Source organism: Amphiura filiformis, chromosome 20, assembly GCF_039555335.1.
Source record: "Amphiura filiformis chromosome 20, Afil_fr2py, whole genome shotgun sequence".
Lineage (NCBI taxonomy): Eukaryota > Metazoa > Echinodermata > Ophiuroidea > Amphilepidida > Amphiuridae > Amphiura > Amphiura filiformis.
Window position 1 is genome coordinate 4065599 of NC_092647.1, and position 125493 is coordinate 4191091.

Genomic DNA, 125493 nt, shown 5'->3' on the forward strand with positions numbered 1-125493 from the left:
TTCTCGGCCGAAAAACCTGGTTTTTCACCGAAAAACCAGGTTTCTCGATCGATCGAAAAACCAGGTTTATCTACGAAAAACCAGGTTTTTCTGTTCTATTGTGCAATATACTTGCCATACACGTCAGCATAAGCTAGCATAGTCGACAATACAAACTCAACAACACGGATCTTACATTATTTAACAAATTTATCCATAAAATAGACATTATCAAAGTATTTAATTGATCGTTTATGTGAATATTTCTACATGTAACAGTTGTTTGAAATGGTCTTTGATGTCACTACAGCATCATTTAAACAGAATTAACGGTCAACATCTGTTGCGTGTTATTGTCAAAAAGAACGCACGTAGATATTTGTTGAAGGGTTTTTTGTTTTTTTCATTTATGGTTTATTAACACAATGCATTGTAGCCCGCAGGCTAAATTACAGCAAAGTTTACATTAAAAGACATATATAATATACCCAATAAAGAATTGACAAAATGCAAGTGAACAACAAAATAAATAAACAAAATATTGCAGCAAACCCTATAGCACAAACCCTACGAAAGCAAAACAAGTTAATAATCCACCCCAAGAAATCCAACCCAGACTACTCACAAGCACACAACATTTGCACAGCACAATCCATTTACAGCACACTGGAAGGGCACATAACCACTCACAACAGTTGCTCACACACCCCACTCAGCATGACACTAGACACAACCTGAATTATACCACAATCAGAGTCCTCACACCAACAAAACTCACATATCATAGTCTATTCTCCCACCCCCCCTATACTTTCAATACAACAATACAATAAGATAATATCAAGAATTTGGAAAAATAAACACATATCAATATAAAAACAGTTAGCCAGCAACGTGATAAAAATTAGAGCACATTACATGAGTTCATTGAGCAAATCGACAAAATAAGGAATTGCACTATTGTGAAACCGATTGGTTCTGCACTTGATTTTGTTAAAATGGTTTGCATTTCTCAGAGAATATTGCACTTTATCTTTAACTTTTAAAGGCAACCAGGCACTGAACTCATCTGACTTGTAGATATCCATGGCAAATTTAACACACAGCATTTTACGCCTTTCCTGAAGGCTGGTGAGGTTGCACAGTTCAAGAGCATGGTCATACGACAGATAATCTGGACCAAGAATGATCCTGAGGGCTCTTTTTTTGCACCCTCTCTAGCATTAAGACCTGAGATTCGATTATTCCTGCATTCCACACAGGTACGGCATACTCTAATAAAGGCCGCACATAACATCTGTAAATAGTAATCAAATCATCAACAGAAAGGCTGAATTTCTTAAGCACTTTAAGGGCTGGGGTATGAACGTTTGGACAGTATTTATTTTGGGACATCAGAGCACATCAGACATATCGAATTGCATTCTGAATACGAAGAATGTCATTCTGATATCAAATAATTTTGATTTTTTGAAATTCGCAATTTAATACACATTTTATGGCTAATCATTAAAATTGATATTTTTGATATTTAACAGTACTTGAAGTAAACTTTATAAATCTGATGATTTATACTTAAAGTGTATGTAGGTGGGATGAAAAGCCGACGATCAATTGAAAATTTTGACCTTTCGTATTGAAGATATGGATTTTTTTCCCAAAACAGCAAAAAAAATTAGGTCTTTTTGGGAAAAAAATCCATATCTTCAATATAAAAAGTCAAAATTTTCAATTGACCGTCGGCTTTTCCTCCCTGCTACATACACTTTAAGAATATATCATTAGATTTATATAATTTACTTCGAGGACTGTTATATATCAAAATTTGAAAAATATCAAATTTATATAATTTGTCATAAAATTTGTATTATATTGTGATTTTCAACAAATGAAAATTATTTGATATCAGAAAGACATGCTTCGTATTCAGAATGCAATTCGATAGGTCTGAGGTGCTCTCATGTCCCACAAAAATACTATCGAAACGCAATAAACGCTCATTTTAGATCCCTTAAGCATGTACAACTTGTTGCTAGCCTTACGCTTGACTTGAGACAAATGAAGATCCCATTTCAAGCCGGAAGAAATTGTAACACCTAAAATTTTGACTTTGTCCACAATTGCCAAATTCTCGGAACACATTTGGACAGGTGCACTGTTTTCCCTATCAACGTGCATGGGTTCATGTAATAATGTTAAATTTACATATTACATGAGTCTTACATATTGAGTCAGGTCTTTTTAACAAACTGTAACGGTTATCACCTTATCATTACTGTATAGCATTAAAAATTAAATCAAAAAATAGAATTAAAAAGTTACAAAACTCACCAGAAATATGTCAGATTTATAATAAGTGGCTAGAAAACCATAGAATAAAATAATAATAAAAAAAACCCACCACAATTTTCTCATGTACTGTATACTTCTTACCAGTTTAATATAATTGAAAGACATAAAGAAAGCTTTATAAAACATTATATAATTATTTTAGCATAAGCATAATTATTAACTAATTTGTTGTATTAAAAAAACAATGATAACCGTCAGTCCAGATATTTGTTTACATTTATTAGTGTCTTCCTAAATTTATCAAAAAAGTTACAGCTGAGGAACAGCCTGGAAGTGCAGGGCCTACGTCAGTTCAAACAAGTCAATTAATGCAATAAAAAAACGTTCATTTCAGGCCCACACAATTATCACAAATCAAAAAAGAAAAACCAACCATATTATTCTCAAGTTTGCCATGCATAGAATATTTTATCATGATAATGCTCATCACAGACGGAATAACTATAATTTAATTTCAGTTAACAATAGTCGACATATCAACACCAACGAGAGTCGTAAGTTTTTAAGTACCAGTATTTCAGGTTGTGTAAGCCGGTGAGGAAAGCATAGCTTTCTAGCACACCACTCTTCGTCATACATAAATTCTCGCAGCCATATTTCCCTAACATAATATGAAATTAAAAAAAAAAGGAAATTAAAATACGTTCATGCCCAGTTGCCCACCCCATGTCCCCACTCCATATATCTCACCACACATCCCAAAATCCACCCACACAGTATTTACAAGTACTTCCTATGTTTTGGACGGTGTTGAAGTCACAAACGAAGCCACACAATCCGATACAGACACCAAATCATATCCAGACTTTTCCACTAGAAAATCCAACAAGAATACAATGTTCATACGTGTATCTGGTAAATCCGTGTCCAATGTCAGAACACCTCCATGGGTGAGTTCTAGTCTGTCATTTAGTATACGCAACGCTTTTGGAACACGCTCAACGTCTCTGAATTTGTAATAGTTCTCATACTGTAACGTAGTCCCTGAAAAGAAAGACGAAAATAACAGTGATTTTGTTATGGTCCAGAGAACTAGTTAAAGATATGGAAAGGTTTGTATACAAAACGATTCTCTTATAAACCATCTATGCACAGTTTCCACCTCGATACACACGAGCAGACATTTTCTTCAAAGAGCTTCCAAGCAAGCAGTGAATTGTCTCTAAACATTCTTTGATTACACTACACGGTTGAGTGCATAGCATCGTAAGAACTGTGTGAGCTTCTAGCTGGAAAATATGCCTCTGTGATTGTTTTTTGTAGAAACCTCAAGTGAAAACATATAATGTTGTGATTGCCGGAGACATCCTTTAATATTAATTCCATAGGAATAAGACCGAGCATCTGTCTCGTCATCTCGAGTTACGTTCATCAGTTAGATTGAATTTCACTGAACATAATATGCTGCATTTTCCGAGTTTGACCATCACCATCTTACTATTATATGATGCGCTGGTAATTAGGTATAGGGGCGGTGCAATAATTATTAGCCCATGAAGGGTAAAATGGGGTGAGAGGTTGCAATTTTTGGCATACATTTATGGGGCAACTTTTAAAGACGAATCTGCAAGCAAGTTTCAATTTTACTGACGAAATGCTAAGCTAAGTCCCCCTACGGTATTGTTATTGAGACACCCTAAATGCTAAGTGATAAACACATCAAATCATTTGGATAAGACTTGTGTATTGCTTGTAGAACTTAACACCCTGTTTATGAGCTTTTATGAACTAAACATCTTAGTGTATCTTTGACAAATCTTATACAATTAGCAGATATCTTTGTGCCCTTTTGCGCCACTAAAGTTGCGAAATTTATGGAAATCTTATCACATTTTGAGACTCTTACGTTGCTGTGCGACATTTTATGAAAGTTATTAGGCCGCATATAAATCATATTTGCAGAGTTTGTATGCGTTTGTGCATTCTGATTAACATTTTAAAACATAATACCGTTGCATATCAGTAAACTATCCTTTCATCGAGCTGTAGCTAAGTAAACACAATGCATTATAAATGAAAACATATATACCTTTCTAAATAACTCCAATTTATTTTCTGATTAACAATTTACAAAACATGATCCTTTCATCGAGCTGTAGCTAAGTAAAAATGATGCATTTTAAATCCAAATACCGTATACCCTTCTAAATAACTCCAATTTATTTTTTGATTAGACAATAATAACTGCGTAACATCTATTTTGAGGTCATTGTGTGAAAGCGGAGGGTTTTGATTTGGGCCGAGGTATTTTCCCAAGCATGCCAAGGGAGCGGTAGCTCCCGAGGAAAAATACCGAGACCCAAAACAAAACCCGAAAATTTCACACAATGATCTCAAAATAGATGGTGCAAAGTTATTATTGTCATTCATTCCGGTCTTATCTGATACTTTGAACAAATCAAATTGGTATTTTATGTTATTTTATGTCATAAAACGCTGTTAAATATAACCAGTTGATTATCTAAATCTAAGTCTTTAATTGAAAGCAAAATATTCTCACAGATTACATAATCTGTTCCCACAGATTACATAATCTGTTCCTACAGATTGTATAATCTGTTCCTACAGATGACATAATCTGTTCTCACAGATTACATAATCTGTTCTCACAGATTACATAATCTGTTCCCACAGATTACATAATCTGATCCCACTTGAGGTCACATTGGATTCAACATGTTCAATGTGGTGTCATAATGTGCAGAGTTAGACAGTGCATCTATTAATAAAAAACCAAATTTATTCCAACATAATATGGTTCAATTTTGGAAAAATTATTGTGATTATTTTTCCAAGTGTAAGGATACTTTTTGACGCAGTATATTAATCAATTCATATCATACCTTCTCTTGGTGGAAAATCAGCTGCTGGCTTTATAATCCGTAGGCCTCGACTTGACGCTGCTTTCACTATATTTGATGTCGAATTATGACATAAATAAAATGCTGGTTGAATGTCTAATTCTTGTAGGCGTAGTTCAGTACTAACTAGTGCCTCACGAACCCATGGATCGCGGTATAATTCAAAATGCCCAGGTGGATGCGGCCCATCTTCTCGCATTCCTATATCAAATCGATTCGCCCAAGCCTTGACTATATCTGGATAAAGTTCGGCAAAATCTCCATAAACAAAGAGCATAACAGGCATTTTCACTCTATACGCTTCCAGAATTGACACAATTTTGCTCGCACGTTTTAAATTCATGCCAATAGCTATAGATATGGCAAGCTTTTTTGCGGTAGTGCCGCACGTTGAATAATTTGCGCCGGCACTCCCAGGAGTGTTACTAGGTACCTGTTAGAAAGAAGAAAATAGTTTATTATGTTATTGTATTAAATATAGCCAAAATATGACGTGTCTCAAAGCTTGCAAAGGTTTTGAAGTCCAATGTGGAACGCGGGTGTTTTTGAGCAAAATAAGTTTGAGATGCTCAAAACTTTTAAAACTTACATTATTGACAGTGGCTCCGGAACTGGGGGAGAAGGGGCTCGGCCCAATAATTTTGGTGGCTATGGAAAAGTACCATTGGGCCCCCAATAATTTGGGCCAGACAGCATTTCCCCCAATATTTAACATTTTCCAGAGCCTCTGATCAATACACATAATGAAATAATAATAGTTTTTAGCGATATTTTTGTAAAATAAAATAATTATCCGCCAATTCTCCGAGACAAATTCGCACCGCAATAATGCGCGTAGCAGACTTCAGACATGTGTATCCTGTCGTCGTCAGCAGAATCTCCCTTATGTAGAGGTAACATTTGTACTTGCCGAGCGCACCTCTTAATACATCGCGTTTTTTTAACATGCAGTGCGTGTGACGCAAAGCATCGACCACCGATTGGTTTGTACTTCTATATAGGTTGAAGCAGTATAGATTTGAAATTGATTCACCACTCAGGTAACCCCATTTGAAATTCACACTCCCTCTGTGGACGATATGGATTTCAACTGAAATAACCTATGGTGCATAGATTTCAAATTCAAAAGTAGCTCTGCTGTTGAAATAGGTGTGTTCAGAATCCTTTTACTTTTCTTGGCAAAACGAGGCACAGCGTCATCGCCCCGATATCTTCATGGCAGAAATCGCCATGGTAGGTTTAATCCACAGCCACGCATGACTATTTTGTTCCGAACTTTGAGAGGGCATAATGAGCCGAGGGACATCCGACTAAGGCTACTGACAATAGCCTGGTAATTGACCTCACTGTGTGTGAGTGAGCATGTATACGCCATTATGAGGTCAATGGTCATATGCTTTTAGACTGCTTGCACGAGTGAGTGCAGCTAGCCTATGCTGCACTATAGTTCGGCACATATAAAATCAGAATATTTTTGTCAGTTTTTGTGTTCAAGACGCAATGGTTCTTTCTCAAGACGCAAGCTAACGACTATCATATCCGTTGAACACATATATTCAAGTGCAAGGAACAAAATCTGGCTTCTTTAGACTAAATCAATTACCGGGAGATATTCATCATTTTCTACCCCGGTATCCAAAGATTTATCGTCAGAATATCAAATCGTGCATAGCACATTCACGTGTATCGATCACGGGTATTCATTTCAGTGTCTCTGCTGTATAATGTAATTATTAACCGGGCGATGTCGGTGTGCGAGGACATGGAGGAGGAAGGGAGAAAAGAGGAGATACATTCACATCCCTTTTTTCTTCTCTGTTATTGTTGTTTTCATGGCTGTAATTACATTATCTAGTACCTTTATTGGATGCAACTGATCAAAGTCCTTGTATTCTCTGTTTTCAGCGGCCCATTCTACCATAGGTTTACCAGCTTTTTTGATATCCTTATCCACCATGGCTTTTTTTTGTTCCTGTGTCCACCCAGATACTGGCTGCCAAACATGGAACTCTCCGTAGTATCTATTGACAGGATAATTGATAATGATACTAATGCGAAAACATTTTCATTGAATTTTTACAAAACTGTAAAATTTACAGACAAATTTGAGCGGAAAATCGCGGTTGAGAAACCAAACTTGCAGCATAGTACCGAAACTCGCTGCAGAGAGCCTAAAATCACTAGGATCCACAACATGTTTATCTATCAGGGCACATTTCTTTAACCCAATATATTTGTACATTCATTGAACGACCTTAGAAAATTTGGGTACAAAAACATACTCCGCAATTTGAGGTCAAATTTTGCACTATGATTGTTTAATTGAGGTTATTGAAGTATGCCATTTGGATGAGGCCATTGTGGTCCATGGTGAATGCGACGCCAGAAAAATATATTAGGACTAATAACCAAGACAAATAGGTTTACATACTTATCAACCCAGTCGAATGTTCTCTCTGCCATCATCTTCTTCAGTATGTCGAATTCTGCACCCTCGACATCTAATTTGAATATGACGTAATCCTCTTTGTTTGTGTTTTCTCGTATCCATCTTGAAAGATCAATGGTAGGAATAGTGGGTCTAACGGCCAGTTTCCTATTGCCACCTGAGTTAAAGAATATATAGCTTAACGGCTTCAAAATTCAACCGCCGGTCAACCGGTGGTCGAGCTTTGTAATACGTTAACGTAATACGTTGCTTGTTTGTATCACATTATACAGACATCGATACAGATACGAGTCATACGACAACTCCCTAAACACACATTTAAAAAAGTTATGTGAAAAAAATTAGGTAATTGTCAAAAATAAAGAAATACATAAGAAATGTTAGAATTTGTATGAAACTCTAAAAATAGATGGAGTGAAGACTTATCTTAACCGCTAAATTTGGATATCCAACTAGTTTGTAAATTAAATTGATTTTTGTTGACATTTTTACCCCACTCACCCTAATTATTCCCTTTTAATAGGCAAAGATTAAATATATTATTTGTTTAAATGCATGCTTGAAACTTATCTTGTACTTTATTCTCAAAATTGCACAAAAATGACGTCAATTATCGCAGTACTTAGGCTGACGATAAAATTATTTATCAGAACGGTAAACTGCATATCCGTCTTTACACGCTTTTCAATGGGAAATGAACTTTGCTGCTTGGATGATGTCACGAGAGGTTAGCATTTGTTCCGTATTGAAAAGCGTGTAAAGACGGATCTACCAAAAACGTTGACAACGTAAAGAAATCAGCAAGTTTAAAAAACCCACCTCGGCTCACTTTTTTGAAACTTGGTCCCATTTGTAAAAGGTACTGATTTAAACTTTATCACATTTATATAAATCTAAAACATTTCCAGAAGTGTTATGTATCTTTTATCTGCAGATGCGATATTAATTTGTAAGCTTTCTGGAACGACCTGAAAGGTTATTATCTTGTTCTTGCATGGTAAGCCAATATCCTATTGTGTTTTGTTTTATAATAATCATGATTAATGATTGAATTAAACGAATAACAAGTAGGCTTGTAATCTTGTTGGAAACGCTGTATTCTGTTGAAATAAGATAAAAACACTGATTTGCTGTTGGTGTTCAAAATGGGACCAAGTTTCAAAAAGTGAGCCGAGGTGGGTTTTTTTACACTTGCTGATTTCTTTACGTTGTCAACGTTTTTTTGGTAGATTTCTTTTCTTTTTATGAATGTAGCCAAGCAGCTCCAAGCTTGGAAAGTCATCAGGTTACAAAGTGCTCCATAAAACGAATAAAACGAAAAATAGATGTTTGAAGTTGCTATTCTTGATTCATGACCATAAATAATTAAACAAAACTTTATCAGTCGTTTATTTTTAAAACTTGCTCGTCACGCGTGACTGTAATGTTAAGAGGCGTAAACAATGATCAATATACATTTTAATATACTTTAATTATTTAAGGCAACGTAAATATGTAAAGAAAATGTAAATATGAACAACACACACCCAATGTTGACAATGCCAGAGAGACACAGAGAGTAAGTCCGATTTAGGCCTACTTCAAGTCGGAACTGGTAAATGCGCATAAGCGTCTAAATGCCCTGACTAGGTAAGATAATCGTGTTTTAATGTTTGTGGTTCTTTTGTAGCCCTGCGGGGCAATCCCACTTGGCTATCCGAATTTCGCGGTTTGTGGTTCTTTGTAGCCCTTCCGGGCAATGGATATTGGTTTTCATCAAGCCTTGCCATCTATCGGGAGCTAATTTATAGTTTAAGCTTGTTGGATATCCATATTTCGTGGTTTTTGGTTCTTTGTAGCCCTGTGGGGCAATCTAGTTGCAGATCCAAATTTCGCGGTTTGTGGTTCTTTATAGCCCTGCGGGCAATCTAGTTGGATATCAATATTGAGCGGCAGTTGTTGTTGATCTTTCGCGGTTTGTGGTCTTAATTTGTTGGATATCCATATTTCGCGGTTTGTGGTTCTTTATAATCGATAGGCCTGCAGGCAATCTAGTTGGATATCCAAGTTTCGCGGTTTGTGGTTCTTTGTAGCACTGCGGGGCTATCTAGTTGGATATCCCTATTAAGCGGTGGTTATCGGCGATCTTTCGTGGTTTGTGGTTTCAATTTCCCTCATCAAGCCCTGCCCTATATCGGGAGCTAATTTATAGTTTAAGCATGTTGGATATCCATATTTCGTGGTTTATGGTTCTTTGAAGCCCTGTGGGGCAATTATTGCATATCCAAATTTCGCGGTTTGGGGTTCTTTATAATAGATAGGCCTGCGGGCAATCTTCTTGGATATCCAAATTTTGCGGTTTGTGGTTCTTTGAGTCCTGCGGGGCAATCTAGTTGGATATCCATATTAAGCGGCGGTTGTCGGCGATCTTTCGCGGTTTGTGATTTTAATTTCCCTTATCAAGCCCTGCCCTCTATCGGGAGCTAATTTATAGTTTAAGCTTGTTGGATATCCATATTTCGCGGTGTGTAATCTAGTTGGATATCAATATTGAGCGGCAGTTGTTGTTGATCTTTCGCGGTTTGTGGTCTTAATTTGTTGGGTATCCATATTTCGCGGTTTTGTGGTTATTTTTAATCGATAGGCCTGCGGGCAATCTAGTTGGATATCCATATTTCGCGGTTTGTGGTTCTTTGTAGCCCTGCGGGGCAATCTAGTTGGATATCCCTATTAAGCGGCGGTTATCGGCGATCTTTCGTGGTTTGTGGTTTTAATTTCCCTCATCAAACCATGCCCTCTATCGGGAGCTAATTTATAGTTTAAGCTTGTTGGATATCCATATTTCGTGGTTTGTGTTTCTTTGAAGCCCTGTGGGACAATAGTTGCATATCCAAATTTCGCGGTTTGTGGTTCTTTATAGCACTGCGGGGCAATCTAGTTGGATATTAATATTGAGCGGCAGTTGTTGGCGATCTTTCGCGGTTTGAAGTCTTAATTTGTTAGATATCCATATTTCGCGGTTTGTTGTTCATTATAATCGATAGGCCTGCGGGCAATCTGGTTGGATATCCAAATTTCGCGGTTTGTGGTTCTTTGTAGCCCTGCGGGGCAATCTAGTTGGATATCCCTATTAAGCGGCGGTTGACGGCGATCTTTCGCGGTTTGTGATTTTAATTTCCCTTCAAGCCCTGCCCTCTATCGGGAGCTTAATTTATAGTTTAAGCTTGTTGGATATCCATATGCCGTGGGGTGTGATTCTTTGTAGCTTTATGGGGCAATCTAGTTGGATATCCAAATTTCGCGGTTTGTGGTTCTCAATATCAATATTCAGCGGCAGTTGTTGGCGATCTTTCGCGGTTTGTGATTTTAATTTGTGACAATTTATAATATTTATTCCAAATATAATTTCAATCTCAGCTGTGAACAGAGACACTGATAAATGTGTTTTAAATGACGAAGATGTCCTGATAGTCAGGCATGTTGAAAGCATCTGGATGGTGAAAGTAGGCCCTAGGCCTAGGCCTAAATGTGAATAAAAATCAAACATGTTTGTTTGATGAAAAAATATAATATCACAATAGCAATGGATGTTCGAAATGGTGTTATTCTTGATTTATGACAATAAATTGGTTAATAAAACATTAAAAACAAAAGTGGTGGGAAGTTTCGAACTTGAGCAAAAAATCATAAATGGACTAGAAGTCCATGGCCTTAACCGCTTCGCCACAGGAACGTCCCGATATAACGAGGTGTGAAAGTGGAGTATTTATTAATATGAATGTATGCTGTGGTTCGGAAAGAATAAAAGAATTGTGAAAAACTTGTTTTGTTGGCGAATGGGATCCAGAATTTGTATGTAGGGTATCCAGGAAAATGCTAGGGTATATTTGAAAGTGAATCTGAAAAAGTAGTGTGACAGTGACAGCCAGGTATGGCTGTAGCAGTGACGAAAGATTGTGGATATCAGTATGATTAGCTATGATTTGCCACTAATTTTGGCTATGAAATACCGCGTGAAATAAAGCAAGAATGTTTGTTTATTATCAAACAATCGGATTGACTGTAAGATTGGTGTAACTTTTTGAAATAATGAGTTATTGAAATATGACACTTTGGACAGTAAATAAGATTTAGCATGGTTTTAGATATATTTTATACCCAGCGAAAAATATCATAGAACAATAGCGTTTTGTTCCGTGTAAATATAGTCTCGCGGTGCATCTGTTTATTCTTCTTTATCAGTCGTTTTTTTTAAAACTTGCTGGTCATGCTACCGCTTGACTCTAATATGCAGTCGACCGGCCTCTTATTGATTTGATATTTTCAATATACCTGTGTTCGTATCTTTCTCTTCCGCATCGAATGCAAACAAGGAGCCACCACCCCATTGCATGTCAATTCCATTGTTTAAACCACGGGTTGGTGACCATACTGATTCCACAAAAGCAGTCATGTTGCCTGCGGAGAGAGAAAAATTATAAATACAAAAATATTACTATTTGCACAGTATTTTTGTGGGACATGAGAGCGCACCAGACATATCGAATTGCATTCTGAATACGAGGAATGTCCTGATGATATCAAATAATTTTGATTTTTTTTTAAATGGCGACATAACTCAAATTATTAAAAATTGATATTTTTTTAATTTTTCATATTTAACAGTCCTCGAAGTATAATTTGTACTTAAAGTGTATGTAGCTGATAAGAAAAGCCCACGATCATTTGAAAATTTTGACATTTCGTGTTGAAGATACCCAATTTTCCCAAAATTTGTTAGGTCTTTTTGATATTTTTTTTTGATATTTACTTAAATTCAATATCATTAGATATATAAATTTTACTTCGAGGACTGGTAAATATTAAAAATATCAATTATTAATAATTTGCTATAAAATTTGTATTATATCGTGAATTTCAAGAAATAAAAATGATTTCATATCAGAAGGACATTCCTCGTATTCAGAATGCAATTCGATATGTCTGATCTGCTCTCATGTCTCACAAAAATTACTTTTCTCGTGTCGGTAATTTAGATATTGTTTTTTATTGTATATCTAAATGTAATGATCAGAAGTGTATTAAAATATACATTTTCAGAAAAGGAATGATGCAAAGAATCCAACTAGCATAATAGATTCCTGCAACAATTAATAATTTTTGAGAAAATCTCAAAATTTGATTTTACTTTACTGACTTTACTGACTCGAAGAAGGTATAGTGTCACAGATGTGCTAATAATTATGGCCTGCTAGTGATTAAGTCGAAAGCCGTGTACTAAAGACAGAATAAAACATTTTACACGGATCTGTAATTTCTAATTTTACACGAATCTATAATTTCAATTTTTAATTATTTGCCATAAAATTTGTATTATATCGCGAATTTCAAAAAATATAAATAATTTGATATCAGGAGGACATTCCTCGTATTCAGAATGCAATTCGATATGTCTGATCTGCTCTCATGTCTCACAAAAAATAATATTTCTCGTGTCAGTAATACATTTTCAGAAAGGAAATGATGCAAATAATCCAACTAGCATAACAGATGGGCTAATATAGCCGGCTAGTGATTAAGCAGAGAAATTAACTATGTATTTGAATGTGAATTCAACTCTGTCAATAATGCTGTTTTCCTAGTTTGCCAAATTTTTCATTAAAAAAAATCATAATTACCAATTTAATGACTTATTCTTTACTTTTTAAGTAATTTATACACAGAGCTACACAGCTTATATTTTTTACACTTCCGCACTGTATAATACCATTTTGTTATCATGTATATACATAGCACCTGCACCTGCACCTTTTCCGGGATGCACGTAACATTGTTATAATTATTGTGAAGTCAGGAAGCAAAATGGACAACGCAAAAAGGACAACGTCATTAGTAATAAGGACAAACACTTATGAATCAGATTAAAGGTAGACGAGTTATTGTTGATCGAAGCAACCTAAAAATCGATTTTCATTATCTAGTTCGATATATTATTGAAAATTAACACCTTGATGTTTTGCAAAAGTACATTGTACAAATCGCATACTTTGCAAACTTGCTTAATTTATTGTTATTAATGAGTTATGTACGTTTTACCAAAGTGTTGTTGTTTCAGCCCTCTTTACAACGTAACTCAAGAACCGCAGCACCTATAAAAGTATATCTGTGATATTTTAATTCTTCTACACGCTCGCTATGAATTGATAAATGCAGTTTTTACCAAAGCTCACTACCATTCGTAAGATGCTGTGAACTACCAAATCACAACAGTTTAAAATAATTAATAACCTTAAAGGCTTGTGATCCCAACGAAAGTGTAAACAAAATGAAATTGTGTATAAATTTCCTAAAAGTGAAGAGTATGTCATTAATATTTTCCTAAGTTACTTTTTGAAATGTCAAATTTGGTAAAAACCGAAGAAAACAGCAGCATCGACAGAGTTGAAGCCCCATTCTTACACCTCAAAGGATAAAACTAGAATTGGTTCCATTTTTTTCTATGCCCCCTTTGCTTCCCACGAGGGTCGAAGGTCATACTAGGGCCACTATTGTGTAATATACCTCAAATTGTAACTCTCATTGCTAGGAATAAAAAAAAAATCAATTGTCATATTGCACTCCGGTGCTTAATTCAGGAGTTATAGAGTAAATAAGGTCAAATGTCAAACATCTCATGCATAGAAGCCAAAGTTTCAAATGAACTCATTCAACAATCCACAGCAGGAAAATTATTTATTTGAGAAAGGCACAACCTAAAGAATCGGATTAAATCAGGGGTCAAATGTTATGCTTGCACATAATTGTTCATTTTGGACATTGTCTGCACAACTCTGTCTATACGCAGGACAACCAATTCTTTTGTTATGCAAGGCTCACTCAGTCATTTAAGGCAGCTGTGTAGTCTCAGACATGCATGTAGTAAAAGTACAATAACTTTGTAATTATTCGCGCAAGACATATAAAAGTATACATTTTTATAAAGGCAAGACATCAATGAATCTTAATATAAATATAGATTTGGTGTAAAAACAACAGTTTTGAAGAAAATCCCAAAAAAGTGAGTTTTTGGCAATATTTGTTAGGTACATCATAACAAAAAAACACTCTTTCCAAAATATTTTATTTTGTTTTTTATCTCCATCTTGAGGCTCCATTCCAAAAACGGTTTTTTTAGTTTTTTGATATTGGCCTTATTTTTGGAGATATTGACCATATAAAGCATCAAAATGAACTTTTTAAAATTCACAAACGCCTATTTGCACAAAATGATGTCTAAAATCGGAAATAGACCAAAATATAAAAAAATGGGAAAACCGTTTCTTGAGTCGATCATGCTTCATACGATGATCATTTGCTTACCTATAGATGCTGCATTTATTGAGTTATCGTGTACCTAAATCGTCATTTTACCGAGAAAATGAACATTGAAATAATGGCCGTTGAAGTTTAAAGTGGTCACATTTTGCACTTGGATCGGAGCTCACAGGAGAATGCGGCATTTCTCGTTTTTCTACCTTACATTACATGAACATCGGGTAAATACACGGCCCCTTGAGAAGTTTGAGCGAAATCCATTCATAACTTGATATTTAAATCGGGGAAAGAACTTGAAAAAACCCACATTTTATCAGCTAAAACGGAGCCATTTGACCACTAGGTTTTTGTGAAATCAGTGCTTCCGTGGTGTTTCCATATTGATGCGCCGCGCATGCAGATAAGCGTCGCGTATGCGTAGCGTATTTGTGCGTTAACAAATTGCGCGATACGCAACGCGTTGCGTTGTTGCGCGCGTGTACCCTAGCTGGTACAACAAAGATTTTCTTTCTTTTTCAATTTCAAACACGAGTGGAATAGTGAAATAAAATCCTTAAAATATAGCAGTTGGAGTTTACAAATCTAGATTTTCATTCCTTGTATTTATAAAAAACATAACAAAGTATAAACATATCAAAAAAACTCAATTTCGCGAAAGAAACAATGTCTATAGTACACAGCCGCGTTAATGAGGCAATACAAACGATCGAATTTGGTGTTGAAATGAGCAAAATTTTGAGTTACACCTTTTCAATGTAAAATTAATTTTCTCGGCCAAATGAAAAGCAATAATTTTAATTTTTTCAGTAAATGTCAGGAAAAACTGTAATGCTTGATACTGTATTTTTTTTTCAAATCCTAGTGTTAAACTTAGGGGTGAAATTTAGTCATTTAGTGTAAGATTTTCGATTTTGATAGGCTTCAACTCTGCCCGCGAGCCTTTTTTTGGATCAACCTTTTAGCTTTTCAAAGTAATATAGTTCGCTAAAGAAGGATTATTCCCAACTTTCTAACGCACATCACCGTGAGCGATATATCATAGTTTTGTCAGAATTTCCGTTTTGATTCCATAATTTTTTACTACCAGCTGAAAATTTTTCAAATCCATGCGTGAAATCTTAGGCTAATACTAGCATTGTGGATCGATATCTCTGGGTGCCCGGCCTGGCTACAGTGTTGCCAGAACTTCAATATAGCAAAGCAATTACCTAGTGTTTCAATTGTCATGAAGGTGACTGGGTATAGTGAATGATCAGAATGATATATTCTTAAAGTGTATGTAGCAGGGAGGAAAAGCCGACGGTCAATTGAAAATGTTGACCTTTCATGTTGAAGATATGGATTTTTTTCCCCAAAAGACCTATATTTTTTTGGTGTTTTGGGAAAAAAATCCATATCTTCAATACGAAAGGTCAAAATTTTCAATTGATCGTCGGCTTTTCATCCCACCTACATACACTTTAAGTATAAATCATCAGATTTATAAAGTTCACTTCAAGTACTGTTAAATATCAAAATATCAATTTTAATGATTTGCCATAAAATGTGTATTAAATTGCGAATTTCAAAAATCAAAATTATTTGATATCAGAATGACATTCTTCGTATTCAGAATGCAATTCGATATGTCTGATGTGCTCTAATGTCCCAAAATAAATACCGTCCAAACGTTCATACCCCAGCCCTTAAACCCACCGAAAGTCATAATGAAGGAGCCAAAACAATACAAGATTAAACATGGAAGTTTATAACAACCTATTATAATGACCTAAAGGAAAAATCATTTATGGCAACAATGAGCCTTGCATTGTAAGTCATGGTTAAAATGTGTTGAGTACCACCCCTACCATCCCTACATACACCCCACTACCCACCTCACACACCTCTGCACCCACCCCACCCACATAGGCCTACATAATATAACATACCGGTACCTAATAATATATATATAGCACGGCTATAGCTATACATTTAGAAAGTAGGTCCTATAGCGCTAAATTATGACAAATAGGCCTACACAAACCCGAACGCAAGTCTGAAGGGTGTAATAAAATGCCAACCCGCGATGGGGGTGGGGGGACATTCAAAATTCACCTGGAGATAGGAGGGACAGAAAATTAAAATCCCGAATTTTTCTAGGTTTGGACAGTGGATTTTCCCATGGACCTCATCCTAGGTAAATAAACAAACAAACAAATAGACAAAATGGTTTTCATAATCATGGAATCCATAGCCCCTATAAATTGAAATTGCAGGCTATCACGGGAGCAAATTTCCAAAATTCACCTCATTTACCAGAACATCCAATTGGGGATTTGGGCTACCAAATCGCTGGTCAGGCAATCCTGGTTTTCAATGGAAAAGGGACCTGGTTGACAACAATTGAAATATCGATTATTTCTGCTGGTTGCTCTCGAGATAAAGTCTCGGGGCGTCATTCAAAATTCACCTGGAGATAGGAGGGACAGAAAATTAAAATCCCCTATAATAACACGCGAATTTTTCTAGGTTTGGACAGTGGATTTTCCCATGGACCTCAACCTATGTAAATAAACAAACAAACAAACAAACAGACAAAATGGTTTTCATAATCATGGAATCCATAGCCCCTATAAATTGAAATTGCAGGCTATCACGGGAGCAAATTTCCAAAATTCACCTCATTTACCAGAACATCCAATTGGGGATTTGGGTACCAAATCGCTGGTCAGGCAATCCTGATTTTCAATGGAAAAGGGACTTGGTTGACAACAATTGAAATATCGATTATTTCTGCTGGTTGCTCTCGAGATAAAGTACTGAGTTTGACATTTTCGGAGCATGAAGGGAAAAAGGGTAAAATAAAAACGGAAATTCTGACAAAACTATAATATATAGACCCACACGATGTGCCTTACAGAGGTGGGAAATATCTTTCTTTAGCAAACTATATTAGTTTGAGACGCTAAAAATGAATTCCGTAAAAAGCTCGCGGGCGAACTAAAGGCCTTTAAAAATCAAAAATATCACACTAAAAGACAAAATATGATGCTTGAATTTTAACACCAGGATTTAAAAAAAAATGTATATCCAAGCACTATGTTTTTAACTAACATTACTGAAGAAAAAAAAATATTGCTTTATATTTGACCGAGAAAATAAATTTCATAGCAAAAAGGTGTATCTCTGAATTGTGCTGATTTTAACATGTATCGATCGACTTTTAGCGCGACTATGCATTTCTAAAGAATTGGTTGTCCTGCGTATAGACTGTAAGGGGACATAACAATATACGAAGATGTACTAAAATTGTGAATTAATTATATGTTTGAGATTTCTTGTGTTTCATGGGAGTAATTTGAGACCTGTTTCGATGAAATTGGAACATTTTTTAATTTTGACCTCTGTGTTGACGTGAAATTGTTGACATTTGACCTATTCGACCATTTAACTCCTGAACTAAGCACCGTAGTAAAATATGACTTTTTTCCCTGTGATGAGTGGAACAATTTGAGATATCGTAACAGTATGATGAGACTGTTTTTATGTTTTGGCCCCACTGTGACCTTCGACCCCTCGTGGGAACCACAGCAGGCATAGATAGAAATGGAAACAATCAAATTTGTATCATTTCAGGTTTAAGGATGCCAAAAACATTGGTTCCACTAATGTAGGAAAATAAACCCCAAACCCATAGCGCCATGCACTATTTGATGTTGAAGATTATATTTTGAACAATATGAATAAAAGTAGTTGACACTCTTATAGAGGTTGTGCATATGACGTATCATCCCGTAAATATGGCGGACTACTCAAATGCATTCAACAAAAGCATGATTGCAATCTACTGCGACAGTTCGTCTCACACACATAACAAATGCACTACGATCAAATAGGTTGATGACAACATGGACTACACTGCGCCATGATTACGGTGAAGGACACCGGTTCAAATCCTCTGTTTGGAGCCAATCGATAAAACCATGCAGGGCCTCTATAATAGCTGTTAAGGTTAAAATCCATCTGGAGTGACATTTACTCCTCGTCATGCTTGTGCATGGTCCCTCATTCATTCATTCATTCATTCATTCATTCATTCATTCATTCATTCATTCATTCATTCATTCATTCATTCATTCAAGTCTTTTCTTACCCTGTTTACATTTTAGAGTTAGAGAGTGTAAGATGACCTATCTGACCAATGACAATACCAAATTGTATAAAACAAAAAGTATTGAAAAGTTGCATATTCGCGCTAAAACATTTATAACACTTGCGGGCAAAAGAGGAAATAATGAACGATCAGTAGCTTTCAGTATACCTACCGTCTTTGCCAGCAACTCCTTCCGGACAATGTAACACGTGTTTTTCATATGGACTGAAATATGGCGCCAGACGCTCATCAATTTCAAAAGAGTGAATTATAAAATCTCGTCCCCAGGGTACGTATTCCTAAACAATTCCACGGTAGAAGCGACATTAGCACCGCAGTCGAGGAGAATTTTCCGCTGCTTCGGTTTCTCATCGATTGTTTCTTGCCTGAAATGGAAGAAAATATCATAAAAGGTCAAAGGTGAGATTGAGAATTGATTAAGGGCTCGAATACCGACATTTTCACATATTTTTATGGGACCTGAGACATATCGAATTGCATTTTGAATAAGAGGAATGTTGTGATGTGCCCTGAGTAATTTAATTTGATGATTTATCTTTGCTTACAAAGTTACATGAGTGATGACATTTTGGGGGAATTCCCCTCTCAAATTGAGCAAAACAAGTTGAATCATATCTAATTTGGAATATTTGGAAACCCCCTGACGTTGTAAAGTGAAGATGATATCGTATGGGATTCCCCTCGGGAAGTGATGTCAGGGGATTCCCCTCAGGAAGTGATGAAATGAGAAAGGTTAATGTTATAATTAAGGCTTGGGAATTCCCACAATCACATTGGGCTATTAATATTTGGGGATTTCCAACTGCTTGGTATATAAGAAAAGGTAAACATATTTCTTCACAGTTTATAGTGTTGATCTGGGCTAGCTAGCTAATATGCTTACAGTCCAATTCCTTCACAGAAAGGAAACTGCAAACCAGACATATTTTATGTAGTCAAAGTACTACTATTTGCCAGTGTTGTCGGAGAAGATCTAGAATACGTCAAAGAACGTACTTCTTCCAAGAAAGGAAAATATATTCTTCTGTCGACTTGCTGAAGTCTGGTGTTTTGATTCAACGCAACTGTCAAAATAAGTGGGGACAACTGCATCGCAGTCCTGCTTCCTGAAGATATTGTGTGAAAGGTGGAAATAGCACCAAGTTTGGAGAAAGCAGCGCAAGGAGTAAGGTGATTTGGAGAAATGCGCAAGGAGTTAAGTATTGGAGAACGGCGCAAGGAGTTTAATATTTGGAGAACTGCGCAAGGAGTTATAAATGTGTTTGGAGAACGACGCAAGGAGTTTAGCACTTGAGAGAAAGTAACACCGTTTTCGTATGAGGATTTTATACGCAAGGATTTGTAAATGCAAGTGTACAATGGACTTAGCTGATTTTCGCAGGACAAGGGAATAAGGATATATTACATCAGTCGTCCAGAACATTGCAAGAACTTTATGATCACCAAGAAGAAGAATGCTGGCTAAGTACTAAATAGATAAAGAGTGATTATATTTGATTATTGTGTATGTGCATTTGTTGTCATATATTGTACCAATAATAACGTGCTTTCAATTAAAGACTTAGATTTTGTTAGCATAATTAAACAGTGTATTTGTGTTGTGCATTCGTGTGAGTTCGGGTAAAAGGTGATTTTGGCCTTGAGTCAAGTACGACTCGTAACAATGTCCATCTGATATCAACTAATTTAGATTTTTTTAAATTCGCGTTATAATACAGTTTATGGTAAATGATTAGAAACTAATATTTTTGAAATTTAAAAGTCCGCGAAGTAAATTTTATATATCTAATGATATGTATTTAAAGTGTATGTAGCTGGGATCAAAAGCCGTCCATTATATGAACATTTTGACCTTCCGTAATGAAAATATAGATTTTTTCCCCAAAACACAAAAAGTAGGTCTTTTTGGGAAAAAATGTATAGCTTCAATATGAAAGGTCAAAATGTTCATATGACGGACGGCTTTTGATCCCAGCTACATACACTTTAAGTACATATCATTAGATATATTTCTTCAAAATACATGATCGCATTCCGAAATGTAAAACCTGTTCTAGGAATATTGGTTTCTTAAAAGGCATGGGGTATGGGTGAACTTGAAGTTCAGGTATCTGGAGATCATGGAGATGGGAACCAACGAGTTACCCCAAATCATAGCGGCAGGTAGTGACTAGGCCGCTGAGTGCGATTATGTGGAATATTTTGGAAGGTTGGTGTTTGTTTTAATTTTTGGGGCGTTTTTTTTCAAAAATAACATATTTTTGGTGATATTTCAAAGAAGCGAAATGCCAAAGACAACTCTTTGAGCACATACTTTGTTATTGCTATTGCACTTCTTTTCCACATATAATACATACGTTACCATTCGCTTTGGTGAAATTAAGAAAAATATCTGGTCACGCTCCTTTTAGAATTTTTACCTGATCGTCGGCTCTTGCAGGCAACAGAATGTAGATTGGCTCACGATAGATGTCGTATTCCTCTATGTGGGTCACTTGATGATAAAATTACTTTGAATTGCTTGTAACAACATTCCTCTACCAAAGAAAGGCGACCTCTCTCTCATGACAAACTACCGTGGTATTTCGCTTATGACCATTGCCGCAAAAGTGTACAACAAGATCCTTCTGAACAGGATCCGACCCCACATTGATCCTTTACTGAAAAGCAACCAGGCTGGCTTTAGATCGGGTCGCACCTGTGCTCAGCAAATACACATTTTGAGGAGGATCATGGAAGGCTTCAAGGAGTACCAACTTCCCTTAACAGTCACTTTTGTGGATTTCAAAAAAGCCTTCGACTCCATCAACAGGTCCGTCATGTTTTCAGTGCTGCGGCATTATGGAATACCAAAGGTTGTGGTCAATGCCATCCAGTTGCTCTACAAAGACTCCAATAGTGCCATTATGGTAGATGGCAGTATGTCAGAGCCTTTCCAAGTAACAACTGGAGTGCTTAAGGGTGATGTGCTGGCACCATTCCTGTTCATTATCCTGGTAGACTACCTTCTGATGAAATCAACTTCTGGAATTGACGCTGGAATTGTTACCTACCCACGTCGGTCAAGCAGGTATCCTGCCAAGATGCTGAATGACCTGGATTTTGCTGATGATATTGCCCTGCTGGAATCTTCCATAGCCCGGGCCCAGTCACAGCTTACTAGGACTGCAACTGCAGCAGCAGATCTAGGCCTTGTCATCAGCGCACCTAAGACAGAATATATGACTGCAAACTGTAACGCCCAACCAGCACTTGAAGTCTATGGTAGTACCATCAACCATGTCACAAACTTCAAGTATTTGGGTTCCAAGATGGGCTCTATAGTGTTGGAGACCTAAAAAGAAGAAAAGCACTAGCCTGGGCAGCTTTCTGGAAACTGGAACGCCTTTGGAGAAGGCCGTCCCTGTCAATCGAAACAAAAATCAAGCTGTTTCAGACAACGTGTGTTACTGTTTTTCTGTACGGATGCGAGTCATGGGTAATTACCAAGGACATAGAAAACAAGATCAATGCATTTGCAACATCTTGCTACAGAGTCATGTTAAACATCAAGCGTGTGGATCGGATTCCAAATGAAACCATCTACAACCTGACCAACACCACTCCACTGGTTGCCAGAGTCAAAATTCATCAACTCAAATTTCTCGGCCATATACTGCGTCTTGAAGATGGCGAGCCTGTGAAAGAATATGCGCTTTATATTCCACCACATGGGAAGAGGAAACCGGGACGGCCGCGCACATTGTACTTACAGTATGTCCAGCACCTCCTGGGAGATACTGAAGGGATGCTGCAGCCAAACAAAATTGCTTCGCTTGCCCAAGATCGCATTAGTTGGAGAAAGCTTGTAGTCGCCTGCTCCGCAGCCGACTGATGATGATGACATACAAATTTCCGTCTGGAAAGACGGTTTCGGACTAAATTATGGAACAGCTCTAGCCTTCGGCGCCGTATCAAATCTTATAAAAAGACCACGACTGGCGAGTATGTAGTTATGTTTCCCGCACGAAAGCTTTATTTACTGACTTATTTATTTATTTGGTAGATTACTAAGTAATTAATAATATTCCACGATTTATCGGTTTATTATTGATTGTTGATAACTTGAAAACTTGATTGATTGATCGATTGATAGCCATTTCACACATATTCCTAGTTTATAGGCCCCTATGGAACGTCTATTAATTTTGAATTGCATCGTACATTAGTAAAATAGGCCTATATGTATTGATTTATTCTATTCAGCAATATCAAGGGTTACTATTCTTGCAGCTAATAATTACTTGGTTTAGTGGTAATGTACTGAGTTTTACAACAGGGAGGTCACGGGTTTGATTCCCAGCTCTGCCTATTTTGTTTTTTCAAGGCTGAGAAAAATGCAATTTCTGAACTTATTTGGCGCGCGATCTGAGCTGGTCCTTTTCTGATGGCTGTGTCTCTTACAGGCACACTCCCTCTGGAATCCAAACCAGGTTTCCGCCCATTATACATCCCTTAAACAAACTAAAACTATTTTAACCTAAAACAATCCTGTGTCATTTGTATTGTACACCAATCCTACCATATTTAAATTTTGGTATAGTATTATGGGGTTCTGCTATTATAATTTAAACAGAATTGTGAAGCTCCAAAAAAGAGCAGTTAGAATTATCACAAATAGTTCGTGTCTTTGCCACACCAAACCACTGTTCGAAAAGTCCAATTTACTTAATATATATGCCAATTATTTAAAAAAGAACTGGATATATTAATGTACAAATATCATATGAGTTTATTACCAAGATCATTTGACAATTTGTTCATAAACATGAAGTCTATTCACAATTATAATACCAGAAAGAAAGAGAATTATCGTACTGATATCCATAAAATGACTGATGTTTTAACACTTGGTCCTAGGCTATGGAATAGTTTGCCAAGTGAAATTAAAGAAGCTAAACAGGTAACTGAATTCAAAAATAGCATGATATGGTATTTAAAATCTAATTAATACCTCTCATAATCTCACAATTTCTTGTTTTTGCCGACTCTCTATACTGTAATATCAAAGAAACACTGCTTAATTATTTATTTGCTTTAATTTGTATTATTATAACTTAAGATGGGTTCTTTGTAAATTTGTGTATATTTAATGTTTTGATTATTCAATCATGATGTCCTGTGGAAAACTCTCTTGGACTTCGGCACACCAAATCACCTAGTCTGGCTGCTAAAGAGGCTGTACTCAAAAGCGACTGGTGTTATTCGTGTAGCAGATGGCCACACAGACCCATTTCCATTTGAACAAGGAGTTCGGCAGGGCTGTATTATGTCCCCCATGCTGTTCAACGCCTGTGGTGAATCGATCATGCGACAGGTGAATGAGGTTGTAGATGAGAGGTCAGGCTGCATTGTCGGTGGAAGAGCAATATGGAATATTCGCTATGCAGATATGATACCACACTCATAGCATGCACGAAGGCAGAACTTGAGAAGCAAGCAGTCGAGTTGGAGAGGTGCAGTCACACCTTTGGTCTACATATTAACGCAGCCAAAACCCATGTTACGACCCATGGTAGCAAAGAGACAATCTCCCTGGGTGGAAATCCAATCAAGCAGGTTGAAAGGTTCAAATACCTTGGCTCAATGGTAGGGTGTGATGCAGACTCTACACCGGAGATCAATGCTCGACTAGCAATTGCCTGAGATGCCACCAGCCAATTATTAGGATTATGGAAGGCTAAAGCGATCAGCCTGAAGCTGAAGAAACAACTGGTGAGATCCCTTCCCTGGAGTATATCCCTGTATGGTGCAGAAAGTTGGACCCTAAAACAAAGCGATATCAAGAAGATAGAGTCGTTTGAGCTGTGGGTATGGCGCAGAATGCTTCAGGTCAGCTGGAAAGATAGGAAAACCAATGCATGGATCCGTCAGAAAGTGGGCATCACAGAGAAACAAGGTCTGCTCAGTCAGCTGAAGAAAAGAAAGATATCCCTGTATGGTCATTGGAAGCGGCGGCCAGATAGCATTGTTCAGATAACGATAGAAGGAGAAGTAGAAGGAAAAGCCAGGCCAGGTCGAAGGAAAACAGGATGGATTGATAACATCAGAATGTGGACTAATGGTGGAATGGCCGTGGCAAGAGAGAAAGCACGCAAGAGAATGCCGACGGTTCTATGAGGACTATGGCAACGCAGCAGCAACTATTATAATTATATGTTATAAGGTGGTACATCGTTTTCAGGCCTCTTGGCATTGTGATGTACCTGCCTTCATCAATACTTGTTAATGTGCAATAATTTGATTTACCTCTGCTGTTACATCGTATGCTTTATGAGATTGATGAAAAATAAAAGATTGATTGATTGATTAAGTTGGGACGTAATTGAGTCGCGTAGTAATGAAAAACCGAATAATTGTCGCCTATTACATACATATCAATATGTAAGTGCTCTTTTTTAAAAGTCATTGTTCATTGAATTTACAACCGTATGACAAAACAGACGAAAATAGTAACTTTTTGCACAAGATTTGCAATTTAAAGAGAATTGGCCATTGCTCATTCTAGTGACTCTAGTATATGGACAATACAAGTGTGCATTTTCATTTAATGACATAAAATTTGAAAAATATTGTAAGGAACACTTGAGGTTTTGACTTTTAAAACCTACGTTTTGGTCAAAAAATGTGCTTGGATAGGTAGTTTTCAACAGATTTGCCACATTCGCCTTGCTATAACATTGAATTGTGTTATCTGTTGACCGAGTGACTAAAAGTGTTTTTAGGGGGAAGTGTTAGCTTTCGTTTGATAAAAAATAAATTCTGATTGGATGAAGGGAACACTTGAGGTTTCGACAAAAAACAATCAAAGAGGCCCATTTTTAGCTAGAAGTTTCACAGCTCCTACATTGCTATGCACTCAACCGTGTAGTGTAATCAAAGACTGTGGTGAGACATTCGCTGCTTGTTGTTCTCTGCTTGGAAGCTCTTGGGACGAAAATGTGTGCTCAGGTGTATCGAGGTGGACACTGTGCACATGATGGTTTATAAGAGAATCGATTTTGTATAGAAACCTTACCATATGCGAGCTGATCACAGGACACGAATTAAGGCAAAACTTTTAGCTGGCCATCCAGGCTATACAATTTTTCACCCTATTAAATATGGCAGTGACGTATGGTATAGAAAATGGTATAGCTAGTATTTCCAACTGGCCCGAAAGAAAACTAGCGACTCACTTTTCTATATTTATCTTTCATAAACATGATTTTTAAGACCGCTGTTAAATAGATTATTACATTTTACAACCAGTTATACATGTATACCATGCATTAAGCAAGTAATTAACACAAAGGAAACAAGAAGCAAACACTGGCTGCACATTTTCAAAGTGCACTATTAAAAGCATTTTGCAGACGATTTTGAAGAACAAATAATTTAATTTTCTACCTATTATTTCTGGGAAAACTATTTTTTTGAGGGATAAATATTTTTTCTGGGAAAATTATTTTTTCTGGGATAAATATTTTTTCTAGGATAAGTATTTTTTCTAGGATAAATATTTTTCTGGGATAAATTTTTTTTCTGGGAAAAATATTTTTTTTCTGAGAAAATATTGGCGGGCTCTCACCGTATATTTTAATTTTGTAATCTATGTAAATTAATTTAAATGTTTGCATGTTTGCGTAGGTCTATAATCCTGGGCCCAAGTTTATGGTTATGAATTTTGAAACTTTAATGTCTGCAAAAATTGGAAGTCATTCCATATTTAACTAAATTTAATCTGTATTTTATATAATTCCTAGCTATACAGAGTTCACGGGTCATTAGATCATTAAAAGTACAATGGAATTTATTCAAGTTTCTTTTCATGAATCACGTACCAATGTATACACATTACGATTGGGTTTTGGAAATTACAAATCTCTAAAGTCGTGTTCACACAGTCGGACTTAAATCACTTATTACCGGTCTTAAATTACGTCGGTAATAGTATCGGATATAAGTGGCAGTGTGAATTAGCGTCGGATATAACTATATCCGACGTAATGTGCTTTAAATCCGACAATTTGTTCACACAGTCGGACTTAAATTACGTCGGTAATAGTATCGGATATAAGTGGCAGTGTGAATGAGCGTCGGATGTAAAACAAATTAATATATCCGACGTAATGTGCTTTAAATCCGACAATTAAAAGCCGAAGATGACCAGGGTTAAGAGCTGTTAAGACCGATCGAAACGTTACGTCCGGTAATAGTAATTACGTGTGGATATGCAGCACTATTGGGCTGTCGGATATAACTGAGTATATCACTCGCGCAAAATTTTAAGCAGAGTCATAGGCGTAGATCCGGGGGGATGGGGGGGGGGGGATAAACCCCCCCAATATTTTGCCAGGGGGATGGTCCATACAATGCATCCCCCAAATTTTGACGCCTGATAATGGGTTTCTGACCAAATTAACCTCATATTTGCCCATTTTTTGCCCCCAAAGTGCAAATTTTCGCGCGCTTCGCGCGCATTTATTCTACTTTTACACCATATTTCACCAGTTTAGTTTCAAAATAGCAAAATTTTTCGCGCGCTTCGCGCACAATTGAACCAAAAACTTATTCTGTCGCCAAAAGGTGCTGGATTGACTATACTATATAATTTTTTCCCAACTCCACCCCCCTCCCAAGGTCAAAAAGAAATCTACGCCACTGAGCAGAGTAATTTACTGCGTGATGTCATCATGGCTGCAGCTGCAAATATTAATATAAATAAACGCAAGAGAGGGGTCAATTGGAATGACAAGGAAACATTGGCTATCCTCAAAATTTGGAGAGACACGGAAAGTATTTCTGGGATAAAAAAAAGCTTTGGGAGGAGATAGCCACGCTATTACATGACAAGGGGGGATTCCCCATATGGTCGGGGAGCAGATACATGCTAAGATAAAGGCACTGAAAACTCTCCATCGCACCCTCCATGATCAAGTGAAAAGTTGAGGCGCAGGCAAGCGGCGGATGACATGATCGAGCCGGCAACCCGTGAAACCGCCCGGCCGTATGGCATTTTCCATATACTCGGTCAGTTTTGTTTTGTATTTATATTATTTATCAACATAGGCCTATTTGTTTGTGATTATTTCAAGCGTTTTAAAATTTCAAAATAATCCCATTCAATTACACGGTCGACGATGAAAATTTACTGAATTTAGGGACTGCCCGTCATACACTACCTGGGCGCAGGAGCAATTGACCATCCTTATTGGGATTACCTACACGAGTTTCTAGGGGTGGGGGGGGGGTAGCAAATGTAAACCCTCCAGAGGGCTCAGTGGGAGGGGGGGCAGTATGGCCCTGGATGTAGATGGAGGTGGAGTGGATTTAGCCATAAGCATGATAACAGAAAGGCATGCAACTGGATTTTATAAGATGATTAGGGGTCCCAAATATACGGAAAGAAAAATAGGGGTGTCATAAAATATGTTTGATGACCAAAATGTAGGGAGTCACAACACAACATGACTACAGATAGTGTGTTTATTTGGGGGGTGTGCAAACGGTGGGGGGGTCATAAAACATTTGCTGACGAAATAGGGAGGTCGCAATTTTTTGAAGCCGACTTTTTGTAAATTTGGGACCACCCCACCCCAAGAAAAAAATAGCATGATGATGGGAGTCATTGTTATTTTTTATGTCCACCATGTAGGGCCTACATGTATAAAATGCGATATAGAGCTAAGTCTACTGTAAAATGGGACTACTTTGTCAAACTAAAATAATAATAATAATAATAACAATAATAATAATAATAATAATAATAATAATAATAATAATAATAATAGAACCTACATACATAAATACAAAATTGGTCTGAAATTTGGAACTTTTGAATTTGCATTTTTCTTACATGACATACCTACCGCATTGTCTGTAATTTTTTCTAAAGAGGGGCGTTTATTGAAAGTGAATTTTCAGTCACCAAATTTAAAATCGGGTTAAATTTTCTGATGATGCTCATGTAGAAAGGAGGGATTTATGACCGGTAATAGGCTTATCGGACATACGCTGGCGAAGTTACGCAATTTATCGGATTAATTACCATAGCAATAGGTGAAAACAATTTTGAACATATAGATTGAATACAATACTGGTCTTTTCAAAACTGCTAATCTTACAGGTGCAAGTAATCAGCATGATTCACCTATTGCTATGGTAGTTAATCCGATTATTACGTAACTTCGACAGCGTATAGCGCTATTGCCGACAAATGTGGACGCGCTAAGGGATTAGCGGAAATATTTAATTCGATCGGACATAAGCCTAGATAAAATATTACCGGTAATAAGTGCATGTGTGAACACAGCTATAATTACAGGATTAGATTAGTAAACTATGATCTATTTGCAAGTATTATTTTGATTGAGCAAGAAAGATGTGATACTATTTTTTTTTTATAGTAGTCTAGTTGCCGGCGTCAGGTATAGACGAATCCAAATACACGCATTCCTACACCTGACTAGCAGCCTTTAGTTGGGTAGCCGCTGGCGACAATGAACCCAAAATGTGAAATGATTCGGCCTTGGCGGAAATTTTAAACTGCATTCCATCACCCGTTGTACACCTTCTGCGAAAACACAGCTGGACAAAAGAATGATACAGTTCCCTTTGTCAAAACACACAGCTTCTATATTCTCTGTTGAAGTGATATAATAATCGGATTAACTACACGCGGTATCTATGCATTGATGTACTTGCGAACAAAAGGACTATGTAGGCCTATGAATAGATGCGACGGGATTACCTGCGGAATTATCTATTGTATATATTATTCTATTACCCCCTCCCCCCTCGTCCTTGCATCTTCTCCAGGTGTTAGGCGGCTTTTATTTGCACAATTAAACGCTCAAAACACCAGGTTGGTGCCAGCGGCTACCCAAAGATGTCCGACCAAATCCTGACCATGACTTGGCTCGTTGGATTCGTCTATACATAGAATGGTTTTTTTTTATGATGATGACATGGACGTACTGATCATTATGTATGATGCAAACTCATAGGTGTTGTGCGTTTGGCAATTTGGGAGGGGGTGGGGGTTCAAAAAGACCCCATAGGATTATAAAATCAAAATTTCAAATTGCTCAAATACCTCTTTCAAATAATAATATCGAATTATTTACATAAATAAACAAAAATAAATAAATAAATAAATATATAAATAAACGAAAAAAATTGAACAAATTTTAGCGTAGCATTAAAATCATAAATAAAGGGTTCAAAAGAAATAACTCCCCTCCTAAAATTACAAAACATTTCTTTGCATAACTTGACATACATTTGGTTGATTTGAAAATTTTAAAAACCTGTGAATAGAGGAATCTTTTTGCTACCCTCCCAATTTTCTTCTTTTTTGAAAATCATTTTTGTTGCTCAAAATTATCACATTTTCAAAAATGATGCTTTCAGAAAAAGTTGCACTTTTCAACATCCTATACATGTAATGTACAAAAACGTTCTCGATATCAACTTGATCAATGTTTTGAATGATTTAATTGTTAGCTTATTTTCTTAAATTTTATGTATCCAATTACTCACCCAAGCAATCATCTTTCAGTATAAAACAATGATTCATTGACATGAATTTTGACATGAATGGGATTTTCAGTCGGTGTTTCAAAATTGGTAAAATCACTATAGGAGTAGAAATAAGGTTTGTAGTGTGATGCTTATTTCTTTCGTTGGCTAGAAGAGATGAAAAATTTATTTGCAAAGTAGACTGAAACAGTTGCAAAGATCTATAGCAACGGCTCTCTTGAATAAAGGCGTACATGAAAAGGAGAAATAGCAAACAGAGATTGGAGGTTGTAAGTCAGCATCCAGCCAATTACCTGCATGCAGCCAATCTCTTGTGGCCACATCATGAGTGTTACACATCTATCCAAGAAAGTCATCATTTTAAATCAAAATGCAAGATGCTTCAACCGACCCAATACAGGTAAATGTTCACCCTTTTGGTCAAATGTATGCGTGGAGAGCTCATTTCTCTTTCCTAGTGATTTTACCATTTTGAAACAACTGCTGTTTAAAAACTTGAAAGAAAATCTCATTTTACGTCAAAATTAAGTTCAACAAATCTTTGTTTTGCACAGAATTATGGTTCCATGGGTGCCTGAAGGATCAGAGACAGAAAGGTGAAGGAAAAAACCAAGAATTAAATCAACCTTACATTAATATCGAGAACGTTTTGCACATAATGTCGTAAAGTGCAACTTTTTTGAAAGCATCATTTTTGGAAAATGTGATTATTTTTGACCAAAAATATTGTTTTTGCAAATGAAACAACTTTGGGAGGGTTGCAAAACGATTCCTCTATTCACAGCTTTTTGAATTTTTCAAATCAGCAAAATGTATGTCAAGTTATGCAAAGAATTACCAGAGTCATTGTGAAATAATATTTGCTTGATTTTCCCGGCCAATTGAATACATAAATCCAAAACCCACCCAAGTCCATGGGAAGTGATTTTGAGAAAAAAACCTGTGTATCATTTTAATTCCTTCAGTTAGATTTACCTGGTCAATATGGTAAGTTGTACGTGCAAATGGGTGGGTTAAACTGTATTAGGTATGACGAATAGCATTTCAGGGACTTCATGGGGTTCATTTTAAATTCTGGACTTGGGTGGTTTTTTGAATCATATACAAAGACAATAATGTTGCAATGATACTACCACTAGTAAGATAATACAAAATAAAGCACACAGTTATGTATAATGTTGATAAGCATTCTGCCATGTAATATAAACCACACACTTTCCTTGATTAAACCCATTTTGTTTTCAAAAGTCACTCTCCAGCAATGAAGATGTTACAAGTGGACTTTTATACATACTGGATTTCAATCAATGTGTTACAAGACTCAAATCATGGACTTGGGTTGATTCTTTCATACATGCTATTTTTCACATGCTCAATAGACACAGAGGATGAATTTGAGTTGTTCTTTCAAACATATGACAGCCTATGTATAGCAACGCTTTCCCATGCTTAACTCAATTTGGCCAAAGTATGGACTTGGGTGGCTTTTGTATTCATATATTCAATTGAATGTTTGACTGATCACCACAAACTATACAGTATAGGATATAGGATTTCCCGACTAGATCAGTCTTACTTTGTGGAGGAACTTAATTTCTTTAATTTAAGCACGGATTTTTAATTCTCACTGCACGGATTTCTATTCTAACTGCACGAACGTGCCAGGAGGCACGTTAAAATAGCCCCTGTGCCAAGTTTAATGTATTTAAAACATTTTGTGTGTGTTTATTAGGTATTATGATTTATGAAGTTATATTTACGTTGTTTTTGTTTTGTTTGGATTCGACAATAATATTTGTAAAACTAACCTTACAATTTGGGGCTCTGGTACACGGCTTTTGGAAATCGAAGCCACGCTTTGACTCCTAGGACTTACGTCAATAAGCAATAGTAAAAATAAAGCTCCGATGGAAGCTCCAATAAGAAACATTAACATTTCCTTCTTTGAAAAACATGCGTCAGCCATGGTTTCACCGATTGTTAGCAGTGTATCAACCACTCTCACTTATCCTGTGCTTGTTATCATGTATTTTAATAGCTTCCAACGTGACATTGCATTTACCATGAAAACACTGCCGTTGTCTGCGCTAAACCAGGCATATCGACATGACAATATGTATGGCTACCACTTAACTCGAACAACGCATTCATTGTGATATACAGCCTGTCTCAAGCAAAATTGTGCAAGTGAATAGCGCCCTCTTTGGCAATTAGAAAATACCGTTGTGATATAATGCTTACATCATTATACCATTATCATGATAAAACATTAAAAACAATTTTGTATTGTTGTGTAATTGATGCATTCTTTTGATTTCACGAAGGAACTCTTGATAAACTTGATGTTATCATTGATTTACACCTAGTAAAAGTGGCACAATTGTGATTTTACCCTTTCGTTGTTAAGTAAGCATATCTCGAGATTAAAGGGGCACTTCGTGATCCACAGCCTCATCCCCCCACTTTTCTAAAAAAAAGTTGAGATTTTTATATCACTGAAAACCTCTGGCTACATAATGTTTATGTACAAAATATTTCTTGCAGATTAATTCGTTTAGCAAAGATATCGTGAAATTTGAATTTCGTTCTGGTGCACCAGAACGAAATTACAACGCATTGTCTATGGAGCAGTGTAATACACATAATCATGCATAACTCGCGAACGCAAAATCGGAAGCAACTGAAATTTTGGGAATAGGTTTTTTTCGTGGATATCTAATGAAATATGACATAAATAGAGGATGCTAGGATCACGAAATACTCCTTTAAAACAAGCAAATTGAACAGACTAAACGGCATTTGAGAGCTAAGACTATGCCCTTGACGTTGATGTAGGCATTATGTCACAACGGTATTTTCTAATTGTCACAGAGGGCGCTTTTCACTTGCACAATGTTTTTTGAGACAGGCTGTAGTGTCAATTTCAAGATGCCTCTAATGCACCTATCAATTGCAATCCGTGCCCGGGGGGGGGGACCCTGGCCATAGCAGGGCACTAGCTGGGACTCTCCACAGGACTTCCAAGGTATCAGTGCCCGCTACCCTGGACTGTACCCCGGGACTAACCAGAGTCTTCCAATTAGGATGTCCCCGCTAGCCGGGCAGGGCCAGGTTATTACCGGGAGATTACCGGATATTTCCAAAGTGGGTCGCCCAGCTATACTGGGGCATTACGAGGGTTTACTGGGGACTTCCAAAGTAAGGAACTATGATTTTAGTTGCCCTGCTCACTTTGGGAAAGTTTTAGGCAGGTTTTGTGACAGAGCTATTTTCTACTTTTTAATTTACATGTAGGGACCACATGGAAATATTAAAAATACATGATGCCTTAATTTCCTATCACACATGTGTGATAGGAAAAACAACAACAACAAAACCAGCAAAAAGCCATTCAGCCCAACTTTAAATTATGACTACCGGTACTCTATATATATAGCTGCAATAGCTAGGTAATGTGGGGTATGACACTATGCGGGGACTTCCACATGAGGACTGGCGGTACAGGGCCAGAACAGTGCGCGGACTTCCAACATTATGCCTGGTGGATGGGGCCGGAACTTACCCGGAGATTCCAAGAAGCAGTGTCCCCACCCCGCGGCACTATACCAGGGGACTGCCCGGAGACATCTAAATTGACATTTGGAAGTCCCCGGGCAAATCCACGCTAGTCCAGGGTCCCCCGGGCGCGGGTTGCAATTGATAAGTGCATAAATCGGATAAAAACCTACCACAAATGGCTATAATTTAAAGATCGGCAAATTGTGATTTATGAAGTTATAATTACGTTGTTTTTGTTTTTGCCACTCCTATCTTATCTGCGACTGTTAGTGTTAGAATGCATGATGACCATGACCGTCCTCCAGAGATAAACAATTTTCGCCAGCAGTTTTGTAGACATAGAAGATTAGGAGTAGTAGCAATGACTTTGTTAAACTAGAATAAATTAGGCAGATATTAAATGTGTTGGATATGTGTTTTGTTTGTGGATAAATTTGGCTATAATGAACAAAATCTGGTGCATGACTCAATTTCAGTTCAGATTGACACGAAGCACATTCAAATTGTTAACATTTTGATGAAAATATGATATTTTCTTTGAAGTAATGTTTGGCATTTTTTCCTCCTATCAACAATACTTTAGTTGTCGGTAGTATCCTTGCAGACCTGCAAGACCACTGAGCATAGCGTGACATGTTTGGTTGTGATCATGTTGATAACAGATCTAATATTGTATATAGAATTAAAATCGTAGTATGTACCATGTATGAGTCAGTAAATCTCCTATCCTTTATCGTTTTATGGAAAAAAAAGGATTCAAAATGTTATTGATAAAATAATTGATATCTTAACATCAGTTTTGTCTTTTCAATGGGAAAAATCCCATGCAAAATAAAGTTTTTTAGGGCATAGTTATGAAATGGGCATAATTTATACACGTAGGCTATAATATTGAACAAATGTACCCCATTTGACTTGTACATGTAAATAGGAAGGAAAATAAATAAATTATTGTATTATTTTATTACTTTAATAACTTATTTATTAATTATAAATGACCTTGTTCCAACAAGATTTAAGCAAAACATCTTATAATAGAACATTCATGTGATTCGGCTGGTTAAAAGTAGTCTCAAAATGTAATAAATTGAACTAAATAATACTTTTAACATTAATTTTGTCTTTTCAATTAAAAAAAAAACGGGTTTGAAAAAAACATGATAAAACTTTTCCTATTTTCTATCACTTAAATACAACTAGCATAATCATCACTGATCATATATGTAGGCATGAATCTGACAAGCTTGTACATAGACAATTGAATGGTCTATGGTTTATATGTCTAACGATCTTGTGTCATGTTTGTTTTAAAATAATGTTCCTACATTGCTCTTTTTCCTTTTGAAATAATACTCGAGGGGCACCTAACTAAATGGCCTTACGGATATATAAGAGAAACCCCAGCTTTTGGACAGCGCAGTTCCCACAGACCCCGGGGGGGGGGGGTCACTCACTACTTGACTTGCTACGCACCCGTGTCCAAGAAAAACGGAAAAGGATATGTTTTTCACCACACAGCGTCGTCGACGTCTTTTTGAAAAAGGGGTACTTTTTCAGAAGGCATCGCCATTTAGGGGTCCTTTTCAGCCAAATCCTTAGACGTTTAGGGTTAGTAATATTATTGTTTGAGTGAGTTTGTACTAATTTGATCAAAATCACCACTTTTTAATTGATTCTTGTTACTTTTGAGCATGTTTTCTTCAGTATCTATATGTCTGCAACATCAAAAAAGACACCTTGGGTATCAAATTAGCTCATTACCCTGTTTACGCCACTTAGGGTATCAATATAGATATTTCTCAGTTGACGCCATTTAGGGTATGGTTTTTACATGTGCTACGCCATTTAGGGTAGGACTTGCATGTGTTGCGCCATTAAGGGGTGCAATTTGGTTATGTGAAAATTCGCCAGTAAGGGTGCATTTCAGAGGTGTTCGGACGCGGATGGGAGGCACTTTTGTGTGAGAGTGACCCCCCCCCGGGCACAGACCCCTGAATTTGAACAAAACAGTGCGCTGAAAGACCCTTAATTTCAGCTCTAAAAGACCCCTAAACAGTCAGCCACCTGGACAACCGATTCTTTAGAAATGCTTAGTCGCAGCTAAAAGTCGATCGATACATGTTAAAATCAGCACAATTCAGAGATACACCTTTTTGCTATGAAATTAATTTTCTCGGTCAAATATAAAGCAATAATTTTTTTTTCTTTCTTCAGTAATGTCAGTTAAAAACTTGGTGCTTGGATATACATTTTTTAAAAATCCTGGTGTTAAAATTAAGCATCAAATTGTGTCTTTTAGTGTGATATTTTTGATTTTTATAGGCCTTGAGTTCGCCCGCGAGCTTTTTACGGAATTCATGTTTTAGCGTCTCAAACTAATATAGTTTGCTAAAGAAAGATATTTCCCACCTCTGTAAGGCACATCGTGTGGGTCTATATGTTATAGTTTTGTCAGAATTTCCGTTTTATTTTACCCTTTTTCCCTTCATGCTCCGAAAATGTCAAACTCAGTACTTTTATCTCGAGAGCAACCAGCAGAAATAGTCGATATTTCCTTTGTTGTTATCCAGGTCAATTTTCCATTGAAAGCAAATATTGCCCGACCAGCGATTTGGTAGCCCAAATCCCCAATTGGGTGTTCTGGTAAATGAGGTGAATTTTAAACATTTGCTCCCGTGGTAGCCTGAATTTAAATTTATATGGATTCCATGATTATAAACCATTTTGTCTGTCTGTTTGTTTGTTTACCTAGGTTAGTCCGTATTAAGAGACGCACGCTTGATGGGAAAATCCACGGTCCAAACCTAGAAAAATTAGCGTGTTATTATAGGGGATTTTAATCTTCTGTCCCTCCTATTTCCAGGTGAATTTTGTATGACCCCACCGCCCCCGCCCCCCCCATCGCGGGTTGGCATTTTCATCACACCCTTCAGACTTGTGTTCGGGTTTGTTTTTAATTTGACATGTAGGCCTATAACCATATTTGTCATAATTTAGCGCTATACCTATATAAATGTATAGCTATAGTCGTGCTATATAAATATTATTATGTACCAGTATATAATATCATGTACATGTAGGTCTATGGGGTGGGGTGGGTGCAGAGGTGTGTGAGGTGTATAGTGGGGGTGTATGTAGGGAAACTTTGGGGTGGTACTCAACACACTTTAACCATGACTTTCAATGCAAGGCTCATTGTTGCCACAAATGTTTTATTTTTCCTTTAGGTTATTTAATAATAGGTTTTATAAACTTCCATGTTTAACCTGGTATTGTTTTGGCTGCTTCATTAGGGCCTATGACTTTTGGTGGGTTTCCAAAAGCAGTTTCAAACAAACACAAACAAAAGGCACCATTCCCAGTCACCTTCATGACAATTGAAACACTACGTCAAGTATTAACATCCAAGTTATTCTGTTTTAGGCAAGCAATTTTAAATAATTGCTTGAACAGGTTTTTGTTAAAAAACAAAAACCTGTGTAAGTTAACAATAATAATGAATGGTTCTTATAAGCATGATAAGGCACAATCTCTTCTGAGGAACTCAAAGCGCGTAAAGCACGAAATTTACAAACAAACGTAAAAACAATAAATTTACAGAGATTGGTTTTAAGCTGGCGTTTAAATAACGAAAGTCTGGGGACGTTTACGAAGGTTATATGGAAGTGTGTTCCAAACAGTTTGCTTGATCATAAAACATACAGCGTAATATTTATGTTTTGTAAATGAAAGTTTTGCTTAAAATATTGCCCAATTGCATGTAAGATTTTTGGGCAAAGTTGTTTTGAGGAGAAGCACATTTCAACGCATTGGTCCGATGATCACGGTGATGATGAAATCAAATAATTAATCACTCACGTGATGAAAGATCCGCATCGTGCTTAAACATGATCAGTAGGAGCGCTATAGGCCTGGGAATTTCTTTGCTATATTGAAGTTCTGGCAACACTGTAGCCATGCCGGTATTCCTATTAAACCCAGGGATATCGATCCACAATGCAAGTATTAGCCTTAGATTTCATGCGTTGATTTTGAAAAATTTTCAGCCGACAGTAAAAAATGGTGAAATCAAAACTGAAATTCTGACAAAACTATGATATATCGCTCACGGTGATGTGCGTTAGAAAGTTGGGAAAAATCCTTCATTAGCGAACTATCTTACTTTGAAAAGCTAAAGGTTGATCCAAAAAAAAGGCTCGCGGGCAGAGTTTAAGCCTATCAAAATCGAAAATCTTACACTAAATGACTAAATTTCACGCCTAAGTTTAACACTAGGATTTGAAAAAAAAGAACAGTATCAAGCACTACAATTTTTCCTGACATTTACTGAAAAAATGAAAATGATTGCTTTTCATTTGGCCGAGAAGATTAATTTTACATTGAAAAGGTGTAACTCAAAATTTAGCTCATTTCAACACCAAATTCGATCGTTTGTATTGCCTCATTAAATGACTGAGTGAGCCTTGCATAACAAAAGAATCGGTTGTCCAGGTTGCTGAGTGTAAATTGATCTAATGCGATCAATTATAGCTATTTATAACCTTAAAATAAGTCACAGTGTACTTCTTAAACATGTTTAATACTATTAAACATTGATAAAAGAGAGAAAATACAATTTAACATTAATAATATATTAAACATTGGTAAAAGACAGAAAAGTTTGGAGTTTTAAATCAGAGAGTTGACAGAAATTTTTTAGGATAGGAGTTTATGTTTGGTTTGTTGTTGAAGGGTGCATGTATCATTATTGATGGTCTTTTGGACTGTCATGAAACATGGTAGATGTAATCGCGAAAAATGTCATAGATTGTCGTGAAACTTTACTTGATGTTATTACAATTGAGCGCCCACAATTTAAAGTCATGTCAAGGTCATATGCATGTGGTCAATTGAGCATTTCATGAAACGTGGTGGGTGTGATCACTGTTAAGCGCCAAACATATTCAAGGTCATGTCAAGGTCATCTGAGGTCTGCTGTTGGATTGGCGTTATCATTTTTCAGTGGGGAACATTTTCCAGGTTATCTGAGGTCAACAGAATATTGATTGTCGGATTGTCAGGAAACTTGCTTGGATAGATATGCATGGAGATTTGTGTAATACAATTCTGAATTAGACATACTTAGCACACATTTTGAGAGTAAATTTGTATTTACTATATCCTTGGTGGTATTTACCAATAAATACCCATATGTCCCATCCGGAAATTAGTTTACACATAAAAACAAATTACCAACATATCATGGACTATCAACATGATCAATGCAAATTATGAAACATGGTCTTCATTTGTGGCATTGTCTTTTTAAAGACATTTCTTGTTGTTGTTGTTTTGTTTAGATCTGATAAGAATATATTTTGTGAAACTAACCTTACAATTTGGGGCTCTTGTTTCACAGCAGCAGCATCCATCGACGATTCTTGTTGATAATAGCGTAGGGCTACCGGTACACGGCTTATGGAAATCGAAGGCACGCTTTGGATCATAGGACTTTCGCCAATAAGCAATTGTAAAAATAAAGCTCCGATGGAAGCTCCAATAAGAAACATTAACATTTCCTTCTTTGAAAGACATGCGTCAGCCATGGTTTCATCGATTGCTAGCAGTGTATCAACCACTCTCACTTATTACAATATATTATTTTCCTGCGCTTCGCCATATATAAACATGTTGTCATGTATTTAGCTTTCACCGTGACATTGTGATTATACGATCATGACAATACTGTCGTTGGCTGCGCTAAAGGTTAGCAACTATTTTAAACTGTTGCGATTTGGTAGTCCACAGCATCTTGCGAATGGTAGTGAGCTGTGACATTTTGCGCAAAATTCCTGATCCTCAATCATTTGATCCACACATTTTATATAGAATTTTTCCCAAAACACCAAAAAAGGTCTTTTTGGGAAAAAATATACATCTTCAATAAATTATGAAAGGTCAAAATTTCCTTTTCAATTGATGGTCGGCTTTTCATCCCAATTACATACACTTTAAGTACATATTATTAGATTTATTAAGGGATGGGGTATGAACGTTTGGACAGTATTTATTGTGGGGCATTAGAGCACATCAGAAATATCGAATTGCATTCTGAATACGAAGAATGCCCTTCTGATATCAAATAATTTTGATTTTTTGAAATTCGCAATGTAATACACATTTTATGGCAAATCATTAAAAATTGATAGTATAAAATGGTTATGAAAAAGTTTATATGATTATATTTGTGACAGTAAAAGTAAAGTATACGTAGGCTGATATTATTGAATGCAACATACAAGGTGTCCCAGAAAAAATTACCGAGTGAATAAAATTGGACGTAAGTCGAGAACTAGACATCAGAATCAAAAAAATTAAAATGTAGCGAATAACCTATTTTACTGTGCATCACATAGGAAAATTGTATTTGATTCGCTTGAGTGGTTGCGAAGAAATTAACAATTGCATAATGCACGCATCAATGCAGTTCATTCCAAGTTTGATCAAAAGGCGTTTTTCTCATAATCGCTCACCGCTTCCTAAAGTTTCTTTAATTCTTCAATTTAGTCCACATAATCTATTTTATAATCCGACGGTGTTATGTTATTCAAAAGGACACTGTAAATAAGTTAATTGAACATGCTAAAATAGAGTACTATTCAGGTCAAATCAATGAGAAAGCAGGTGATCAAAAACAGTTGTATAAGGTTGTAAATGATTTGTTGCAAAAAAGCACAAAACCTGTGCTTCCACAGTGTGAGTCTGATGATGCTCTTGCCGAGCAATTCTCTGAGTTCTTCAGTAAAAAGATAGTGGATATACGTAATACTTTTCCTAGCAAATGTACTGATCCATTTTCATGTGAGAATGAATCAAACACCACTGTTTATCTTACTAGCTTTAAACCTGCCAGTGAAGTTGAAGTCCGGGATATTATTTGTAAGTCACCATGTAAAACCTGTGAGTTGGACCCTGTCCCAACATCACTGGTCAAAGAGTGTATTGATGACTTTGTTCCTCACATTACCTACATCGTAAATAAATCTTTTGCTGAAGGTATTTTTCCAACCACTCTCAAGACTGCATACATTAGACCCCTGTTAAAGAAAACTGGTTTGGACAAGGAAGTCCTAAAAAATTATAGGCCTGTAGCCAATCTGGAGTTCTTAGGAAAGACAATCGAGCGTGTTGTATCGGCTAGACTGAGTTTGGTTATAAATGAAAATAATCTTTCCGATGGGTTTCAGAGTGCTTACAGGCCAAAACACAGCATTGAGACCGCTCTATTGCGCGTTGAAAATGATATCTTGGCTGCTATGGATGAGGGAAACGTAACCGCTCTCATCCTTTTAGATTTAAGCGCGGCATTCGATACCGTGGACCACAACATTTTGCTAAGCAGACTTCGTGATTTTATTGGCTTGAGAGGTAATGCGCTTGCATGGTGTCAATCATATCTGAGTAACAGGCCAGAGTATGTTCGCGTTGGGAACTCCTCCTCCACTCCAGTTGTTCATGATTATGCAGTCCCGCAAGGGTCAGTCCTTGGACCCCAATGGTTCACCATTTATACCTATCCAGTTCAAATGATAATCCTCAAATACAAATTACAGTATCATGTATATGCTGACGATACGCAGTTGTACATGTCTTTCAAACCAACCCAAGAATGTGCTGATCAAACCATTGAGTGTATTGAATCATGCATTTGTGAGATCCGTAAGTGGATGCAGGAGAATTTTCTAAAATTGAACGATGAAAAGACTGAATTTGTTTTAATTGGTTCTCGACAACAGCTGTCAAAGTTAATGTCCCACATATTACAATAGGAGATTCTGACATCACTCCTTCATTGAGTGCACGTAATCTAGGTGTTATTTTGGACTCGTCAATGTCTCTTAATACTCATGTATCAAGTATTGTACGTTCAGCATCATTCCATATCAGAAACATTGGTAGAATAAGAAAGTACTTAAGTCCTCATGCTACTGAACAAATTGTTCACAGTTTTGTAACCTCCCGGCTTGATATGGGCAACTCCCTCTTGTTTGGCCTTCCTCAAGATCAGATTGCACGTCTACAGCGTATTCAGAAAACTGCTGCGCGCTTGGTCACTTTAACTAGAAAGAGATCTCACATCACTCCAGTTTTAAGAGAGTTACATTGGCTGCCGGTTGGTTACAGAATTGTTTACAAACTGTTGCTCATTGTTTTAAATCACTAAATGATCTTGCACCAGAATATATCAAATGTCTCCTCCAACCATATAACCCTCCTCGTATGCTCCGTTCTAGTGACAAATCGCTTCTCTGCGAACCCCGTTCAAAACATTCATGGGGGGATAGGGCTTTTCAATTGCTTCACCACGTCTCTGGAATACTCTGCCAACCCACATTAAACTAAGTACATCTTTAACACAGTTTAAAAGTTCTTTAAAAACTCACTTAATGAAAGAAGCATTTTACTGATGTGCATCACCATATTTTGTTCACCTAGTGATTGTTGTTCATGTGTAGATTAAGTTGTAATGAAAATTAATTTGTATTTTGTAGTTTAAGTTAATCTTTGTATCGCGCCTTGAGCGCCATTGATTTGGTGGAGATGTGCGCATTAGAAATTCACATTATTATTATTATTATTATTATTATTTCATACTTTCACTGAAGAAGAATAACATTTTGTCCGAGAAAACTTTGATTTCTGCAATTGGAAGCTTTCCCACTTTAATTCTTTAGGTTGTGCAAAAATTTTATATTTTAACTTTTCAAAGAACATTTGAGTCAAGAATGACAATGAACAAGTGCTAACAGCTGAGATTTTTGATACCATTGCAACATCAATATTGAAGTTTTAAAAGATTTTAACTTTGCATTACAATTTCTTGGAAATATTACAAACCATTAATGTGTGTGAGATTTTTTAAAGCCAGGTAGAATTCTTTATGCTATAATTCTTTATGCAATATTCATATCAACATTAACGAAAAACGTACCGAGCATCATCTTACATGCAAGCTTTCATTTTCAATATCGTGCAAGTTTTCAAATGTGAACAAACCCTAATTAAATGTTTTGCAAGAAACAAATTATTTAAAAATAACGGAAAGAATTTCACGGTACAAAATATGAAGCCCATTGACAGTTAACCACTAGTGCGCATTGTGTTGAATGATCTTTCTTTCAAACTTGGAATGAAGTGAATTGAAGCATGCGTTATGTAATCGTTCATTTCTTCGCAATCAGCCAACCGGTTCCAGTAAAATTAGCGTATAAGATGCAGAATAAAATGGACTACACACTGATTTTCAGATTTTTAGATTCTGATGTCTATTTCTCGACTTAGGTCCAAATTCATTTGCCCGGTAATTTTTTCTGGGACACCCTGTATCATAATGGCATAACTATAATGGTACTTCAATACTGAACGATTCTAATTTTAGAATCTGCCAGTTTATTAATCGCGAAAGCCCGAGTTAAAAATCGGGAAGCCAACAAACAGAGGGAACGCGGTGACTGAAAAGATCAGATGTGAAAATCTATAAATTGTGCACAAATTAATTGAATCATAGTTTTAAGCTTAAATGCAATAGCCATAGTATGCACAATTGGCAAGTGGACTACGGAGAAGTCTAGTAGGTGGGATGAAAAGCCGACGATCAATTGAAAAATTTTGACCTTTCGTACTGAAGATATGGATTTTTTTCCCAAAACACCAAAAAAAATTAGGTCTTTTTGGGAAAATAATCCATAGGCCTATCTTCAATATGAAATGTCAAAATTTTCAATTGATCGTCGGCTGATATCTCAACAATTTTTTTCATTATTAAATATTTTAACATTCATAGTATTATATAACAACAACAGCCCAAGTTGTCAACAACCGCAAAAATTTTGAGGTATAGTTTAATTCGTTTCACAATTTTTCAAACCTTTTTCATAAGTTTTCGCCCTTTTTCATTAATGATTCTTCTTGCCGCCCATTCTGCCCAGCCCTGTTTTCTTTAATAATTCTTCTTGCCGCCCTTTCTTCTTCCACCAACTCTGCAACAACAACTTTTTGCTCGCGCTCCCAAAGCCCCCCTCCCCCCAATACTCGCATGCTTTCGGTCACTTCATCATGGACTCACGCCAATGGGGTATAATCTTACGCCTAGGTATTCAAATGAGTAAAATCTCACGCATCGTAAAAAATAGTAATTTGTCGTCCCTGTTGTTACGCCAACAAATCCAAAAGGTTGACAGCTCTGAATGTGGGATCTCTTAAGGGCTGGGGTATGAACGTTTGGACAGTATTTATTTTGGGACTTTAGAGCACATCAGACCTATCGAATTGCATTCTGAATACGAAGAATGTCATTCTGATATCAAATAATTTTGATTTTTGAAATTCGCAATTTAATACACATTTTATGGCAAATCATTAAAATTGATATTTTTGATATTTAACAGTACTCGAAGTAAACTTTACAAATCTGATGATTTATACTTAAAGTGTATGTAGGTGGGATGAAAAGCCGACGATCAATTGAAAAGTGTGACCTTTCGTATTGAAGATATGGATTTTTTCCCCCAAAACACCCAAAAAAAAATTTTGGGAAAAAAATCCATATCTTCAATATGAAAGGTCAAAATTTTCAATTGACCGTCGGCTTTTCCTCCCAGCTACATACACTTTAAGAATATATCATTAGATTTATATAATTTACTTCGAGGACTGTTATATATCAAAAATTTGAAAAATATTAAATGTTTATAATTTGTCATAAAATTTGTATTATATTGTGATTTTCAAAAAATACTAATTATTTGATATCAGAAAGATATGCTTCGTATTCAGAATGCAATTCGATAGGTCTGATGTGCTCTCATGTCCCTCAAAAAATACTGTCGAAACGCAATAAACGCTCATTCTAGATCCCTTAATTACTGTATACTATTAAAATATAATATGCCTACATTTCGAGTCAGAATTTATGTTCAACACGGGCTATTTTAGAAGAAAAAAATCACTGCACGTAAAATCTAAACGATCAACTTGCGGAGACAAGCTTGAGTGGAAGAGGTTGCTGGCAGATGGGGTTGTCTCCCTCGAGTTCTGTAAATTTTTACCAATCACGCGTTAAAATCACGCATTTTACCGACTCATTTTTGACGTTTAAGGGCTGAGAGCTGAGAGCACATCACTCAGATATACCAAATAGTATTCTGAATACGAGGAATGGCTTTAACTGATGTCAAACAATTTTTGAATTTTTAAAATTTGCGATATAATAACAATTTTATGACAAATTATTAAAAAATTATATTTTTGACATTTAACAGTCCTCGAAGAAAAGTTGATCAATATAATGATATGCACTTAAAGTTGAAAATTGATATATGGATTGCCTGGTTAACTTATGTATTTCACTAATTGACTTGTCGTTATTTTTAATTATCTACAGCTCCATGAAAGTACACACTAGGATCATTAATGTCATTAAGTTTATGGTATTGATATTCTTACCTGGGAACCAAGGGAGAACAGTGCCAGTGCATTGATTGGTCACCCCAGGTTAAATAAGAAATAAATATATAATAAATAAAAACTAATACAAACTCTGCAAAAATGCATAAAATGCACACAGTTGCACTTAAAGTTGAAAAATTAATATATGGATTGTCTGGTTAACTAATATATTTCACTAATTGACGTGTCGTTATTTTTAATTACCCACAGGTCCATGAAAGTACACACTATGATCATTAATGTCATTAAGTTTAGGGTATTGATGGTATTAATATGCAAAAACGAATACAAACTCTGCAAAAATGCATAAAATGCACACATGTGCCTACAATTGCACGAAATTAATATCTGTAAAATGTAATAATAATAAAAAAATCCTTTTGATTTACTTAGAAGGGTAGGTTTCATTATTTAAATTGTCATTCCATTTACTTGAATGGAATGGGATGTTGCTTAAAAATACAAAAACTTCATTTTCAATAATTTTTTATTCATTTTGACCACAATTTGAGATGTTTAGACATCTTTTACAAAATAAGCATTGTAGTGTATTTAAGTGTACTCCGGCGTCGCAAATATATAAAGAGACATGTAGATTTTTTTTTTAATTGTGCAGAAATAGGAGGAGTCTGCCATGTTTGCTGTGAATTTTAGCCTAGATATATTTATCACAGATACAAAATTGACAGTGCATATTAATGATCAAACTCTATAGTTTTATAATTGAGCATGATCACCTGTGTAAGGTCATAGGAAATTATGTTAATAGACTTGTATAATGCGATGTTGCATTTCAGCTCACGCACTTGTTTTGCAGACGCGATTTCATAAATTTCCTTTGAGCCGATTTCCTAATATTTTTGCATTGGTGCGTTGAAAACTCCAAAGAAGGAATTATGGTACTTATTTCCAACTTCTGAGCACAACATATGCCTTAATGAATCTTAATGCAGACACTTCAACGTGATTTCACTTTAACGAATATTCAGCTGAGCATGTACACTAAATTCATGTGTATATGTTACATGCTTCCTGTCATAATTATTTCGCCAAGGACATGGGTTGCTGCATTTAGCACATGATGCAGTCATGTCTACAGTAGAATTCAACTCGACCTTTGCAGGACTTAAACCCCATTAAAAGCTATTAAACCAAGATAACACTCATTGAAAACAGCTCAACTGATTAAATCATATCTTCTCTGGTTAAATACACACATCATATGTTTCTGCTTTACACGTACAATGGAGCAATGCGCTGGGATTATACTTTCAGTTGGGTGAACGATTATAAAGCGAGCGCTAGAGAAAAATCTCTGTGGTCTTTGTTTACGAAATGAGACAATACGTGCTTATTGTTAACCAGCGTTCTTGAAAATGAGAAACATGGTGGTTTGCAGACTTAACACGGTTTGGAAATAATTTCTTCATATTTTTTGGTGTTATCTGTCGTTTACATATCCTTCCTAAAACACCAAAGTACGCATATTTCCAAACATCTAAATTAGCTAAAAATTTAGGACATGTTACAAAACTATATTTTCTAGAACTTTAGAAGAGTACTTTTAATATTGGCCGGTTATTTTTCACACAGCGACGTTAACTAGGCATATCCCCATACTTTTAACGTAGGCTATTTGTAGAGGTCACGCGTCAATGGGAAAGAGCACTGTGTATTGTGTATAGGAAAACGGACAGTAACTGCAGTATGATCCATCAACTGGATTGGATTTACAGAGCTTTTTAGTATAAGCACAAATACTATTGTCTGTCCAAATAACTTAGACACCCGGTTTTTGGGATATATTTCGAAAAGTTTTCACTTTGGCAAAAAGTCATGAAAGAAAAGTTGCTAAACACGGTCAGACCTAACAGAAATTATTAGTAAAGCGATGAAAAAATATTCTTCCTTGTCTACTTTTATTCAATTTTGACCGATTTACAGCAAGATATCTGGGTCCAGCCGAATATTCCTAATGACTTGAAACTTTTGATGGGATAATCTATTTACAGTAAGGGGTGTTTGAACATTGTAGTCATGCATATTTATCAGTGATGACACCCTTTTTCTTTGATCCTTTTACTAATTCACAATAATGGCGGTCTACTCAAATGCATTCAACAAAAGCATATTTGCAATCACCGCGAGAGGTCGTCTCACACGCATAACAAATACACTACGATCAAATAGGTTGATCACAATATTTGATTGAATGGACTGTGGATTTCGGTGAAGGACACCGGTTCAAATCCTTTGTTTGGAGCCAATCAATAATTTCATGCACAACCTCTATAACTCAAAAGATGTCACAGTTGGTGCATTATAACAAATGATAGGGCAAGTTACTGTGCGTCTGGAGTGTATTGTGAATTATACTACTCATCAGAACATTCATAGGGCATACAATTTGTATTTTCTTGGAATTGGGCCAAGCCAAAAGCATGCACAGAACAAGATTCAAATACCGCGCCGAATTGTTGTAATTGGTTGAGGGACAACTGGGATCTCTGCGTTAATACACTAAGAATAAATATACCAATAAGAAACACTGTCTGCATTTTATGAACTGAATTATATTTTTCATTTTTTTCATAAAATGTTTTTGGTGAGGAGTATAATTAATTTACTATTCATCCATCCAAAATCTTAGACCTACAAATCTGTATAATGAGACCTTCCAAAATAATGGTACCCATCTTCTACCGGATTATTTTTAAAGTGTTGAAAAAAACCTTTAAATTTCAATAACGGGATTCTGGTAAACTCTCACTCAATGCTTTGGAAACACAAAAATCCCGTTAGGTCTCAGCGTTAATGTTAACACTTTAAAAATAATCCGGTAGAAGTTGGGTACCATTATTTTGGAAGGTCTCATTATACAGATTTGTAGGTATTGTGATTTTGGATAGTGAATAGATGAATAGTAAATTAATTATACTCTCTGTCAAAAAAACATTTTATAAAAATGAAAAATATAATTCAGTTCATAAAATGCAGACAGTGTTTCTTATTGGTATATTTATTCTTAGTGTATTAACGCAGTGATCCCAGTTATCCCTCAACTAATGTTAATTCAATGCATTGAAATCGAATTGAATTGAAATGAATTTTGGGCGATTGTGATTTCAATGCATTGGAATTGAATTGGAATCGAAATGAGTGGGCTTGGGCATGAATTGAATTGGATTGGAATTGAAATCATCCTGAGCAATGAAGAATTGAATTGGATTGGAATTGAAATCATGATGAGTGATGAAGAATGAAGTGGAATTGAAATGAAATTCTGCTTTGATTTCAATTCAGCATTTCAATTCACAAGCAGATGTCTGTGATTCCAGATCATTCCACCTGTAAAAGTGCCCTTCCCTCATTCTGAATTCTGACACTTCCAAGTCTATTCACACAAGAGACACACATTAAAAATTTAGCATCAATAGTGTTACAAAACATATTGCAGCTAAGTATTCTGGAAAGATTTCATTTAAAAATGATAGCATAAAATACACATAATTTATATTGAAGAAAATTAAGTATGATATCATTTCTCATACACAGGTATAGCACTTTCTGAGACTTTTTTAGAGTTCTTCTTAATCTTTCTTTAAAAGAATATCTACTGTCTCTCTTGTCACATGGAAAAAATATAGGTTCTATGTTAATAAAGACACTAATATCTTCTAATATGATACAAATTGATTCTTAGCATTTCCAATGTTTTAAATTGCTTGATATGATCGATAATGTGAGTATGAGATCCCCACAACATGCCAAAGATCTCAAACTTTTGGCACTGATCATAAAGCGCCTATTTTTCTCAAGTTCCTAATTTTTATGCTCAAGTCATTGTACAATTTGAACAAATTGTGAGAAAACCATTAAGGGGGTACTACACCCCTGTGGTAAATTTGTGACTATTTATGTATTTTTCTAAAAAACTAAAAACACACTGGTAACAAAAGCTATGTATATTATTGGGGCAAGGAATCCAATTACTATACTGAAATTTCAGTGACTCAAGACAAGCGGTTCATTATATGATAGGAAATGAGGTACATCCTAGCGGTACCTCATTTCTTATCATAAATAACAAACCGCTTGTCTTGGGTCACTGAAATTCCAGTGTAGTAATTGGATTCCTTGCCCCTTATATAATATACATAACTTTTGTTACCAGTGTGTTATTAGTTTTGAGAAAAGTGCAAAAATAGTCACAAATTTATCGAAGGGTGTAGTACCTCCTTAAAGAAAATGCTTATATCTTTGACAGGTTTTTTCACACTTTTTCAAAAGTACAAGGATTTTGGGTGCCAAATCTTAGGAGGAGCAGGAGACAAGTAGGGCTATCTAATGGTATCAAAACCTTGATTTTTTACATCTTTGAGGTCAGTGTGGGTGTGGGGACAGGGTTCCATTATCGATGGTACCACACACCTTAAGTTTAGAAAATAAACATGTCTAAATGCTTAACATTTTGATTCCTTGTGTTTAAAAACACTTGATGTTTTGAAGTTTGACATTTGTGTTTAGATTTTACATGTGTTTACAAATCGAGGACAAAAAAGTCTCTAGACACAGTTTGTGCAGTGTGCCTTTGGTCAATTAACACAAACTGCAACTGTATTGGAATTGGAATTGAATTGGAATTGAAATGAATGCTCAGAATTGAATTGAAATTGATTAGCTGTTACTTTCACTGCATTGGATTGGAATTGAAATGAAATGATTTTGAAATTGAAAAATTGAATTGGAATTGAATTGAATTAATTGTAAAGCAAGGTGGATTGAATTGGAATTCAATAGCAAGACTCCAGGTGTAGAAAGAATTGAATTTGAATAGAATTGAAATCAATTTTCTGGAGTGAAATAACAATACCCTCAACCAATTACAACAATTCGGCGCGGTATTTGAATCTTGTTCTGTGCATGCTTTTGACTTGGCCCAATTCCAAGAAAATACAAATTGTATGCCCTATGAATGTTCTGATGTTATTGGTGAGGAGTATAATTCACAATACACTCCAGACGCACAGTAACTTGCCCAATCATTTGTTATAATGCACCAACTGTGACATCTTTGAGTTATAGAGGTTGTGCATGAAATTATTGATTGGCTCCAAACAAAGGATTTCAACCGGTGTCTTTCACCGAAATCCACAGTCCATTCAATCAAATATTGTCATCAACCTATTTGATCGTTGTGTATTTGTTATGCGTGTGAGACGACCTCTCGCGGTGATTGCAAACATGCTTTTGTTGAATGCATTTGAGTAGACCGCCATTATTGTGAATTAGTAAAAGGATCAAAGAAAAAGGGTGTCATCACTGATCAATATGCATGACTACAATGTTCAAACACCCCTTACTGTAAATAGATTATCCCGTCAAAAGTTTCAAGTCATTAGGAATATTCGGCTGGACCCAGATATCTTGCTGTAAATCGGTCAAAATTGAATAAAAGTAGACAAGGAAGAATATTTTTTCATCGCTTTACTAATAATTTCTGTTAGGTCTGACCGTGTTTAGCAACTTTTCTTTCATGACTTTTTGCCAAAGTGAAAACTTTTCGAAATATATCCTAAAAACCGGGTGTCTAAGTTATTTGGACAGACAATAGTGTATCAGTCTGTTAGAGCCTGTTCAATAGAATCTTGCAATCAATCCGTATAGACACTACTATGATGTGATGTGTATTTGGTTTAGTTCTGTTGAACGAACAAAATAAGCATTTCACTATTGCGGGCAAATTACGTCATACACAGATCTTTCTTCTTTCTACTTCAGTAGATCTTTAAAATGCTACTAGTGCCATCGCTTACACCGATTTTGACCAAACTTGGCAACAAGAAGCAGATAGGGTTAAAGGATAGGGGTTATTAGAGATACTTTTATGAAAATCTTTAAAAAAATCCCTTAAATTACATGCTATAACCACCAAACTTGGTTTGCATTGTTTTTCAATCTTTTGATGTCCCGAATTAAGGGATGTGGCTATAGGAACAAAGACCAAACAAACATATTCTTGTTTACGCCGTAATATTGTAGTATTTCAACCATTTTACAACTTCAGCTGTGTAACTTGCAAAAATTCCCGCTAAAAAGTGGTTCTTTGAATTTTTTAAAATACATTAAAAATCGCATTGGACTTTTCGTACTGATTATACTATAATGATTACCTGCCTATAATGTTCTGATCACACTATAGACTGGGATTATATGTGACCCCATTGCCAGGCAATTTGTTCCTATTGTTCCTTGTCTGGAAAAATTCAGGGACTGTGCTTTTAAATAACCCGCCAGAACACAATAAGGCCATTGACCTGTGTAGTGGTCATACGTTGTTCATTGACCATAAAGATTTCTGGTCCCTCAGCAACTCATTAAAAATGCGTTGCATCAGGTCAGGGATTCTATTATAATAATTCTAATCCTTTCTTTGAGGTGAATAGATAAAAGAGAGTTCTTGAAAAACAGGTGTGATGTTGTAGATAATATATTATCATCAAAGTTGCTGGCATATAGGACATTTCGTGGAAGTGGCGCTTATTATATATTTCTTGTAAACACAATCTAATGTGGTACTCGCTACATGGAGAAGGTCGGTCTGCAAATGTCCAGTGCATGAAGCTATATAGTAGAGATATTATAGCTTCATGTTCAGTGTAAATCAATTAAAATACTATAGCTGGATATCAAATCGTGATGCATTCCTTCTTGTTATGGACGATATTAATTTTGATATTATTGTGACAAAATCCATTCCCTTCTCAATTGATTAGGCTCCAGTCTTAGGCTTTCTTTTCTAAAAATAAATCCTAGGGCCTAAAGGCAAATAAATATGGGCTAAACCCATATTCGGTATGCGGAAAGTTTTCATAGTCATCTATTACCTATACCAGGGGTCCGCAAATAGCGTGGCTTCCCGAGTGGCGCGAGGCGCCGTTTAGATTTAAAATAAATAAATAAATAAATAAATAAATAAATAAATTCCCATGTTCTCCGTGTAAAGACAGGCTAAAATAGTGCAAAATATTGCACCAAATGGCGTCATTTGCACCTCAACTTAAAAACCCACGATAACTTCACAGGGGGGCACCCCTCTGACTCCCCCGGCCGTGCTAAAGCACCGCGAAAGCTGCTTCGCAGCCATTGAGTGGCGCTTTTCAGTCTTTTATTTCATGTGGCGCTTCAACAAACCTGTTTGAGGAAGCCTGACCTATACCAGTTTTCACCCCGATGTGGCAGTGACGTCAACACGTCGAAGCAGCTGTTTCGCTCGCGCATCTATGCGGCGTCTTTAAGCGTGTGCGAGTGTACATCAGCGCAGGTGGTGTATGACGTGCAGTCCCTAAATTCAGTAAATTTTCATCGTCAACCGTGTAATTGAATGGGATTATTTTGAAATTTTAAAACGCTTGAAATATCACAAACAAATAGGCCTATGTTGATAAATAATATAAATACAAGCTAAAACCGTTGGGGTTCGATAATGAACCCCACAAAACTAACCGAGTATATGGAAAATGCCATACGGCCGGGCGGTTTCACGAGTTGCCGGCTCGATCATGTCATCCGCCGCCTGCATCAGCGCTTTGATCGAACGCTAGGGAGTGTAATGAAATTCATACAGTGCTGATGTCACTGCCATATCAGTAGCCTGAATCCTTCTGGCCTCTAATGACGGCGTCTTTTATTTACCCACAATCCGTCACGTTGCCTTATTCACCAACAGCACAACCCGATGACCGTGCGTAGTTGTTGAAAAACTGAAGGATCCAGTCTACCACATCAGGGTGAAAATGGTATAGCTTATCGCAAACCAGCCAAATTTGTATATGTTTGAATAGCTATAGAATACCCGTGAATATAGTGTCAGAAACTCTCACACATCTTGGGATAACCTTGTCATTAATGTGAGACTGAAAGCAACGCCATTTTGGGGATATATTTGAACATTGCGAGGGAAAACATTGCGGTAAAAGTAAGTTAATCATGAAAATCGTTTAATTCTAATAATATCAACCAGTAACGGACACTTAGCCAAGACTATGTGAGAAGTTTGGGGTATGTAAAGCATTTTCTTGTTATAAAAACAAGGAAAAAGCAGTCCAAAATTAAACAACTCGATATTTAAAGAAAGTACATTTTGAGAAGGCCTACGCTGGTTCTTTTAATTCTAGTTCAAAATCTGTTCATCACCTGCAGTCCGATTTGGTATCTATGGTTTCATAAAAGTATTGGGAACTCTTTTTATGATATTTTGGTTTAAAAAAACGATACTGTTAAAAATATCGGTATTTATGCCAGCGACATTTCTATTATGTAAAATGCATTGAAAATTGTCGGCTAAAAAGTGCATAAATTAAAATCGCGAACAGTAATAGAAACAACAACTATCTACATTCCAAGCGGAAACGCTTTTCAAAAACATACCACCTTTTTCGGGCAATCGCTGAAACCGAAATATGAAATTCTAGGCCATCTGTAAAAAAGTGCGTGAGCAGAAATGACCATGAACTTGGGTCACCGAAATAAGTGTTTATATTGGTGTCAGGCCTTTCATAGTGATACAACAATTAGCCCCCAATAATGGCTTTCATTTGAACCGTTATTTGTTAAACTGCGATTTTTACTTTTTGAGAAATCAATGAATGTATCAAAAAACTTTTCGAAAGTCGATTAAAAATGGCCTAACCCGTTAAGGACAAAAAAGTTTGAAATCTCATTCCACACTCCTGCCATTAGGAGTAACACATGATTGGATAGTGAAATCAGTGTGCAAAAAGTGTCAAACCAAAAAACATTTCAATTTATTTTTCAATTTATTTAGATTGATTCCAATCTTTAATCGTTAAAAGATTGAACTTCGGGCAATTTAAGAGAGTGTGTTTGTATAAAATAGTACATTAGAATGAGTGCTATTTCATACAATTTATATATAACATTTCAAACAATCAATCTTTATTTTTCATCAATCCTATATGTAAGCATTCAATGTAACAGCAGAGGTAAAACAATTATTGTAATAACATTTTCATACAAAATAGATTAGTATTTCTTTGCCATAATGTTAGCTTTTACTGTCAGATATATCTCCTTTTAATTTTGAGCCGAACAAAGGCAAAGCAAAGAAAATTGGAATTTACTAACGGCGCCAATGTCGCCAATACGTATCACTCCTTCGGTCGTGTTACTTTACGATCCATTGTTGTGTAGATCGCCGTCCCGCACGTCATGTACGTACTGTGTTATGAACATCGCGTAAGCGTTCGTCTAATATTTCCATCGTAATAATAAAACGATGGTTCCTGGGTTTTATTCAAAATCTCGGATTTTGCAACACGGAAATTATCCCCCTGGATAAAAGGGGGCGGGCTTTGATTCTTTTGCGAGCCAATTATGCCCATGTAGTATCTACATGTGTTGGGCTGTGGAATGGATTTCAAATATTGAGTTTTAGTTTTGGTTTTTGGTAACATGGTTTCCTATTATCCTGCCTAACCTCTCGATTATTGATATCATTATTTCTACCTGTTGTTAGAAACTTAAAATTTGTATCAAGGAGATTTCATTTCAGTTTCTTATATAATGGTGTGAAGAAGAAAATCACTTGGTTTGAAGTTACCTGATCTAAGTATACAAAGTATACCCAGTTTGGGTAACCGCAGGTGCTAAGTGATTTTTGGATGTGATTGAGTCCCTTAGCTTTGGACTCCTCGTCGCTAATGAGGGTCTCTGTGAGGTACTGTATGGTTCTTATAACCCCAAGTTTGTGAATAAGGGGGTGGTTAGAGCCAAATTGAAGGTAATGGTCCGTGTGAGTAGGCTTTCTGTATACTGTTGAGGTTAGGCCATTATCGGTGTTGGGGTGAACCAAACAGTACATAGGCAACTGGTTATTCTCACACTCTTCCTGTGTGAATTTAATGTTAGGATCAACTGTTAAAAAAACCGTTCAGACTCACTTTTGCTTATCACCACAAAGGTATCGTCCACGTATCAGCTTCACGTATCTCAACCACAGCATCGCCACAACTCTCACGTGACCAATCGACCTAATCAGTCACCTGATGATGTCTCATGGTTTCGGACGAAACGTCATGTGAACGAAACATAAGTTCCTGTATTTGATTTGATTTTTATATTTTTGATTAATCAACTGGATGAATAATCTACACCAAGATACTATCCCAGTAGCTTTCTTCTCTCCTATGCCAGTCAGGATGTGATCTGTAACATTAATAAGGGTGCTTTGTGTCGAATGATTTGATCTAAAGCCTGACTGATTACTTGAGAGAATGTTATTTTCCTGTATATAAATGTACAATTGTTCATGAACTGATCTTTCCAGGATCTTTGAAATGATGGGAATTACCGAAATTGACCGGAAATTATTTAAGTTATCCTTTTCGCCACCCTTATGTACGGGAGTAAATCTGGCCTCCTTCCACTCGTTTGGTACTTTGCCTGTCTTTAGAGAAAGATTACATATGTGCGTTAACGAAATGGAAATAACAGCAGCAACTTTGAGAAGATTTGCTGGGATATTATCCATACCAATTGATTCAGATATGGAAATTGATTTCAACTCCTTAAGGGTAGACTGGGTATTGTTGGTCGAAGCAACATTATCTAAATCAATATATTACTGAAACATAACACTTTAATGTTTTGCAAAAGTTCATTCTACAAATCATGTACTTTGAAAACTTGCTTGGTTGAGTTATGTACGTTTTACAAAAGTGTTGTTGTTTCAGCCCTCTTTACAACATAACTCAAGAACCACAGGACCTTCGAACTAGAACACCTTTTTTAAAATTCGGACTAGCGAGCCGTTTGAACAATTCGGACTAGCGAACCTTTAATTAAAAGACTAGGGAACCTTCGGACTAGCGAACCTTCGGATTAGAGAACCTTCGGATTAGCGAAGCTGTTTTTCGGACCAGCGAACCTTTTTAGCGAACCTTAGGACTAGCAAACCTTCGGTCTAGCGGTCCTTTGGACTAGCGGGTATTCCCCGACCATATCTGTCTCCCCACATACTCCCACCCCTCCCCACCCACAAACGAAGCCACACAATCCGATACAGACAACAAATCATATCCAGACTTTTCCACTAGAAAATCCAACAAGAATACAATGTTCATACGTGTATCTGGTAAATCCGTGTCTAATGTCAGAACACCTCCATTTGTGTGTTCTAACCTGTCATTTAGTATACGCAACGCTTTTGGAACACGCTCAACGTCTCTGAATTTGTAATAGTTGTCAAACTGTAACGTAGTCCCTGAAACGAAAGAAGGAAATAACAGTGATTTTGTTATGGTCCAGATAACTACTTTAAAACATCCTCCCGCGTGAGAGTGCTAATTTTTAAAAGCTTTTAAAAGGGTCGGTCACCCACCTTTCCACAGTATTTTTTGTGGGTCCTGAGAGCACATCATCGAATTGCATTCTGAATACGAAGAATGTCCTTCTGATATCAATAATTTTGATATTTTTGAAATTCGCGATATAATACAAATTTTATGACAAATTATTAAAAATGGATATTTTTGACATTTAACAGTCCTCGAAATAAAATTTATAAATCTAATGATAAAAATTTAGGTATTTTTGGGAAAAAATGTGTATCTTCAATACGAAAGGTCATAATTTTCAAATGATCGTCGGCTTTTCCTCCCAGCTACATACAGGGTGTCCCAGAATGATTTATACCGGGAAAGTTGAATTTTTCTAGGTATGAAGAGCAAATTGGACATTTCTAATAGAAGTTACAGGATAATGCGTACAAATGGTGAATTTTGACAAAACAACCTATTTTGAAAACTTGTAAACTTACTAACCGTTCAGCACAAAGGTATATTTATACTAAAATGTCGATATCTAACGATTATAAAGGATTTGTTACGCTTGAGTGACCTTATACCATTCTATCTATGGCGGCGGTTTTGAAGACAATTATTGCGGTGTTTTAGTTTCATCCCAAACCCACAGGTACGTAACGGAAAAGATTAAAATTTACTGCGGAGGATCCTTGAGGAAGTTATATCCTCTGTAATAATGACATTTTTGGGTAAAATTGTGGTCAAAATTACATAAAAAGTATGTTTTTCAACCTAAATATCTGAAGTCATATTGAAATGTTTCACTTAATCTCATATCAAGAATTATTCAACGTTGTAAGCTCTACATCTGTGCCATATTTGGTGCATTTCCTATAAAACAATGTAGGATTTCTCCAATATATTGCACAGTACGGCTGGACGATGGTGATAAAGCATTCATGTGTTATTATGCCTCTGCGCTGTAAATTACACATATGTAGTTTTCGTCCATTTCCAGTAATATCAATGTCACGCCAAAACGAGTCAAGCTATTTATATGAAAGTCACAGAATAAGTAGGAGACATGTGCATTATTGTATTGCACTTATTAAAATTAGATACACTGTTGACTATATATTTTTAATATTTTTTTCAAACACGGTATCATTCTGGGACACCCTGTACATTTTAAGTACATATTATTAGATTTAGAAATTTTACTTCGAGGACTTAAATATGAAAAAAAAAAAAAATCAATTTTTAATAATTTGTATTCGATGCAATCATCTCTAATATCTCATCTCATTTTAACTCATGTAACAGCCTCAGTGGCAGTTGAGATTGGATTAAAGAGGAAGCCCCGCCAGAGCATTTCTTTGGGGTGAACCAAACCTGCATGGTTATCAAATTAATCAGTGACAATTGGCAAGTGACTTAGCTAATGCCTATGTTTATACCACGCCTGGGTCATTTGCTTGGCAACATTTACTTAATATGATCAAGGACATTTCACTCCCTGAAGGTTTGGTTCACTCCAGAAGAACTGCTCTGACGGGGCTGCCTCTTTAAGCTTCCTTTCTCTTGACCGAAAGGCTGACAGTAAATTGTTCACTAAATCGTTAGGAGTGGTCTTTTCTTCCTTATGTTAGGAGTGGTCTTTTCTTCCCTGTGTTTATCTTCAGATTTGTATCTCCTTTTCTTTCTCCTATAGCCCAGCATAATTATATAGGGTTTTTTTTTAGCCTGGCTTGAGCATTTTGTTTGAACCTGGTCCTGTTAAACAAACAAACTGAAACGTGCTAGCAATAATCATGATAATATATACATGTAATTTCACGAAAATACGAAACAGCATCTGCTGCATTATCTCGGATTACCATGGTTACGTTCATCATTTAGATGTAATTTTATTTTTGTCACAGTATTCAGATTCTGACCATACCATCATTATCATGTTTGATGTACTGACAATTACGTTTAGGGGCTGTGCAATAAGTAAGCACGGTTGTTTGATGTATATAGAACTGGCTTCATTATTAACTAAATGCAAACAACTGTGTAAGAGCACTAAAAGCGGAAGCAATTTTTAGCATACATTTATGGGGTAACTTTAATTAAACGCCCTAATACGGCTTATAGAAAACAGTATAGAAATTTTCAAATATGCAAAATTGTCTGCTCGTTATGATCGCATTATATGTCTAGACCATTATAAGGTTTGCAAATTGGCTTCCCAAAAATGTCGCAAATACAATACGTTAATGAGTAGACTGTATGAATAAAAGAGTAAAGGGTGGTTGCGGGAAGAGTGTTCTATTAAATTGACCGACTGAAATATCCAATCTAAATAAATAGATTGAAATGGAGTTTTTGCCTGTTTTAGTGATTGCTCCCGTTTACACAGCTAGTGGGGCCGGGTAATGGGCCCGGGGGGGGGGCGCACTCAACTTTGGAAGTGACGGGTATGTGCCTACCGGAGTCGCGAAGTAGGGGCCTATCGGGTACAAAGCGTTATTTAAAAAAAGGGGGTCATTGGGTACAAACAAAATTAAAAAGGGGTCATTGGGTACAATATTTTGAATAAAGGGGGTCATTGAGTATAAGATTTAAAAAAAAGGGTCATCGGGTAGAAAATTTTGAAAAATGGAGCAAAATTTTGAAAATTTCGGCATAATTTTGAAAAATTGAGCAAAATTTGACAGTTTCGGCATTTTTTGTTGCATTTTGATGATGCTATTCTAGAAAAAAGGGGGTCATTGGGTAGCCGCAACCAAAAAAAGGGGGTCATTGGGTAGCCGCAACTAAAAAAAAGGGGGGTCATCGGGTATGGCTTTAAAAAAAAGGGGGTCATCGGGTATAGTCGACTTCAAAAGAGGGGGCCTATTGACAGGCACATACCGTCACTTCCAAAGTTGAGTGCCCCCCCCCCGGGGTAATGGGTCTTCGCGCGGGTATCCCGCTTGTGAACATTAAAGGAAATTATACCTTCTCTTGGTGGAAAATCAGCTGCTGGCTTTATAATCCGTAGGCCTCGACTTGACGCTGCTTTCACTATATTTGATGTAGAATTATGACATAAATAAAATGCTGGTTGAATGTCTAATTCTTGTAGGCGTAGTTCAGTACTAACTAGTGCCTCACGAACCCATGGATCGCGGTATAATTCAAAATGCCCAGGTGGATGCGGCCCATCTTCTCGCATTCCTATATCAAATCGATTGGCCCAAGCCTTAATTTTTTCAGGAAAAAGTTCGGCAAAATCTCCATAAACAAAGAGCATGACGGGCATTTTCACTCTATACGCTTCCAGAATTGACACAATTTTGCTCGCACGTTTTAAATTCATGCCGATAGCTATAGATATGGCAACCTTCTTTGTGGTAGTGCCGCACGTTGAATAAATTGCTCCGATTTGCCCAGGAGTGTTACCAGGTACCTGATAGAAAAAAATGAAAAATGTTTATTATGATAGGTGTGCTTAGACGGTAGCCTACTTTTGAATGTAACTTACAAGCGAGCCAGCAATTAAATTATGCTACAAGCGAGCGTGTGTCAACACGGGACTTACTTGTAAGCCAACTCAAAAGTAAGAGTGACATTCACTGGTAAATTATGCCATGATTATTCACAATCAGAATAGGATTGGGTCATCAAGGTCATGCTTACATGCGAGTTACCGAGTTGCCAAAATCCGGGGCCAAAATATGATGTCTCAAAACTTGTGAAGATTTTGAAATCCAATGTAGAATGTGGATTTTTTACCCAACTTTAACTCGAACAAAATAAGTTTGAAATGCTCGAAACTTTCAAAACTTACATTATTAACACACACATATAGTTTTACTAAGAATTAATTACACATTAATCTTTCAACAACAACAAAATAACATAGCTTTTTAGCGATTTTTTGTAAAATAGAATAATTGTCCGCCAACTTCTCCGAGACAATCAAATGTGCACCGCAAGAACGCGCGCAGCAGTACCAGTACTAGTACCGGTTGTCGTCAGCAAAATCTCCCTTATGTATTGTCCAAGACAGAGATAAAAAGAATTTATCGCGTCTGACGTCACTGTCAATCAAATTTCCTACGATCCTTGATTGGTTAATAGCGCGTAAAAGGAAGGCCGATTTATCTGGTGCCGATCGGAGAAAAGGAATAGCACAAAATGGCGAAAAATTACGTACTTTTAACAAGGCAAAAAGCAACTTTTCTAGGCATTGTTGACATGGTGCCTTCGCGAAAGAAAATTTCCTACTATAAATACCTAACTTTTGATATGGTTTGAAGGTGCAAAATTAACAATATGGCGCCCGGTTATACCGCCGCCGCGTTCATCAAGTCATCATCACGGAGACAAAAATATAATAAACATCGGAAATAAAAAATAAAAATAAACAGAACAGAACAGAACAAAACAAAACAACAAAAACAAACTATTCTAGGTCGTGTCATCCAGCCCAGTGGAATTATTACGCTGTTGCATGTTGAAATTCATACTTCCCCTGTTGAAGACATGACCTTAATCTTCCACAACGGATATGGAGTCACCACTTCAGGTAACCCCATTTAAAATTTACACTCCCTCTGTGGAAGATATTCAGTATTCCATAGTCGGTGTATGGATTTCAACTGGAATAGCCCATTATGGGTCATGGATTTCAAATGGAAAGCAGCTCTGGAAGCTCTGTTCAGCATGCGCGTATTTTTTTGGGGGGGGGGGGGCTTTGGGGCGCCAGCCCCCCCGGGGTCAAAGTAGGGGCGTCAAAAACGAAGGGGCGGCGGAAGAAGAAGGGGCGGCAAAAACAGGGGCGGCAAAAACGAAGGGGCGGCAAAACGAATTAGCAAAGAAAAAAGGGCGCAAAAAAATGGAAAATGCAAAAAAAAAATTGAAAAAGGTTGCTTTTTTTTGGGTCAACTTTTCGGGCTGTTAAGGAAGGGGCAGCAAAATTGTTTCTTCTTCAGCCCCCGGGGTTGGGGCGGCCACGGTACGCCACTGTTCAGGATCCTTTTACTTCTTTAGTTGGCAAAATAAATGACAAGACAAGAAGGAAGGGAGAAAAGAGGGGACACCTCCCCCTCCCTCTCTGCTGCTGCTGTTGCTTTTATGGTTGAAATTACATTCTTTTAGGAAAGACATCGAGTACCTTGATCAGGTGCATCTCATCAAAGTCCTTGTATCCTCTGTATTCAGCGGCCCATTCTACTATAGGTTTACCAGATTTTTTGATATCCTTGTTCACCATGGCTTTTTTTTGTTCCTGTGTCCACCCAGATACTGGCTGCCAAACATGGAACTCACCGTAGTACCTATTGGCAGGATAATAACAATAATGAAACTACTACTAAAATTACTCCTAATAATAATAAATACCTGATTTTCATTGCATTTTTACAAAATTGTAACATTTACAGACATATTTAAGCGGAAAATGGCGGTTGAAAAACCGAACTCGCAGCGTATATCCGACTCGACGCAAAGAGCCTAAAATGTGACATCTGCCACAGTATATGGAAAGGTTTCTATACATAAACGATTCTCTTTAAACCTCTATGCACAGTTTCCACCTCGATACACCTTAGCATACTTTGTCCATGTTTCGTCCAAGAGCTTCCAAGCAAGCAGTGAATTGTCTCTACATAGTCTTTGCTTACACTACACGGTTGAGTGTATAGCTGTGTGAGCTTCTAGCTGGAAAATGGGCATATGTGATTGGTTTTTGTCAACACCTCAAGTTCCCTTCATCCAATCAGAATTTTTTCTAATATCGAACGAAAGCTAACACTTCCCATAACACTATTTCTCATTAGGTCAGATAACGGAATTCAATGTTTATAGCAAGGCGAATATGGTAAATCTGCTGAAAACGACCTATCCCAGCACAAATTTAGATCAAAATGTAGGTTTTAAAAGTCAAAACCTCAAGTCTTCCTTGCAATATTTTTCAAATTAAAACGTCATTAAATGAAAGAGCACACTTATATTGTCCAAATGCTAGGCTCATTAGAATGAGCAATAACCAATCTTGAGCAAAAAGTTACTATTTTCGCCTGTTTTGCCATACGGTTGTAAATTCAATGAACTATGACTTTGCTAAAGAGCGCTTACAAATTGATAAGTAGAAAAAAACATCAAGAAAATATATTATATTACCCCGAATCAAGACAAAATAGGTTTACATACTTATCAACCCAGTCGAATGTTCTCTCTGCCATCATCTTCTTCAGTATGTCGAATTCTGCACCCTCGACATCTAATTTGAATATGACGTAATCCTCTTTGTTTGTGTTTTCTCGTATCCATCTCGAAAGATCAATGGTAGGAATAGTGGGTCTAACGGCCAGTTTCCTCATGCCACCTGAGATGAAGAATATATAGCATAAGAGACGGCTTCAAAACTCAACCGCCGGTTGCTCGCCGGTTCCGTCGGTTGGAGCCGGTTTCTATTGTTCTAACCAATTGAACGCGGTTCAACTGCATTCAATTCACCGCTGGTCAACCGGTGGTCGAGCTTTGAAGCCGCCCTCTTAAATACGTTGCTTGTTTGTATAGAAACATCGATACATATACGACAACCCCCGCATAAACACAAATCTATATAGCCTTATAATCTTCAATAACGAAAGGTCAACATTTTCAAATGATCGTCGGCTTTTCTTCCCAGCTACATACACTAAAAGTACATATCATTAGATTTGTAAATTTTACGTCGAGGACTGTTAAATATGAAAAATAAAAAAGATATATCAACTTTTAATAATTTGCTATAAAATGTGTATTATATCGCCAATTTAAAAAACTCAAAATGATTTGATATCAGAAAGACATTCCTCTTATTCAGAATACAATTCGATATGTCTGATGTTCCACAAAAAATACTGTGCAAACGTTGCTATCCGATTCCTTACTGTACCAGTAAAAAGTAATGAAAAGGTTTCTTATTGGACCCTGTAAAAAGCAAAGAACAGACCGGATGTTCGCACATAAAAAAGAAAAGAAATGATGTCATAATTAGTTTAGCTGCAAAGCTCCTGAATTTGGTACAATTGTACACTCTGTGATAAAAGCATGGGAGTTTCCACACAAGAAGTGCATGATCCAAAGTTGATTTTAAGATGTGGAGGCATTTGGATTTGACCGTTAGAAGTCACGGAAGGTCACACAGGGGTAAAAATTTGAAAATGCTCCAACGACAGATACACCAAATTATTCGCCTGGTCACAAGGATCTCAAAAATGTAGCATATAGTTTTGTGCTATCTACGACATATCGTTATAGAGTTATTCTGTAATTTTTTGGGTAAAAACAACACAATTTTTGTTGTACAGGGGTAAAAAATTCAACTTGCTCCAATTTTGCCAAAATTAGTGGCAAATTGTTTGTCTTGACATAGGAATCAAGAAACAGTGTAGTACTTACCCAGCAAACACAAAACGTTTTCGACATCATTCGCAAAAGGTTATAAAAGGTTGTCAGAAAACGTTTAAATGTCGGGTTATATAAAGGGTACATTAATGGTATAAAACGTTTTCATAACATTAAAAAACATTTGTTGGTAATTTACTGCACAGCAAACACAAATGTTTTACAGAAAACATTTAAATGTCGGGTTATATAAAGGGTATAAAATGTTTTAATAACATTCCAAATTTTTTTTTGAAAACTTGGTACAAATCATTCTAAACAGCATGTTATTTTGCGGTTGAAAAAATATTTTGCAAACAATGTATGCCCAGAATATTTACAATAACATTTTAAAAATGTGTTCACGACCTTTATATAACCCGACATTTAAATGTTATTAAAACGCTTTGTAAAAAACATTTTATGAACATTTCTGTGTTTGCTGGGCGCAAATATTTTAACATAATGTTATTTAAGTGGTGACAAAATATTTGGCCAAAAATGTTTGCAAAAATAGTTGTAGTGTGTTTTCATACAAAACGTTTTAAAACGATTTCATGACCTTTATATAACCCGACATTTTAATGTTATTAAAACGTTTTACCTAAACCAAAACCCAAAATATAACTTATTTAAAACGTTTTAAAAACGTTTTTGTGTTTGCTGGGTATCATCTAAAATGTACTCTTTACTTGATATTTGCAATGGAAGTCGACTATCAACACGGGCCTATATCATGATATGGCCAGCCAATAAAACCCCTTTTTATGATTCGTGTCAGCTAAGCGGACAATTTGCCACCATTTTGTTCAAAATCTGAGTAAGTTGAATTTTTTTTTATCCCAATTCACCCTATTATTCACATTTAATTTGTATCGTTATCATTAGTTCTTGTGCAAAGATTAAATATTAAATATGTTTAAATGCATGCTTGAAACCTATTTTGTACTTTGTTCTTAACATTGCCAAAAAATGACTTAGGCAATTATCGTAGCAGGCTGACGATATAACTATTTATTGACTTGATATTTTCAATGTATATACCTGTGTTTTTATCTTTCTTTTCCGCATTGGATACAAACAAGGAGCCACCACCCCATTGCATGTCCCTTCCATTGTCTAAACCACGGGTTGGTGACCATACTGATTCCACAAAAGCAGTCATGTTTCCTGCGAAGAGAGAAAGATGCATTCAAAAATATTATTAAAGTAGTATTCAGAGATTGGCTCATCCGGAGGATCGTAAAAATCATCAAAATTCAGATTTTGGCACTTTTGATATTATTCTGTATACGTCTCTCGAGCATGTCGAGTCAATAATTTAGATATTTTTTTTTATTGTATATTTAAATGTAATGATGAGAAGTGTCTAAAAGTATACATTTTCAGAAAGGAAACGATGCAAGGATTCAGGAATCCAACTACTATTCATTCATCTTTATTTCATTCAAATATAAAATATAACTGCACAACAATTAAACACATACATTGAATGAGGAGGTTCTCGGAAGGCCAGATGGAACCCCCTGTCCTAACCTAAAAAAGTTTCAAAATAGCAACAACAACAACAACAACAACAACAACAACAACAACAACAACAACAACAACAACAACAACCAAATATACCGTAAAATGTCAATACACAACCCACCTCCCCTCTTATACCCTGATATAAACCAAAAAAGCTTTTTTTGTGATCAAGAATATGCAAGAAATTACCCTGATAAATTCAATGCTACATTAACTATATTACAGATAATACGATACACAATTAAATTACTTTAAGCTGTACAAGGAAATTAGATAAAACACTAAATGTAATTAAGAATAAATTTATCTTTCACTTTAGTTTTGAAATCCTTATAGTCTTTATAATGTTTCTCAAGTGAATTCCACTTAATTGGGCCCGCTGTATTAAGGTTTTATGAGCGTTTTAGATTTAGGAACCTGGTATTCTTCATTATTTTTCGTTTGGTACTTGTGCAGAGTACTCTGCCTTACAAAATATTTTTGAAATGCTTCTGGAAGTTGATTGGTAAACTGTTTATACATAAAAGTACTTAGTTCAAGATCATAGGTATCGTCGATAGTTCTGAAAGAGAGGAGCTGAATGACTTAGGTAATGACTATTTGATGCCCCATGCTATAATACCGTAGTTAACATAAGGAAGTATCAGTGTACAATATAATGAATATAGAATATGCTCAGGTGTGAAATGTTTAATTTTGTTAATGATTCATATACCCTTAGACATGTTTTTAGGGCGCCAGCTACGGCTGGGCCACTTATTTGGCATGACGTTGTTAGGGCGCTAGGGCGCCAGCTACGGCTGGGCCACTTATTTGGCATGACGTTGTAAAAAGCTTCTAATTTCACTCTTGCTAGATTTACTTCGAAATTATTTTGCTTAAAGTATGCCCAGCTTAGAAATAAAACCACAATTTGCTTGGATTTGTTTTTATTATTGTTTACAACTTATGCACGGGATGAAATCTTGTGCTTATATTCTTCGTTTAAAATACAAAATTAATGGACTCATAAAAACACCAAATAAACCGAGACCTTTGTTGTGCTTAAACCAGTTTACCGCCTCTTAGAACCTGATAGAGAGATGGCGCTATTACGATCGCAGAGTAGACCTATGATCCAGGTGAAGAGCGACATGTTATTTAAAACAGTTACCTTTACCAAAATCATTAAAATCCCGTATAGGCTTGTCATCTTTGTTTGAAATACAAAATTATTGGGTTAATAAAAACACCCAATACACCGTGACTTTTGTGTCGCTTAAGCATGTTAAACAAGTTCAAATGCTCTTAAAACCTGATATCCGCGGCGACTTTCCGTTAAATCAATAACCAGGAATGCAATATTGTCAGTTATAATTATCATAATATGTCCACTTGGAAAACAATCCTTAACAAACCTATATTTTAAATAAAATAATTCTGCTCCAACAACCCCCACAACATGATTTCCTAACAATAGTAACTGAAATGGTAAGATCTTTATTCCTTTTTATTTGAAACCAACCCTCTTTCGTCCCATGCAGTACGAGTTTACACCTCTCTCACTGCAATAAAAATGCTTTACTTTTCCTAATCTTTCTTTGCGTACTATGCTAATGTTACATGATTGTTTTAAAGAAAAAAACTGTATACGGTTACATTTCAGCCCGGGGGGTGGCACTTCAATATGAAATGGATATAGGTGTAGGACCGGTGATAGCAAAATATAAAAAATATAAGGTCATTGCGAGCCTGAGAGCATGATTTTTGGCAATCTGTGAGAGCAAAAATCAGTGTACAAAATATGGGGTCATTGGGTGAGAGAGGAACCGTTTTGATCTAAATTAGGGGGCATTAAGTGAGAATATGACCTTTTTTAATGGGGTCTTTGGGTGAGAGCCACTGAAGAAGCCTCTAAAATCAGTGATAGACGACTCGTTGCTGTTCAGATGGAAATATTAGGGTCTAGGTCTTTGGGTGACAGATCTAAAGGTAAAATATGGGGTCTTTGGGTGACAGAGCATGTGCTGGTAATGGGGTCTTTTGATGACAGCGATGGTGAAAAAGGGGGTCTTAATAGCCTGGTCTTTGGGCGACAGAGCACGTGCTGGTAATGGGGTCTTAGTTGACAGCGATGGTGAAAAGGGGGTTCTTAATAGCCCTACATACGCGTCACCTCCAAAGTGGAAGTGCCCCCACCCGGATATCAGCACATCACGTCAAAGCTCCCATTGGGCGCCCCATTCCTTTTTTAAAGGAATGTTTATTTGCAATGTTATCGACATGATTTTTCCATGTCAGGTTCACGTCAATTGTTACTCCAAGAAATGTTGTATTTTTAACTCTTTCTAAATTCGTGTTATCCAATACAATGTTAACACTATCATTAAAAATACATATTTTACGACTTGTGCCGAGCAGCATGTAATTTGTCTGGCTGGCATTTACAGACAGCTTATTTGCTTTAAACCAATTATTGACCTCTTCTAGTTCCTTGTTAATGAGATCAAATTTTATAATATCTGGATGTGAATAGGATAGCAACGTTTGCACAATATTTTTCTGCGACATGAGAGCATATCAGACATGTCGAATTGCACTCTGAATACGAAAAATGTCTTTCTGATATCAAATAATATTGATGTTTTGAAATTCGCGATATAATATAAATTTTATGGAAAAATGATCAAATATTGATATTTTTGATATTTAACAGTCCTCGAAGTAAAATTTATAAATCTAATGATATATACTTAAAATGTATGTAGCTGGGAGGAAAAGCTGACGATCCTTTGAAAATTTGGCTTTTCTTATTAAAGATATACATTTTTTCCCAAATCGAGTCGGATACGGTATACGCTGCGAGTTCGGTTTCTCAACCGCGATTTTCTGTTCAAATATGTCTGTAAATTGTACAGATTTGTTATCTGGGAAAAATGTGTATCTTCAAATTTTAGAAGAAAAAACACTTTCAAATCTTGAGTTACTTTATCAATATTGGAACCATTGCAACAAATGAGGTGTCATAATGCGCAGAAATAAATTTTCTGCTTCGACTACATATTCCAAATTTGGCATACAATCAACCGTTAAGGAATAATGGCCATTATTTAAAGGGTTAATTACTTTTTGGTAGATGTTTATAATTATTGTGAAGTCAGGAAGCAAAATAGACAACGCAAAAAGGACAACGTCATTAGTAATAAGGACAAACACTTATGAAGCAGATTAAAGGCTTGTGATCCCAACGAAAGTGTAAACAAAATTAAAACTGTGTATAAATTTAAGTAAAAATAAGTGAAGAATAAGTCATTAATATTGTCATTAGGTATTTATTGAAATGTCAAATTTGGCAGAAACCGAGGAAAACAGCAGTTTTTACAGAGTTGAAGCCCCAATCAAATACATGTACACTCTAAAAATTCCTCACAAATGAATAGAATCTATTCAAATTTGACAAGTATGACTATTTGAAGATTTCTCTTCAAAATTAACAGAATTCTCTTCAAAATGAATCGGATTTTTTCATCAAAATGAAAATAAACTCATCAAATTAGATAAGATCGCCAAAAAATGAATAGGTTATTGTCAGGATCCAACGATTTTCGCGGTGCGAAATTGCGCGACGCGCCTGGAAATTTTCCTTTCCCGCGCAATATCATTAATTTGCTCCGCAAAATTCTTTCCGCGCAATTCTCTATGAAATCTAAAACGGTCATTTTGTTGAAATGTCAGCTTTTTTTGAAGCGTCACAGTCATCATTTGCTAATCTGTCTCGTACAAGTGATTTATCATCATGATAAATGTTTGTTACTTTGATAGTCTAGGAGCTAAATCTCATACGGGCCCCAGTTAAGGATTGAGTTCAACACCCATGTCAACCAATGTTTAATACCATGAGGTGTTAGGATAGACCCTCTAGATCACTGCAAGGGAGTAGTGGACTCAAATTGTAGGGTACGTTTTTCGCTAGAGGTTACGAAAGGTCACCACACAGGGGTAAAAAAATCTCAAAATGCTTTGATCTTATTGAAAGATATATCAAATTACAAAAAGGATTGAAAAATGTATAGTTTGTACTATCTACGACCTATTGAATTATTCGACAAAAACCTCATTTTTAGGCAAAATTACATGTTTTAGGTTATACATGAGTCAAAATGTCAACTTACTCCGATTTGGGCAAGCATGGTGGCAAATATAAGAATCAAGAAATGGTATAGAACTTACCTTATAAACTGTTTACTTTACTTGTTAAATGTTATGTGCAAAAGAAGTCAGGGATCAACAATGGCCTATGGCCACCTTTTGACCTTGGTTTGCACCCCATCTCAGTAAGTGAACACAGTAGATAGGCAAAACTATACTTTTTCTGAATCTATTCAGCTACACAAACAATTTGCTGTCATTGTTGCCCAAATCGGATTAAGTTAAAAATTTTGATCCATGTACAACCAAAAGCGTTTCATTTAGCCTAAAAATGAGGTTTTTTGTAAAATAACCCAATAACAATAGGTCGTAGGTAGTACAAACTATACATTTAAAATCCTTGTCATCAGACGAGTAATTGGATATATCTTTCAACAAGATCGAAGCATTTTGAGTGTTTTACCCCTGTGTGGTGACCTTTCGTGACCTCTAGCGCATAACGTAGCGTACCCTACAATATATATAATATATATATATATATATATATTAATGGTATTGAAGATTGGTTGACTTGGGTATTGAACTCAACCATTTTTGAAAACCCTTGCTCCTAGACTATTTTAATGTCCTCTACATCGTAATCAGCTAACACTGCCAGGCATTTCAACTACAACTCGTAAGCTGTAGCACCATCAGCTCCTGCATGACTGACATTCTCCTTGTTAAAAGCATTCTATGCATAGACAAACAAGTAAACAAGGAGTCTACTTAGCTTTCCATATTAAAGGTAGGCATATGATTATTTATATTGTTGGTGTCTGATTTTATATGGTTTCAAACTAAGGAAATGAGCCAAATTGTAGCAAAATAAGGTAAGAATTACTTGAAAAAAGAAGAAAATGACCAAAATACACACCTAACTCATTCTAGGTAGGTTTAATCATGTTAAAAAGGTCATATTTGGGTTTCTTGACCTCTAAAACATAGACATTGAAAATGGTATCTACCTAAAAAGTGCGTGATGAGTAGGCAAAATACGTCATTTTGGCGGCCATTTTGAATTTTTGAAATTTAGCGACGTCAGAACAGCCAGAGTATGCAGCGCACATTGGGCATGTGGACTAGGTTTTGTTTGTTTGTTTTTTCCAGTTTTAGCTAAAAACGGCAGTGTATTTCTTATATTAATAATAAACATGCGTAAAAGGTAAAAAAGACAACTAAGAACAGAACAATTTGGAAAAATGAATAAAGAGTTGACAGGAAGTTATAGAAGTATAAATGGTTTGCTATATTTAACTTCAAGGTCATCCAAGATCAACTGAGTATTGATTGTCACAATGTTGTGAAACTTAGGTGGTCACCTTCGAGAAGTAAACATTTTCAAGGTCATTTTAAGGTCAACTGAATATAGATTATTGAATTGTAATGAAACTGGTTTGATGTGATATCCATTGACCTTTTGCTACAATAATTATGAATTATAATTTGCAAAAGTTCTTGTATAAATCCAAAAGTATTTCGGTATAAAATTGTTAAATAGAGGCCTACCTCAATGAGGTATGTTTGACATCTTTATACCGAAATACTTTTGTTTTTGTATACAATAACCTTTGCAAATTAAGAATTATGGACAATCCAGATGAATTTATTTACGAATTATGAATTAAATATACATTGTGACACACATTTTTAAAGTAAATAAGTTTGCAACATGGAAATCCTTGGTGGTATTTGCCAAGAAATACAGGTATTTCCCACCCGCTTAATTATTCCTCACACAAAACATAATGTCATTGTTGGCAATACACACTGGTTGAACATTCTACTTCTCAGATACATTTTTATCACATATAATGTCCTTGAATCTCCCAAAGCAACTCCAACCTGTCTTTATTCTGATCAAAGCTTCTTCCCTGGTGTTGTCCTCCATCTTCACTGTTTGGCCGAGATATTTATAACCATTTATAACATTTATAACCAGTATTCCAGGAAGTTATAAATGCAAAACATGATCTTCATCTATGGCGTTGTCTTTTTTAATGACAGTTCTTGTTTGAATTGTATGCAAAATAGCATCAGTCAACAATGCGGTTCGCTGCATAATTGAATGTATTGAAAAGACAATGACCACCATTGTATCATGGATCCTTTTGCAAATGAATGCAGACTGACGTTCAAGGTAACTTACATAATAATGCAGACATACATGTATTGGCGTATTGATTGGCCTTGTGTGGAATACCACATAGAATTGTCAGTATCATTCAGTCTCGCTGCTTAAATGTTGCATATTATTTATATTCCATATTATAACAATTTCATCATTGGCTTAGGAGGGTTTGGGGTGGGGGGTTGAAAGGCATTCCAGCCCCGCACCAAAATTATTGAGGGGCTGAGCCCCCAAAGTACACCGGTTCCTATTAAGCCTATGTTCATATAAAATAGATTAGTTTTTTTTTTGGCAATAAAATGTTTGGTTTTACTCTCAGATATATCCCCTTTGATTAAATTTTAAACAACAACTGGGGCAAAGCAAAGAAGATTTGAATTTACTACCAGCGCCGATGTCGCCAATACGTATCACTCCTTTGGTCGTGCTACGGTACGATCCTTTGATATGTAGATCACCGGCCCGCACGCCATGTACGTGCTGTGTTATGAACATCGCGTATGCGTTCGACTAATATTTCCATCGTAATAATAAAACGACGGTTCCTGCGTTTTATTCAAAATCTCGGATTTTGACAAAACTACAGCACCTAGGGTCTTGATTGTTCAATTTGCAGGGTATGTTTGTTTAATAAAGTACAATATAATCGTGAAAAAAACCCAGAATTTTGAAAAATATCGAGGACGTCCAAATGTTTATAATATGGCTTTAATGTTTGCATTAAGGAATCGGATAGCAACGTTTCCACAGTATTTTTTGTTGGACCTGAGAGCACACCAGACACACCAAATTGCATTCTGCATACGAGGAATGTCCTTCTGATATCAAATAAATTGTTTGAAATTCGCGATATAATACAAATTTTAAGGCATTATTAAAAATTGATATTTTATAAATATTTGATATGAACAGCGTTTGTTGCTGGGAGGATAAGCTGTCCATCATTTGAAAAATGTTGACCTTTCATTTTGAAGATATACATTTTCCCCTCAAAAGACATGCATGAAATAGTTTGTTATGTCAGTTCTAATAAGAATTTAATATAAAGAAAAAAAAGAAAAAAACGGGGTCATTCGGTGAATGATTATCAGAAATGTTCCCAAAATGTTTTTAAAAAAGTGGATCTTTTGGGGAAAGGAAAACAAAAGAGGGGGTCATTGCTCAGTAAAACAAAAAAGGAGGTTATTGAGTGAGAGGGAGTTGAAAAATGGTTGTCAATGTGGCCGCACATCCCCGTCACCCATTTTTAATGAGTGCCCCCGGGTCTCATTATCCCCCAAATTTGGAAGGATGCTACAATTGCCTCAATTCCAAAGAAAATCCCTGCTACTATAAGGTCAATCTCATTGACTTCCCTTTTGGCAAAAGTATATGAGAGGTTTGTAGCAAAGTGGGAGCTTCAGTTGATGATATATCGAGTGCAATTGACCGCAACCAGTAGTATCAAAGGGTCATCTGCTTCTCATTGTCGTTTATTTCCAAAGGTACTGACAAAGAAGGAACTATAGAAACCCTAGTTGTGACGGACTTCTCCAAGGCATTTGATTGCATTGACCATACTTTAGCTATCCAGAGACTCTACGAGTTTGGTGTTAGAAGCGAGTTACTGCCGTGGATTATAAACTTCCTCACAGCTCGTCGTTAACGAGTGCAGTACCAGTCTGCCCTGTCAGAATGGGAAACTCTCTCATGTGGTGTCCCACAGGCCTCTAAGCTTGCCCATCACATTTCTTGATGTAATCAACAATGCTTCGGAAGAGTCTCAGACTAAAAGCTTTAAGTACTAGTATATGTTGATGATCTCAGCCTTGGAGAGGTTCGTCCTGCTAACCAAGTCAGATTGGATCCCAGGATTGGATCTGATTCTGATGTTCAGGATTTGGATGCTTGGTCAAAAGACAATCAATCCGAATAAGTGCAAGGTAATACAGGTTTGCTTCATGAGGGAACCTCCTGACCCTCCTAGTCTTCAAATTGCTGGAATTGGGCTTGAGGTGGTGTCTGAAAGTAAGCTCCTGGGGCTGACTGTCCAGTCCAATCTTGGCTGGCAGGATTAGGTTAACAATATAGTGTGTTGTACATGCTCTCATGCCCCAAATGCTTTGGTGTTCCAACTGGTGTCTCTGTTTATATTCGCCCAGCATGCGAATATGCAGCTCCTGTCTGGCATGATAGTAGCAACAACGACTAGGCACATCAACTTTGTATCACACAAGATAGGTGCTCTTCCCAAGAATGCATATTTTATACACACATAAACGCTGGACCACACAAGAATCCTGGTATAAGTAGGGGTGGAGTGGTGGTGAGGAGTTGTAGTGGCGAAGCCAGGGGGAAAACTGCCCCAACAGAAACCTTCAGGGATGAAATGCAGCAAAGAGTAAAGTGCCATCAAAATGACTAAAACTGGGACAACAAATTTACAATATTTGACTTTGCCCTCACACTAAACAACTGGCTACTCTGCTGGGCAGTTATGTGCTAGTGTATTGGTAAAATACCGTTTGATGAATCTACTGCTAACAATGTACTCAAAGAAATTATGGTCTACTCTTGAATAAGAAATTTCTTCTAACAAATCTTGTACAATAACATTTAGTGTTAAAACTGAGAATGGCTTTACATCATCATCACATTTCACTGCATACGTATCTCTTATTATATTTGTAATTTGTCTCTTTGTACATCCACATTCCCAGGAGATTGGAAAAAAGACTTAAGTTACCCCTATCTTCAAAGCTGGTGATAAATCTGATGTAGGAAACTACAGGCCATTTCTGTTCTACCAAAATTCTTGAAAGAGCTGTAGATAATCAACTTTATTCTTATTTAACAATGGTCTCCCCTCTGTAAATCAGTCTGGCTTTGGTACCAATCATCATACTACAACTTGGTGTTGCCGATTATATTTGTACAATATAAAAGTTGACACTCTTATTATAATAGCTGTTAAAATCCATCTGGAGTGACATTTGCCCCCCCCTGCCATTCTTGTGGGCCCTATCTGGCCAATGACACCACCGAATTGTATAAACAAAAAGTATTGAAAAGCTGGAGATTCGCGCTAAAAACGAGCAATTCATAACACTTGCGAGCAAAAGAGGAAAATGAACTAGAGCGTGAACGGTTGAGATTCAGTATACCTACCGTCTTTGCTAGCAACTCCTTCCGGACAATGTAACACGTGTTTTTCATATGGACTGAAATATGGCGCCAGACGCTCATCAATTTCAAAAGAGTGAATTATAAAATCTCTTCCCCCAGGGTACGTATTCCTAAACAATTCCACGGTAGAAGCGACATTACCACCACAGTCGAGGAGAATTTTGCGCTGCTTAGGTTTCTCTTCGGTTGTTTCTTGCCTGAAATGAAATAAAATATCATAAAAGGTCAAAGGTGAGATTGAGAAATGATTCACCTGAACTTTGCTCAAAATTCCTGATCCATAATCATTTGATCCAGATATTTTATGTAGATTTTCCCCCAAAGCACCAAAACATGTAGTGTTTTTTTGGGAAAAAAGGTGTAAAGTACAGTGATAAGAAAATATTGATATTTGTTAAAAAATAAATTTTGACGATGGTGATATTATGTCCACAGAATTAAAATCTTAATTCTGTGTATATGTTTTGTCTGTTCAGCTTTGAAAAAAAAAAAGACGTTAGTAGGCCAACCCAGCAAACACAAAACGTTGTACAGAAACGTTTTTAAAAATGTCGGATTAGATAAAAGGTATAAAATGTCTTAATAACATTCAAAAACACAATAATATGAATCAAATTCTGGACTTACCAACGATTTTAGTAACGTTGGGACCTAGTCTTCATCAGTCTAATATTAGGCCTATCTATTTTATACTACTGGATGGCTCAAAACATTCATAACCTTGTAACATTCAAAAACGTTTTTGCAAACTTGCTGCAAACATTTGTACATTAATATGTACAAATATGAAGAGTAGTCAAATATTGTGCAAAAATATGAAGTGTAGTCATATATTGTGCAAACATTTTTGCCAACAAAATTTTACAATAACTGACTCAAGGCCAAAATCACCTTTTACCCGAACTCACACGAATGCACAACACAAATACACTGTTTGATTAGGCTAACAAAATCTAAGTCTTTAATTGAAAGCACGTTATGATTGGTATAATATTATGACAACAAATGTACATACACAATAATCAAATATAATCACTCTTTATCTATTTAGTACTTAGCCAGCATTCTTCTCTTGGTGATCATAAAGTTCTTGCAATGTTCTGGACGACTGATGTAATATATCCTTATTCACTTGTCCTGCGAAAATAAGTCCAGTGTACACTTGAGTTTATAAATATCCATGCGTATGAAATCCTCACACAAAAATGGCGTTGCTTTCTCCAAACCATTATCTCCTTGCGCTGCTTTCTCTAAACTTAACTCCTTGCGCTGCTTTCTCCAAACTTGGTGCTATTTCCACCTTTCACACAATATCTTCAGGAAGCAGGACTGCGATGCAGTTGTCCCCACTTATTTTGACAGTTGTGTTGCTCCTTTAACCAGACTTCAGCAAATCGGCAGAAGAATATATTTTCCTTTCTTGGAAAAAGTACGTTCTTTGACGTATTCTAGATCATCTCCGACAACACCGGCAGGTAGTAGTGCATTGACTACTTAAATTAATTCTGGTTAGCAATTTCCTTTCTTTGAAGGAATTGGACTGTAAGCATATTAGCTAGCTAGCCCAGATCAACACTATAAACTGTGACAATAATTGTGTTTACATTTTCTTATATATCAAGCAATGGGAAATCCCAAGTATTAATAGCCAAATGTGATCTTGGGAATTCCCAAGCCTTAATTATAACATTAACCTTTCTCATTACATCACTTCCTTAGGGGAATTCCATTACATCAATTTCACTTTACAACCTCAGGGTTTTTTCCAAATATTCCAAATTAGATATGATTCAACTTGTTTTGCTCAATTTGAGAGGGGAATTTCCCCAAAATGTCATCACTCATGTAACTTTGTAAACAAAGATAAATCATCAAATTAAATTACTGAGGGCACATCACACAACATTTACAAAAAACAAACAAATAAACAAACAAACAAACAAATAATCAAACAAACAAAACCTGTTATAGTGTTTTTTCATACAAAACGTTTTACAGCCCGACATTTAAATGTTATAAAAGTATTGTATTGACCTAAGTCAAACCACGTTTCTATTATAACACGTTTAAGGGGTTGTTTGGAATGGCTGGTGAGTCAGGGGTCAAAAATAAAATTGTTACCTTTTTGACCACAACACATGTGTATGTATCATGTGCCATACAGAAACTAACAAAACAATACCTTAAAGTATCATTTTTTAATGTTTTTGGTCATAAACTCGATATTCCACTTTTACAAATGTTTGTACCAGGTAGTACCGTGGGCGTGTCTGTTGTCAGGTCGATGACAATAGACACAGCCTTGAATATATTGTGGCTAATAACATTCCTTATTGCTTAAAGCAATAGTAGCCTTGGCCCAAGGCTCGGGGTCTATAAGTCACAGAAAAGCACACAATATAGGCCTGTTCAACAATTGCTTTATCCCCCCAGTTGTGTTGTCTCATATCCCTTGTCAAACCCAGCTTGCAATAAATATAAATGTGCTGATATTAACTCATGGTGATCTCTTTAATGTTTAATATCATACTGGCACTTGGTGCCATTTACGAAGTATTGCGAGGAATATTTGCCAGCAAAATATGGAATATATCAAACAGAAGATATCAATCGGAAATATGAATATAACCACAGTGCAAGGCTTGTGTTGGGCTTCTTACGTGTCCAGAAGTTGAAAAGGTAAGATTGTATTAAACGAATTCATGCTCAAAATGTCCGTAACATGAATTCTGTAGATATGACATATGAGCAGAACTCGCCACTAAACTGAAAGATTTGAACATGAAGTAGGTTATGAATGCACGCAAATTTGATTTTCCTCGCTGCCACCATTACCATAGAAGTCTTTTTCATGTTAAAAGTGGGAAAATTCGTGAATTTAGCATGTAGACATTATCGTTTCCGACCCTGCAAAATCACATCACATTGTCTGCATGGACGAAATATATAAAGGAATATGATGAGGTCCGAAGACCCAAATAAGTATCATAATTCTTTCTTGGGAGTGTTCAACATAATATTATAGCCAAATAACATGGAGATCGGCCCAAGGGTAGGTTATGAAATCTCGACTGACTGACAAAAGTGCGTGAGCCGAAATGCAACATTATATATACAGGCCTATTTACATAATTTCCTATGACCTTACACAAGTAACCATGCTCAAATATAAAACTAGAGAGTTTGGTCATTGATGTGCATCATCAATTTTGAACCTGTGATCAATATTGCTAGGCAAAAATTCACAGCAAACATGGCAAATTTCTCTCATTTCTGGTCCAATTGAAAAAAGATTGCTCGTCCCCTTAACGTATTAAAACATTTTTGTGTTTGCCGCTGGGTATTATGATTTTACGTTGTTTTTGTTGTTGTTTTGTTTAGATCCGGGGTTTAGATTTGATAATAATATTTGTGAAACTAACCTTACAAATCGGGGCTCTTGCTTCTCAGCGGCAGCATCCATCGACGATTCTTGTTGATAATAGCGTAGGGCTACCGGTACACGGCTTGTGGAAATAGAAGGCACGCTTTGGCTCATAGGACTTACGCCAATAAGCAATTGTAAAAATATAGCTCCGATGGAAGCTCCAATAAGAAACATTAATATTTCCTTCTTTGAAAGACATGCGTCAGCCATGGTTTCACCGATTGCTAGCAGTGTATCAACCACTATCACTTATTACAATATTTTCCTGCGCATCACCATAATTGTTATCATGTATTTGGCTTCCACCGTGACATTGTAATTACCATGACAACAATGCCGTTGGCTGCGCTAAACAAGGCATATGGACATGACAATATGTATAGCTACCACTTACTCGCTACCACTTTAAATAAAAAACCCTTTAAAAAGGGATGTACCGGGACAGGAATGATTTCATGTGATGATTAAATAATCCTTCTGAAAGATGCTTGTATTGTGTAATATTTGACAGGCGAGACATGGTTTTAAAATGACAATTGTGATTCAAGGATGTACATCTAATTGATTGGCCTTGGTTGGATGCTTGCAATTAAACATATGGGGTAATCTCTGATAATTATGTGATATTGTTGGCTGGCAAAATAGGGAGATTTTGGATGGTGGGAAGTACTGGTTGATTGGTGGTAGGGCCTATTGGTGAAAAGGATTAGTTGACGCTAATTCACATGTCCTCCTACTCAAATATTATTATCACCAGGTTTGGATGGCGTGAGTAGGAAGCAGATACTGTTAGGGTACAAACACCCCTACACATATACCCCACATACATGGATTGCTAAATGGTCTTGTGGCCTAAAAAAACAACCGACGTTCGCACCTTAGGGCCTATATTATAGATTAATTCATTCATAGCTCTTTTTGTTTTGAGAATTTAAGCATACAAAGTAACAAGCAAAATTTCGAGAAATATCATTTTTCGAAAACTGAACCCAAAAATAGCACCTTTAAAGCCACACTGTGAATGTAAAAAGTGGTAGGGTATTCTAAAAGATAGCCAATATTCTAAGTAACAAAATTCAATCATTACTTAGGACCTATGCCCTAAGCTTCATTCTAGTTGTGACATATTTGTCATCATAAAAATAGACCCAAATATTTGAAGGTGATGTGTGCATCAATAGCTTTTGGTCATCATCGTGTTACCAGGAAATGTACATAATATTTCCAATATTCAGTGATCTTGCTTATTTATTAATAGGCCTACAGGTCTTCGATGTGAGGGATTCAACTTTTACCATGTTTACTGCATGTTGCATGGTCAAACATGTTACATGTAGTTGAAAATTATCCAACACATATAGGCCTATTAAGATAACAGACCACCACAGACAGACCACTAGGAACATGAATAGAGTAAGATGTGTAAATTAAATATGTCATCATAACTCAGCAGGTAGCTCTCACCAGAGATATTGGATCACATACCATACAACACACTGAGATACTGAACTCACACAATGCATGTATGGTACCCGGTGTGTCTGCCCACATGATCCCATAGCCTGCCAAGATAAGTGTTCTAGTGAAGAGAACCAGCAAAACTTCCTAGTCTAGATTCAGAAAAATTATTTTCCTAAAACATATACCTATTTTACCTTACCATGCAAAATCAACACAATATTTCTGATCCGTTCAACCACAAGTTATATGTTTACACATTACAAGCATAAAACATCATAAAAACAACTTGATTCAGGTACGTGCTTTCTTCATGAATTTCTGTTTCATACATAGCCTAGAAACAGCAATTTTTTATATCCAACTAATAAGTACCGCGGCCAGCTTTGCTGGCCCCGGTACAAAAAACAACTAAAAAAAAAAGAAAAAAGAAAAAGCGCAGCAGAAAGACGTTATTTAATGTTTCAAAAACGAAAGCAAACTATGTTAAAATCGAACAACGCATTCACTGTGATATAGTGTCAATTCCAAGATGCTTGTAATGCACCTATCAATTGCAACTCGCGCTCGGGGACCCTGGCCATAGCGATAGGGCACTAGCTGGGACTTTCCACAGGACTTCCAAGGTATCAGTGCCCGCTAGCCTGGACTTTCTTTGAAATCTCCCGGTAATAACCTGGCCCTGCCAGAGTCTTCCAATTAGGATGACCCCGCTAGCCGGGCAGAGCCAGGTTATTACCGGGAGATTACCCGGAGATTTCCAAAAGTGGGTCACCCAGCTATACTGGGTCATTGCTGGAGTTTACTGGGGACTTCCAAAGTAAGGAACAATGATTTTAGTTGCCCTGCTCACTTTGGGAAAGTTTTAGGCAGGTGGGGACCACATGGAAATAATAAAAATTGGAATTTGAAGTTTCATCTCGAAATGTATCATGTCACACCATAATTATCATTGTTTGAGAAAATATAGGGCTACTGTAGGCCCAACGTCAACATTTAGGAAAAATAAAACATTCAATTGTTGCTTCTTTTTCTTTGAAAAATACATGCCTTAATTTCCATAACACTTAATATTATTTTCATACCAAAAAGTATGGATGTGTGGGGGTGTATAACAATAACAACAACAACAACAACAACAACAACAACAACAACAACAACAAACAGCAAAAAGCCATTTAGCCCAACTTTAAATTATGACTACCGGTACCCTATATATATAGCTGCAATAGCTAGGTAATGTGGGGTATGACACTATGCGGGGACTTCCGGCCACATGAGGACTGGCGGTACAGGGCCAGAACAGTGCGGGAACTTCCAACATTATGCCTGGTGGATGGGGGGGGTAACTTACCCGGAGATTCCAAGAGGCAGTGTCCCCGCCCCGCGGCACTGTACCAGGGGACTGCCCGGAGACTTCCAAATTGACATTTGGAAGTCCCCGGGCAAAGCCACGCTAGTCCAGGGTCCCCCTGGCGCGGGTTGCAATTGATAAGTGCATAAATCGGATAAAAACCTACCACAAATGGCTATAATTTAAAGATCGGCAAATTATGATTGATGAAGTTATTTTTACGTTGTTTTTGTTTTTGTTGTTGTTTTGTTTAGATCTGATAAGAATATTTGTGAAACTAACCTTACAATTTGGGGCTCTTGTTTCTCAGCAGCAGCATCCATTATTGTTGATAATAGCGTAGGGTTACCGGTACACGGCTTGTGGAAATCGGAGGCACGCTTTGGATCATAGGAATTTCGCCATTTAGTAATTGTAAAAATAAAGCTCTGATGGAAGCTCCAATAAGAAACATTAACATTTCATTCTTTGAAAAACATGCGTCAGCCATGGTTTCATCGATTGCTAGTAGTCTATCAACCACTCTCACTTTATACAATATATTATTTTCACGTACTTCACCATAATTGTTATCATGTATTTAGCTTCCACCGTGACACTGTATTTACCATGCTTACTATGTCGTTGGTTGCGCTAAACCAGGCATATCGAAATAGCAATATGTGACGTCCCATGTCAAAACCAGACTTTGGACAGGTTATTAATTTTGAAGTTTTACATATCTCAAATATAGAGATATTTTGCTCCACAACGCTGTTTTCTCCAATGAAATCGGACATTCCTAAGCGAAGATATTGAGTTTGTAAGTTATGGTATTATAAAATTTGAAATTGAGATATCGGCCTTTAAAATATTATTGACAATGAGAGTAGGAATTACCTTGAAAAATGCCACAAGACTTATATTCCTATCTGAAACTATCAGACAATTATTGTAAACATTAATAACACTAGACGAGGGCAACCACTTCCTACCCCACATTTATGACCAATTACTCCATTCCAAAACGCCACCAACGTCGAGTTCCAGCAGGAAACAGACGAGGAGTGTGAGATTTGATCAGTCAATTTGAGAAAGTACTACGGTGTAGTACGAAACATCATTGAGGTATGTTTAAATCTTTATACCGAAATACATTTGGATTTGTACAAAAGAACATTGGCAAAATATGAATTATGAACAATCCTGATGAATTTATTTACGGATCTTAAAAAGAATTACAGGCAATCGCCGGTTTTGGAAGTCAGGAAATATGAAAACAACGTTACCGGAATCACCGTGTTTTTACTTGTGAACAAAGCGCAAAAGGAACTACTCCGTGAACGTTTGCGAGTTATTAACAACAAAATAAATGATTTAGAATCTATTTCTACGACCTCCGATCTAGAAATACAGTCGCGTTCCCCCGACAACGAAAGACGCAATATCCAAGATCATATCGCAAATTCTCGCTGGAGTGAGTTTTCCAAAACAAAATGTCGCCAAACCCGGAAGCGAGAATGGTTGCAAGAAAAAGGAAGAAAATCAGACAAACGAGCTCCTACGGATGCACGTGTGAGTAAAAGTAGTGATAATGAAATAAACACAGCCAAAGTCTCCAGTAGTTCCGCCCATATTTAATCAGAGTCTGATGAGTTTATGGCAAGATAATTTGTATAATAATTTTCTATACACTTTCCTTCGAAGGTTGATACCAAATTTGATATCAAAAGTTTAATCATTGTGAGCATAGGAACCGTTGTTTGGAAATTAGTGCAATTTCAAAAATGACAAATTACAAATTGACCACGCAAAAGTCAATGCATTGTATCAGCTTATTATGTGGCCTGAAGCAACCCGTACAGGAATCACTGTACACTTGCCTGCGCACAATTGAAAGAGCAGGGTATTTGATTTGCATTTTGACATGCATGGGTAAACCTTTAACCTGCCGGCCTATCCAGGCGACGTAATTCTTGGCACTCACGCTAGTTCCGCTACGTGATACAATTCCCTATGTCATTTTTAAAATTGCACGAATTTCCAAACAAAGGTTCCTCTACTCACGATGATTAAACTTTTGATATCAAATTTGGTATCAACCTTCGAAGGAAAGTGTATAGAAAATTGTTATAAAAATGATTTTGCCATAAACTCATCAGACTCTGAGTAAATGGGGATGGAGCTACTGGAGACTTTTTAATTTGGCTGTGTTTAGATCTGAGTGGGATCCAACTCAAGAATTGGGTGATTAATAAGTCGAAATATAATTTGACGACCCCAAACCAAGCTGTTAGCGAAGGGGCTGAATTTTGCAGTCACGTCAGAAAACACCAATGCGGTGCTCAATGATTATATTGTGGCCAACGAGGAATCTTGTGTTGGCCTTAGCGCTAGTGACGCGGTCCAGTTACGCGCGGAAATGGTAGGAGTATTAAAGTCCACCAATAATACCAAGTCAAATTTGAATAAAGAGGAGAAAAATGCGCTAAAAGATCTGAAAAAGGAAGACACAATTTTGATTCTGCCGGCAGATAAAGGGAAAGCGGCGGTAGTGTTAGACAAAGACTATTGTGGGTCAATTATGTATGAGACTTCGAAAGCACTTTCTGAAATACTAGGTCCTCTTGTAGGACAATCTGAACATCATGTCATGAACTCAAAAGATCTCGCGGAAGATTTAGTAGGGATTTTGATCGACGATGTTGAGGAGTTCATCTCCAACGATATTGTGTCCCTGTTCACAAACAATCCCATTAGTGAAGCCTTAGAGATTATTAAACGGCGGCTAACGGAAGATCACACCCTAGGTGATAGAACCAATCTTACCGTTGAAGACATCATGGAGCTTTCCGAATTTACGCTCACTACCACATATTTTTCGTTCCGTGGTCAGGTTTACCAACAAAAATTCGGCACCACAATGGGCTTCCGGTAAGCCCGATAGTTGCCAACCTCTATATGGAGTGGCTTGAAAAAGAAGCCATTGCCATGGCGCCGGTCAATTGCCAGCCCAGAATGTAGAAAAAATATGTGGACTGTGTATTAGAAATAATTAGTAAAGGCTCGACAGAACAACTCACATCGCACATAAACCAAGTCGACAAAACAGGCAATATCAAGTTCACATATGAAAAAGAAGAAAACAGTCAAATTGCCTTCCTTGAGACTCTCATAGTTAAAAAGCTCGAAGGTTCAGTCAAACTCTTAGTCTACCGGAAAAAAAACCCACATACAGATCAATACCTTCACTTCCAGTCCCATCACCCACTCCAACACAAACTCAATGTCATTCGTACGTTAATGGACAGAAAGAACAAAGTTATTACGGAAGAGGCAGACAAGCTTGTTGAAGAGCAAAAAATCAAAGAAGCCCTGAAATTATGCGGTTACCCTGAATGGGCATTCAAAGATATTAATAAAAAGACTGCAAAGAAAAACGACCAGTCGCAGACAACCACCAGAAGCATGGTTGTCCTCCCTTAAAAAGAGGGGCTTTCCCAGCGAGCAAGACGCGAGTTCAAGAAACATGGTATACAGACATTTAAGCCGCACCAAACCCTTAGGAACATACTGATACACCCCAAAGACAAGCACGACATACTACAAACAGTGGAGTGTGTCTACGAGATTCCGTGTCTTAATTGTGAACAATCTTACGTAGGGGAGACCGTCAGGGTATTCGGAACACGCCTTAAAGAACATAAGACTGAAGCTGACAAAGCCTCTTATAAGGCGCGCGTTCACAAGATCTCAGAGAAGATCCTGGTTCGTTTAAAGTACAAAAAACCTGATTTTTTTTAATGATACTACAGAATATACATGTATGAAAGTGACACACCCGTGCCTACCGGTACGACCTTAGGGTCCGTATGCACAAAAGAGTTAGACCGAGTCTAAAATTAGACCTGGTCTAAGTGGAATTTAGTACCAGGAGAAAGGACATTTTCCTTCATGTTTTCTAAAGTTATTTTGAATCATTTTTGAACTGTGCATTTAAATCTTTAAAATTTGCTTGCTACGCTAGGAAGGAAATCAGAGTAAAGGACCATTCCTGATGGAACTAAATTCCACTTAGACCAGGTCTAACTTTAGACCTGGTCTAACTCTTTTGTGCATACGGACCTAGGAGTCTATCGATGTAGGATTTTTTTTCCTAAAAATTCCAAGAAAATGAGGGTCATTCAGTGTGGGATCGCTAAAATTGGCGGTCAATACCCGGGGGTCAATGACAGTGCAAAATAACTTTCTGCTAAAAAAAATGAGCTCAATTTTGCAAAAAAATTTTAAAGCTAAAATTGCCCACAAAATGTTCAATTTATTCATGTGCGGAAGCGCCCAAAATATGCAGATTTGGTGTGCACTCCTTCAAAAAGGGGGGTCATTGCGTGTAAGCGGGTCATTAGGTGTATGGTTTGCATCAAAACAGGGGTCTACATTATATTCAAGTTTAACGAGATCATTCCCTTTAAGAGATTTTTAGGTTTATCTTCCACTGTACTTTTATCACAGGCTGAATAGTTTGACCCTAACAATGCCTGTAGCTTAACGTTTAACTGTATAGGCATGACTCATGAGAGGGGCACCGGCCATGATGGGGGATGGGGGGGGGGGTTGACCGGGCCTGATGGGGGAGGGGGAGGCACAAGTTGTTTTTCAGCAATTCTTCAATGGGATGTTCAAAAGTTTCAAATCAAGGGGAGGGGGTTACGCCATTGTTCAACACAATGGTTCATCATATAGTAGGGTCAATAACTGCAAATTTACACAATGATCGCCCACAGCCACTCACCCGCTTCCGCCTATACACTAACCTACCACCACCATATATCTCTCCCTACATATCCCCCCACCCACAAAGTTACAGGTACTTCAAGCCACAAACGAAGCCACACAATCCGATACAGACACCAAATCATATCCAGACTTTTCCACTAGAAAATCCAACAAGAATACAATGTTCATACGTGTATCGGGTAAATCCGTGTCCAATGTCAGAACACCTCCATGGGTGTGTTCTAGTCTGTCATTTAGTATACGAAGGCTTTTGGAACACGCTCAACGTCTCTAAATTTGTAATAGTTGTCATACTGTAACGTAGTCCCTGAAAAGAAAGAAGGAAATAACAGTGACTTTATTATAGTCCAGTGAACTAGTTAAACATATGGAAAGGTTTGCATACAAAAACGATTCTCTTATAAACCATCTATGCACAGTTTACATCGATACACATGAGCAGACATTTTCTTCAAAGAGCTTCCAAGCAAGCAGTGAATTGTCTCTACACAGTCTTTGATTACACTACACGGTTGAGTGCATAGCATCGTAAGAGCTGTTTGAGCTTCTAGCTGGAAAATATGCCTCTGTGATTGGTTTTTGTCGAAACCTCAAAAACATATATGGTATAATGATGTGCTTGCCGGAGACCTCCTTTAATATTAATTCCACGGGAATAAGACCGAGCATCTGTCTCGTCATCTTGAGTTACCTTCATCATTAGGAGATTGAATTTCATTGAACATAATATGTGGCCTTTTCCGAGTCCAACCATCACCATCTTACTTCCGTGGTCCGGGTACACGCTGGTGAATTGCGATCGCGTAGAAGTGACAAGGTCGCCTACTACGCGCTGCGCCCATGACCAATGGGTCAACCGGTCGTGTCGAGTCTGTTGATCAGCCAATCAGCGTGATTGTTTATTTCTTCTGTGTGTACGCTCGTCTACGCTTAGCGCACAGCTCGGACCACGGAAGTAATAAAGAATTAACTTTATAGGGTAAAATGGGGAGAGGGTTGCAATTTTTGGCATACATTTATGGGGCAACTTTTAAAGACGAATCTGCAAGCAAGTTTCAATTTTACTGACGAAATGCTAAGCTAAGTCCCCCTACGGTATTGTTATTGAGACACCCTAAATGCTAAGTGATAAACACATCAAATCATTTGGATAAGACTTGTGTATTGAAACACCCTGTTTATGAACTATTAGTGTATCTTTGACAAATTTTATACAATTTGCTGATATCTTTGTGCACTTTTCCGCCACTAAAGTTGCGAAATGTATGGAAATCTTATCACATTTTGAGAGTCTTACGTTGCTGTGCGACATTTTAAGAAAGTTATTAGAAACACCCTGAAAATATACCCTTTAAATAACTCCAATTTATTTTCTGATCAGACAATAATAACTGCGCAAAATCTATTTTGAGGCCATTGTGTGAAAGCGGAGGGTTTTGATTTGGGCCGAGGTATTTTTCCAAGGGAGCGGTAGCTCTCGAGGAAAAATACCGAGGCCCAAAACAAAACCCGAAAATTTCGCACAATGAACTCAAAATATATGGTGCAAAGTTTTTATTGTCATTCATTGCCGTCTTATCTGATATTTTGAACAAATCAAATTGGCATTTTATGTTACTTTATGTCATAAAACGCTGTTAAATATAACCAGTTGATTATCTAAATTTAAGTCTTTAATTGAAAGCAAAATATGATTGGTACAATATATGACAAGAAATGCACATATAAAATAATCACACAATCACAATAATATTTTAACGACACTGTAAATTGGCCAGAACACATGGAACGCGTTCATTAATGTAACGGTATTTTAACACATGACACGTGTTGAACTTATTTAGAGAACACTAGTGTGAACACCTGAGATGTGTTCATAAGATACAGTTGAACACATGACACATGTGAAATAAGTGTTCTAAAAATATTTCAGAACATCAGTGTTCAAACTACAAGAACACCAGTTTTCAAATGAAACAAAGAAAGACATAAGGAAATAAAGAACACGTGTCAAGTGTTCAAAAGGTGTTACATATGTGTTCTAAGTTTTGCAAATGTCTTATTTTTCAAAATCAAATATTAATGTAACAATGTTTCCTTCTTGTGATAGTGCTAGGTAAGGAAACACTATTTAAGGCAAATTTTAATATGGATATGCAGACATCTTTTCATAACTAATCTTGGAAACAAAGACAGAACACTACTGTCAAGTGTTCTATGACTTTTACAGTGTACTCAGTACTTAACCAGCAGTCTTGTAGGTGATCATAGAGTTCTTGCAATGTTCTAGACGGCTGATGTAATTGTCCTTATTCACTTGTCAAGCGAAAATCAGCGAAGTCCATTGTACACTTGCATTTATATAATACCCTTGCGTATAAAATCTTCGCACAGAAATGGTGCTGCTTTCTCCAAACTGAAATCCTTGCGCCGTTCTCCAAACACTTAACTCCTTGCGCCGTTCTCTATCTTCAAAATGGTGCTACTTTCACCTTTCACACAAAACAGGCCGTTTCCATTTACTTTGACAGATGTATGTGTTGTTTCATAAACCAGACTTCAGGGACAGAAGAATATAATTTCCTTTCTTGAAAGAGGTATGCCCTTTGATGTAATCTAGATCTTCTCCGACAACAGTGGCAGGCAGCAGTACATTGACTACATAAAACATTTCTGGTTCGCAATTTCCTTTCTTTGAAGGAATTGGAATGTAAGCACATTAGCTAGCCCAGTACAAAATTCAACTGTGAAGAATTATGTTTACATTTTCTTATATATCAAGCACTGGGAAATCCCATTATTTAAATAGCCAATTGCTATTTTACAACACATGATGTGATCTTGGAAAATCCCTAGCCTTTACATAAACCTTTCTCATTACATAAATAATCAAATTAAATTACACAGGGCACACCACACTACGATGTTGATTTGTATCCCTGTCATTCGTTTATTTAATTTATTGAGTTAATTTAAGGGCTGGGGTATGAACGTTTGGACAGTATTTATTTTGGGACATTAGAGCACATCAGACATATCGAATTGCATTCTGAATACGAAGAATGTCATTCTGATATCAAATAATTTAGGTTTTTGAAATTCGCAATTTAATACACATTTTATGGCAAATCATTAAAATTGATATTTTTGATATTTAACAGTACTTGAAGTAAACTTTATAAATCTGATGATTTATACAGTGTATGTAGTGGGATGAAAGCCGACGATCAATTGAAAATTTTGACCTTTCGTATTGAAGATATGGATTTTTTTCCCCAAAACACCCAAAAAAATTAGGTCTTTTGGGAAAAAATATCTATATCTTCAATATGAAAGGTCAACATTTTCAATTGACCGTCGGCTTTTCCTCCCTGCTACATACACTTTAAGAATATATCATTAGATTTATATAATTTACTTCGAGGACTGTTATATATCAAAAATTTGAAAAATATCAATTTTTATAATTTGTCATAAAATTTATTATATTGTGATTTTCAAAAATGAAAATTATTTGATATCAGAAAGACATGCTTCGTATTCAGAATGCAATTCGATAGGTCTGAGGTGCTCTCATGTCCCCCAAAAAATACTGTCGAAACGCAATAAACGCTCATTTTAGATCCCTTAAACATTCACTATACTGTATTAATATAATACTAATCGCACTGTCGGGCAATGGTGTAATGTGGCAGCCCAAACAAAACACATAAATCACTTCAAATGGCAAAATATGCATTGACTTTGGAAACTGCATCAATCATTTTCTATTAACTAATAATATCTTAGCGGGATTAAACAATTTAGAGCGCAATTTCATTTCACTTCATTTGTATGTTTAATATTAATTTTGTCTTTAAATGATTGTTCAATATTTGCACCTTTTAAATGATCCGATATAAGTTTATTATCTATATTATAACTTTCATAGACAATCCTTTGTTTGGAATTGGAATTGGGATTTGATTTATTTATTTGTTTTTAATCAGCCTCTTTTTAAAGATGTTTTTAAATGTATTTTGTCAATGTGTACAACTATTATTATTGTTATCTTTCGATGTTGTTAATTCGAATAAATTCAACCAGTCAACCAAATCTTAATTTGGATTAATCTTTATTAGTGTTAATATTAATTACCATGCTAAAAAAAATCTCATTTTGTTCAAAAGACTATATTATAAATAATTATACTGAACTTGAAATACCGATGCATGATAACTTATAATTGGCCGGGATAATTGGCAATAATAATATGCACGTATAGATATAGTCCGCGCATGACAGTCGACAGCATGAACACTCTTTTATAAAAAGATTAGGCCCACGGTATTTACATACTGAAATTAATTTATATATAATACTTTATAAAACTGCTTTGATTATTTTGGCTTTAATGATTCAGATTTCGTTATGTCTAGAACAACCATCAGTCAGTCATGTAAATGCCAGACGTTCAATGTTCAATGTTCAATGTTCAATTTATTTCACCGAAAATACATAACATGATAAATATACAAAAAACCGTTCAATGGTAGGAAAACCAACAGAGAGCAGAGCTCGTTAAAATTGGCCACCTTGAGATTTCATAATATGAAACGTGAAACCTAGGCGTGAACCAATCTGTAAAGATTGACACTATGGTCAATTCCAGCGAAAACATGACATATTAAAATTCTCTAGGTTGCCATTTAAAAATGTTTTCCGCTTCAACACTACTTAGTAGACTATATCATGCGTTTAAAGGAGAATTTCGTGATCCTAGCATTTTTCAGTAGATATCCACAAAAAAAGCTTATTCGGATAGTTATCCCCAAAATTTCAGTTGCTTCCGATTTTGCGTTTGTGAGTTATGCATGATTATGTGTATTACACTGCTCCACAGGCCACTGTTGTAATTTTGTTCTGGTATACCAGAACGAAATTCAAATTTGACGATATTTTTGCAAAACGAATTGATTTGCAAGAAAATTGAGGGGGATGAGGCTGTGGATCACGAAATGCCCTTTTAAATTCCATCATTAGGGAGTGTCCATAAATACTTTGATGGGGGTTTTGGTTTCTTTTTTTGGATATGAAGGGGGAGGGATCAAAATAAGTATTTATGAACACTCCCGTAAGGGGGGAGATAACCATATATTCCAGAAAATGGTGTCTTTTGGCACTTACATAACATTAAGGTGAACAAGCAAATTTTTCTCTATCATATGCTTTTTGTTCCACTCAAATCGGGCATTGGGTTCCAAAGGTATCGTCAATTTTAGTTCGCCAATTCCCGCAGATGTATTTTTAAAAACAATAAAAAACAAAGAAAATAAGATCTTTTAATTTCTTTTGTTTTTTTATTGTTTTTCAACCTTTTCTCCTTTAAAATTCAATAACTCTTCAAAGGAACACATTACAGGCCTAGAAACAGTGCCAACATTTAAATAAATTCAAGTACCTTAGGAATCAGTATGCAAAATTGTTTCTAGGATCCAAGATGGCCGCCCATTATTATGCAAATGAGATGACCTTTGACTTTGAAATGATATATTTTGTGTCGTCTTCACATAAGTACCCATTAACCATAAGGGGACCAAAATAGGATGTAAAAAAAAAAAAAAAATGGTTTACCCCTCCCCTTTTAGCCACGTACTTAGTCCATGTACTGAAAATCTGTTAAAATAACCAGGAGGAAATGAGATGTCAAAATGTGTATTATTCAAATGATCGATAAGGTACGAAGCCCCAGAAGGGACAACACCACTCTTCGCCGTACATTCATTCTCCCAACCACATTTCCCTAACATAATATGAAATATAAAAAAAAAATTAAAAATTAAATTTATTTTGCCAGCGGCGCCGGCGGGGTTCGAGACCACGATGCACTAAGCAGTACTATAAAGTATTGACATAATACCAGCGCCTTAGACCACTCGGCCGTAAGGGCTTGATTGCATCATTATGAAAATTTAAAGATATAATCGCAACTTCATTACTTCAACATACCACGTGACAAGCAAAGACAGAAAACGTACATCATGCAGTTATTGTTAACTACATGTATGCACACAACACAGGGGCACTCACAATAGGCAATTGAACCCTACTGGTAGCGCTGTATCGTAGCTATTGGGTATGAACTAGTTAGTATCATATATCAAAAAGTATAAAAGCTATGATTTTAGTACTTTCTCTCTGTTTCAATTACTTATTCTTTTTCAAATATCTGAATCTTCAACCCGGTACAAGCTTTAATAACGGGGGAACATACATTTTTATTAAAAAGAAATCATACCATCTATCCAAACTCGCCGTGTTATTCCAATGCACATTTTACTCCACCGGGCAGCCATTTTTTGATCGTTTTTTGAAGATTGGCGTCATAAAACCGTCATAGGTACAAATTTAGTACTTTCTGTCAATCAATTATGGCTTATTCTCTACATGTCAATCTTTAAATAATTGACATAGTCCTTATAATAACGGTACTCCGCCTTGATGAGTAAATGACAGCAAACAGCTGCAAATCAGTGAAAAATATCCCAAAACTCGGTCAGTGGGGCTCCATTACTCGTTGACTGCCGATAAAACGCCCAATAAAGACTTAGTCACCGGACCGCGCCGGCCAGTTAAAGTACATGCCCTATCACACCACTCCACACCATACATAAATTCTCCCAGTCACATTTCCCAAATATGAAATTAAAAAAAGTCAAATTTTAATTTACTTCTTTTAAAGTTTGGCATAGGCGGGGTTCGAACTCACGGCGCAACGCTTAGTACTCTATGAGCCTAGCGCCTTAGACCACTCGGCCACTTGTCTTATTGTTATTCATCTGAAACTTATTTAAAAATATAATCGCAACTTCAACATAGGCCTACCACGTGACAAGCAAAGGCAGAAAACATATTATATTTTGGAATTTTATCTGCTTAAAACATTAATGTGTATTATAATAGAGCTACCATTATTTATATTGTTGAATTCTCAAGCGCATAGAGACAATTAATACGAGCGACCTATGATACATACACAATACATAAAATCGATTTTGATCTTCGACATTACTCGGTGACCTCCGATAAAACGCCCAGTAACGAGCGCCGGTCAGTTAAAAAAAAATGCTTAAGTACATGCCCTATTGAGATAAGCAATCCTTTTGTGATATGTCCATTCATCCATATAATAATAGCAATCAGATTTTTGGATGGATGTTTACACAGTGATTGGAGAAGAAGCTATGTAAATAATCAAAAGTACATGTCTACAAATTGACAAGGACAACTCCTTTTGTCAAAATTGTTTTCACCTATTGCTCAGTATGTTAATTAATCCGATTAATTACGTAATTTCGCCAGCGTATGATATATCAGTACTGATAATAATCTGTAGGCCCAAGGAGGTTAGATATAGAAAGAAGAGGATTACGTATCGCATATTGGTTCTTTGTGCCTATTACTTAGAGTTTCCGGGAGGAAGAAAAAAAGGAAGGATGGGGGGGGGGAGGGGAGAGAGGGAGAGGGAGAACGATGGAGGCACAGGGCTCTAAATTACATAGGCGGAGATCGGGGGGGGGGGGATAAATGCCACAATATTTTGCCAGGGGATGGTCAATATAATCACCCCCAATATTGACGCCTGTGTATTGGTTTGTGTCGAAATTAACCTCATATTTGGCCATTTTATAGCCACAAAATGCCATTTTAGCGCTTTGCGCGAATTTATTCCACTTTTGTCCCATATTTCACCAGTTTAGTTTCAATAGGCCTATGCTAAAATTTTCGCGCGCATTTGTACCATAAGGTTCACTGTACTGGGTACTTTAAAAAAATCCTAACCTAACCTAAAACATAACTTTAACCATTAGATTGGAGCTCTACTAGAAGTAAAAATATAGATAGTGAACGAATTTAGTATTTCTATATCTATGTGAGAATGATACAATAGAGGCCCTGCATGAAATTATTGATTGGCTCCAAACAAAGGTTTTCAACCGGTGTCCTTCACCGTAGTTATGGCGGAGTGCAGTCCATTCAATCAAATGTTGTCATCAACCTATTTGATCGTAGTGCAGGATTATGTGTGTGAGACGAACTGTCACGGTAGATTGCAATCATGCTTTTGTTGAATGCATTTGAGTAGTCCGCCATATTTACGGGATGATACGTCGCATGCAAGGCCTCTATATGACATGATGAACATAGTCATTGATGCATCAGTTTTAAAATAGACTAGGCGGTTACCCATATTTGGCGGTTCTTGGCTGGGCGCGATTACCAGGCTGATGGTGACATGCCCATATGACAATTATTTACTAATTTGACCTCAGATGACCCCTGGCGACCCCCAAAATGACCTTCCAAAATTTGTCTCTAAATGTTGACTGTACCCACCAAGTTTCATGCCCATATGACAGTTTTAGTAATTTGACCTCAGATGACCCCAGGGTGACATTGGATGACCCCAAAATGACCTAAACTTATAACTCTAAATGTTGACTGTACCTACCAAGTTTCATGCCCATATATGAGTTTTTACTAATTTGACCTTAGATGACCCATGGGAGGGGACCCCGTGGTCAGATGACTTAACGAACATAAACATCTTCTTGCCAGCACAGAACTATACCCACCCACCGAGTTTGAGCCCCGTACGACCTAGTTTCATGCCCATATGACAGTTTTTAGTCATTTGACCTCAAATGACCCCTGGGAGGGGGCCCTGGGGTCGGATGACTTAACGAACATAAACTTCTTCTTGCAAGGACAGAACTACACCCACCCACCGAGTTTGAGCCTCGTACGACCTAGTTTCACGCCCATATGACAGTTTTAGTCATTTGACCTCAAATGACCCCTGGGAGGGGGCCCTGGGGTCGGATGACTTAACGAACATAAACTTCTTCTTGCCAGGACAGAACTACACCCACCCACCGAGTTTGAGCCTCGTACGACCTAGTTTCATGCCCATATGACAGTTTTTAGTCATTTGAACTCAAATGACCCCTGGGAGGGGGGGCCCCGGGGTCGGATGACTTAACGAACATAAACTTCTTCTTGCCAGGACAGAGCTACACCCACCCACCGAGTTTGAGCCCCGTACGACCTACGACGGCCTCACATAGCAGTCACAGACAAAACCTAAATCTACAGAATTACTCGTCGATACTCGAAAGAGCTCAAAATAAATAACTTAGAAAATTTTCTTGATGTCCTTTAACATGTTTTCATAGTTAACCATCGTTAGCCATGGAAATCTATCATGAGAACTGACCGGTGACTAAGTCCGATTTATTGGGACGTTTATCGGCAGTCAACGAGTAATGCCGTGCGTACATGTCAATAGAGTCATTATCGATTGGATTAGTCGTCCGTAGCGGACAATTCGGTCGCTCATTGGATCAATATTATCAGGTGGTAATAAATTTGCATTGGACAATAGATTACTATATAATGGTTTAGTACTGCATATATCGGTTTAATCTTCAATAAGCGGGTTTATGGCTGGAAAGGTCACGGTGAATTCGCCGTGGACGTAAGTGCACTATGACCATATTTTGGAATTTTATTTGTTTAAAAACATTAATGCGTATTAATAGCGCTCAATTGTAGATAACTGCGTGTTCTATATACAATAAATGAGCCTACGCACAATAGTTTTTTCATACATTATATCGATTTTGACTCGCACGTGCTCGCCGTATACCAAAAGTATGTCGGTGTGCCGTGGCCTACCATTTTCTTGTAGCTTCTTGTATACACGTCGATGTTTTCATCATTTATACAATAAATCCACATTAGACCCCTAATTTTATTTCAGGAAATAAAAGATTAGATTACCATAAAAACGAAACAGTAATCATTGGTAGGGTCTAATGTCATTTTAACATGGAATTTTCAAGGTTTTTTCTATCGCCATTCTCGCTCAATTAAAAAATATTTTGGCGTATATAAAATTGAAATAAAATTCACTGCCTCATAAACGACATCAAATGTGTCACAATTGGGTATACGAATCGTTATATATGATGTGCAGTTAATATTCATGTTTTCTTTTATACAGAGGATGCTTAAGTTTTGACAGGAAAAATGTTTTCTTGAAAACCCTCTCACTCGGTTATTTCAAAACGGTAACCATGCTTCCCTAGAATGTGCAATAAATTAGCATTAAAATTTGTCTTATTCTAACAGCAAGCGTTTCTAAAATGCAGTATGGCGAAATGTGGTGTAAGAAGGGACATAGTGAAAATATTTTTGAGTGGTCAGTAAAAACTGTTTTTTCACCTTTTGAACATACTTAATAGTGAAAATATTTTTTGCTGGGCAGTAAAATTTTTTTTTACCTTTTTCACTTGCTTAAAAAGTAAAAATATTTCTTGGTGTACACCTTTTTTTTTACTTCTTTTCCCACAGATTATAATCTGTTCTCACAGATTATAATCTGTTCCCAGTTCCCACAGATTACATAATCTGTGATAGAATTCTCCCAAAACGCAAAAGGTCGGGCCCGTATAATAGTAATAATATACTGCGCCAAAAGTATCCTTACATTTGGAAGAAATTGAAAAACGAACCCATATTTGGGTACATTTATTTGTTTAATAGATACACTCTCATCCGGCATATTATGACATCCCATTGAATCCAATGTGACCTCAAGAAGTAAAGTTACAAGTATTTGATTAGATGAAGATCCAGTTTTTAAAAGTGACAAACTGGCCTATTCAAAACTCCACAGACTAGACATCTGGTTTGAGAGTGGTGAATGGCTAATTTATGTGTTTGGCTTTAATATAAAACAAAAGGAACAAAAGAAACGTGAAACAAAAGAACTGACAAATAAAATGTAAGTTATGAAAAGTACAGAGAAGTAAAAACTGAAATAAAAACTGCTTTAAATAAAGCTTCATTGAAGAAACTGTGCTGTTTCTTAGGTGCGCTTGTTGGAATCTTTTTGCGCCTTGTATATAGGCCAGTTTGTCACTTTAAAACTGGACCTTCGTCTATTCAATAACTTGTAACTTTAATTCTTGAGGTCACATTGGATTCAACATGTTCAATATGGTGTCATAATGTGCAGAATTAGATAGTGCATCTATCAAAAAACCAATTTATTCCAACATGGTTCAGTTTTGGAATTGTGATTATTTTTCCAAGTGTAAGGATACTTTTTGACACAGTATAAATCAGTTCATACCTTCTCTTGGTGGAAAATCAGCTGCTGGCTTTATAATCCGTAGGCCTCGACTTGACGCTGCTTTCACTATATTTGATGTAGAATTATGACATAAATAAAATGCTGGTTGAATGTCTAATTCTTGTAGGCGTAGTTCAGTACTAACTAGTGCCTCACGCACCCATGGATCGCGGTACAATTCAAAATGCCCAGGTGGATGCGGCCCATCTTCTCGCATTCCTATATCAAATCGATTCGCCCAAGTCTTGACTTTATCTGGATAAAGTTCGGCAAAATCTCCATAAACAAAGAGCATGACGGGCATTTTTACTCTATACGCTTCCAGAATTGACACAATTTTGCTCGCACGTTTTAAATTCATGCCGATAGCTATAGATATGGCAAGCTTTTTTGCGGTAGTGCCGCACGTTGAATACTTTACTCCGGTATGTCCAGGAGTGTTACGAGGTACCTGTTAGAAAGAAGAAAATTGTTTATTATGTTATTGTATTAAATATGGCCAAAATGTGACGTGTCTCAAAGCTTGCGAAGATTTTGAAGTCCAATATGGAATGCGGGTGTTTTTTCGACTCAACTTTAACTCGAGCAAAATTAGTTTGAGGTGCTCAAAACATTCAAAACTTACATTATTGACAGTGGCTCCGGAACTGGGAGGGGGATTGTAAAATAAAATATATAATTATACGCTAATTTTCCGAGACAAATTCGCACCGCAATAACCATGATAACGCGCGTAGCAGACTTGAGACATGTGTACCTGTCGTCGTCAGCAGAATCTCCCTTATCATGCTTATGTAGAGGCAATATTTGTACTTGCCGAGCGCACCTCTTTATACGTCGCATTTTTGTTTAAAAACACACAATGCGTGTGACGCAAAGCATCGACCGCCGATGCCACAGATTTGGTTTGTACTTCTAGGTTGAAGCAGTATAGATTTGAAATTGATTCACCGCTCAGGTAACCCCATTTGAAATTCACACTCCCTCTGTGGACGATATGGATTTCAACTGAAATAACCTATAGTGCATAGATTTCAAATTCAAATGTAGCTCTGCTGTTGAAATATGTTCAGAATCCTTTTACTTTTGTTGGCAAAATAAACGACAAAACGAGGACAGGGAGATGGAAGGAAGAAAAGAGGAGATACATTCCCATCTCTCTCTTTTGCTCTGTTATTGTTGATTTCATGGCTGTAATTACATTATCGAGTACCTTTATCGGATGCAACTGATCAAAGTCCTCGTATCCTCTGTATTCAGCGGCCCAATCTAACATAGGTTTACCAGCTTTTTTGATATCCTTGGCCACCATGGCTTTTTTTTGTTCCTGTGTCCACCCAGATACTGGCTGAATAACATGGAATTCACCGTAGTATCTATTGGTAGGATAATGATATGATACTAATACTAAAACATTTTCATTATAAATACTAATACTAAAACATTTTCATTGAATTTTTACAAAATGTAAACTTTACAGACAAATTTGTGAGCGGAAAATCGCGGTTGAGAAATCAAACTTGCAGCATAGTACCGAAACTCGCTGCAGAGAGCATAAAATCACTAGGATCCACAACATGTTCATCTATCAGGGCACATTTCTTTAATCTCAATACATTTGTACATTAATTGAATTTTGCACTATGAGTGTTTAATTGAGGTTATTGAAGTATGCCATTTGGATGAGGCAATTGTGGTCCATGGTGAATGCGACCACTGTGATGCGACGTATGTCGCAGCAGAAAAAACGTCAGGAAAATACATTAGGCCCAATAACCAAGTCAAAATAGGTTTACATACTTATCAACCCAGTTGAATGTTCCCTCTGCCATCATCTTCTTCAGTATGTCGAATTCTGCACCCTCGACATCTAATTTGAATATGACGTAATCCTCTTTGTTTGTGTTTTCTCGTATCCATCTTGAAAGATCAATGGTAGGAATAGTGGGTCTAACGGCCAGTTTCCTCTTGCCACCTGAGTTAAAGAATATATAGCTTCAAAACTCAACCGCCAGTTACCCGCTGGCTCTGTCCGGTTTATATTGATTTAAACATTATTGAACGCTATTCAACTGCATTCAACCGCCGGTCAACCGGTGGTCCGGGCTTTGATGCCGAGCTTTGATGCCGCCCCTCAATACCTTTTAAGGTATACCTTTTAAAAATACGTGACGTTGCTTATTTGTATACAAAAGAAAAGAGATCTCGAATACGGGGCCCGTAAAAGAAAAGAAAAGACCTTAATGAAAAGGTTTCTTATTGCCCTGATCGATGTTCGCCCATAAAAAGAAAAGAAAGGATGCCATAATGGGCCCGTTAAAAACAACGAAAGGAGATTTTAGGGGCCCATTGGGACGATTAGGGTATCCTTCTTTGTTTGCAAATGCAAATAAAAATGTTACGTTCTCCACATAGTACATATAGTTGATGCTACCATATCGTCACTACCACGATAATTGCCAAAGTCATTTTTTGTAATTTTGAGAACAAAGTACAAAATGTGGTTCAAGCACGCACCAGTTACGTAATCACTCTAATTACTTCCGATTAAATTAAAGATTAAATATATTTCAATATGTTAAAAACTTATTTTGTACTTGTTCTCAAAATTACAAAAAAAAAACTTTGGCAATTATCGCAGTAGGCTGACGATATAATTATTTATTTATTTGAAATTTCAATGTACCTGTGTTTGTATCATTCTTTTCCGCATCGAATGCAAACAAGGAGCCACCACCCCATTGCATGTCAATTCCATTGTTTAAACCACGGGTTGGTGACCATGCTGATTCCACAAAAGCAGTCATGTTGCCTGCGGAGAGAGAAAGATAAATACAAAAATATTACTATTTGCACAATATTTTTTGTGGGACATGAGAGCGCATCAGACATATCGAATTACATTCTGAATACGAGGAATGTCCTGATGATATCAAATAATTTTGATTTTTTGAAATTGGCGACACAATACAAATTTTATGGCAAATTATTCAAAATTGATATTTTAATTCTTTTTCATATTTAACAGTCCTCGAAGTAAAATTTATAAATCTAATGATATGTAGGCCTATTTAGAGTGTAATGTAGCGGAGAAGAAAAGCCGACGATCATTTGAAAATTTTGACATTTCGTGTTGAAGATACCTAAGACCTAACAAATTTAAAAAAAGGTATATCTATAATAAGGTCAAAATGTTCAATAATGATCGTCGTTTTTTCCTTCCAGCTGCATACACTTTTTTTTATATTTATTATCATTAGATTTATAAATTTTACTTCGAGGACTGGTAAATATTAAAATATAAATTTTAACAATTTGCCATTTGTATTATATCGCGAATTTCAAAATAATCAAAATTATTTGATATCAGAAGGACATTCCTCGTATTCAGAAACAATTCGATACGTCTGATCTGCTCTCATGTCTCGCAAAAAATTAACTTTCTCGTGTCAGTAATTTAGATATTGTTTTTTTATTATATCTCTTAATGTAATGATGAGAAGTATATTAAAATATACATTTTCAGAAAGGAAATGATGCAAGGAATCCAACTAGCATAATAGATTCCTGCGACAATTAATAGTTTTTGAGAACATCTCAAAATTTGATTTTACTTTACTGACTCGAAGAAGGTATACGGATTACAATGTCATAGATGTGCTAATATCGCCTGCTAGTGATTAAGTCCAAAGCCGTGTACTAAAGACAAAATGAGACAATCTGTAATTTCTCTTAATCAATTGTTAATAATTTGCCATACATTTTTTTATTATATCGCGAATTTCAAAAAATAAAAATTATTAGATATTTTGAGGACATTCCTCGTATTCAGAATGCAATTCGATGTCTGATCTGCTCTCATGTCCCACAAAACATTCTCGTGTCAGTAACACATTTTCAGAAAGGAAATGATGCAAATAATCCAACTAGCATAACAGATGTGCTAATATAGCCTGCTAGTGATTAAGCAGAGAAATTAACTATGTATTTGAATGTGGATTCAACTCTGTCAATAAATTATGCTGTTTTCCAAATATTTTATTAAAAAACAACTTAATTACCAATTTAATGACTTACTTTTTAACAATTTTATACTTTATAATTTATATTTGTTACACTTCCGCACTGAATAAACCTTTTTTGTTATCATGTATGCACATAGCACCTTATCATACATAGCACATTTTTTTCGGTATGCACGCAACTTATTGTGAAGTCAGAAAGCAAAACCGGGAAGCAAAAGGACAACGCAAAAGGACAACGCCATTTGCAATTAGAGCAAACAAGTTATCAGTTAATGCAAGCAAAACAAACTATATGTTATTAGGAACGCCTCATATGACATCAGTCAAAGTGCAGCAAGATTAAACATCGTCCTAGACAACACACCTTTGGACCGAGTGAAACATGCCAAATTTTTAGGTGTCTTATATATAGATGAAAACCTCACCTGAAATGTCATATTGACTGTGTTTCCAAAACTTTGTCGAGAAATATTGGTATCATGAACAAATTAAAACACTTTATTCCTGATCGAATATTACATACCCTATATTGTACTTTTATTTTGCCGTACCTCAATTATGGAATTCTAATCTGGGGGAATACATGTAAACTTTACTTAGATAAATTGACCAAATTCCAAAAATTATAGAAGTCATACCCGACCTTTATTGGCCAAATACAACATTTTAAATATAGAAGATATGTATTCTCTTGAACTCGGTGTATTTATGTACAAGAATTCCATACATGAGCTACCTAATTCATTTAATGAGTATTTTACAAAACGTTCTTACATCCATGACTACCCGACAAGACGAAATAATGATCTCCAGTTAACACAAAATAAAAGAGTTTTTTCCGATCATTCCATTTGAACGAGCGGGCCCATGCTTTGGAACTCCCTAGATAAAAAAATTAAAAACTCAAAGTCCATAAAACATTTCCATAAACAGCTTAAACAAAATCTTATCTCTAAGTATATTAGGCCATTCTCGAGCATTGTATTTTGTCATGTATGTTAGTCATGTTTTATTTATATTAATTTGTTGATTTCATAATCTTGTTTTGTTTTTTCGTCAGGGAAAGGCAATTCTCAGGCCTTATTGGCCTTCCTGCCTTTTCCGCCATATTGTGTTTCTTTGGTATTTTCTTGTAATTGATATATTTTTGATGTAGTTGTATATTTTTATATATGGAAATAAACGAATGAATGAATGAATAAGGACAAACACTTATGACGCAGATTAAAGGTTTATATAGTGATCCCATCGAAAGTGTAAACAAAATGAAATTGTGTATAAATTTCCTAAAAGTAAAGAGTATGTCATTAATATTGTCATTAGGTATTTTTTGAAATGTCAAATTGGGTAAAAAACCGAAGAAAACAGCAGCATCGACAGAGTTGAAGCCCCATTCTTACACCTCAAAGGATAAAACTAGAATTGGTTCCTTTTTTTTCTATGCCCATATGCTTCCCACGAGGGTCGAAGGTTATAATAGGGCCAACATTTTGTAATATACCTCAAATTGTAACTCTCATTGCTAGGAATAACAAAATCAATTGTCATATTGCACTCCGGTGCTTAATTCAGGAGTTATAGAGTAAATAAGGTCAAATATTAAACATCTCATGCATAGAAGCCAAACTTTCAAATGAACTCATTCAACAATCCACAGCAGGGAAATTATTTATTTGAGAAATGCACAACCGCAACCTAAAGAATCGGATTAAATCAGGGGTCAAATGTTATGCTTGCACAAAATTATTCATTTGGACATTGTCTGCACAACTCTTAAGGGGACATAACAATATACGAAGATGCACTAAAATTGTGAATTAATTATAATGTTTGAGATTTCTTGTGTTTCATGGGAGTAATTTGAGACCTGTTTCGATGAAATTGGAACATTTTTTAATTTTGACCTCTGTGTTGACGTGAAATTGTTGACATGTGATCGACCATTTAACTCATGAACTAAGCACCGTAGTTAAATATGACAATTGACTTTTTTCCCTGTGATGAGTGGAACAATGTGAGATATCGTAACAGTATGATGAGACTATTTTTTTATGTTTTGGCCCCACTGTGACCTTCAACCCCTCGTGCACTATTTGATGTTGAAGATTATATTTTGAACAATATGAATAAAAGTAGTTGACACTCTTATAGAGGTTGTGCATATGACGTATCATCCCGTAAATATGGCGGACTACTCAAATGCATTCAACAAAAGCATGATTGCAATCTACCGCGACAGTTCTTCTCACACGTATAACAAATGCACTACGATCAAATAGGTTGATGACAACATGGACTGCACTGCGCCATGATTACGGTGAAGGACACAGGTTCAAATCCTCTGTTTGAAGTCAATCGATAAAACCATGCAGGGCCTCTATTATAATAGCTGTTGAAATCCATCTGGAGTGGCATTTAGCCCTCGTCATATCTGTGGTCCCTCATTCATTCATTCATTCATTCATTCATTCATTCATTCATTCATTCATTCATTCATTCATTCATTCATTCATTCATTCATTCCAGTCTTTTCTTACCCTGTTTACATTTAGAGTTGGAGAATATAAGATGACCTACCTGACCAATGACAATACCAAATTGTATAAAGCAACAAGTATTGAACTTGGACTTACTTGGAGTTATTGCTTTCCTCCCTCGGATCCTGGGAACCTTGGAGCTAGCAGCCGTTTCACCATGGAAGTCCATATGCCTCTGTTTGTGACCATACTCCTTGCATTGTAGATTGACATCTTGGCAACTGCTTTTTATGCTGTCAAGTCAGCGCTTTGGGGGTCTACCTCTAGGCCTGTGTCCAGGTATTCTACATTCAAGGGCATGTTTAGGGTATCTGTCCTTTGGCATCCGTACGATGTATCCAAAGTACAGTAGAACAGTTGTTTGGCTTTGATTTTGTCTAGTATTGTGACCTGGCTGCTTGTTGCCTCTCTTATTGATGTGTTCCGTAGCCTATCTCTTCTGGAGACTCCCATTATCCACCTTAAACAAGACATCTCGAACACCAACAATCTCTTCTCGTCTCTTTTCTTGAGCGTCCAAGCTTCTGCCCCATATGTTGCTATTGACAAGATTAGCACCTGGTAGAGTTCCATTTTGGTGTTGATACTAATTTCTTTTGACTTCCATATTGTGGTTAACTTCCGCATGCTTCCCATTGCCAGTCCAATCCTCCGTTTGATGTCTTCCGTACTGGTTGAATTCTCTGTGATAACTCCTCCCAGGTAGGTGAAGGTTTGGACTTGCTTCAGTTGGTCACTTTCTATGAAGATGGTTATTGGGTGGCTAACTTTGTTGATGATCTGAACTTCAGTTTTCCCCTTATTTATAGTGAGGCCAAATTTCTTGATTTGAGTGTGGACTAGAATTACAAGTGATTGAAGATCTTCCTCTGAATCTGCCATTAAAACAATGTCATCGGCAAACCGCAGGTTGTAGAGGGTGCAGTGTTGCCTTGGATTTTGATGCCAGTGTCCTGGATTGCTAAACTGATGACTAATTCCAGTAGTATGTTGAATAACTGTGGCGATAGGATGCAACCTTGCCTTACTCCTGTGGCCACTGAGCCACTGAACCACTCTGTGATATCTTTGTCCACCCTCACTGCACTTTTCGATGTGCCATACAAAGCCTGTAAGAGTCGAACTATCTTGTCCGGGTAACCTAGGTGCTTCATTGCTGCCCATAGTCCATCTTGCCACACGGTGTCAAAGGTCTTCTGGTAATCTATGTACCAGAGATACAACGCCTTGTCTATTTCAGTGTATTTTTCTGTCATTTGTCTTTATAATGTAAAAAGCTGGTCAACAGTGCTACGGCCTGGTCTAAACCCTGCTTGTGATTCGGAGAGTATCTCCTCGGTTTGCTTTTTCATCCGGCTGTGAAGTATGCTGCAGAAGACTTTCCCTGCGAGACTTAGTAGGCTTATGCCTCTATAGTTGGCACAATCTAATTTGTCCTTCTTTTTGAAAATGGGAACAATGATTGCTTTGCCCCAGTCCTCTGGTACACATTCGGATTCCCAGATCCTTCGGTATAATTTATGAATCATGTATATTCCTGTATCACCAACAGCTTATAATTCCTCTGCTGTGATACTATCATGTCCAGCTGCTTCCCTTCCTTAAGGTGTTTCAAGGCTAGTTCCACTTCCTCTCTGAGTATTCCTGGTTCAGGATCACTGGATTTTTTCCTCGTCAGTGAGAATATTTCCTGCTTTATCTTTTACACTTTTCATCAGGAGAGTTTGTTTCCCTGTTAGGGTTTTGATTGTTTGGTAGACCTGTCTAGTTTTAGAGGCTTGGTGGCAATGATTTACCTCCTTGGACAGATTGTTGATCCAGATGTCCTTACACTGTTTTGACTGTCTTTTGATCTCTCTGTTCAGGAAGTTGTATCTACTGTTTTTTGAGTTGTCTGTAAGCTTTTGTTGCTTAATCTCTCTCCTTTCGTCACATAATTTGAGTACTTCTGCTGAAATCCAAGGCTTTTGTGGCTTTGGTTTCTTGAGGCCAAGTACTTTTTCAGATGTTTCCTTGAAGCTTTGTTTTATTGAGTCCCATAGGTCTTCCACCTCAAGATCCTTGTCTGGTACATCTAGAAGTGGTTCAAATCTGCCCCATATTTGGATCTCAAATGTACTTCTGGTTGTAGAATCCTGAAGTTTTTGAATATCATATTTATTCTGTCTCAATGGTTTGGGCTTGACTTTAAGTCTAAGCTTGAAGTTGGCGAGTACCAATTGGTGGTTGGAACCTGTGTCAACACTGGGAAAACTTCTGGCCATAGAAATGCTACTTTTCCACCTTTGCTTTATCAGGATGAAATCAATCTTGTTCTTGGTTTTACCATCTGGGGACTCCCACGTCCACTCTCTGCTTTCCTGTTTCTGCTTGAATCAGGTGTTAGAAATACATAGGTCATTTTGTGCACAAAAGTTTAGCAGTCTTTCTCCTCTTTCATTGGACTCTCCATATCCAAATTTACCCAGTATTCCATTCCATGATTCCCAGTCAACTTTGGAATTAAAATCTCCCATTGTGATCAAGATGTCTTGTAAAGATGTATTGTCAATAGTCTGTTGCAGCTGATCGTAAAATTGATCCGCTTCTTCTTCGGTTGATGAGGAAGTTAGACCATACGCTTGAATAATTGTCGCTGCACCAATTTGTGTGCGAAGTCTGGCTGATATCAGTCTCTCTGAGATTAGGTTATAACCCATCAGTGATCGTTGAGCTGTCTTGTTGAGGATGATAGCAACTCCTTTTCTGTGGATGGACTCATTTCCTGAGCTCAATATTTGATACCCATCTTGTGGGTTTCTGAGATCCCAAGTATTTCCCATTGCAGATGATCTAACTCATGTAAAAGGTGTTCCAAGTTTCCCTCTTGGTGGAGTGTCCTTACATTCCACGTACCTATACCTATGTTTTCGTCGCATTTAATAAGGTTCTATTCCCATCAGGTTTGTCAGCATCAGTCCTTCTAATTGGGGTTCGGGATGGTGTTCGCCCTGCTGTAGGAGGACCATCATTCCTTCCGATTAGGTTTAGGGCTGATGCATCATGATGCTCTGTTTCTTGCAGGTTCTGAGGTCGTGGAGTTAGTCTATTAGTCGGGGCTTTAACCCGAGTGCTATTGGATTTCTTCATGGTTTTCGGGTTTCAGTGTTTTTTTACCATGGTAGAGCGAAGGACCTTGACTTCTCTCCCTACAGGTCACTACAGATGTTTAATGTAGATTTCTTGAAACTGTAAGATGTCACTACAGTAAGCAAGCAATACTCTATAACCTTCAGACTGCTCCAACAGCCTTCAGGTCATAGAGTATTGCCCCCAGAGCCCCCCGTCTGTTAACTATGCCGCAAGGCAAAGCCGCAACAGGTGATACGCGATTGACTAGCAATCTTCGTGAACGTGGGGGTTGGTAACTACAGAGAGGCGATTAGGTACAGGAGGGCTGATGGTATTGCCTCCTGCGCCCACAACCTTATAGTATAGTAAGAATAGCAAAGCAAGCAAAGGGTAAGTAGCATACGAAAGGGAGGCAAGGGCATGCATGGAGAAAGAGGGGTTAGGAATGGAGAGCACAGCAAAGGTTGGAAGTGCGCGTCATGCAGTCAATTAACACCCTTCAAGTATTGAAAAGCTGCATATTCGCGCTAAAACATTTATAACACTTGCGGGCAAAAGATGAAATAATGAACGATTCAGTAGCTTTCAGTATACCTACCGTCTATGCCAGCAACTCCTTCCGGACAATGTAACACGTGTCTTTCATATGGACTGAAATATGGCGCCAAACGCTCATCAATTTCAAAAGAGTGAATTATAAAATCTCGTCCCCCAGGGTACGTATTCCTAAACAATTCCACGGTAGAAGCGACATTAGCACCACAGTCGAGGAAAATTTTCCGCTGCTTCGGTTTCTCATCGATTGTTTCTTGCCTGAAAAGGAAGAAAATATCATAAAAGGTCAAAGGTGAGATTGAGAATTGATTAAGGGCTCGGATACCGACGTTTTCACATATTTTTATGGGACCTGAGACATATCGAATTACATTTTGAATAAGAGGAATGTCCATCTGATATCAACTAATTTAGATTTTTTTAAATTCGCGTTATAATACAAATATTATGGTAAATGATTAGAAAGTAATATTTTTGAAATTTAAAAGTCCGCGAAGTAAATTTTATATATCTAATGATATGTATTTAAAGTGTATGTAGCTGGGATCAAAAGCCGTCCATTATATGAACATTTTGACCTTCCGTAATGAAAATATAGATTTTTCCCAAAAACACCAAAAAGTAGGTCTTTTTGGGAAAAATGTATAGCTTCAATATGAAAGGTCAAAATGTTCATATGACGGACGGTTTTTGATCGCAGCTACATACACTTTAAGTACATATCATTATATATATTTCTTCAAAATACATGATCGCATTCCGAAATGAGTCACATGTCGGTAAGTCGTGTATCGTATCCTTAACAACATTTGTAAGACTTGTTCTAGGAATATTGGTGTCTTAAAAGGCATGGGGTATGGGCGAACTTGAAGTTCAGGTATCTGGAGATGGGAAGCAACGAGTTACGCCAAATCATAGCGGCAGGTAGTGACTGGGTCGCCGAGTGCGAATATGTGGAATATTTTGGTAGGTTGGTGTTTGTTTTAATTTTTGGGGTGCAATTATTGAGGAAACTGCAAACCCAAGGAACGATAGCCCCCCCGACCCCCAAAGCAATCAACTTTTTTCAACAGCTATATTGTGATTTACCAGGTCAAATGCCTTGGAGAAGTCCGTGAGGACTACCGTTCCTACATTGTTGCGTTTGAACTTTGGAAAAGTGTGTGCACAAGATTGATTAGGTAATGAGATGTTGATATACCACTGACATTCCCAAATTGATTAATATCTATGTATGGTTCAAAGTCATACACAATCCATTTTGCCACAATCCCTTCGGCAACCTTAGCAAAAATATCAGTAAGTGATATATGCCTCATTTTATCAATGCTGGGTGGGTGTTCCTTTGGAATGGGGACAACAATGGCAGATTTCCACTAGTGTGGCACAATTCCCTCCTCAAAAGAACAATTCAACACATCTGTTAAAGGGCCAATCAGTTCATAAGCAAATTCCTTTATGATTTTGGGAGGAATTCCATCCGGGCCACTTGATTTTGAAGGTTTCACAGCGGGCAAAAAGGTTGGAAGCTCAGAATGATCCAAGGGATTAACATGGGAGGATACGCTCACAAACTTGGAATTAATGGCATTAGCCATTGCCTTGTGGTTAGCCCTATCCACTCCTGGGATGTGCATGTCAAGATCAGAATTGCTGGAATTAAGCATACACTTGATTTGTTGATACCATTTACGAGGTTCAGTCTTTTGCAACTTTCTCACTCTGACCGCATTGTAATTCACTTTAGCTTTGTCAATTTCTCTTTTCACCTCATTACGCAACTGGCGCCATTTGAGGTTTCATGAGCTTCAAATGCTGCTTGACGTTTTGATATGAGTTTCTTTATACGTGGAGTGATCCACGGTTTATCAGTCTGATGAATTTTGAGTAATTGAAAAGGAAAGTAAAGTTACATACCCTTGTTTAACACAGAATGCAGAGCATCCGTTTTATTTTGAGTACCATTGCATTCGTGGACCTCACTCCAACTCTGATCCTGAATCCATCTACCAAATGCTCTGATATTATCATCACGAAAAGGCCGTGTAATCCTGGACTTAACTGTGTTCTTAGCAGTAGTGTTTTAGGCTTCCATAGAACACATGCATGATCACTTTTACCAATTGATGAGAGAGCAGATGGTGGTAAATAATGGGTTTCATATTAGTTAGAATGAGATCCAGGGTTGCCTGGCCTCGAGTAGGAAATGTGATTATCTGATTAAGATCATTACCACGAGTTATAGCATTTATGTTCATTCGGTTGTAATCACCAGAAATACAGAACCCCATTTCAGGATAACGAGTGCGAAGATGGTCAGTCGTTTCGATAAGGTGCTTCTCGAGAACAGGTTGGAAAGGGGAATCAGTTACTATGTAAACGCAACAGAAAGTTATAGCTGATATTCCTCTTGGTAATAGGATAAGTATTTTTTCTAGGATAACTATTTTTTCTGCGATAAATATTTTTTCTGGGATAAATTTTTTTCTGGGAAAGATATTTTTGTCTGGGAAAATATTGGCGGGCCCTCATGGTACACCGTATATTTTAATTTTGTAATCTATGTAAATTAATTTATATGTTTGCATGTTTGCGTAGGTCTATAATCCTGAATTTTGAAACTTTAATGTCTGCAAAAATTGGAAGTCATTCCATATTTAACTAAATTTAATCTATCTGTATTGTAATTAATTCCTAGAGTTCACGGGTCATTCGATCATTAAAAGTACAATGGAAATTGTTCAAGTTTCTTTTCATGAATCACGTACCAATGTATACATAAACCGGCCCCGGAGGTATGAATCATTCCTGTTAACAATTGACATAATTATTATTTGTCAATGCATTGTATATAGTAAAATTCTTTTGCACTCTTGCGTTTTAATAATGAGTATTCGTTACACTTCAAACTGCAATTAACATTGTGGTTTTTTTGGCCAAAATTTTTTAAAGAAAAAATCTAACTCCAACATTTTTATCTAAAAAACATCAAGTTCCTAGCTCATTATCCTGGGTCCATAGACTGCCCTGAAATTTGACACCTTCAAATCCAAGATGGCCGCCAATTGAATATGCAAATTTGGTGAAAATTGTGTTTTTTTCCTTCTTTTTATTGAACCAAAGGTCCTACAGACCAAAGGGTCTTCCCTTAAAGTCATAATATGACTTTAATTCAAACTTGCCCTGGAATATAATGTTAATGTTGAACTTCGGAAAATACTTAATTTGATATAAATTATATAAAACACTGCTAAATCCTTAAAAAGATACATGATCCCTTTCGACATGTTCAACTCCCTCAACTCCCGCCTTCCGAGATTTTGTTGAGCTTGTTTATAGTAATACGCCTGATGAAGGCAATTTATTGCACATGGAAACACAATTTCCACACATTTTCCGACATACTAAGTGCCCCTTGCTACTGATAGTGTAAATACTACAAAGATGGAAATTAGTATCATTTTGGCCTACAATTTTATTAAACTGCCTTATGGCGAATCTTACCATGCTTACAGGGGTCCCATCAAGTCTTGCTGTTTTTCTTTCTTTCTTTTTTACTCTTTTCCCCATACTTCATTTTCGCTTTTGCTCGGGGCCCCTGAGCCCTCGGGGCCCATGGACGCCCCTTGTAACGCCACTGCTAATATATGCTAAATAATGGATAAGTTGGCCATACTGCAGTTACTGTTCATTTTCCTACACACAATACACAGTACTCTCACCATTGACGCGTGACCTCTACAAACAGTGTATGCTATAGGTATAGGGCATTGCCTAGTTAACGTCACTGTGTGAAAAATAACCGGCCAATATTTAAAGTACTCCCTGCAATTCTAGAAAATATAGTTTTGTAACGAGTCCTAAATTTTTAGAATTGTGTTTGGAAATATTCGCACTTTGGCGTTTTAGGAAGGAAGGGCACAGCACGGCCTGTACCGCTCTCTTGCGAAGGGCATTAAAGCTAAACCACTTGACGGATATTTTTTGTACTTGATGTTAGTCAAGAATAATGAATACATTACATGTAGGCTAAAAACTGAATAGGTTGGGCATTTGCAAATGGTCGTACCTCCCTGATATGTAAATAGGAGATAACACACACAAAATGAAGAAATTATTTCCAAACCAAACCGTGTTAGGTCTACAACCATTATGTTTCTCATTTTCAAGTATGCTGGTTAACAATATGCAGACTATTGTCTCATTTGGGAAACAAAGGCCCACACAGTATTGTTACCTTGTTTGCTTTATAATCGTTCACCCAACTGAAACTATAATACCAGCTCATTGCAATATCGCACAGGTAAAACAGAAACATGTGTAGTGTGGATTTAACCAGAGAAGATCTGATTTAACATAGTGTTGAGCTGTTTTCAATGAGTGTTATCTTGGTTTAATAGCCTTTAATGGGGTTTAAGTCCTGCAAAGGTCGTGGTGAATTCTACTGTAGACATAACTGCATCATGCTCACTATAAATACGCTCAGTGGGTCGAATTTAGAGATAATTGACCCCGGGATTGACATCCGATTGCAGTTGCCTCTTTTTTTGACCATTGACCTTTTCGGTAAATCCTATAAGCCCTTGCGAGTAGACCTGAGGTGTCGTCATTTGATGTCAGGTCAATGCATCGGCGTCAAACTTTTTCCCTTCTTCCCATCATGCACTATTCCAGGGGTATGAGTGTCGCAAAATACATCATCTCCCCGTTGGAGTACAGAGTTATGTTCATTACGTTCTGGAATACGGACATTTTGGCTGGTGCCTTCATCACAAAAAAGGAATCACCAATAATCATGATAATGGCGCACGATCACTAATACCTTTCGGGGGCAAAAACAACATTTCTATGCCTTAGGGAACAAACCAAAAGATCGATGACGTCCTATAAACGAAACTAGTTTCGTTTAGGCCTCGCATCCATAGGCTGTTCCCTTGCGGCGTGTGCCCTTGTTCCGTGTTTACTTTTTCCCATGTGACCTGCCACACAGACAACGAACCGTAGCGGCCACTAAGCAAAACAAAGGTTCGTTGTCTGAAAGAACCATCTTTTGGTTTGTTCCCTTATTGTCATGGTGTCGTCGCGACAAAAAGTTTCCTGTTATTGAAACCTAACTTTGTATATATTTTATAGACCTAGAGGTGAAAAACTAATGACGGGACACGCAGTGATATGGTCGGCGTCCGTTTCACTTTTTTTCGGAGATGAAAATAAAACGTAAACAATAATCTCTTACACAGATGTTCTGCATCGCTCCGTAACTACATCGTGTATTCAATAATTGCATAATTAGTAACATCGATGGCCTTTACGATAATCCGCATATATGGAATCAGTATGCCCATATTAAGACAAAATAATTGCAAAGACCATCGGATGCACACGATCTATGAGGTTACTTGACTACGTCATGGCCATGCGTTTTGAGTTGGGCCGGTAATGCGTTACATGTTTTTGCGAGATGAAAATTGCATGTTTTTCGTTTAGATACGAATATCTTTCACATATTATACCCAACATATATAAAAGTAGTATACATTTTCTGGCTGCAAATGAACCAAGGAATCCAAAAATGCACTTTAAAATGACACAGGGTGTAACACTAAGGAGTTATGAAACTGAAAATACCAAATATTTTAGGGAAAAAATGTAAAATTTGACAAATTAAAAAAAAAGTTAGCTTCACCCCACATATTTAAAAGTTCCATATTTGAATTCCTCTCAGTCAGAGCTTTAAATACATATATAACATCATAGGGTTCAATAAAATTAAAATGATTTTGCGCCAGCCTCTTTCAAGGCATATTTTCTCATTGACTTCAATGTGTAACCCGAACGGAAAATAAAATATGCAAAATTGCTTCTCAAAGCAAATTAAATTACCTGGAATATGATTGTATGGTGTTATAGTATGCAGTTTAAAGTGAATTGTAAAAATGTGAAAAAGAAATGGACCTCTTGCATCATATGACCCTGGGGGTCACTTTTATTAAATTTGCTCCTCCTGATCCTCCTCCTCCTGATCCTCCTCCACCCCGCACAGTATGCTAATTAGATGCAAATTATTCAAATGTTAATAACTTTTTACAACTTTTTTAAGGTTTACTGTATTGGTCTCATCACAAGCTTTAATTTGACACCAAATTTAACTACATAGGCTGCATATTAACTGAGAAAATTAAAAAGATGAACCCTAAATTGCCGCGCGCATGTAACATCTCCACCTATTTACTGGCCCAACTCAAAACGCATGGCCACATACCCTCCTGGAATAATGCATTGTGGCAAGAGGGAAAAAGTTCAATATCTACCTCGAGTCACCGGCACTAGCTTTGAAGATCAGCGTGTGCTGCGTTGGCTTAACATAGTTTCTTGCGTGTACATATGCGGCACGTTTATAGCGCGCGTAAAAGTATGCACACGCACCAAGTAACGCTAAGCTAACGCAGAACACGCTGAACTTCAAAGCTAGTACCGGTGACTCGAGGTAGATAAAGGCCTGCAGACTATACTCGCAAAGGCTTATGAGATTTACCGAAAAGATCAATTGATCCCCGAGAAGACGCGTCATTCTCCAAAAGTAGCCTAATTCGGCAGCTAAGCTACAGCACATCAGTGCCACATCACTAAATCTTCCCCCAAATTTGATGACATTGACAATTGTTGGCGCTAATTGTTGATCACATCCGCCAAGTTTGATGATAATTGACATAGGATGACCTTGAACATTTTCGGTTCTCACATCCACCAAGTGACAATCCAACACACCATAAAACAAGTAATGGCGCGCCCTTGGGGTGATAATTACCGGGAATAATTATCACTTTTTATTCTGTGTTTTAAATTATGGAGGGGTTGATAGAATGAAAGGGTGCAAAACCTTTTGAAAATCAGTTGATGGTAACCCCCTGTACATAGGGTCTCTGAATACCCTCTACACTCCCTGTAGATTCTATGAAAAATGCAAAAATCTAAATGGCAATCTTATTGAGGCAATTGCCAAAATGTATTTCAATTGACTTAAAACAACCCCCTAAAGCATTTAAAAATTACATCGAATTGCCCTTTTGGTCTCCCAGGGAAGATTTAGCTATTAATTATGCTATTTTATCATATTTATTGACTAATCCTATATATTCATTTTCGGGTTAAACGGGTGTCAAGACCGTAATATAGTTACTGCTTGAAATGTTTTTGTTGTTCATTTTAGGTTAATTAGAATACAATCATGCTGAGCATAGCCTGAATTAAGATTTCCATATTGACTCTATGTGCATGGGGTATTCAGACCCTTTGTACAAAGTGGGTTAACATCAACTGATTCTAGATATTTTGCACCTCTGATATTCTACCAACCCTCTTCATAATTCAAAATGCAGTGAAAAATAAAAAGTGGAAAATTCCATTTCATCACCCCTACACCAAACCAACAAACATTAACGCTAACATTAATTTTACACCTTCCTGTAAACTCTCTAATTAATAACTCTAAATTGTTCTGCCTTTTCTGATATTTCCATGCATGTGGTCATTTCGGGTCATTTCTGTTGTCTGTTTTCCTGCTACCAGGTGTCTGACCCAATTGGGTGGGGGTCTCAGCCCTGGGGGTCCTTGGTAAAAAAAAGTTGTAAAGTACAGTAATACGAAAATATTGATTTTTATTGTTAAAAAATAGATTTTGGACTCCTGGTGACCACACTTTTTACGATGATGATATAAAGTCCACAGAATTAAAATTATAATTCTGTGTATATGGAGCAAATCATGCATCGTTTTGTCTGCTCAGCTTTGAAAAACAAACGGCGGTAGGCCAACCCAGCAAACACAAAATATTGTATAGAAATGTCGGGTTATATAAAAGGTATAAAATGTCTTAATAACATTTTGGCAAACTTGTAGACTTGTAGACCGTAGTCCACTTGCCCATTGTGCATACTCTGTATTGTATTAATTTGTGTACAATCGGTAGATTTTCATATCAGACCTTTACAGTCACCGTATTCCCTCTGTTTGTTAGCTTCTCAAGTGATTTTACTCGGAATTTCGGGATCAGTAACTTTTTTTATAACATTCGGCGAAACGTCAGACAAAACCCAATATTGACAAACAATAAATTGAAGGGATACGTGAATAAAAAAAAAAAAAACAAATATAGATAATAAATAAAAACACAAAAAGGCACCAAAACATGCTAAACAGACAAAAAGAAGCAAAAGGAAATAGCAGGGAAAATACACAAAGATACTGGCTAAATAAGGGATTGGATAGCCAATTTGTAGGCCTGAAGGGACGATGGCTTCGGGTCAAAGTACTTGAACTGGTAGATTCCAAAAGATACGTTGTATTAAATAATATAAGAATACGTATACTTTACTTTTCATGATTAATAACATATCTTCATTTGTCAAAATTCGACTATGGCATAGTCTAGTAAACTTACTGCAAAACATTTAACATTAATATTATTTGATGTGTTGACAAATTATTTTGCAAAAATGTTTGCCAACAAAATTTTACAATGACATTTTACAACATTTACAAAAAAATTCATTTGTAGTATTTTTTCATACAAAACGTTTTACAGCCCGGTACGATAAATGTTTTAAAAGGCGTTGACCAAAACCAAAACACGTCTTTATACCAAGTTTAATGTAAAAACATTTTGTTTGTGTTTATTATAGGTATTTATGATTTATGAAGTTATATTTACGTTGTTTGGATTCGATAATAAAATTTGTAAAACTAACCTTACAATTTGGGGCTCTGGTACACGGCTTGTGGAAATAGAAGGCACGGTCTGGTTCATAGGACTTACGTCAATAAGCAATAGTAAAAATAAAGCTCCGATGGAAGCTCCAATAAGAAACGTTAGTATTTCCTTCTTTGAAAAACATGCGTCAGCCATGGTTTCATCGATTGCTAGCAGTGTATCAACCACTATCACTTATTACAATATATTATTTTCCTGTGCTTCACCATAATTGTTATCATGTATTTAGCTTCTAACGTGACATTGCATTTACCATGAAAACACTGCCGTTGGCTGCGCTAAACCAGGCATATCGACATGACAATATGTATGGCTACCACTTTAAAAAAAACTTAAAAAAAGAAAAAAGAAAAAGCGCAGCAGAAAGACGTTATTTAATGTTTCAAAAACGAAAAAAAAACTATGTTAAAATCGAACAACGCATTCACTGTGATATAGTGTCAATTCCAAGATGCTTGTAATGCACCTATCAATTGCAATCCGCGCCCCGGGGACCCTGGCCATAGCAAGGCACTAGCTGGGACTTTCCACAGGACTTCCAAGGTATCAGTGCCCCGTTACCCTGGTCTGTACCCCGGACTGGCCAGAGTCTTCCAATTAGGATATCCCCGCTAGCCGGGCAGGGCCAGGTTATTACCGTGTGATTACCCGGAGATTTCCAAAAGTGAGTCACCCAGGTATACTGGGGCATTGCTGGAGTTTACTGGGACTTCCAAAGTAAGGAACCATGATTTTAGTTGCCCTGCTCACTTTGGGAAAGTTTTAGGCAGGTGGGGACCACATGGAAATATTAAAAATTGGAATTTGAAGTTTCATCTAGAAATGTATCATGTCACACCATAATTATCATTGTTTGAGAAAATATAGGCCTACTGTAGGCCCAACGTCAACATTTAGGAAAACTAAAACATTCCATTGTTGGTTCTTTTTCTTTGAAAAATACATGATGCCTTTAATTTCCATAACACTTAATATTATTTTCATACCAAAAAGTATGAATGTGTGGGGGTGGGTGGGTGTGTTTTTCCTATCACACAAGTGTGATAGGAAAAACAACAACAACAACAACAACAACAAAAACCAGCAAAAAGCCTTTCAGCCCAACTTTAAATTATGACTACCAGTACCCTATATATATACCTGCAATAGCTAGGTAATGTGGAGTATGACACTATGCGGGACTTCCCCATGAGGACTGGCGGTACAGGGCCAGAACAGTGCGGGAACTTCCAACATTATGCCTGGTGGATGGAGGCGGGAACTTACCCGGAGATTCCAAGAGGCAGTGTCCCCGCTCAGCGGGACTATACCAGGGGACTGCCCGGAGACTTCCAAACTGACATTTGGAAGTCCGAATCCACGCTAGTCCAGGGCCCCCCTGGCGCGGGTTACAATTGATAAGTGCATAAATCGGATAAAAACCTACCACAAATGGCTATAATTTAAAGATCGGCAAATTATGATTGATGAAGTTATTTTTACGTTGTTTTTGTTTTTGTTGTTGTTTTGTTTAGATCTGATAAGAATATTTGTGAAACTAACCTTACAATTTGGGGCTCTTGTTTCTCAGCAGCAGCATCCATCGAAAATTGTTGATAATAGCGTAGGGCTACCGGTACACGGCTTGTGGAAATCGAAGGCACACTTTGGATCATATGAATTTCGCCATTTAGTAGTTGTAAAAATAAAGCTCTGATGGAAGCTCCAATAAGAAACATTAACATTTACTTCTTTGAAAAACATGCGTTAGCCATGGTTTCATCGATTGCTAGTAGTGTATCAACCACTCTCACTTTGTGCTTCACCATTATTGTTATCATGTATTTAGCTTCCACCGTGACACTGTAATTACCATGATTACAATGTCGTTGGCTGCGCTAAACCAGGCATATCGAAATAGCAATATGTGACGTCCCATGTCAAAACCAGACTTTAGGTAGGTTATTAATTTTAAAGTTTTTACATATCTCAAATATAGAGATATTTTGCTCCACAACGCTGTTTTCCCCAATGAAATCGGACATTCCTAAGCGAAGATATTGAGTTCGTAAGTTATGGTATTAATTGGAAATTGAGATATCGGCCTTTAAAATATTATTGACAATGAAAGTAGGAATTACCTTGAAAAATGCCACAAGACTTATATTCCTATCTGAAACTATCAGACAATTATTTTAAACATTAATAACACGAGACGAGGGCAACCACTTCCTACCCCACATTTATGACCAATTACTCCACTCCAAAACGCCACCAACGTCGAGTTCCAGCAGGAAACAGACGAGGAGTGTGAGAGTTGATCAGTCAATTTGAGAAAGTACTACGGTGTAGTACGAAACATCATTGAGGTGTGTTTAAATCTTTATACCGAAATACATTTGGATTGGTACAAAAGAGCATTTGCAAAATATGAATTTTGAACAATCCTGATGAATTTATTTACGGATCTTAAAAAGAATTAGAGGCAATCGGCGGTTTTGGAAGTCAGAAAATATGAAAACAACGAGAGGAAATTGGCCCGTTACCGGAATCACCGTATTTTAACTATGCGCTATCGCGATTTGGAAATTACACCACCCAGTCTGTGTCTCAAATGCCTTATAAATACAAACAAAGCTCACGATATTGTGAACAAAGCGCAAAAGGAACTACTCCGTGAACGTTTGCGAGTTATTAACAACAAAATAAATGATTTAGAATCTATTTCTACGACCTCCGATCTAGAAATACAGTCGCGTTTCCCCGACAACGAAAGACGCAATATCCAAGATCATATCGCAAATTCTCGTTTTCCAAAACAAAATGTCGCCAAACCCCCCGGGGCCAAACCCGGAAGCTAGAATCATAGAACAATACCTGGAAGCGTCACTAGAAATTAGCATGAGGCCGCATTCATATGTAAATAGCGTATTGTTATTTAAATTTGTGCCCAGACGTATTGAGGGCGACAGTCATGTTATCCAGACAGAGAATGTCTTGATGCGCCAGGCATGTCAAATTGCTGAGTGAATGTGTATAAATCCCCTTTCTGTATAGGTAATAAGCTAGTATATTTCGTGTTCCAGTTTATTATAACAAAACAAAATAAGTATTAGGCCTATATTAAATATATTAAGTGTATAAACTTTAAAATTGACGTGAATTTGAAGTGCAGAGCTCCAAATCTAGCTAAATCGTGTAGTGTGAAATTATGCTGTGTGACCCCCTCTGCGTGGTAGAATTATATTCATAAAACATTGAATTTAACATAATGGGCAGCCAACCACGATTTATCAGCATTTAAAAGATATATTAATTAACAAAGATAAATAATCAATAATACAAATGACAATTTAACTAGTAAACAAGTCTGAAATCTTAAAATGTTGCCACGTGATTTCCCGAACACATGATATGTCAACATGTGACCATTATTCAGATTTACCGTAAGTATTTGGAGTATGGTGTACGGCTTGCAGGCAACTGTGTATTTTTTTACCTCCGTATAAAATCAATAATTCATGCTGGGAGCCAAGTAACATTCTGTCTGCTTAGTGCAGATTGGTATTTTATTTTACTTGAGAGCATAATAGAAATACATAAAGACGAATAAGGCGCCATGATGGAAAGCTATGGAAGGTCAGGTCGGGTATCAAAGGTTATTTTTACTTCAAATACTACATGTGTTTCACACCTTGCCTCTGTCACGTATTTCCGTCATATTATTGATCTCAAGTCCTAATTTTGACTTTGCTATTGCAAAATGTCATTTCATATCAAATTAGTAGACTTTCTTTGAAAAACATATCACTGGTGCCTGATGGGAATACCCGTCCGCCATTTCATTAAACTGGATCGTTTTCGCCTGGTTTGTGCCCAGATGTATTGGGGGCGCGCTATACTCTCATTGAACAGGCAAAGTTCGCAAAACTAACAACGTTGTTGTTTGACAATATCAATTAACATGATCCAAGGGGTCGAACATGAATTATTCATAACGGATCGATAACTGGCCTCACTTTCTAGCTAGTAAACCAGCGGAATTTTTCATAGGTTTTGCGTTGCTAATAAAACAACCGTGAATTTAGTGTCACCTCCTTGGTCATATGCACAATCTCGTGGCGTCCTCCCGTGGCAATGTATGCGGTTCTCATGAATATTTGGCAAACAGGCCAGTGGTGCTCCAATTAAAAACCTCGCGTCGAGGTTTTCCAAAGTTTAAAAAATAACGTTTAGTTAGAAGAAGTGAAAAGAAGAAGTGAAATTTAGCAACGTGACAAGGTTTATTTGCCCGTAAGAGAGTTCTATTGTATTCGCTATTGTATCCGCTATTGTATTCTATTCATAAAAACTACTGCAAGAATCGCGGCATACACAGTTATTGCTGGTCTCTACCGCCGGCGTTTCGCATTTATTAAAATTCAAAATGATCAGATACTGTTACAATTATAGACTTATACCCGCTTTTTATATAATATTAACAAATTGCAATTATGAAAACTAAAAACTTTTAAAGTGAAATATATTTACCATCGAAAACATATCATACTTAATTGTATATAATCTATATTGAACCCTGAATGCCCAATTTTATCATGGAAGTAGTATTATTTCCATGATTATATCAAATGGAAATTCATACTAGCACCTATGGGCATCTGTCGACGTATAACAATGTTAATCATTCGTTCATGCTTCACACCTAACTCGTTTATTTACACACTGCACGCAAGAAGCATATTGGAAAGGCTAGCATCGAGCGATGGCAATAGCGGCGGTAGATGCAAGTATGAACAACATCATTCAAGCGTTTAATCCCTTACAATCTTTAGGTCCGAGAAGTGTGAAAGTTTGTGAATGATGTTCTCTATACGTCAGTGTAGAATCATCGTATGTAATTTCAACCGCAGTAGGCTTATTATGACACAATAATCCATTAATTACAGCTAATTACTCCAGAACCCACAGTCTTTTGATAGTTGGTGGTTGTGTAAATATTTTCTAAACACTATAAAAAGACATCTTTATACTATACATCTTCTCTTGCAAACTGGACTGTGTATGTGGAGAATTGAATATATGAATACAAAAGCCACCTAAGTCCATACTTTGGCCAAACTGAGTTAAGCATGGGAAATTGTTGCTATACATAGGCCTGTTATATGCATGAAAGAACAACTCAAATTCATCCTCTGTGTCTATTGGGCATGTGAAAAATAGTATGTATGAAAGAATCACCCAATTCCATGATTTGAGTCTTGTAACACATTGATTGAAATCCAGTATGTATAAAAGTCCACTTGTAACACATTCATTGCTGGAGAATGACTTTTGAACAAAAAATGGGTTTAATAAAGGAAAGTGTGTGGTTTATATTACATGGCAGAATGCTTATCAACATTATACATACCTGTGTGCTTTATTGTGTATTATCTTACTAGTGGTAATCTCATTCTAACATTGTTGTCTTTGTATATGATTCAAAGTCCAAAATTTAAAATGAACCCCACGAAGTCCCTGAAATGCTAATCGTCATACCTAATACAGGTTAATCCACTCATTTGCACGTAAAACTTACCATATTGACCAGGTAAATCTAACTGAAGGAATTAAAATGATACACAGGTTTTTCTTTCAAAATAACTTCGCATGGACTTAGGTGGCTTTTGTATTCATGTATTCAATTGTAATTTTAATATCCTATGCTAAGGAAACAAGCAGGTATGACTATAATATTAATCAAAATCAAGAATAATATCAAACAAATCCTCCTACTCTCTCAGTACACTTGATTTAGGCCTGCATTATGATTATAGGCCTACGGTAAGCTAAACAAGAAACCTTTCGTGCTTGGCTGATCCTTACTGGATGAAGGTCATATCAAGGGGGTGACACTAAATTCACGGTTGTTCTATTAGCAACGCAAAACTTATGAAAAATTCCGCTGGTTTATTAGCTAGAAAGTGAGGCCAGTTATCGATCCGTTATGAATAATTCATGTTCGACCCCTTGGATCATGTTAATTAATATTGGCAAATAACAACGTTGTTAGTTTTGCGAACTTTGCCTGTTCAATGAGAGTATAGCGCGCCCCAATACATCTGGGCACAAATCACGCGAAAACGATCCAGTTTAATGAAATGGCGGACGGGTATTCCCATCAGGCACCAGTGATATGTTTTTTCAAAGAAAGTCTACTAATTTGATATGAAATGACATTTTGCAATAGCAAAGTCAAAATTAAGACTTGAGGTCAATAATATGAAGGAAATACGTGACAAAGGCAAGGTGTGAAACACAAGTAGTATTTGAAGTTAAAATAACCTTTGATACCCGACCTGACCTTCCATAGCTTTCCATCATGGCGCCTTATTCGTCTTTATGTATTTCTATTATGCTCTCAAGTAAAATAAAATACAATCTGCACTAAGCAGACAGAATGTTACTTGGCCCCCAGCATGAATTATTGATTTTATACGGAGGTAAAGAAATACACAGTTGCCTGCAAGCCGTGCACCATACTCAAAATACTTACGGTAAATCTGAATAATGTCACATGTTGACATATCATGTGTTCGGGAAATCACGTGGCAACATTTTAAGATTTCAGACTTGTTTACTAGTTCAATTGACATTTGTATTATTGATTATTTATCTTTGTTAATTAATATATCTTTTAAATGCTGATAAATCGTGGTTGGCTGCCCGTATATTATATGTTAAATTCAATGTTTTATGAATATACGCAGAGGGGGTCACACAGCATAATTTCACACTACACGATTTAGCTAGATTTGGAGCTCTGCACTTCAAATTCACGTAAATTTCTAAGTTTATACAGTTAATATATTTAATATACTTATTTTTTTGTTATAACAAACTGGAACGCGAACTATACTAGCTTATTACTTATACAGAAAGGGGATTTATACACATTCACTCAGCAATTTGACATGCCTAGCGCATCAAGACATTCTCTGTCTGGATAACATGACTGTCGCCCTCAATACGTCTGGGCACAAATTTAAATAACAATACGCTATTTACATATGAATGCGGCCTCATGCTAATTTCTAGTGACGCTTCCAGGTATTGTTCTATGGTCATATAGATGCCCTGCATGCTTTTATCGATTGGCTTCAAAAAATGGATTTGAACCGGTATCCTTCACTAAATCATAGTGCAGTGCAGTCATTTCAATCAAATGTTGTCATCAACCTATTTGATCGTAGTGCATTTGTTATGTGTACGAGCGTGTTTATAGTGGAAGCAGATGTGCGGTACATTACGGTATAATTTCTATCCAGTCAGAAATTATCCGGATACTTGGCCACTATATAAACACTAGCAGTATTATATATGTAGGGTAGATCGATATCCTTCTCAACCGAAGGATGTTGTATTTGCACTATAAACACACCAGTATAAATTGTGTGCGGTATTACCGGAAGTAGGAGCTTCTTCATGATGGGTAGAAACTAGTATTTTGATAAGTAAAATAGCTGGATGAGGTATGTAGTTGGTTGGGGTGGTTACGGGTCGTTAAAACCGCTAACCGCGAAATGAGGATATCAAACTAAATTAGTTTACCCCGCAGGGCTTCAAAGATCCACTAACCGCGAAATATGGATATCCAACTAGTTTGCCCCGTACGGCTACAAAGAATCACTAACCGCGCAATGTGGATATCCAACTGTTTTGCCCCGCAGGGCCATAAAGAACCACTAACCGTGGATATCAAACTTTAAAAAGCATCAATATCTACCAATAACCGTTTCAAAACGTAAAAAAGGGCCAACGTTTAAAAAAAAATTGTGAAGCTTTTCATCCTTTTCTAAACTTGGTCCCATTTATCACACTAACCGCGAAATGTGGATATCAAATTAGTGTGCCCCACAGGGCTTCAAAATATCACTAACCGTGATATATAGATATCCAACTAGTTTGCCCCGCAGGGCTACAAAGAACCACTAACCGCAAAATATGGATATCCAACTAGTTTTCCCCCAGAGCTTCAAAAAACCACTTACCGCGAAATATGGATATCCAAGTAGTTTGCCCCGCAGGGCTACAAAGAACCAATAATCGCGATAATGGATATCCAACTAGTTTGCCTCGCATGGTTACAAAGCTAAAGAACCACTAACCGCGCAATATGGATATCCAACTCAAAAAAAGTATCAATATCTACCAAAAAACGTTTTAAAACGTAAAAAGGGGCCAAAGTTTAAAAAATCTTTCCTGTGTGGCTTTTCACCCTTTTTAAAACTTGGTCCCATTTATGAAAGTTTCTAAAGACCCATACAGAGTCAGCTATACTTGTTGGTTTATGTTCGTGCGTGATTGAAGTATTTCCGTAGAGACGTTATAATATATTTTTCATCGTCATGTTGGATTCTGCGCCTTATGTTATATGTAGAGATGTAGGGCCTATATGCAGCAGGTTGACAGACAGTCGATTTGCTAAGTATAATACTCCACTACTCTTTTATATAAACACACAATATAATAAAATATAAACCTTCTATAATGTATTTGATAATAGGCCTACATACATTGACATAGCCTAAGTCATATTGCACCGCTTTCGAACAGTCTCAAAACTATTAAGTGCTACCCGTTCTTCATGTTATTATGATTAAATGGGACCAAGTTTAAAAAAGGGTGAAAAGCCACACAGGAAAGATTTTTTTAACTTTGGCCCTTTTTTTACGTTTTAAAACGTTTTTTGGTAGATTGTATTGGCTGTGGACGGCGATATGTAAATTGGGTGATGATGTCACAGCTCATTATAGTTTGTCACTCGGTCTGTGGTAACTGGTGTTGTAATGTGTGCTTTCCATTAGTTTAAATTATGGTGCCCATAATGTAGTGAATTGTGGTTTTAAGGAGACCGAATTGGATTTT

At 36.7% G+C, this 125493-nt stretch overlaps 2 protein-coding genes across 2 annotated transcripts; both read right to left on the minus strand.

Moving 5' to 3' along the window:
* Positions 1-1905: 1905 nt before the first annotated feature.
* LOC140142636 (uncharacterized) lies at positions 1906-79163 on the minus strand. The gene is made up of 7 exons (XM_072164639.1): positions 78838-79163; positions 75398-75612; positions 65467-65592; positions 7624-7798; positions 7051-7213; positions 5175-5625; positions 1906-3315 (listed from the first exon to the last, which is right to left on the minus strand). The coding sequence occupies exons 1-7, from the start codon at positions 79050-79052 to the stop codon at positions 3065-3067; spliced, it is 1596 nt and encodes a 531-aa protein (XP_072020740.1). The 5' UTR covers positions 79053-79163; the 3' UTR covers positions 1906-3064.
* Positions 79164-86259: 7096 nt separating this feature from the next.
* On the minus strand, positions 86260-116797 carry LOC140142642 (uncharacterized). Its single transcript, XM_072164644.1, is given in 8 exon segments — positions 86260-86678; positions 86681-86737; positions 97610-98060; positions 98823-98985; positions 99410-99584; positions 100296-100421; positions 107881-108095; positions 116585-116797. Coding segments are annotated over 8 exon segments (1518 nt in total). The 5' UTR covers positions 116743-116797; the 3' UTR covers positions 86260-86505.
* Positions 116798-125493: the final 8696 nt, after the last annotated feature.

Coding starts and splice junctions, on each gene's coding strand:
- LOC140142636 (XM_072164639.1), bottom strand. CDS start 79,052: ATGGCTGACGCATGTCTTTCAAAGAAGGAAATATTAATGTTTCTTATT. Junction 65,593..75,397: donor AGGAGTTGCTAGCAAAGACG/GTAGGTATACTG, acceptor CTCTCTTCGCAG/GAAACATGACTGCTTTTGTG. Junction 5,626..7,050: donor ATCAGTTGCATCCAATAAAG/GTACTAGATAAT, acceptor TCTTTCTAACAG/GTACCTAGTAACACTCCTGG.